Source organism: Microcebus murinus, chromosome 2 (assembly GCF_040939455.1).
Source record: "Microcebus murinus isolate Inina chromosome 2, M.murinus_Inina_mat1.0, whole genome shotgun sequence".
NCBI lineage: Eukaryota > Metazoa > Chordata > Mammalia > Primates > Cheirogaleidae > Microcebus > Microcebus murinus.
The window spans coordinates 74,665,070-74,786,965 of record NC_134105.1 but is presented as its reverse complement, the minus strand read 5'-3'; the positions used below and the strand labels follow the sequence as shown (position 1 = coordinate 74,786,965).

The 121,896-nt window shown below is 37.7% G+C and overlaps 2 protein-coding genes across 5 annotated transcripts; both read right to left on the bottom strand.

Annotated features, from left to right (window-relative positions):
* Positions 1-603: 603 nt before the first annotated feature.
* Positions 604-63,452, bottom strand: MTF2 (metal response element binding transcription factor 2). Of its 4 annotated transcripts, XM_075999860.1 has the most exons (15): positions 63,164-63,452; positions 30,588-30,786; positions 30,390-30,471; positions 26,945-27,040; positions 26,622-26,722; positions 25,940-26,088; positions 19,628-19,723; positions 18,553-18,621; positions 17,556-17,679; positions 10,280-10,347; positions 8,571-8,741; positions 4,142-4,247; positions 3,969-4,021; positions 3,752-3,856; positions 604-1,522 (listed from the first exon to the last, which is right to left on the bottom strand). In XM_075999860.1, exons 1-15 carry the CDS (start codon positions 63,166-63,168, stop codon positions 1,165-1,167), a joined length of 1,782 nt encoding a protein of 593 aa, XP_075855975.1. In that variant the 5' UTR covers positions 63,169-63,452; the 3' UTR covers positions 604-1,164. The 4 variants fall into 4 exon arrangements, with proteins under 4 accessions (XP_075855975.1, XP_075855976.1, XP_012646383.1 ...); XM_075999861.1 differs by lacking the exon at positions 8,571-8,741; XM_012790929.3 differs by lacking the exon at positions 19,628-19,723.
* A 25,349-nt stretch (positions 63,453-88,801) lies between these two features.
* LOC142876859 (large ribosomal subunit protein eL37-like) lies at positions 88,802-89,188 on the bottom strand. The gene has a single exon (XM_076010910.1). The coding sequence runs from the start codon at positions 89,159-89,161 to the stop codon at positions 88,868-88,870; it is 294 nt and encodes a 97-aa protein (XP_075867025.1). The 5' UTR covers positions 89,162-89,188; the 3' UTR covers positions 88,802-88,867.
* Between the last annotated feature and the right edge of the window lie 32,708 nt (positions 89,189-121,896).

Genomic DNA, 121,896 nt, shown 5'->3' with positions numbered 1-121,896 from the left:
TATAAAAACAAGAGGTAATGTTGTAATAAAACAGCAGTAGCCTCAGTTGGCAACATACTGTTTGTTAACCCTGTGCAATAAAATACTTTGTTCATACTACACTTGATCAAACATGACTAACAGTTACTACAGACATTTCAGGAATCTTCACGGGACTCCTATAGACTTACTGTTAAAACTGAGAGACATTTACAATCATAATGTGCCATGAAAACTTGAAAAACGTTATTTCTAGTAGGAGATAATGTTCATATTATTTGAATTTGCTTTAGGTACTGAACAGCTGAGTTACAAGGACTGACAGTGAAAAGCATTCTAAAAGCCCATGAACACTGTTGTTCACACCCTTCTTCAGAACACACTAAACTTGTCTGACACATTTCTCTTCATACATAGCAAGCAACAGCACCCAATAAAAGCCTGAGAAGAAATGCTGCTGTGTAAATACTGCAACTATTCCTGAAAAAAGAATTATGGGATATATACTCCAAAGCTGCCCATTCCCATAATTTGTATTGCATAGGTCACATAATCACACACATATATATACACGTGTGTATATATATGCACATGCAAAGAATATATTAAGACGACAATGAAGTCTAGTCACAGAGCAATTTACAGGCTCAATATATTTTTTACACTTTGTTTGAAAGAAAATTTCAATATTTTACAGTCTTTCAGTAGGCATTATATACACTGCACTTTATGAAATCTAAAAGGTATTGAAATGAATTTTTTCCAACATTTTGGTAACAAAACAGACAATGTTTCTCCAAATACTTGTGCTATCTACATGATCTGTTTGCTCTGATACCCACTAATCACAAAAACTGACTCAATGGAGTAATTAGAAAAATTATCTAACACCATGCATGGGGTTTGAATCATTTTTAATATCCTACCCTAGAAACATTCTACAAATCTTAAGATTTAAAAAATTAAGTCTCTGTTCTGGTTTTTAAAAGATATCTTTTTATGACAATATCCATAACATTGACAGGTACATGTTAAGGCTAGTATCATCCCCTTTTTTGAAATTTTTTAACTTTTTTTTTTTTTTTTTAAGAAAGATAGTAAAAGCCAGACTCCTTTATCCTTTAGGGCTTTGAACTGTACCTACAGAAAATGAGAGTGCAGTGAACATAATGTTCAGTCCTACAGTCAGGATGCAGTTGCTCCTTCCCATTCCACAAGATACTGCACCTTTCCGTCAAGTGTCACCCGACGAGCCAAAACTCGGTATTTTTCGCCACATGCTATTCTACCTGCAGCACCAAAATAACTGGTAATGGAGTTCTTTAGATGATTAAGTTGTAACTCCTGATCTGCTAAGTTATTCAGAATCTCTGTGTTGAGTTCATCAAATTGATAATCTTCTTTGCCTTCATCATCTTTTACAATTTCTGAGTTCTGGGTCTGGAGTGCTCTTCTTGGAAGACGACCTCTTCTTCTCCGCAAATGTGGTATTGCAGCAGGCCAAGATCTCCCAGTACGTGTTCTTTTTCTGGAGTCAGATAATCTATGGAACAGAAAAGGCTTAAATTGTCTACTAAGCTTTAAAGCATTCTATGCCCACACAATATGTTCTCTTGATTTTTCTGTATCCCTCCACTATACTATACATCCTTGTTGACATAAAAATATGTCAAACCAAAACAATTAATGCTAAATAAATAAACTACCACATGTCTTCATTACGTTAAATTCCATCACACCATCTTGGGGCTGAACTTTGTAGAGCTTTTCCTCCTTAACAATGTACTATTAATACGAAGCTTAAAAGAATCAGAGCAAATTTTTTACATAGGTGGCCATCAAGGTAAATTCTTCCCAAAAAGTCCTACTCATAAGTCAGGTATTGCCAACAGTTTCAGCATTAAAAAGAAGAATAGTACATTCACTGATTCAAACAAATATTTAATAAGCATCAATCACATACAAGACACAGTTTCATGTGCTTCAACAGTATAACAGAACTAGAATAAAGGTTCTTTATTACCAGTTCTAGGCCTAGTGATGAAATGAACTGGAATAAGTACAAAGTAGAAGTTAGGCTATGATGGGTCTGTATCTAACTCTATTTAGCCAAATTCAAATCTCTAATCCTCTATGTTCACTTGTTAAGTGAAGGAGTTGAACTAGATAATCTTTGAGCACAGAAATTCAATGATTTATGATCTTGTAATAAAAGAAGAAAACATGGCCGGGCGCTGTGGCTCACGCCTGTAATCCTAGCTCTTGGGAGGCCGAGGCGGGCGGATTGCTCAAGGTCAGGAGTTCAAAACCAGCCTGAGCAAGAGCGAGACCCCGTCTCTACTATAAATAGAAAGAAATTAATTGGCCAACTGATATATATATAAAAAATTAGCCGGGCATGGTGGCGCATGCCTGTAGTCCCAGCTACCCGGGAGGCTGAGGCAGAAGGATCACTCGAGCCCAGGAGTTTGAGGTTGCTGTGAGCTAGGACGCCACGGCACTCACTCTAGCCTGGGCAACAAAGCGAGACTCTGTCTCAAAAAAAAAAAAAAAAAAAAGAAGAAAACAGCATAACAGCTAAATTCAAAGACTTCAAAATCATACTGCCTGAGTTAACAACTCAACTGTGTTATACTTGCTAAACATGCAATGTTAAGCAGTTTTACTTAAAATTCTCTCTCATTTTCCTCATTTGTAAAATGGGATTACTAGGACTTACAAATCAAAAAATTGTTTTCAGAGTTAAGACAATATATGTAAAAAGTTTAGCAGAGTACCTAGAAAGAGGCCAAAAAATCTCACATTATTATTATTCAACATTCATTAATAAATGGGTTACATTTTAAGTTTTTGACTTAGAATTTTGCATTACTTATAAGAACACTTTTTGAATTGTGAACAAGAATTAAACAGGTGAAAGTATAAAACTTGAAAATAGTAGCTCTGACCTCAAGTAAACTAAACTTTTTATACCTGACATAATGTGTTTTAGGAAAAAGTCCTGAAGAGTTGAGTTGAATAAAATATTAGAAGGGAGTCTGTCTGCTAATGATGAAAAAATAAAAAAATCCTGAGTTTTGGGCCTGATTCAGATGTATTTAAAAAAAAAAATCAAATCATCCTTAAGTAAGGCACACTTGTATAGCGGATGCATTAAAAGGCCTAACAGAAAAGAATACAGCCTCAACACTGGTCTACCTCTTCTCTGTTCACACAGCAAATTTCCTAACAGATTTAAAAAATCTAACATTTTTGCTCTAAAAAGCAAATATATTCAAAGGAATATTAACAATTTATGGAATCAAAAAACTGACACATTTGTATCACTTTCAATTGCTACAAATTATTCAATCATCACCTTACAAAGAAAAAGACTAGAAGAAAATTAGTAAAGAACAAGTACATAGGCCGGGCATGGTGGCTCACACCTGTAATCCTAGCACTCTGAGAGGCCAAGGCTGGCGGATTGCTCGAGGTCAGGAGTTCAAAACCAGCCTGAGCAAGAGCAAGACCCTGTCTCTACCATAAACAGAAAAGAAATTAATTGGCCAACTAATATATATAGAAAAAATTAGCCGGGCATGGTGGCGCATGCCTGTAGTCCCAGCTACTTGGGAGGCTGAGGCAGTAGGATTGCCTGAGCCCAGGAGTTGGAGGTTGCTGTGACCTAGGCTGACACCACGGCACTCACTCTAGCCTGGGCAACAAAGCAAGACTCTGTCTCAAAACAAAACAAACAAACAAAAAAAGAATAAGAACATAAAATATCTACCCATAATGCCTGGAAATGCTAGACGAGGTAGTTTCTTTTGCACTGGAAGCACCCGTGAAATCCACATCTGAGGTATTCGATGAGTGTGCAGTTCCCTCAGTTCTCCTAAGATAAAAGAATTTAAATAGTATAACAACTATATTACATAACAAATAGAAATACTAATTTCCCCCCAAAAGAAAATACCTAGGAAAGAAGAAAATTACTCTCTATTTACCCTATAGAACAAGGTAAATCCAAGGTAGGATTCTCTGAAACTGATTCCTTATCCTGGAAAACAAAAAAATATATTTAAAGCATGGTTCTAAAGGTAGCTGAAAAAAAAATTAGCTTCTCAGTAATTTCATGCATCCTTCTTCTCTGAGGACAGATACCAACATATCCTCTTACCAAAGGTGGCTCAGCAGTTTTCTGAATCATTTTCCTTGTATATGGGCCAGGTGGGCGACCTACAGATTTTTTCTTTCCTTTTTTATCTATGCCATTGCTTACTTCCCTGAAACAGAAAAATATTATGTATTTAATCTCTGCATAGAGAAAACAAAAAGACAATGGCTCTATGTATATTATTAGGTATACACATATTATATTTTTATTATTTTATATTAATGGTAACAAAAACTATATTAACTATAAATTGAATCCACAAGTTTAGTCAACTGCATAGATAATACATTCTAATTTAAATAAATGTTTCTTGACTTAAAAGGTATTTACATTATGAAAGGTTTCAGGAAAAAAATGTTGTCTTTAATATAATTCTGAAAAATATATACCACCTAAAGATTTTAAAAAGAAACAAGAAAAAAAATCAGACAACTATATTGCATAGAAAATTTCAAAACTCCTAATAAAAGTTCAATTATTCAGTTTAGGTTGTTACTACTTGGGGGGTGTTTCAAGAATGTACTATTAAAAATGACTATGAATTTAACAGTTAACCCCATGAAGCCAGGAAGTATCTTTGTTCAAATTATAGTAGCTACCAAGAAAGGCTTCCTTTAAAGATAAATATACATGGATTCTTGAATGACACTATCAGAAAGCAAATGAAGCCCAGAGTGGCAGAATGTAAGAAGAAAAGAGTAAGGACTCCTTCACATTGGCAAGGAGTTATTCAAAGAGAAAAATTATCAAGAGCTAAAAAACTATTTTTGAAACATAAAGCCAAGTACCAAGCAATAGGAAGGAAAAAAGTACAATAATCAAAGACATCTCTAATTAATAGAAAGCAAGAAAAAAGAAAGAAAAAAGCAATATACAGAACACCTATTTCAGTTACTCAAATACAGCTACTGCAAAAAGGATCTATTAAATAACAGGGATACAAAGATGTTCCCAGTGCCAAGGGATTCACAATATAGTTAGAAGGTACCAAATGTGTACACAAGCAAGCAAATAAAATAGGGTAAGTGCTATAAGAAAGTAATCCAGGAAAATTCAATTAAGAAAAACAGAGAAAAGGGACAATACTATAAAATAGGCTAGAAAGAGATGAATGGATGAAAAAAACAGAAAAAAACTCTACCCCTGGAGATGCCAAAGTAGGATCAGGGGGAAAAGGTAGAAGTACGAGGCCGGAAAAAATAGGCGAGCTAGAAAAACAAAGCAGAACTAGACCTACAATCAAAAATCTCAAGGATAAGATGGAAGGATTTGTACATTTTTGGAAAGATGATCAACATAGCATTTATAAAGGACCGCTGGACTAAAGAAAGTACTCTAAAACTAAAGAACCAATCCATACATAGGGCCCAGAAGAACTGAGGATGCTTTTAAAGAAAGTTGAACCCTTATCTGGTGGCATCAGATGACCTGATAGCTACCATAGATAGAGCATCCTGTCAAAATCATGAAAGGAATGAAAAAGTTTGTGGAATTCTTTTTTCTGATTCCTAATATGGGCAACTGCTGGAAAAGGATTAGAGTGATAAAATTTAAAAGTGAAAGGAATAATAAGCATACTTTCCTTCAGAAAACTTATAGCATCTACTTTATTACACTCTTCAAATGACTATGACACATTAAAAACACTTTCTATAATTATTACATTTTCTTACTCCAAGATGACTATTTCATACCTTTAATTTACCTTAAATCTCCCTCTCCGTACAACCCTCTCAGCTATCTTTGCCTCGTATTTCATTGAGAAAATAGATGCTACCAGGCAAGAACTTTAATCATCTTCCAACTGTCCACTATAACAGAATCAGCATCTGTACTCATCTTCTCTTTATTCACCTCATTTCATCAGAAGGATGTTTCTCCTCCTATAAAAGGCCATTCCCACATTTAGGCTCTAGATCCCTTCTCATTTGGCTTCTCAAAGACTTTACAACATCTTCAATTAGTTCCTCTCTCTCCTACACCAATCTCTTCTTCTCCACTGGATCATTCCTACTAGCACACAAAAACAGGTTCCAATTATCTCTCATCTATTTTTTTAAAAAATCATCACTTGACTAGTCCCATCCCTCTCTTCCTTCAGCTGCCATTCTATTTGTCTGCTTCCCTGCACAGGAAAACTTCTGAGTGTTAACACAACCCTTCCCACTCTCTCCCTTTTCATTCAGAATTCTTAAAGACAGTTTCCTATTTCCCCCCTTTCCTTTACTGTTATTATTATTGTTCTGTTAAATCTCCCTATGTCCCTCATATGTAGGAGAAGCCCAGTTTTTACATATAAATTGGGCAGTGTTGGATTCAATCATTCTTGAACCCACTGCAATCTGGTTTCCATATTTACTAGTTCAAAGAAATTGCTTTCTCAAGGTCACTAAAAACATGTTGGCTTATCCAATAAACATTTTTCTCTCATCTTAATCCACTTCTCATTAGCATTCAATACAATTTCATATACTCATGTTTCTTAAAATACTCTTTCTTTTGGTTTGCATGACATCAAACTTTCCTGGTTTCCTCTATCTCACTGATCACTTATTTTTAGTCTCCTTTGTTTATTTCACCTGCTCCAAATTTATAAATGATATCAGGACATTATTCTGGGCCACATTTTCTTCTCTATTTGATTACGAGGTAATTTCACTAATTTTCATGGCTTTATAAATTAGCTTCCAAATTTCTGTCACCTGACCTAACCTCTGCTATGAGCTCCTAACTTACATATATAATTGTCTATATCTCATATTATCCCTTAGATACCCCTCATAAGAACCTCAAACTCATTGAGGATGAAACTGAAGAATGCTTTAATCATTGTGCCAAAATCTGTTCTAAGCAACAGACACCACCACCCACCAGTTGCTCAAGCCAGAAACCTGCGTATCATTTAATTGATTCTTCCCTTTTTTTATAAATTGAACTCATTAGCAAGTCCAATTAACTCTGCCTCCAATATAGATCTCAAATCTATTTCTCTCCACTAACCCCTGCACAAGCACCCATCGTCTATCTCTCACTTAGACAAATGCAAGAGTCTTAATTTTTTCATGCTTCTATACTATCCAATCTCAAAACAGCATCCATAAGTACTTTTAAAAGATAATTAAATCCCCTAAGTGGCTGATTATTCTTAGAAAATAACCCAACTTCCTTATGAAACATACAAAACTCTACAAGATGAAGCCCAACATCTCTCTAGTCCTCATTCATACCGTACTAGTCTCCTGTGAGTTCCTAGAACATGTTTCATGGCCTTTGCACTTGTTACTTCTGCTATCTAGAGTATTTTCCCTTTGTTTTTCACATTGTTAAATCATTCTCATTCTTTAAGTTGCAGTTTAATTTTTTTTTTTTTTTAGACAGAGTCTCACTCTGTCGCCCTGGCTAGAGTACAGTAGCCTCACTGTAGCTCACTACAACCTCAAACTCCTGGGCTCAAGCAATCCTCCTGCCTCAGCCTCCCAAAAAGTAGCTGGAACTACAGGCGTGCACCACCACGCCCAGCAAAGTTTTCTATTTTTTGTACAGCAGGGTCTCAATGTGGCTCGGCTGGTCTCAAACTCCCAAGCTCAAGTGATCCTCCCACCTCAGCCTCCCAGAGTGCTAAGATTATAGGCGTGAGCCACCACACGTGGCCTAAATAGTACCTTTTTTAAAAAATTTGTTTTATTTTTAAACTAATCTCATGACAGATTATTAAACATTATCTTATATAGTCCTTCCTTATATTTTCAAAGTACCATGCCCCCATCTCTATCCATCCCAGCAAAGTCTAAAATAAAATAGTATGCTATTTCCTAAATGGCACTAGCATGATCTGTAATTATTTTACTTATTTGTCACCTTTGTTTTTTGTCACATCCATACTATAATGTAAACTCCTAGAGGGCAGAAGGAAAATCTCCCTTGTCATTATATCCCCAGCAGTTAGATAATAAGGCACTTGATAAATTATTTTACTTGTTTGTCACCTTGTTTGTCACATCCACACTATAATGTAAATTCCTAGAGGGCAGAAGGAAAATCTCCCTTGTCATTATATCCCCAGCAGTTAGATAATAAGGCACTTGATAAATTTACTGAATGAACCAATGAATAAATGAAAAATAAGCGAACAAACAAATGAATAGGCCAATATTTAAGCTGTTTGCTAACAAAATCAACAGTTTCCCACACAGAATTTCAAAGTCCAAAAAAAAAAAATCAATAGGGTCTATTCCTGGAAGGCCAAAGATCTAAATAAACAAGCATCTAACATCAACTTTTTGTACCCTTGTCTAAGCAAGAAATTATTGACAAGAAAAAAAGCTGGGTAAGTGCCACTTGTACTTTCAAATATACTAATGACACTAAATAATATACACATTTAGTTACAAATAAGCTAAAGAGAAAAACTAAGCCACAGATCAACTTTTACCTTGAATCAGATATAGGTTTGGATGCCTTTCTGCCTTTAATTTTAAATTCATGGGATGTTCCTTCAGGTTCTTTCTCTGCTTTGAAAGCCACATTTGGTGGCACAGGAGGAACACGAATTCGCAACCCAAACAAATGCTTCTTCTTCTTTATTTCTTTCCCAGACATAAACCTAAATTTTTAAAGACATTAACTAAAATTTTAAAAACTGAACACATATACATGGCAGACCCTAACTCATAACTTTCAGATATAAGTCCCTTATACATGAAAGAGCACCCAATACTACCCTTTCCCCTTGCTTTCCTTATGTGGCCCAGAGCCAGTCTACAGTAGAATATGACGGGGGGAAGGGATAGGACAAGAAGGGAGAAGAGCACATGTCTACTTGTTTTTTTAAACATGGCAACTAAGTTCTTAAATGAATAAAGAGCAAAGAATCGTATCATTTAGTCCCAATATGTTTTTCCATATTTGCATGTCATCTGTTAGAAATATCTCAAAAACGTTTTAGGAAAAGAAGAATTCTATTTCAAATTGGATCTGAGTAGAGAAACCCTGGTCAAAATAAATGAAGTATTATAGGGTATCAATCCTAGAGGCCCAGGAAATAAAATGAGTGTCTGGTGTGCCAGATCTGGAATTGGAAATAACCTGGAGCAAAGAAGTATTATTTCAGTAGAGGATGGATTTGGGCCTCTGAAAAATATGCTCCTTAGCCCTTTCCTTTAGTGCTTAGGGACCTTATTCCCAAACATCTCCACCTATCTTAGCTGTAATGAAGCCTGCCTTGGCACAAGAACCTCTACCAATTATTTGGAATGTTCTTCTACTTATTGTAGGTTTAAAAAAAGGGGAGCCTCCATTTCTACAATAACAGGAACAGAAGTATTTCTAGTATCCTAAGGTGAAATTCAGAATTCATTGTCCTATAAAATATTTTTACAAGTACAATAATTGTTCAGGTACATTATGGCTTTTTGAGCTGATCTAAAGATCTAGCCACTAGTAATTATAATATTATATAAAGAGGAAATGCTGTTAAATTAAAAGCAGCAACTTTTTGCAAACAAATTTTATAATATAATTCAAAAGTTTACTGGAGTCAGCACACGCATTTATAAAATTTCTGCTGCATTTTTAAAATATTTTCAAGAAATATAGATACGCCGGTTAAAAAAAGGAGGGGAGAAGATTTATACAAGAACATATCCAAACGTCAATTATCTTAGACCACTCAAACCAGTAATATTACTTTTCCTTAACTGATGGCAATAACTAATCTTAAAACCATAGAAATCTCAATCTTTTTAAAAAAAACCATATTCTCCACAATTATTTTCCCATCTTTTGCTATTCCCACCAGCTAACAAAATTTTATTTTACTTTCAGTAGATTACATTATAGAAGTAAGTTATTGCTGAATATGCTTCTTCAATGGAACAAGCCAAATTCCCCCTGGAGATACTGATACACCTACCACCCACCATTCTCAGGAAGATTATTCTTTCCTTCTCCAACCCCTCAGAATCACTGCTTTACTCTGAATGAGAGTAGGACATCACTGAATGAGAATAGGACATTAAAAAAAAAGTTTAAGATGGTACGTACTTGTTTTATATACCAATCCCACAATTTTTAAATAATGCTATTATTCCTTATACTAACAAATGTCTCCCTCATAGGGATACATAAAATAAATCAACTTACATGGTCTTGTAATCATTTAATGCCTCCAGAACATGCTCATATCTTTCAGATTTTGGTGTGTCTGCCAGCTGTGAAGTATCAAGAAACAATTTAACGCACTATAATTTCATCAATTAGTAATACACAGGTGCTAGATAGAGGCAATGTGATGTAGAAGAAAGAAAAGTGTAATGACTGGTAGTTAGAAGACCTAAGTTCTAATGCCAAATCCTTACTGACTATGTGATCTATGGTCATTTAACCTCTCAAGACTTACTTTCTCATCTATAAAAGGGGCAGTATAAATCCTGCACTAATTGCTTTATTCATTGATTATATGAATCAAACGATATGTGAAAGAACTGTAAATTGCAGAGCACTACAAAAGTGGGACTTTATTATTAGCTATTGTTAAATTTTTTAAAATTCTAGAACCTAGGGAAATAATACATTAGAATTATTTTAGTATGTACCATAAAAGCTTCTAATAGATTTCAACAGGAAGGAGTAAGTAGGAATGAAAAAAATTACCATTTTATTTCCCAATACCTCTAAATAGTAGCATAAACTAATAATCTCTAAAATTTTTAAAAATACTGTGAACATGGACAATTTTACTTTCATAACAATTACAGACTTTAGTTAGCCCTAACCAGCTCAGTAATTTTTCATCAACAAAAATCATTTTAAAATCTAAATATTCAATTCTAGAAAATATTGTCTTGTTCCAATAGGGCTTTTCCTCAAAGATCTTTTTGCCTCTTGTTCCAAGTGTTAAAGACTAGGGCCCATTAGCAAAAAATTATAAATTATAAAAGGACCATCCTAAATTAAAGCCACAAAAACTTAAAAAAGAAAAAAACTTCCAAAATATAATATCACAGTTGACTTTTAAAATTTCAGCCAGTATGTTCTTTACCAGTTGAAACTACCAAACCTCAGAACTGCTTTAAGTGAAAAAGCATACAAATCTTCCAAATAGAATGCTGAAGCTAGAAGAGACTTATAAGTCATCTACTCCAACTCTATTTTACAGATGAATTCACAAATATGAAGGTTAAATGAACTGCTCAAATTCACCTGGTATGTTGGCGAGAGAGCTAGAATCTAAACCCTACTAAGTCCATTCATTCAACACTCACTGACAGCCTATTCTGTGCCAACATGTTCAGTGCTAAAAAATACATACATATGAAATTGCTCATTCCTTTATATTATATCTGCATATTATACAATCTCCTAATTTGTAATCTGTAATCTCCTCCGATGATAATTACCATTAAAGGAGGAATGATAGAATCAGACTTTAAAGCCCAAATAAGACCCTAGATCTAATTCAACTTTCCACCAATATTGCAATCTCTTTTGCAGTAGAGATGGTCATTCAATTATGGCTTAATTATTACCATTGATAAAAGCTGATGAGGCACTGACCAAGGAAGCCCATTCCACAGGGCAAAACCTTTCCCCCTGGAGCTCTTTTATAAGACAGCTCTTCAAATATCTGAAAGCAGCCACCATGTCTAAGTATAAGATTAGGTTAACATTTTTAACAATCACATCACATGATTATTCCATGTTAAGCTTTTGGCTAATTATATCCTCATCCTACTCCTCCCTCAACACCACAACTCTGAAATATTACCAGATCAACTGCTATCAAATCAAGTATCTCCTATCATACATAGGTACTGTTGTTTGTGTTTACCCTAAAAGCAAAACTCTATAACTGTTGTTAATTTCATTTTGTTTGCAGCTCACTATTCCAGATAATCTTTTCTCTTAATTGTGTCATTCTCCTTGTGAGGGTAGAGACAAAGAGAACCCTGTGGCCTTCCATTAGAGTCTCCCTCAAGAATATCTCCAAAGCATTGACTTTGTTACTATTTTTCATTTAATTTTTACTTTAACCAACTCACATTTTAATCTTAACTGAAATCAAGTTATGCTATGCCTACACCATGCCCAGACAGCATGTGACAAACCAGTGTTGCTAAGCATATCAAAAATAAGTATATTTAACATGACTTATTTTAATAAGAGTTTTCCCTTATTATTTTTTTAAATCTTCATGAATATATCTGAAAAATCTGCTCTACAATTTTGCCAACAATCAACAACAAAACTCAGTTTCTAATTTCTGAAACCCACTCCTTTTTACTTTTGAAAACCACAGTGGACAATGAACTCTACCTTTTTTTTTGAGACAGGCTCTCACTGTGTTGCCCAGCTAGAGTGCAGTAGTGTCATAACAGCTCGCTGTCACCTCAAACTCCTGGGCTCAAGCAACCTTCCTGCCTCAGCCACCCAAGTAGCTGGGACTACAAGGCCATCCCAGCATGCCTGGCTAATTTTTCTATTTTTTGTAAAAAAGGGGTTCTCACTATGTTAATCAGGCTGATCTTTAACTACTGGCCTCTAGCAATCCTCCAGCTACAGCCTCCCAAAGTGCTCAGATTACAGAAATCAGCCACCATACCCAGCCTTAACCCTACTTTCTTTTGATACTTATTCTGTATGGTTTCTCTGAAATTGTATCTGTAAAGTCCTTCAGCACTCCACAGACTATTTTGCACAGAACTGTACATTTTAACTACATAAAGGGGCAAAGGGCTCCTTTTCTGTGTTTTACAAACTAAAAGTACAACTATTATCGTATATATCAGATAATCTGCATTGAAGAGCATCATATCATATGCCTTCCATCTGACCGTGAAGTTTACAATATAATCTTCAACAGATTAATCTTTTTTGCTCCTCTCTCTCCAGATACTAATCTCAGATGAAGTTTACAATATAATCTTCAAGAGATTAATCCTTTCTGCTCTTCTCTCTCAAGATACTAATCTCATACTATATTTTTACTTTCATGTTTGTATATTTCTACACAGACATAAATGCTATTATTTATAGTATAACTCTTCTCTTCTATTACCAATATTGAGTTTCATACCACATAGGCTTAAGCTAACAGCTTAAGTTATTTTTTGCCAACCTACACACTCACTATATGTGCTTAGTGTATAATACTCAAGGCCCCAAGTATTACTGGTTTTGTTTTTTTTTGTTTTTTTTTTTTTTGAGACAGTCTCTCACTTTGTTGCCCAGACTAGAGTGAGAGCCATGGCGTCAGCCTAGCTCACAGCAACCTCAAACTCCTGGGCTCAAGCAATCCTTCTGCCTCAGCCTCCCGAGTAGCTGGGACTACAGGCATACGCCACCATGCCCGGCTAATTTTTTCTATATATATTAGTTGGCCAATTAATTTCTTTCTATTTATAGTAGAGACAGGGTCTCACTCTTGCTCAGGCTGGTTTCCAACTCCTGACCTTGAGCAATACGCCCCACCTTGGCCTCCCAGAGAGCTAGGATTAAAGGCGTGAGCCACCGCACCCAGCCACCCAAGTATTATTGTTAATCAGATTTCTTAAATTTTTACTTAAAAGTACTATGCTATCTCTATTATACATTTTCCTTTAATATCATTTCCACTATAATACTTCACTGAGTTTCACCTAAGCTTTTCTCCCTATCTCCCTCAAAGGTGAGGTAGTACTCAATACATTCCTCTGCTATCAACTTTAGAGTTTTTAAAATTTAAGACCACAGTTGACAGAAAAGTAGGTTGTTGTACAGAACTAGGATTTCAAATCACATCGGGAATCAAAAACAAATGACAATATATAGATTCCAAAATGTATTAATAAACTCATTTTAAACTCCTCAAAACAATCTGCTACAACGTGAGACTTCATTTTAATAAAAACTTTAGGAAAACTTTATTGTGGCTTTATATGTTATAAAGTATTTTTACTACCTCAAAGAAAACATTTCAAAATATATTATATATAGTTCCTGAAACAGCTACACTCAGTCTACACGATAATCATTAAGGCATTAAGTTGTAAAGACATACAAAAACCACATAAGGAAATAAAACTATCATCTTTTAATATGGTTCAAAAGTTTTAGCTTTTCTTTCCGACAATACTACACAAAAGTAAACTAAGAAAAAGATATATAATAAATCAATGTTAAATTTGTCTTTCAATATGAAAAGGATCTTATCTTCAAAAGAAGTTTAACATTTTTGAAACTTCTTTTTGGTACTAAAAGAAGACACAGCTTTAGATGATAATGATGTGTCAATGTAGGTTCAATAAATTGTAACTAATGTACCACTCCAGTGGGGATGGTGATAATGGAGGAGGCAACACCAACACATGTGATGGAAAGGGACAACCCCAATCTGCTCTAAAAAATAGTCTTTAAAACAAAAAGGTCATAGTATTTCCTATATGACAATCAGGAAAAAAAAAGCACAATACACTTAACAGAATACCACTGACTCAATATGTAATTACAGCCAAGTAATTACAAATGTAAGTATTTACTAGGTTTCCTAAATAACATAAAAATAACATTAAAGTTCAGCCATTATCATCATATACAAAATCAAAGTTCAGGAACAGTAAATAGGGGTAAGTGCCTCCCTGTGACTACGTGTGCAATATATATTCCTAAGCAAAATGCCATTTTAAAACACCTCAAATCAATTTCTCACATCATCACAAGATTTTTTTTTCTTTTACTTGGGTGGGGAGAGGGAGGAAACCACATTTTAAAGAAAGTAAAATCACAACTCCTATTGTGCTTTGTTTCATTTTTGAAGAGAAATTTCTAGGGAAAGTGCTTATATATTCTATATTATGTATAATAAGAATAGATGTTCAAAATGACTCAAAATACTTCAAGGTACTCGATTATGAAATATAAACAAAATAGATTTTGAACAAGAATATAAACAAAAAGAAATTTTGGTTAACTAAATTTGGATTAGTGACAAAATCCAATTTACAATTCAATTTCAGTTAACTAAAGATTCACTCTTCAATTTGGAATAATTCATTATTTGCATTACCTTTGTTTCTTATCTTTGCTGGTATATATCACCGAAAACAAAAATAAACTCAATCAGTGGCCGGGCCAGCGGCTCACACCTGTTAACCTAGCACTTTGGGAGACTGAGGCAGGAGGATCACTTAAGGCTAGCAGTTCAGAGACCAGCCTGAGCAAGAGACTACAAAAAAAAAAAAAAAAAATGAGCCAGCCCTGGTGGCACACTCCTGTGGTCCCAGCTACTTGGGAGGCTGAGGCAGGAGGATCCCTTGAGCCCAGGAGTTTCAGGTTGCTGCGAGCTATGATGACACCACTGCACTCTAGCCGGGGCAACAAAGCAAGACACTGTCTCAAAAAAGTAAAATAAAATAAAATAAAAGTAAACTAAATTAAAAACACTGAATAAACATCACTGACCCACATTAATTTTATGATCTCTTTATTATTAAGATCTCATCCTAAAATCTAATTATAATTACAGTATAAAGATGTAAAAGAGCTGCAGTGAGAGTTTGTAGCTTTGGCAAAAAAAAAAAAAAAAAAGATGTAAAAGATTAATATAGAGAATTAAAAACCCGAGCCTTAATCTGTCAATAACTAGAATCTGCAAATGAGATATTTACCTAAGAAGTCTGGATATTTTCTTTCTTTAGTTAAGAGAAAGACCAATGGGAAATGATTAGTAGTCACTTGTTCTGATAATAAATTTGATGGCTAAAAAAATGGAAGTACTCTTTTAAAAAGTAAAACTTTTTTTTATTTCTAAGATATTACCTCACAGGTGACAAACAAGAAAAACGTATCTATTGCTGAAGTAAATTTTTTCTAATATATATCAGAAGTTCGACTAGGGCCAAGATACCTGAAATTCATAAATTGAACTCTTTTCTTGAAAAATAGACTGTCATTTTTGTTTTATATTTTCAGCCTCAAAAATAAAATCCAAACATGAAAATTTAAATCTTAGCAAAACATTATAGCATTTGAAATAAATACAACTTGAGTTTTTACATATATATCTACTATCTACATCAAGTAACTACTGTAGAATTTCATTCCATGAAACATAAAATGTACTAAGAGGTATATATCTGCATATGAAGTGCTAAAAAAATCATGGCTAGAAAGGATTTTTAAATAAATACATTAGAGCATCAAATGTTAAAATGACTATAAAGATGACTAAGGGATAAGGCACTACAGTCACTACTAGTGCCTTATCTCTTACTTTTTTCTCTTACTAGTTTATTAAAATTTATGAAATTTATAGGTCACTCACTTTCTCTCAAACTTCATCTACAAAAAGAAGCATTTAACAGTGAACTTAACAAAAATTAGTATTTTAGTCTATTATCTAACACTCAAAACATCTATGTCAAATGAATTTCAATACCCTAAATTTTAAACTTAAGTATCCTGTAGGTATTTATTTTATGGAGCTGATCTACCAACTGAAAAAACATGCATTATATTTTTCCAGGTGCCCCATAAAACCCACCCAAAAACCCTTTGTCATCCTATTAGGTATGAACCTTATATATTCCTTCATGTCTAAAAGCTACAAATGCAGAAATTCTTCCTAAGTTACTCATCAGTTTGCAAAATTTTTACCTCAAAAAAGATTGCATGACTAAAATGCACACATCAAATTCCACCTATTATAAAACAAATTTGTTAGTTTTAACCTAAGCATAGTAAACATTTGTATTTCAATAATTCTAAATAAATGCTAAAAATAAGGGAACTATTAAACTTACTTCTAGTTATTTTCCTCTTTGTGCTATTCTATAATTTCAAAATCTTCAATGAACATGTATTACTTTTATATTCCTTTAAAAAACAACTCTTTGTAAACCAGCATAGGTAGTTACACTTGGCAAATAAGAAATAACACGGGATGTCAGAATGAAGGGATATAATTTTCAACTCAGATAGCTTCACTCTATAATTCATTATTCTAACACTATCAATGTATCCCATCTTTCCTGGAAATCAGAGATATATAAAGGAGTACCAAAAAGAAAGGAAGAAAGAATGTTGGTTACATCTCTAAGTTTGTAGAAAACTTGAGGAAAAGGAGGCAGAATCATGAGTAAGATACACAAAAACTAACAATTTCTCCCTCCCTTCTATCTTTAACTACAATAATTCTTACTTCAGAAAGTGGAAAAATCAAATAATTTATTTCCTCCTACAATTTTCCAGACTCTACAGGCAATAAACACAGGAGGATGAAAAGGCTGATCCTGATATCTTTACCAAAGTTATTTCTCCCCATAGCTAAAAATAAAATTCTACTTTAGTTGCTGACTTATACATGTGTCTTAGTTGTTTTTAACAAAAAACAAAACAAAAAAGACATCAAGTAGCTAATGAAGTTAGCTCTAAGACCACCTACCTCTCCAGGGTGCAATCTATCCCAGTTTTCATTAATGTATGTCATAAGCTCAAGTTCAGAATCAAAGTATTTCTTCTTGTGAATAACACTTAGGTTGTAAAGGCATAGGTGTGCTATATCTACCCTGGAATCCAAAAATAATCAAAATATGTGAAAACAATGGTTTTAGTTACTATTAAGAAAATCATACAGTTTCTTTGTAAAACAGTGATTAAAAATCAAAAGTGAAGTATTCGGGTAGATAGATAATCACAAGTATATCACAAGTCATATTCACAAAACAAAAAATCATTACATATGAAAATAACTGGAAAACACTGACTAAATATTTACTTGTCCTATTTGAATTAAACTAAAACATTTGAATTATTTCTTCAGATGCATTCAAAGATCTGACTTTAAGAAAATACAACCTATGATCAAAAGTTTGGTGTTTTCATTACCATTAATACATATAAGCTACAGAATAGATGAGACTTTACTAGATTTTATTTTACATGATTCATAAGTTAACTCTTATGTTCCTAAAATACGTAAAACACAGCAAAAATTTGTTAATGCTTATTATAAGCATTTTATTAGTAAATTTCCAAAATTCAACACTTTCCACTGTAGCACAAGTATAGCACAGTGTAGCACAAGAATTACTACAGTGAAGCTGAAATTGGCATATTTGTTATACCTATCTCTCTTCTACTATATGCTATTCTGAAGGTCCAAAGAATTAGAAACAAGAATAAGAATTTTGAAGATTTAAAAGTTGTCTGAAAGCTATATTTATGCCACTCCACAATGAATAGTCTTATTAATTTAGCAAAATGGTAGATAATCCTTGGTAAAGGTGACATCAGGCTTTAGGATAAATAAAAGAAATAAAGGCATGCATAAAGAAGATCAAATTTTTATTTAAGCCATGTAATTATATATAGAAAGTTTCATCTTGTAGGTTTAAAAATATGGCTTCTTTTTTTAAAAAAACACAGATTTCCATGCTTACCACTGTAATGGTAGACGTTTGAGGTATTCTGGTCCAGAACTGCAGACAGAGCAAATAAATGTATAAAACCTATAGAAAAGGAGGAAAGTTTTATACTGAGTAATTAAGGATAAATTATTTAACAGTAACAGCACATATTGAGCAAATGAATATCCTACAGTTGATGTAAGGACTGAAACTCAAATCAAAATATAATTTGAATTATGAAACTATAATTTAACTAATTTCTTTTCTAATAATAAATGAAACTGTTTATGCCTGAAGGGAAGGGAAAACTTTTTGAACCATTAGAGACCTTTGAAATTCACAGAAGGATTTACATGCACCCATAGTTTATTAATGGCTTGAGTGTGTTAGAACTGTGATGGCTGACTCCATATACATCATTTCATTCAATGTTCAAAATAACTGGTAAGAAGATAAGCCCAAAAAGATACAAGCAAAAGACCTTTCTAAAGTCAGAGAGAAAAGTAAGTGGCATAAGCCAAGATATAAACCCAGGTTTTTTAATGCCAAATTTAGTAATTTATCATTAATTTTTATTTCTGGAGCTCACTCTGCTATTCCACATTATCCTAATACAAAAAGAACAGTAGACTGCTTTTAGAAATTCTTTATATTTAAGGTATAACTGTGTCTATAACAAGATTCTGTGGCCTTTTCCAATTCTCTATCATAGGATCCTTGCAAAGTTCTTTAAAGGAAAGGTACCAATAAGAATAGTTTAGAGCACTGTGGGGCAATAAGAACAAATGTAATCAATGAAAGTACTCAAAAGCTTCATGAAATAATATCAAAAAGCACAAATATTATATGTATGTAAAGTATATTATTCAGGCTGGTCCGATGGCAGTGGGTTATCAGAACTTATTAACATTAGTGTCACTTAAGTTGGTATCAACCCCCCCACCACTAAATTTGACTGGCTAAATAAATAAATAGAATATTATTCAACATTTTCCCTCTGAAGTCACTCCTTTCTAAATCACTGTTCAAACTATTTTTAGAAATCTGAAACTACAATTAAAAAGCCACAAAAATTAATCAGTCAGTAAAAGTCAGATGCCCTTCTCACCTGTCTCCAAATAGCATTGGCTTTTGAAGGCATTGCACACAAGCCTCATGAAACCACTGCTTACATTTACAGCACTGTAGCATCTTTAAATACCAGCTGTAAAAAAAAGTTAAGACTAAAATTACTGTTTGATGAAGTAATTTTTTTTATTTTTTTAAAAACAACCAAGTGGCATAATACAGAATACTGTTCTGATTAAACTATGACACTTCTGCTAATTTGTGTGCTAATTGTGTGCATACTGTGCTAATTTTTTTCCCAAAAAAGTTTGTATTATCAACCATTTCAACCCTCTTCTTTTATTCATAAGAATCTACAAATTCTTGAAAGATTCATCTACTATTTCTAGTTAACGACGCCTGGCTTCTATACTAGCTTTTTTTCACATCAGTTCTCTAAACCCTAGGAAAGATCAGACTCAGAGGTACTGCTGTTTGCTCCAGATAGCAAATAGCTTTAGGCAGCTTTCAGATTATGAACATTCCATTTAAAGCTCCACTGTTATTCTATTATTCTTATCCATTAAAATAAAAAGAGTGTAGCAATTTGGGGGGAGGGGGAGTGGGGGGAGACATGCAGCAGCATCATTATAGCTCACTACAACATTGAACTCCTGGGCTCAAGCAATCCTCCTGAGACGAGTTCTCACTCTTGCTCAGGCTGTCTTGAACTCCTGAGCTAACGACATCTTCCTGCTTTAGCCTCCCAGAGTGCTAGAATTACAGGTGTGTGCCACCGTGCCTGGCCTTAATAAACTTAGTAACATAATTATAAATCTCATCTAAGACTCTACCTGCTTTGTGACAAGTTTATGTTTCAGTGTAGGAGTCTATAGAATTGTTTCAGACAGCTAAAGATGCTAAAACTGACATCTAAGAAGGACATCCTCTTGTTTCAGTTAGTTTATGGTTTTTATTTTTAAGAGACAAGGTCTTGTGTTGTCCAGACTGGACTCAAACTCCTGGGTCCAAGGGATCCTCTGGCCTCAGTCCCAAGTAGCTGGGAGTACAGGCATGTGTCATCACACCTGACTAGTACATGGTTTTAATATGATGATATCCTTATTTGAAAATAATAAAAGACATTATTTCTAAGGAAAAGCATACTTCATTTTATTACAATTCATAGATATTTTTTCTATAAAATGATGTTGGTGGCAACCTTGAGTCAAGCAAGTCTATCAGCGCCATTTTTTAAAAAGCATGTGCTCACTTTGTATCTGTGTCATATTGTGGTAATTCTTGCAATACTTTAATCTTTTCATTATTATTATATCCATTATGTAGATCTGTGATCAGTGATCTTTGATGTCACTACTATAATTGTTTTGAGGTGCCATGAACCACACCCATGTAAAATGGCTAACTTAATCAACAAATATTGTATAACTTCTGACTGTTCACTGATCAGCCATTCCCCTGTCACTATCCCTCCCCTCCAGCCTCCCTATTCTCTGAGACACAACAATATTGCAAAACAACATTACTGCTGATATTAAGAATAAAGTTTGAGTGGTCTGGATAGAAGATCAAACCAGCCACAACATTCCCTTAAGCCAAAGCCTAATCCAGAGCAAGGCCCTAACTCTCTCTAATTCTATGAAGAGTGAGAGATGAAAAAGATGCAGAAGAAAGTTGGAAACTAGCAGAAGTTGGTTCACGAGGTCTAAGGAAAGAAGCCATCTCCATAGCATAAAAGGTAAAGCCTCAAGTGCTGGTGTAGAAGCTGTAGCAAGTTATCCAAAAGATCTAGCTAAGATAATTGATGAAGGTGGCATACTAAACAACTGGTTTTCAATGTAGGCCAAGCAGCCTTCTATTAGAAGAAGATGCCCTCTATAACTTTAATGGCCAGAGAGGAAAAATCAATGCCTAGCTTCAAAAGACACCCTGACTACTTTGTTAAGGGCTAATGCAGTTGGTGACTGTAAGTTGAAGCTAATGCTTTTACCATTCCAAAAATATGAATTATGACACATGTACTCCACCTGTGCCCTATCAATGGAACCACAAGCCTGGATGATGGGTCATTTATTTACAGCATAGCTTGCTGAATATTTTAAGCCTAATGTTGAGACCTACTGCTCAGAAAAAGAAGATTCCTTTCAAAATATTACCACTGACAGACAATGCACTTGGTCACCCAAGAGTTCTAATTGAGACATACAAGGAGATTAATGCTTTCATGCCTGCTAACACAACATATATTCTGCAGCCCATGAATCAGGGAGTAATTCTGACTTTCAGGTCTTCTTATTTAAGAAATACATTTTGTAACACTACAGCTGTCATAAATAGTGATTCCTCTGAAGGATGCGGACACAGTAAGTTAACCTTGTGGAAAAGATTTACCATGCTAGATGTTATTAAGAACATTTATGGGCTGGGCTCAATGGCTCATGCTTGTAATCCTAACACTCTGGGGGGCTGAGGTGGGTGTATCACTCAAGGTCAGGAGTTCGAAACCAGCCTGATCAATAGTGAGACCCCCATCTCTACTAAAAATAGAAAGAAATTGGCCAACTAAAAATACATAAAAAAATTAGCTGGGCATGGTGGCACATGCCTGTAGTCCCAGCTACTCAGGAGGCTGAGGCAGAAGGATTGCTTAAGCCCAGGAGTTTGAGGTTGCTGTGAGCGAGGCTGACGCCACAGCACTCTAGCCAGGGCAACAGAGTGAGACTTTGCCTCAAAAAAAAAAAAAAAAGAACATTTATGATTCATGAAAAGAGGTCAAAATTTCAACATTAGCAGTAATTTAGAAGACAGTGACTGCAACACTCATGGATGACTCTGAAGGTTTCAAGACTTCAGTGGAAGAAGTCATTGCAGATGAGGAGATAATGGAAAGAAAACTAGAATTAGAAGTGGACCTTGATGATGGGACTGAATTCCTGCAATCTCATGATAAAATTTTAACAGATGATGGCTGGGCACGGTGGCTCATGTCTGTAATCCTACCACTCTCGGAGGCCCAGGCAAATCACTCAGGGCCAGGAGTTTGAAACCAGCCTGAGCAAGAGCGAGACCCTGTCTCTACTAAATATAGAAAGAAATTAATTGGCCAACTAAAAACATATATAGAAAAAATTAACCAGGCATGGTGGCACATGCTTGTAGTCCCAGCTACTCGGGAGGCTGAGGCAGAAGAATTGCTTGAGCCCAGGAGTTTGAGGTTGCTGTGAGGTAGGCTGACACCACGGCATTCTAGGCCGGGGCAACAGAGTGAGACTCTGCCTCAAAAAAAAAAAAAAAAAAAAAAAAAAAAAACTTTAACAGATGAGTTGCTTCTTACAGATGAGCAATGAAACTGGTTTCTTGAGATGTAATCTATCCTTGGTGAACATGCATTCACTCAACAGTGAACACTGTTGAAAGGATAACAAAGGATTTAAAATATTACATAAATTCAGGTGATAAATGAGCAGCAGTGGCTGAGAGATTTGACTCCAATTTTGACAGAAGTTCTACTGTGGGTAAACTGCCATCAAGCAATATCACATACTACAAAGAAATCTTTTGTGAAAGAGTCAATCAATGTGGCAAACTTCACTGTTGTTTTAAGAAATTGCCACAGCCACTTCAACACTGAGCAACCACCACCTTGATCACTCAGCAACCATCATGGAGGCAAGATTTAGAGCAAAAATTACAAGTCACTGAAGGCTCAGATGATCATTAGCATATTTTAACAATAATGTGTTTTTTAATTAAGGTATGTACTTTTTTTTAGACATATTGCTACTGTACACTTACTAGACTGTAGTATAGTGTAAACAATTTTTATATGCACTGGGAAACCAAAAAAATTTTGTGACTCACTTTATTGCAATTCACTTTATTGTGGTGGTCTGAAACTGAACTCACAATATCTTCAACGTCTGCCTATAATGTATTTTCTTCCAACAAGTAAGTCTCATACTAAATGTAAGCCATACATCATAGGCAAAGGTAAGAAGACTGTTTTTAAACCAGGTCATTCGTTCATCAAATGACTAGAGAATACTAACTAATACTCTGCTAGGTGCTGAAGCTAGAGTGGTTAGCAATATCAGGCACAGTTCTGGTCTTTTTGATACTTAAAGAACAAGAGTAATCTGTCTGATAAAGATAATGTATATGATGATTTCTATCTATTTCAAATAATGCTGTTCGGTTTTCTTTTTTTTTTTTTTAAAGAGACAGGATCTGGCTCTATTGCCTACGTTGTAGAACAGTGGCACAATCATAGCTCACTGCATCCTCAAAACCCCCAGGCTCAGGAGAAGCAATCCTCCCATCTCAGCCTCCCAAGATGCTAGGACTTCAGGTGTGTACCAGTATGCACAGCTATTATTTTTTATAGAGATGGGGTCTCACTATGTTGCCCAGACTGGTCTCAAACTCCTGGCCCAAAGCAATCCTCATGCCTTGGCCTCCCAAAATGCTGAGATTATAGCCATGAGGCACCACACCCAGCCTTGAATAGTTTTAACCTAAATGATAGACTTAAATGAGTAGAAGGGAAAGATCAATCTTTAGGGAACTATTCATTGTGCCTCTTTTATAAGTGACTTTAAAAAACTAGACAGGCCGGGCACGGTGGCTCACGCCTGTAATCCTAGCTCTCTGGGAGGCCAAGACGGGCGGATTACTCAAGGTCAGGAGTTCGAAACCAGCCTGAGCAAGAGCGAGACCTCGTCTCTACTATAAATAGAAAGAAATTAATTGGTCAACTAATATATATAGAAAAAATTAGCCGGGCATGGTGGGGCATGCCTGTAGTCCCAGCTACTTGGGAGGCTGAGGCAGGAGGATCGCTTGAGCCCAGGAGTTTGAGGTTGCTGTGAGCTAGGCTGATGCCACGGCACTCACTCTAGCCTGGGCAACAAGTGAGACTCTGTCTCAAAAAAAAAAAAAAAAAAACAAGAAAAAACTAGACAGGATGTTTCTTAAATCTATAGGTGATCAAAAACTGATGAGGGTTACAAAAATGTGGAGTCACAAGTAAAAGTCACCAGTAAAAATTCCATAAGATCAGAGATGAGACAGAATGAACCAAAACATCATTCATTTATACATTCATTTTAATCAATGAACACCTTGTATGTCCCAGCATTCTCCTATATGGCACCCCATTTTATAAGAAGCACAGAGTTTGATATGGAAGAAAGACACAAGAAACCAATAATTATAATATACATAGAATTAAGCATAAAGTTAGTCGCTAAATGTTTTAAAAAGAAACAATGTAGTACAAATACATGATGCACAACTTGGCTTAGTATCAGCTTGTATGAAAAAAAGAATTAAGTTATTAGCTGACCTTCAACCTACAAACCCAAAACGATCTAAGAAACTATGATGGGTCACCAAAAAGAGTTAATACAATCTCTTTCCAACAACAGAAGCTAATACCCAGGACTCTAGTAGCCCATTAACTCATTATATTCTGTCAGATTATTTCTGGAAACAATGCATTTCCCAATTGTGGAGTGCAGTGGTACTATCATAGCTCATCACAACCTCAAACTCCTGGGCTCAAGCAATCCTCCTGCCTCAGCCTCCCCAGTAGCTGGGACTACAGGTGGTCACCACCATGCCCAGCTAATTTTTTGTTTTATTTCTTGTAGAGACAACGTCTTGCTATGTTGCCCAGGTTAGTCTCAAACTCCTTGCCTCAAGCGCTCCCTCCTTTCTCATCCTCTCAAAGTGGTGGGAATACAGGCTTGAGCCACCATACCTGGCCTACAATTCACTTTTAATTTCCAAAATAATCAGACTTATAACAAGATTTTTAAAATACATGGACATGTTCAAAACTTAGACAAGATTTATTTTTCAGTGAAAATAATGGTAGATTTTTCCCCCCTAATTTTTTTTTTTTTTTTTTTTTTGAGACAGAGTCTCGCTTTGTTGCCCAGGCTACAGTGAGTGCCATGGCATCAGCCTAGCTCACGGCAACCTCAAACTCCTGGGCTCAAGCAATCCTGCTGCCTCAACCTCCCGAGTAGCTGGACTACAGGCATGCGTCACCATGCCCAGCTAATTTTTTCTATATATATTAGTTGGCCAATTAATTTCTTTGTATTTATAGTAGAGACAGGGTCTCGCTCTTGCTCAGGCCGGTTTCAAACTCCTGACCTCAAGCAATCCACCCGCCTCGGCCTCCCAGAGTGCTAGGATTACAGGCGTGAGCCACCTCGCCCCTAATTTTCTTTACTGAAACTTTCATGCATTTACTATCACTCCCATGCCATAATCAGTAAGAAAAACAGACAATGCAAGCAATTAAACATTACTTAAACAGCACTAAATAAGTATATTTACTTACTCTCCAGGGCCTCCACAATAGCAGTAACACTGCTGGACATTGGTTTTATGACCTGCATCCCATTCAAGATCTGCCACACTATAGGGTAATGTCTGCTTCATGACTTGCAATGCTTTGGCATTTGGTCCTTTCTTAAGCGCACCACCCCTCTATATTAGAGGGAAAAAAATTATTTAAAAGAGTGAAGGCTAAAATTTTAAACACAATTTTTTTATTGTCTTTTTTTTATTTTAGCGTATTATGGGGGTACTAGTGTTAAAGTTAAGTATATTGCCCATCCCCCTCCTTGAGTCAGAGCTTCAAGCGTGTCCATCCCCCAAACGTTGCGCATCTTACTCGTTTTTAAACACAATTTTATACTTTAAAAACATCTCTAACACTTCTGAAGGAATTTCCATTCCAAATCTCTACCATATCACCAACTGTAAAAATTAATAACAGCTATTCATTTTGTGGTCTTCCTTCAAATTATTGCCCCAATTTCCATTCACTATCATAAATTAAGTGTAAAAAGAGTTGCAATTCACTTAAGCATCATTAGTCAAACAATAAACATTACCTCTTTCTACCTAGCATTCATTGCTCATTTCATTTAAATAAACTTTCAATGTACACAATCATTACAATGATAGTGCCTTACAAATTCCAATTAGGGCTTTAGCCCAAAACACTTAAAAAATACCTTTGTTGTTGTTGCAAAAACACACTGTCGACAGAGCCATTTTTCATCTGAATCAATCACACTGGAATCAATATGAGGTGTGTGACACAACTGATGATATCCTTAATATCAAAAAAAGCATAAAGCAAATTCTATTTTATTAATTAATACCATATCACAATTTCAATAAGGCATTTTAGTATTATCATTTCCTACATTAATGTATTTATAACTGATGAATAAACTTAGGATAATAACTTCAAAATACCAATGTAAAATCTTCAACGGGGGCACTCAGTATGTAACAAAACATTTCCATAAGATTAAAAGAAATCAGTGTTTACCTTGGCCACATTTATCACATATAACCATTTCATTGGGAGCTTCTGAATACTCTTCTTGACATATTGTACAGACCATTTCCCCACTTCCAGTGGCTCCTGAAATATTTAAAATATACATTAAAAAGAATCATAAAGAATCTCATATAACAAAACTACTTTTATACTCAGTGTGTAGCACATACAGACATTTGTTAAATAGACCATAAAGCTTCACAAGACAAAGTACTGTGCACAAAATGCTATCTCTCTGCTCCCTATCTGTGTTCTTCCCACCTTTAACTTAAGAATTTAAGATGCCTGATATGTTTACATTCATAATTTAATCTACTTTTTGGCAGAGGACATAATTTAAATTGCTCAGGTAGCTTCTTTTATTACTCACTTCTAGTATTCCCACTCTCAAGGGAGGGAGCAGGAGATTGGGGGGGGGCAGGGGGAGTATTGTAAACACTAGAGCTACAATCCAGAATACACACCTACTCAAGTACATGCATTCACTCATCCTACACCACTAATAGCATGAGACTAAAGGAAAAAAGCAAGGAAGACATGGAAATTGCCCCTCTCTGTCTAGATTCGGAGCATTTCTTTTTATTTACTAATTTATGAAAGAGGCTGAACACCAATTATTTAATTTCCAGCTTCTCAAATCTAGAAATATGGTGCCTAAAAATGTACCCTCACAAAATCCTATTGCAACAAAAGTTGGGGGTTCCACAAATATTAATTATATTTTTTACCTGGACAAGTAAATCATTTCTTCCTTAAACATTTTTACTCTAAAAAAAAATCATCACACAAAATTTAGAATTTTATCACCCTAACACAAGTGTCATTTCCGAAGTTCTTGTGTAACCTATTTCAATACAATCAAAAACACAATGCACAAAGTGTATTCACACACCAACAATAACACTCCTGGCCTCAAGCAATCCTTCCACCTCAGCCTCCCAAAGTGCTAGGATTACATGCTTGAGGCACCATGCCCAGCTGGATAATCTCTACTTGTGAGATCAAAGTACATCTTTTTTACCATCAAGTTTATAAGAACCTTCCTATATAGCTCAGTGGCCTTCTATAGTCTCTCTTATTCAAAATCCAATTGACTATGAAGTTTTGGCCATTTCATCTTAGAAATACCAAATTTTTTGTTATTATTAAAATAAAGCTAAGCAAACATTTCTCATTTAGGTGTTCAATTTTAAATTATTTCTTATGAATAAACTGCTAGAAGTGAGTTTGTTGGAAGGATTAAAGAGTATGAACATTTTTATGCATTTAATGCAAGTGCTAAAGTAATAACCAAAAGAGAAATATACACTGCCGCCAGCAATGCAAAAAGTGTTTATCATTTCACAGAAACCAAAATGGCATTAGGTGTTAAAACTGAAAACCCCTTTAAACTTATGTCTTAACATGATACACTAATATATCTGCTGTAATATACATTTCTTTGACTACTAACATGATAATATACTTTTCCTTATTCATGCAAACTTTTTAAAAGAATTTTGTTAGATAAATAAAATTATTCTAATTTATTAACTTATTTTGATATGTATCTATTATTCGTAGGTTTCTTAAAGGGAAGAAAACTACTAAAGCTACTTCAATCACCAAAATTGCCATAATGCAGTTTTCAGATTGATTTGTTCATTTCTACAACAACTACAAGTTTCATGTGTGTTTCTTTCATGTGTGCTACAAAAAGTTAAATGACCAAGGAACATTCCTTTGCAATTCTAGAGACAATATAAGGAACCAGTGAAGACATAACAATCACAAGCCATTAAATTAACATACTAGGTGAGATACTTGTTGGACAAGACCCCTCACACAACAACTTTCTATCTCTATATACCATTGGTTGTCTTCTTTTCTGCCACTTTTAAAGGAAAAGGAAAGGAGAAAGAGGGGACAAAAAAATAAAAACACCTATTGTATTAAACCCACAGGAACCTCTAAGAGTTTAAAAACCCAAAGAAACACACAGCTAATGGAAGAGCAACAAAAAGCACGTTATATGTTTCCATCCTACTACAGAGAGACCCATGTCTACATAATAATAAAAAAGGAAGTATTCTGTATGCAGGGTAATAAGATCTCTTCAATATTACTATGTTATAGACCTCCTATCTCTTTGCATTTTATGAGTCACGCTTTTCTTACTGACCCCTCAATTTCAGATTCAAAACATGATTTCAGTCCTTTAAACTGATAACTCCCAAGAATTGTAAAGTTTCTCTAGAAAAACATTTTACTGGAGTTACTGAGTGCCCTACCTAAACCCTGAGTACTAACTATATAGATGGTAAGTAGAAGATTCCAATTCTTTATCAAAACTTTTCTTATTCTTTGAGAAATATAAGGAGTAAAATCAAGAAATAGAAAACAGCAGTAACCTACCATAAAGTTGTACTTGGGAATTAAATATAAAACTCAATCACTAAATACTTTAGAAATGTGTCTACCGTTAAGGAGAAAATGTGTATCACTCTTCTGTAAGAGGAGATATAAAACACAAGTCCTTAGCACAGGCCTATTAACCCAGCAAAAGGAAAACCAAAAGTGGGTCTTTAATGAACAGCTAAAATACTCAGATTTTTAATATTCATACTTTTTATAAATAATCTGCATGAAAGAAATACCTGGGAAAACACCTATATCTACTAGATTCAAAGGGCGTACAGCAATTATAGTTTGTAATAATGAAAATCATCACAAGAAACATACCTATAACCAAACCAAGGGACACATGTATTCATTTTTACTTGCACCCAAATATAGCCTCATTTTCCCATCTAAACATAAAAAAACCATAATTAAATGATATTTTTAAACCATTTTTATTAATCAATATTTCTATTACTCTAAAATAGTTTGGTACATCCTAATTTCCCAAATCATCTGGTAAATAGTATGCTTTCAATTAAGTATTTGCTTTCTATATTGCTTTGTACAAATATAAGCAATTAACAGTTAAACTGAATCCCAAAGGTCTACTTTTATTAGTGGCAAAAAATTTTTCTTCAGAGTTCATAACAATACTTTATAAGTTCGAGTCAGTGATATATCTGTCCTTTAATCTACCTCTACTCTACAAGTATTCTTGTTCTTCTTATGTCCATAATATAGATTATAGCACTTTAAAGACTGCATTGATTCTTTTTCTTTCTTTCCCAAGATGGGTTTAGGCTATGTTGCCCAAGCTGGTCTAGAACTCCTGCCTTCAAATAAATGATCCTCCCACCTCAGCCTCCAGAGTCACTAGGATTACAGGTATGAGCCACCACACCCAGTTTATGTTGATGTTTTCAACCTCTCCTCAAAAATAATAATGAATTATTTTAATACATTATATTCAGGAGACAACACCAGAATGTGACAAGTTGAAGACAATTATATTTCTGTATAAATCATGTTCAGGAGAAATAGTAGCACCTGCCTGTTTGAATGTCCTTCCAGAGAACCCAGGATTTAGAACTGTCTTCAAATATGATGAAGCAGCTCTGTTTCAATATGTTTATCTGCAATACAGAGAAATACTTAACAGTTATCTCTTAAAATCAAAAACATGAAGTTAAATTTAAGGTTATTAAAATTTTACTGAAAAAGCAGGAAAAGATACATTAAGGTAACTTGCCTTTTTGATAGTTCCAAGATAAAACAAGCCATCTGACCATCTAGCTAGGACATCCTGACCCTCTTCAAATTTACATGCTGGCTTTTTGGCTTTTTGTCCATCCTGTAAAGACAGCTTGGTCAAGGATGTTGGGGTCTTTTGGTTTCGACGTAAAGGAGACCGCTTGTGGACCAGTGAATTACCTGCCCCTGTAGAGTCTCTGTTTAGGGAATAAAAGACCATATATAAGATTTACTTGCAGAACTTACTTACCAATGAGATATTTCATGTTAGTCAAAAATTTTCATTTGTTAAAAACCTTAAATTGAAGGAAAATACAAAAAGTAGCTCAAATCACAAATACTCTCCAAGCAAATTTAAAAAGAAATTACAATAATTCTCAATATTCATTCACTGCCTACCCCAAGTGAGGCCAGGATTCAGCAAACATTCTAAGATAACATATTCAGGACAGTTATCACCAAAATAACAGCTTTAGGTTGAGGTGGACAGGCCATGGTCATAAGCAAAGAATGCCTTGAATCTCATGACTAGGTTTAGATAAGAATAAAAGTGAATTAAATTATAATCTCTTAATTATGCCACATGCAGTTAAGACTCATCAACAAGTGACTTTGGTGGGTAGTTGGGTATATTCACACTCATTGGAAGGGCAGTTATGAACCTTACCCTATGGGAATCATTACTAAATTGAGTCTTTTTATTCCTGGGAGTGTATCATACTCAATAAAATATGCAGATTGGGAGTTAAAAACAAAATTGAAAATCACCAATTTCATAAAACCACATTCAATGGAAAGTGTATTATGAGAGCATTTACTTTTTTTAAAGAAAAAATGCCAACATTATATAGTACAAAATTACATTTTAACTTACTTATTAGTCATCCCATAAATAGCACAGCATACCAGCAAATCAACTGTTTGGTTTCACTTTTCCAATCACTAACTGAACATACAATGATATGTAAAACTAGATAGATAATAATTCTAAAATAGCATAAAAGTTTAGTAAAAATAAAACAAGCAAAAAAGTTTCAATACCTAAGAATTAGGAATACTAATTTCAATGCCTAAAAATATAGAAATTCTGAGAAATTCTACGGCTACAACATGGATGAATCCTGAAGACATTCCACTAAGTGAAATAAGCCAGACAAAAAGGACGATTATTGTATAATTCCACTTAAATGTGTACGTAGAGTACTCAACTTCATAGATACAGAAAGTAGAATGGTGGTAGCCAAAGGCCAGGCAGAAAGAGTGGTGGAGAGTTAGTGATGAATGAGTACAAAGTTTCAGTTTTAAAAAAAATACATTTTAAAGATATTCAAAGAAATAACAAATGGTAACCTCCCAAATTTGCTGGAAAAACATTAATCTACACATCTAAGAAGCTTAACAAACTCCAAGTTATTATAGATTAAATGCAAAGAGATCTACACCCAGCCACATCATAGCAAAAATGCTGAAAGACAAAGAGAAAATCTTGAAAGCAACAAGAGAAATGGAACTCAAAATGTACAAGGAAACCACAATAAGATTAGCAACTAACTTCTCATCAGAAACAATGAAGGCCAGAAAGCAATGAGATGACATATTCAAAGTGCTGAAGGGAGCGGTGAGGGGGGACCTGCTCACCTGTCAAGCAAGAATCTTACATCCAGCAAAACGGTCTTTCATAAATGAAAGTGAAGGCCAGGCACAGTGGATCATGCCTATAGTCCTAACACTCTGGGAAGCCGAGGCAGGAGGATCCCTGGAGGTCAAGACCCTGTCTCTACCAAAGGTAGAAAAAATTAGCCTGGCAGGGTGGCACATGCCTGTTATCCCAGCTACTAGAGAGGCTGAGGCAGTACTGCTTGAACCCAGGAGTTTGAGGTTGCAGTGAGCTCTGATCATACCACTGCACTCTACCGGGGGTAACAGAGACTCTGTCTGGGGCAGCGGGAGGTGAAAATAGATACTCCCAGATAAACAAAAATGAATATTTTATTAGCAGGACCACCTTACAAGAAATACTAAAAGAAGTTATAGTTGGCTGGGCGCGGTGGCTCACACCTGTAATCCTAGCACTCTGGGAGGCCGAGGTGGGTGGATTGCTCGAGATCAGGAGTTCAAAACCAGCCTGAGCAAGAGCGAGACCCGTCTCTACTATAAATACAAAGAAATTAATTGGCCGACTAAAATATATATAAAAAAAATTAGCCGGGCATGGTGGTGCATGCCTGTAGTCCTGCTACTCGGGAGGCTGAGGCAGTAGGATTGCTTGAGCCCAGGAGTTTGAGGTTGCTGTGAATTAGGCTGACGCCATGGCACTTACTCTAGCCTGGGCAACAAAGCGAGACTCTGTCTCAAAAAAAAAAATTTTTTAAATTAAAAAAAAAAAAGAAGTTCTTATGGTTGAAAGCAAGTAAACCCAGAAGGAAATTCAAATCCATATGCCAAAAAAAACACCACCAATAAAGACAAGTAATTATAAAAGAGAGTATAAATTGTGTATGCCCTCTAAAGCAAGCATACAAAGCAGTGTGCATAACTGTATTGCTAAACCTATAACTTATAGAAATGTGATATATTTGACAATAACAGCACAAAGGAGATGAGTGGGAGCAAACTTGTTTTAAAGAAATGACACAAAATGTTAACTTGAACCCACAGGAACAAATGAAAATTAAAAAATGGTAGTAAATAAGGTAAATATAAATGAAGTCTGTCACTTCCAGAAAATATCTGCCATATATACAAGTCAATCACTGTTTCAAGTAAAAATGATGTTCCATGAAAAAGCTGCTAGTTCAGCTAGCACCTCAAACAATGGCACAAATGCTTTAGGTACACTTCATCACACATGACTCTAAAAACCTAAACTCAAGATCAAGATTTAATTATCAATTTTTACTGTTTCATCGAGAATGTTAAGTGAAATAAGATTTGGGGTATGTGCTTATGTGTGTATTTTATGTTTTTTGTTATGAGTATACAACAATGAAGAATACTAGTACTATATGAAGCCACTGCCTTGATTTCATGCTAAGGCACAAAGCAGTTTTACCTAACATTGTTTTTGCACCATCTGTACAGATGTCAACAGAATGGAAAGGGCAAAAAACATCTTAGTATTATTATAAAAATAGTTTCAACCTTCCAGGCCCCCTGAAAAGGTCCATGGATCACATTTTGAGAACCACCGTTCTAAAGGAATATATTATTACCATATATTACTGCCATAGTTAATTGTGAGGAAAAGGTACTTTAGTACCATAATTAGAGGGGGTAAAAAGTTTAAACATTTGACAGGATGAGTGCTAGGGAGCAGAAGTAAAACTGGAGGATGAATCATAATGAATTCTATTAGCAGGGATGCTCAAGGCCAGGCTGAGAACTTTCTTTCTCCAGACACTGAAACAATTTAACTTAAATCACAGTATGAAAATAACTATATTATAGTAACAAAGTTTTTAAAAAGTTCAGAGTTCACTTGAGAAATTTTGCATCTTTAAGTTAAAGAAACTAACCAAAGCCTGAACAATGATTATGGGTAAGAAATGACCTCAATAGAATGCAACAGAGGACTAAGACCTAGAATCTTCCAATTCTACGGCAAAATATATAAAAATCCAAATTGCAAAGATTCCCAGTTTCATATGCTCTACTATTGCTTCAATAAATTCTCTCCTTTATCATGATGGCAAAGTCTGTCTTACTCTCCCCTGTACTATTCCCATTGCACAATACATCTTAGATCATAAGATAGCAAACTTTTTTTGATTTTCCATCTCCTAGTGTTTTTGCCTTGCTTGTAATATTTCTGGTCTGCTGCGTATCAATGAGACCTAACATAATAATTACCCTTGATTCCTTATGCCCCCCTCCCAACAGCCCTCCTTAATTGTTCCTCCCATTCAGACAACCTCTGAGGAAAAGTTAATGAGATTACTGTGTGCCTGAACCTACATTAAATATTCAGTATAATCATTTACAAATCATTTTTTGAGCCCCTATTATGAGCCACTTACTATGCCAGGTGCTATATATACAGAAGTAATACCATAGAGACATTTTTGCAGATGAGGATTTTATAGATACCCTTTTACAAGCAAGAAGTATAACTGCAAGACTGATTAAATAACTTGACAAAGGTTACAGAATTACAAACCAAAACTAGCATAATCTCTCTACTGGTATCTTCCTATTACTATTCAACTATGCTTAAAAACTTATAAAAAGGATGCGAGAGTGGGAGGACCAGACTGAAAAAGAGCAAGACCTGGTCTCTACTAAAAACAGAAAAACCAGCCAGATGGGGTGGTGCACACCTGTAGTCCCAGCTACTCCAGAGGCTGAGGCAGGAGGATCACTTGAGCCCAGGAGTCTGGCATTGCAATGAGCTGTGATGATACCACTACACTCTGGGCAACAGAACAACATTCTATCTCAAAAAAAAAAAAAAGTATGGGGGGGAACAACTAAAATTCTCTTGATTCTTTGTGTTCCTACAACTTCCTCCTATTTCTTTCCTACCATTCACAGCCAAACCTCTAGGGAAAAGTTATATATACTGTCTCCACTCCTACAGTCCTTCCCATTTAGTCTTCTGCCCACTGCAATGCCTCCCCACCCCCCACCCCCCACCTCCACCAAAAACAGGGTGTATCTGTCTTACTCTTATTCACAGCTATACACACAATGCTTTGCACAGGACATGGTACACAAAAGGCAGAAACATTATGTGGAAGTTATAAAATTTAAGTCAAGAAAAATCTATGTTTAATGAGTTAAATTTTTTTCTAATAATGACTGTTACCACAACTAATCTCAGTTTTGCTCTAAGTAAATAGACACTATCATTCACATTTAAGGCAAATATATATCAACCTTTTGCCCTCATAAACATGAAGAATATAAATCACATATAAAACTGCATTAACAAACAAAATCATTTGTAAAAGCACTGTCTTCTTTCAAAATTTCTCTGCCCAAAGAAACCTTATAGAAAACATAGCAAGAGGCTGGGCATGTCTCACGCCTATAATCCTAGCACTCTGAGAGATCACTTGGGAAAACTGCTTGAGGCCAAAAGTTCAAAGCCAGCCTGAGCAAGAGCAAAATTAACAGGGCATGTTGGTGTGCACCTGTAGTCCCAGCTACTTGGGAGGCTGAGGCAGGAGGATTGCTTGAGCCTAGGAGCTTGAAGTTGCAGCAAGCTATGATAACATCACTGCACTCTAGCCCAGGCAACAAAGCAAGACCCTGTCTTTAAAAAAAGAAAGAAAGAAAGAAAAGAAAACAGCAAGAAAAGGGTAAATGATGCATAATACCACAACCCAAACATAACTAGAATACACATCTTTGTACACTTCCCCCACCATGTAGTTTTCTCCCCATTACTGTCACTGATTACTTCTCTCTTTTCTAGAATACGACCTTTATTAAAGCCAAATTAATTTTTCTAACTTTAGAATTTATTTCTTTTCTGATTTCAAAGGTAAACATGCTGATGGTAAAATAAATAATATAGAAACATATAGTTAAAAGTGAAAATTCCCCGTACCATCTCTACCAACAGAAAACTCATTTAATTTTTCTTATATATACATTAAATATATAGATATAATTTATATAAATGTTTTTAACAAAATGTAGAGTATTCTATATACTGTTCTATAACTTTTCTCTTATAAAAATACATCTTGGACAATGTAACTTCCATCCAGTAAGTATAAAACAAAAGCATATATGACAATCTTTTCATCAGCTGCTAAGCTTTCTAACCATTACCCAATTAAGGAACATGTTTTCAATGTTTTACTATCATAAGTAATAATATAAAGCTCATTCTTTTACATTCCCAACTATTGTACAGGATAAAATCATAAACATAATTACTGTATCAGACTGTGTACATTTTTCCTCTTTATAATAGAAAATTTACAAACATATACAAAAGTAGACAAAACAATCACAATGAGCCACCAAGGACTTACCACCCAGTTTTAATTATCACCTCATAGCCAATATTGTTTCATTTATACATCCATTTCCCCTCATCCCCAAATTATGTATTTTTTTAATGTCATATATATTATCAAATTATTCTCCCAAGAGGTTCCAATTAACACTCTCACTATTAGAGTAGTACTTGATGGCCCACACCTTCACCAACAGGGAGTATTATCACTCTTTTGCTATTTGATGACAACACACATTCACACACACTCCATTTCTACCCATATTTCTATTATTATTGATGAAGCGGCATATTTTTTAATAGGTTTCTTGACAGTATGTATGCCTTCTGGAAACTATAGTGGATGTTCTTTGCCCATTTTTAAAAACTGAAATGCTAATCTTTTTCATAATAAAATTTTTAAGAGCATCTTATATACATAATAACCCTTGGCCGGGCGCAGTGGCTCATGCCTGGAATCCTACCACTCTGAGAGGCCGAGGCGGGCAGGTGGTTTGAGCTCAGGAGTTCAAGACCAGCCTGAGCAAGAGTGAGACCCTGTCTCTATTGAAAAAAAGAAAAAATTAGCCGGGCATGGTGGCACATGCCTGTAGTCCCAACTACTTGGGAGGCTGAGGCAGGAGGATTGCCTGAGCCCAGGAGTTTGAGGTTGCTGTGAGCTAGGCTGATGCCACGGCACTCTTAACCTGGGCAACAACAACAAAAAAGTAATAACTCCTGTTATACATGTTGCAAACATTTTTCTCAGTTCACACACTGTAAACTGCCATGATAAACAGGCTTTTTTTATTGGGGAATCAGTATTCCTTTGGGGTGCTCAGTTGACTCTGTTCAGTAGCTACAAAGCTGTATCCTTCATCTCACCTTATCTTAGATTCAGGCCGTCTCTGTTTAAGAATCTAGGGTCTGAGGGGTGGGGGGAATAAGAAGTTATTGTTTAATGAATAAAGAGTTTCAGTTTCAGAAGATGAAAGAGTCATGGAGATGGATATTGGTAGTAATTACACAATGTTATGAATGTATTCAATACCACTAAATTGTATACTCAAAAATGGTTAAGATAGGCCAGGCTCCGTGGCTCACACCTATAATCCTAGTGCTTTGGCAGAAGAATCACTTGTGCCTGGGAGTTTGAGGTTGCAGTGAGCTATAATCACTGCACTGTAGCCCAGGCAACAGAGTGAGACCCAAAAAATAAAAAAATAAAGTTAAGATGGTAAATGTTTATATGTATTTTACCACAATAAAATAATGGAAAGAGGTGAATCACTGCCACTGCATCACCACTACACATCTTGAAAGAGATTGCCTGGGCAAAGACGTTTCCTCCCTTGAGACCAAGTGGAGATTGAGGACTCAAGCCAGTACTTCTTTCTTGGTTTACTACTCCCACAATAAATAAGACCCTGACAAAAGAACCTGAAAACTGGATGTATAATTCAAGAAAGAGTATGGCTTAGGGAAGAGAGGAATTAATTCTTCCTTACTCATTCCTCAATTTATTCCTCCAACTAACTAAAGGACTATCTGAATAATTAGTTGTAAGACCCTGGACAGTCTAATCTGTCTAAGATAACCTCTCCAGACTACTGTGAGGCTAATATTTAAAAACATAGGTTAAGGACCTGCCATAATATAATTTTTCAACAAATGGCGAAAGAAACATCAAGAAATCTAACTCATTTTCAGGTTAATTATGTTGCCTTCAATAAATATTTAATGAATGCTTGTGCTAGGCCCTAGGGATACAAAGGTAAATAAGACAGTCAAGGTCCCCTAACCTAAGGGCCCAACAATGGTAGGAAAAACTCAACTAGACCCTCCTTCTTCAAGGCTTCTTTCCCTATTCAAGCCTACCCATCGAGTTCAGGTTAGATGCTCTCTTAGTATGCTATAGTTCAGACGTCCTCAAACTGCGGCCCACCAAGGACATTTATCCAGCCCGCTGAGTGTTTTTGCCGCCGCTGCCTAGCCTGCTTAGCAGCCGACTCGTCCAGGGCCCACAGTGCACATGTGTGGAATGTGCGCCACACTCACCAACGGCCCTCTAATGGTCTGAGGGACTGTGAACTGGCTCCCTGTTTAAAAAGTTTGAGGACCCCTGCTATAGTTCCTCCATCATTACACTTGCCACACTGTGCTTAATTTGCCTACTAGTCTTTATCCACTCCCCACTCCATAAATAGTCTGTACTCTGAGATGGGAAAGAATTATTCCATCCTATTTACCATTACTTCCCCAGTACCTAGCACAGTGCCCAAAAAGTAGTAGGAGTACAATAAGTAAATCAGTAAATTACCAGCAGTAACTGGTAATTTAATTAAAGGCAATTTCTAAGAGCAAATGCCACTACTCCAACAGAGGACTCACCTCCCCAGTAGGAACTTTCATCCCACTACTGTATGTGCTGCTGAGATTTTTCCCTCCTCTTCGCTGGTAACCCCAATCAGCCTTGACAGATGCATCACAACCATGTCTCCAGTAGCCCTGCCACTACTCTTCAGCCCATGGAGTACCACTTAGCAGCTAAGGGAGAAAAGGAAGGAAAACCAAGTCCCACTTCACAGTGTACCTCCCACTGCCTCATCCCACTTCTCAGTGTACCTCCCTCCCTCCTCACACTGAGTCATCAATCCACAAAGCCACATGATTTTGCAATAACAGGGAGAAAAAATAGCACTGCTAAAAGAAAAGGGAAGAAAAAACCTATCCTGCTGTTTCCCTATCCCAAGAGTTACAGGTCTCATCTCTTAAGGAGCACAAAAAGCTGCTATCATTCCCATGCTCCTTCCCACAATTTCTTCCCTTCCCTGGGAAAAGTAGTAAATATATGTGTTAATCACATGTGAAGGATGTAATGTAACTTAACGAAGTGCCAATGTTGATGGAAACTTTCCCACAGATGAGGCCAAGCAGGGCCAAAGACCCAGGTACAAGGGAAGCAGCAGGCAATCTACTTAAACACTAAAACTACTGGGAAGGAATTCTTTATTTCTTGAGGCAGGTACAGTAAAATGAAGCCTGAGACTGGTTGCTTCCATTCTGGTTGAGGATTTCTTGAAAGGAAAACTTCAAAGAGAACCAGGTTGAACCTAGAGGACAAAAAGCATAAAGCAAGCAGATTTAAGGCTGGCTCTACTCTATGTACAGATGCAGTGGGGTTTGTTTAAATCACATAGTACAAAAAAATTTAAAATGAAAAGCAAAAGTTCCTCAATCCATCCCTTCCCATACCTCAGCTCTGCTCTCAAAGGTGGGTGCTTTTTTTTTTTTAACTCTTTCAGCTATTTCTTCTGGGAAACACCTCCATATTTCCAAATAATGTGCTTATGCTTCTCTTTGAAAACTGATCAGTTTCAGATCTGACTTCTTGCCAAACAAGTTGGTAATTCACATCTTACACCAACTTCCACTTCCTACCTCCCATCCTCTAACAAATCTTACTGGCCTGTTCTCATTAAATCAGTAAGTTTTACCTACCGTAAAAATCTTTAAATATTAGTCACTGCAAAGATAAGCAGTATATCCTTATTAAATATCCTTTCTTATTCACTTTTAATTTTTCCCAGAATTGCTTAATATATCACTTTATCGCCACCTCTTTCAAATTGTCAAAGATAATTTCAAACCTTTCTTTTTCCCACAGGTACTTCTTGCTTCTAGAGCTCTCCACATTCCTGCACCAATCTAGAATGATTACCCTCTAGGCCTTGTCCTTATCATCTTGGAAGTTCCCCTTAACACTCTGCTTTCTAGATCGTATATTTTTTTTCTGGAGCAGTGGCTTGCAATAAATGGATGTATACATTTAAACTTTCTGTATCTAAAAATATCTCAATTCTACCCCCACAACTGACTGCCAGTTTCCTGGATATAGAATTTAGTGCTGAAAATAATTTCCCCTCAGAAGTTTGATGGTATTCCTCTATTACACTTAGCACTGGTGATGAAAAATCTGAGGCCACTCTGATTTTTACTCCTTTATAGGTTGCCATTTTCCCCACCTCAGGAACTTTTTAGGATCTTCCTTTGTCCTTGATGTCTTGAAATTTCACAAGGCTATGTCTAGACATGAGGTCTTCTTTCAATCATAATGCTCAGCCTTCAAAAAAAAACCCTTCCATTATCTATTTCTTTACAGATTTTTTTTCCTGCTTATCTTAGGCTCTCCTTTCACGCAGCAGGCTTTCGTCAACTACTTAGTAATCCTTGGTTGTCCACTGACATTTAAGATTGATGCTATATAATAAAAATGTGCATGGGATCTCTTTCTATGTGATAAAGGACTTACATGTAAGCAGTGCCTTAGGGGGATCAGGTGGGGAGGCAACATTTAGGCTAAAAAAAAACCTCTGAATGCCAAAACAGAAAGTCTTTCTTCAGGAACCTATACATGTAAAAACCTCCTCCACATTCTTTACCTGACAGGCTAACCAACTGGGTATAGGTAGGTAGTGTCTGTCTAAGATATAAATAAATATCTCACTCTTACCATCTGTAGATGTTATCCTCTCATCCCTCACCTTGCTGGGACCCTTGGTGAGGGTTGCTACTAGTGGTTCAGAATCAGCAGATACCCTAGTCTCACAGCCGGGCAACACTGAGAAAAAATGCATTTATTAGAGCATAAGGTTAAATTCTGAAACCATTACAGTAGATAGTAAATATCGGAAATACTGCAAATAAACTATATTATGAATTATACATCAACTGACTTAGAATCTCAATTCCCATTTATAATGATTTATATGCAAAAATGCAGCCTTATTATAAACAACCAATGTATTTTATCTCCCTAGCTGAGGGCTTATATTTGAAAACTAGTATCTCACAATGTACTTTTTAATAAATCAGAACATTTTAACCAACCAACACAATGCATTCCCCAAGCTATTTCATAATGAGTCCAATGGAAGTTAAGAAAAATATGGTGATTTTATTTAATTGTATGGTTGTAGATTTTATTTAACTGTATGGCTGTGGTTATTCAACAAATATTTGTAGAATGCCTATGTGCCAGGTACTATGCTGGGTGTTAAGAAAAACACCTATGGAAAGATACAGTACATACCACCAAGGAATTACAGCCCAAGTAAAGAAACACATGCACACCTAAAAACTATATGTAATATAATTCCTATACTGAATAGACACAAGAATAACATCTAATCTAACCAGAAGTAAGAGGCAGGGTCAGACAAAATTTAATTAAGACAGCTTTAACTCAAGACTTAAAGGATGAGTAGTAGTTTCAGAGATGAACTTTAGAGAGGGCTTCATAAGCCTAGGGAACATATGAAAAGGCACAAAGTCAGGAGACAACACACACTTTTCTAAGAACACAATTCATTTACAGCTATAGCTCAAATTATAACAAAGAGAAAATGACAAAGATAACACTGGACAAATAAAAAAGCCCAAGCTATAAAAGCGCCATTAAAGTAGGGGCCTTGCCTCTCTGCCTTATTTACTGTTATATATGCCCTATACCTAGCACAAAAGAGGTTCTCAATACTGGCTGAATGAATAAACAAATAAATGTTATATAAAACAGAAAAGATGAGAGCCCTAATAAATCTGTAATAGTCTATGAAGAACAGACAGACCTGAATTAGGGCTATGAAGAAGCTGGAATAGAAAAAAAAAAAAAAAAAAAAAATCCCTGGGTAGCAGGGCTTTGAGTAACTTATTTTATTTACTTTACATTTTCCAGGTTTTAAAAAACAATCACGGCACTACTCTTATGACATGAAATAATTAAAAAGTAGAATGGATAGGTATTAAGAATTGACTTTGTGTGGTATTGAGAACAAAGGAGAAATTCACCATATTTCCCAGGTTTTTAACTTAGAAAATTGGGAGGATGGTTATGTGAGAAATTTAGCAAAATTAAATCATCAATACTTCATCCAAGAAAGGATATCTTCTAGACATAATATTCATAAAAACTGACCATATACCAATCCAAAAAGCAAGTCTCAACAAATTTTAAGCTATAAAATCACACAGTGTATGTTTTATGACTATAATGCTATAAGAGTCAAACTCAACAAAAAGATAACAAAAGTCTGAAAATCAAGACATATGCTTCAAAATAATCCATGGGCCAAACAAGAAGTCATGATGGAAATTAGCAAGGATTCTGAATTGAATAACAAAAACCAAACATTAAAACTTGTGGGACATAGCTAAAGCAGAACCTAGAAACAGAAGTCTCAATATATATACATTAGAAAGGGGAAAAAAACTTGAAAGTTAATGAATTAAGTATGCATCTCATGTTGAAAGGGAAAAAAAGGACAATAAGCCCAAGAAAAGAAGAAAAATAAAAATAGTAATTAACATAAGGAAAAAAAAACACAATGGAGCCAATAGCACCAAAAGCTGGTCTTCTGAAAAGACTAATAAAATTGGCAAAAATTTGGGGAAGATTATTCAGCAAGTCTGGAAAGCAGCAGAATATAAAGATCCACAGCTCAGAAAGAAAATCAGCTTTGGAAGGAAAGATTTAGAAGCCATGAAAATATTGATGATATGATGAGTTGGAGCCCTGGATAGAAGTAAGGGGAGAAATGGGATGAGGGGGACTTTACTATATTAAAGTAGCAGAGTAGAGATTTCTTTGTTTCTTCGCACCCAAAACCAAGGAGAAAAGAAAAAATTAAACATATTCTATCTTCAATCATACTACAGTACATGTGAAACCCCAAATCACAATATATGAACAGAGAAAGCAGCTGGAAGAATAACAAGCACTTATAAAATGAGGATGAAGATTGAACTTCAGTGCCCAGCAGGAGGACAATAAGCAATGAGAAGAAAACCCATTTGTCTACAGAACTCCAAAAGAATAAAGAACTGGTGGACTAGACTTCAAAGGCAGAAGTCAGGTAAGGGAACTAAGTATGGAGTGACATATAAAAGTCTGTATCAGAAGGCACTTAGAGCCGAGCACAGTGACTCACACCTGCAATCCTAGGACTTTGCCAGGCTGAGCAGGAGGATTGCTTGAGGCCAGGAGTTCGAATCCAGCCTAAACAACTTGTCTCTACCAAAAAAAAAAAAAAATGTAGCCAGGCATGGTAGTGCAAGCATGTAGTCCCAGTGACTCAGGAAGCTGGGGCAAGAGGACAGCTTAAGCCCAAGAGTTGGGTTTGCAGTGAGGTATGATGAGGCCATGGAACTCAAGCTTGGGCAACAGAGTGAGACACTGTCTCAAAAAAAAATTTAAATACATAAACAAATAAATATATTAAAGCCCATAAACGAAAAAGAAATAAATAATTTTTTTTACTTCACCATTTTGTAACATTTGATCAATAAAGAGATCTATGCATTGAACACCAGTGGCTGCTAACAGCATAGCAAGAGAAACAACCAAACATCATGTGCTTTTTTTTTTTTTTTCTGAGACAGAGTCTCACTCTGTTGCCCAAGCAAGAGTGCCCTGGCATCAGCCTAGCTCACAGCAACCTCAAACCCCAGGCTCAAGTAATCCTCTTGCCTCAGCCTCCTGAGTAGCTGGGACTACAGGCATGCAACACCATGCCCAGCTAATTTTTCTATGTATATTTTTAGTTGGCCAATTAATTTTTTTCTATTTTTAGTAGAGACAGGGTCTCACCCTTGCTCAGACTGGTTTCAAACTCACCTTGAGTGATCCTCCGGCCTCAGCCTCCAAGAGTGCTAGGATTACAGGCATGAGCCACCTCGCCTGGCCTCATCACATGCTTCTTTTTTTTTTTCGAGACAGAGTCTCACATTGTTGCCCAGGCTAGAGTGAGTGCCATGGAGTCAGCCTAGCTCACAGCAACCTCAAACTCCTGGGCTCAAGCAACCCTGCTGCCTCAGCCTCCCGAGCAGCTGGGACTACAGGCATGCACCACCATGCCTGGCTAATTTTTTCTATATATATTAGTTGGCCAATTAATTTCTTTCTATTTTATAGTAGAGACAGGGTCTCGCTCTTGCTCAGGCTGGTTTCGAACTCCTGACCTCAAGCAATCCGCCCGCCTCAGCCTCCCAGAGTGCTAGGATTACAGGTGTGAACCACCATGCCCAGCCATCACATGCTTCTTTATGGGAAAACATACCACACATGTGTAAAATACTCTTGCTCTACCCGCCCCCAAAAGAGCAAACACAAATTCTATAAGCCTCTAGATTTAAACACCAATTTATAACGCAGAGAAATATGCTGAACTACACAATGGGGATGCAATCAGCAAAAAAGAAAGTAAGTACCATAAAAGTTAGGATGGCGACTATTTTGTGGGGGAAGAACTGAAATTCAGGCTTCTGGGTTGGCTGGCAATGTTCTATTTCTTGACTCTGGGATGGTTACAAAAGTTTTTGCCTTATAATAATGCATCAACTTATAAATTTGTTTTATGCAATCTACTTGTGCTTACATTAAAAAGGGTTTTGCTGGAAAAAAAAAACTGTAATTAATATCCACAGAGAGCTGAGAAAATATAGCATCCATGAAATGAGAGAAAACAAAAAGGAGCTCTAAGATATAAAATCACAACCAAAATAAAAATTCCATTAGAACAAGAACCAAAGATAAATAATACAGAAAATAATTTTTTAAAAATCAGAGGATCAAAGAAATTCAACATGTGAAAGCAGGGAAACAAAGGAGGAGAAAATTATCAAAGAAAAAGTAGCAGAAAACATCCCAGAACTGAAAGACAGGAGTCACTAGATTAAAAAGGCCACCAAATGTCCAGTAAAATGAATTAAAAAGACCTGTGCCAAGAAAATCAAGGATAAAGATACTATGCTTAGAAACAAAGAAAAATGCAAATAACAAAAGACTAATAATAATAACACTATCATTACAGCTATGTTATAAACTAAACACAGTGGAACTATTCATTTAAAAATCTGAGTGAAAATAAATCCTGAGTAAAAATCTACTTTATAACCAGCCAATTATCCATCAAAATTTATCACTCAGGCACATTTTCTTTGAGCTTAATAGAAAATACTAAGAGAAACAGTAAACCAAATAAAAGATAGACATGAGATGCACAGGATCTAACACAGAAGAGAGGCAAAAGGAATTCCCAGAATGATGGTAAATGTAAGGCCCAGTACAACCCCTGTGCAGCAGATCTAGACAGCGACAAGTCCAAATCAGAGCAGAATTCCAGAAGAGCTTCAGGAGGTTATCTCTAAGAAAAATAAATGGAGCTGATAAATTACATACATACTGACATTGTAAAAATATACACTATGAGACACTTTATAGCAGCGATCTCCAACCTTTATGGCACCAGGAATCTGTTTCATGGAAGATAATTTTTCCACAGAAGGGGCGGGGGGAGCTCTGAGGCCCTGTCCCTAACAGGCTGTGGACCTTACTGGTCTGCAGCCTGGGGGTTGGGACTACAGCTTTATAGAACAATTGAAGATGTGTGAAGATTTTAATGTTCAAAGAAAAGTAGACAAATTTTGTTTTTATTGAGGCAATTTTTAAACCCAGTTGTGTAAGAAAGAAATGTAATTCTAGAAATAACAGCTAAAATGAGCTAACAAGTGTTTGGCACTGTTCTAAGTTCTCTACATGTATTAACTAACTTTCACCACTACTTTGAGGTATCATAGCCTATGTGGCTCATATGTAAACAATCTTTATATAATCACAAACGAAAACAGGGTTTGAAATTTTTTGTATAACCATATTGAAAGAATGGGGATAGGGGCTATAAGAGAAATTACTCATGTAACATTATATTAATAGGAAGAAAATGTCTAAAATTGAGGAATCGAAATGCAAAGCAGAAACAACTAAGGATTAAAAGTAACTGCCAAGGCCGGGCATGGTGGCTCACGCCTGTAATCCTAGCACTTTGGGAGGCCAAGGCGGGCGGATTGCTCAAGGTCAGGAGTTCGAAACCAGCCTGAGCGAGACCCCGTCTCTACCAAAAATAGAAATAAATTAATTGACCAACTAAAAATATATATACAAAAAATTAGCCGGGCATGGTGGCGCATGCCTGTAGTCCCAGCTACTCGGGAGGCTGAGGCAGTAGGATCACTGAGCCCCGGAGACTGAGGTTGCTGTGAGCCAGGCTGATGCCACGGCACTCACTCTAGCCTGGGCAACAAAGTGAGACTCTGTCTCAAAAAAAAAAAAAAAAAAAAAAAAGTAACTGCCTATAAGGAGTGGGAAGGGATGGAGAGAACAAATAAGAAACTGCATCTTTTTGGTTAAAGTCTTTTAAAGTATTTGATGTTTTAAACTCTTAGCAAGTAATACTTCAGTAAATACTAAAAGTTAACGTTTAAAAAGACAGAAAATGGGCCGGGCGCGGTGGCTCACGCCTGTAATCCTAGCACTCTGGGAGGCCCAGGCGGGCGGATTGCTCAAGGTCAGGAGTTCGAAACCAGCCTGAGCGAGACCCCGTCTCTACCATAAAAATAGAAAGAAATTAATTGGCCAACTAATGTATATAATATAAAAATCAGCCGGGCATGGTGGCGCATGCCTGTAGTCCCAGCTACTCGGGAGGCTTGAGCCCAGGAGTTTGAGGTTGCTGTGAGCTAGGCTGACACCACGGCACTCACTCTAGCCTAGGCAAGAAAGCGAGACTCTGTCTCAAAAAAAAAAAAAGATAGAAAATGATAAGTAGTGAGGACAAACCCTTGGTAACATCAACATCCATGGCAGTATTTCAAAAGGGTATTCTCTGTAATACCAGTTCTAAAGAATGTTAACAGCTGGTATGTGAATAAAGGGTTCCTATAACCAAGTAAACTATGGGTCTTTTCACAGAAGAACCTCTTTGAAGCCTTTAATATGTTAAGACATACTTTCTAATTTTCCCTAACATTAGACCACAGAGCTCCCCAATCCCTCCCCTTGAAATAGCTGTTTTAAGGCAATGATTTTCAGCTCAGGTCCATAAACCAGTACTGATCTACAGCAAAGAATAAGAGAAGCAAAAACAATGTTTTCAGTATTAAATTAAGTTAATGAACTTCAAAAGACTGTTCTGGGATGGATGAGATGGCTCACACCTATAATCCCAGCACTTTGGGGGGCTGAGGTAGGAGGATCCCTTGAGGCCAGGGGTTCAAGAGCAGCCTGAGCAACATACCCAGACCGCTTCTCTACAAAAAATAAAAATAAAAAAATTAGCCAGGCTTAGTGGTGCACACCTGCAGTCCCAGCTACTGGAGAAGTTGAGGCAGGAGGATTCCTTGAGCCCAGGAATTCCAGGCTGCAGTGAGCTATGATGATGGCACTGCACTCTAGCCGGAGCAACAGAGCAAGACTCTGTCTCCCAAAACAAAAAAAAACAGAATCAAACAATTTTTTTAGAAATTTACAACCTAGTAACTCCATGCAAACAAACAGAATTTTAAATTACAACTGAAAGTAAACATTTTGCTCATCACTAGATACCTAAAACTTTTCATAGTATCTGGCATAAAGTAGGTACTTAAAAATATCTCTCAAATAATCTAATGAAAAAGCCTGAATTTATCAATCCACATCCTGGTAAGTAAATCCTTCATTTATCAAGCAAATATCACTATCCTATGAAAACACATATTCTACTACAGATAGCTCCAAATTTATTCATGTATTAAAAAGCCAAATCTTCTAAAATTGTGCTTAATTTCACTTCACTTAAAGACTGAAACTAAAAGCATAGGTAAATTCTCCTCCTGGACCTCAGGTTCAGAATTAAAAATAGCTTAGCCATCTGACAGGTCAGGCAATGACAAGAGGAGTTTACAGTTTCAGTTGAGTGTGGCTTTCGTACTCTTCATGAAATTACAGAAAATATTCTTAAATAACTTAATATTTAGTACAAAATCAGTTTTATAGAACATTTTTGCATGTTTGGGTTTCTACAACAAGCATATATTTTTGTGACCACAAAAAGATTTTTATAGCCTATAAAAATATAAATCTAAACTTTGAAAAAAAACTATAGATGACACTTAAATATAACATCAAGTGTTTTCTGAATGGCAAAGAAATAACATACATTTAGAGACAGTATGAGATTTCGAGAATATATCAGATTAATATATATATATGATAGTAGGTTAAATCTTTTCATCACAATAGCCACAGCCATCAAAACTATTTGTGCAAATGGAAAACAGAATGTCTCCACAATGATATTTTAATACATGCTAATAACAATATTAGCTTGCAGATCATTGATGCTTATTAGTTGTGAGATGATTGGTTATCTCACATATACAACAGATAGCAGAGAAAGGTTAACTATAGACTTAGAACACCAAAACCAACAAGGCCAACAATACACATAAAAACCATAGATAACTGTGAATTAAGGACACATATATATTCACATTCAAGTCCAGAATTGGTAAATTGATTACACTACATAAATGAGCCTCTAATAACAATTCAGAATTTTCATTATAATCCTGCAGACTTTTGTCCTTAGACCAAGAAGGAAGAAATAATAAATTGAGGTGTCCTTGTTGGAAGCCACTAACTGTATCCCAGAGTTAAAAAGCTCCAATTGCTAAAAAGAAAGTATGAACTAGATCTTTGGTAGTAGGGCAGATAGATCAAAAGGTCTTGTAAACACCTTCACCTTACTACAGTTTTGAACTTACTCAAGAGCATTCACATCTCATTTTCTCCTCACAACAATGCCATAAAATAGCAAGGAGAGACTACTGTTTAACAAATAAGAAATCTGGAACTCAAAATCACTTCCTTGAAATTTTAAAGTCAGATAACAGTGCATTAAATCCCAAAGCTCTTTGTTCTAATATGGTAAACTCTAGTAAGTCACACTGTTTCTGAGACAGACTGAATTATTCATTTGTCATTTTGGATCCCAATTATGAACCAAGGTCATATACAGTGGGAAAGCCAAGAATATTTTCAGATTTAACAAGTGGTAAAATCAGGTCATTCATTGACACTAGCAAGCATCCTGTCCACAGAATATTTAAACAAAAGGTTTTTTTTACAGGTCTAACTGAAGTCACCTGCCAGTGATGAAATGATACATTTCTAGAGATGGCTCAACTTGGTTGTTAAGCTTCCTGAGATAGTAATAATAGAGGTTGAGGACCCCTAATCTGAAAATCCCAAATCTGAAATGCTCCAAAACTGAAATTTTAGAGCACTGACATGATGCCTTCCACAGCTGACCACGTGACAACAGGCTGTAGTCAAATGCAGGTGCACAACACAATTTAATCAGTGTCCCCAAGGGAAAAATAAAATTACCATCAGGCTATGTGTAAAAGACATATATGAAACATAAATTGGCCAGGTGCAGTAGCTCACTCCTCTAATCACAGCACTTTGGGAGGCCAAGGCGGGCAGAATGCTTGAGGCTAAGAGTTAGAGACCAACCTGGGCAACATAGAGTCTCTGTCTCTACAAAACATTTTAAAAAAGTAGCCAGTCGTGGCAGTGCACACCTATAGTCTCAACTACTTGGGAGGCTGAGGCAGGCATCTTGATTACGCCCAGGAGTTTGAGGTTGCAGTTAGCTGTAATCATGCCAATGCACTCCAACCTGGCCCACAAAGTGAGACCTTGTCTCTAAAAAATTAATTAATTAAATAACTAGAGGGAGGAAGGGAGGAATGGAGGAAGGGAAGAAGGAAAAGAGGAAAGAAGGAAAGAAAGAAAAATGAATTTCACATTTAAACTTTGGTCTCATCCCCAAGATCTCATATATATGCAAATATTCCAAAATCTGAAAAAATCAAAATCCAACACACTTCTGGTCCCAAGCATTTCATTTCAATAAGGGATACTCAACCTGCAGCTGGCTGCCCCTGATTTTGATGCTAAAAGACAACTGTCTTTAAGTATACTTTTTGAAAGGTCTGCATTTAAGAGAATCATATAGATAAATACAAAATGATTTTATAAATAGTTCTTCAAACACTAACAAAACTGGAACATCAAAATATTAGGTTAAATATGCTACAAATCAAATATCACACATTTCTTTCAAAGACAGAGGAATATGTCCTTGCATCTCAAGATTCAGTCACACAGGCTGCCTATCAATTCTTCAAAAACCAAGATCTTTCCCACCCAAGGCATTCGTGGTATTGTACTTACCAACAAAAACTGCCCTCCCACTTCCTCCATTTTTTACATAGCTGATCCTTCTAAGTAGTCATGAGCCATGTAATGACATTTCAGTTAATGATGGACTGCATATATGACAATGGTCCCATAAAATTATTAATGGAGCTGAAAAATTCCTATCACCTAGTGACATCATAGCCATAGTAATGTCATAGCAAAATACAATTACTCATGTTTATGGTGACGCTAATGTAAATAAATCTACTGCACTGCCAGTCATATACAAGTCTAGCATATACAATTATGGACAATACATAATACTTAATAATGATAATAAATGACTATGTTACTGGTTTGTGTATTTACTATAGTCATCCTTTGGTATCTGCAGGGGATTGGTCCCAGAACCTCCCGAGAATACCAGAATCCATAGATGCTCAAGTCCCACAGTCTGCCCTGCACAACATGCAGATACAAGAAGTTAGTCCTTCATATCCGCACATTCCCAAGGGTTCCAAATCCTGCAAATATTTTATTTTCTTTCTTTTTTAAAAAAAATTTTTAAGAGATGAGGCCTCACTCTGTGGCCCAGGCTGGAGTGCAAATGGCACAATCACAGCTCACTGCAGCCTCAAAACTCCTGGGCTCAAGCGATCATCCTCCTGCCTCAGCCTCCCGAGTAGATCAGATTACGGGTGCAAGCCACCATGCCTGGCTCAAATACTGTTATTTTTTGATCCTTGGTTGGTTGAATCCACAGACACAAAACCCACAGATACACAGGGCCAACTATACTATACTTTTTATCATTATTTTAGAATATACACTTTCTACTTATAAAAAAATTAACTGTAAGTCAGCCTCAGGCAGGTCCTTCCGGAGGTATTCCACAAGGCCTTGTTCTCATAGGAAATAACAGCTACGTTAATGTTACCGCCCCTGAGACCTTCCAGTGAGATAAGGTGTGGAGGTGGAAGACAATGACATTGATGATCCTGACCCTGTATAGGCCTAGGCTAATCTCTTTGAGTTTAACAAAAAGTTTAAAAAGCAAAAATAAAAAATTTTAAAGAGAAAAAAAGCTTACAGAATAAGAATATAAAGAAAGAAAATGTTTGTACAGCTGTACAATGTGTATTTTAAGCTAAGTGTTATTACAAAAAATCAAAAAGTTTAAAAATATTTACAAGTTTATAAAGCAAAATATTTACAATAAATTTATTACTGAAGAAAAATTTAATAAATTTTATGTAGCCTTAGTGTACAGTGTTGATAAAGTCTACAGCAGTGTACGGTAATGCAGGCCTTCACATTCACTCTCCACTCAACTCATCCAGAGCACTTCCTACAGGCTGCATTCATAATAAGTACCCTATACAGGTGTAACAATTTATATTTTTATTCCACCTTTTATATTTGAATATGTTTAGATATACAAATAACATTGTTACAACTGCCACAGGTTTGTAGCCTCAGAGCAATAACCTGTACCATACAGCTAGATGTGTAGTAAGCTATACCATCTAGATTTGTATAAATATACTCCGAAGTCTGCAAAATGACAAAATCACCTAAGGACACATATCTCAAAACATATCTCTGTCATTAGCAATGCATGACTGCAACTACTACCAAAATGTACTCTCCAATATTCTGTCAGATAATCTTGTTTTTTAAAACACTTATTACAACCTATGATAATTACATTCCATTTTCCTAGTTCTTTATTTTGAAAACTGGCAAATAAAAATATTCTAAAGAATACAGCCAGCCCTCCATGCCTATCAGTTCCACATCCATGGATTCAAGCATGAATCGAACATATACGAAAACAAATAATAAAAAATAACAATACAACAATAAAAATAATACAAATTTTAGGCTAGAAATGGTGGCTCAGGCCTATAATCCCAGCACTTTGGGAAACTGGGGTGAGAGGACTGCTTAAATCCCAGGAGTTTGAGACCAGCCTGCCCAACACAGCAAGACTCCATCTCTACAAATAATTTTTAAAAATTAGGCCAGGCACAGTGGCTCACGCCTATAATACTAGCACTCTGGGAGGCCAAGGCAGAAGGATTGTTTGAGCTCAGGAGTTCAAGGCCAGCCTGAGCAAGAGCAAGACCCTATCTCTACTGAAAATATAAAAATTAGCCGGGCATGGTGGTATGTGCCTGTAGTCCCAGCTATTCAGGAGGCTGAGGCATTGCTGAGGATTGCTTGAGGCCAGAAGTTTCAGACAGCTGTGAGCTAGGCTGACGCCACCACACTCAGGGCAATGAAGTGAGATTGTCTCAAAAAAAAAAAAAAAAAAAATCAGCTGGGCTTGTACATGTAGTCCCAGCTACTTGGGGAGCTGAGGCAGGATTGCTGGAGCCCAGGGATTCCAGGTTACAGAGAGCTATGATTGTGTCACTATACTTCAAACTGGACAACAGAGCAAGATCTTGTCTCTAAAAATAAATAAATAATAACACAAATTTTTAAAATATACCATAACAACTATTTACATTACATTTACATTCTAATAGATATTATAAATAACCTAGAGATGATTTAAGTATACAGGGAAATGTGGTTAGGTTATATGCAAATACTATACCATTTTATATAAGGGACTTGAATATCCATAGATTTCGGTATCCATGGCGGGGAGGGGGCCTAGAACCAATCCCCCATTGGATACCGAGGAATGACTACAGAATAATCACCAGCATATCCTTCATCTAGATTCATCAATTACTATTTCAACACTTGTTTTCCTTCCTTCTCTCTTTCTCTCCCCACATACAATTTTTTTGCTAATCCATTTGAAAGTTGTAGACATCATGACACTTTACCCTTAAATATCAGCATGTATCCTCTTAAAACAATGAATTTCCTCCTACATAGCCTCGAGACCATTATCACACCAAAATTTTTTTTTTAGATATGGGGTCTCAATATGTTGCCCAGGTTGGACTTGAATTCCTAAACGCCAGTGTTCCTTCTGCCTTAGTCTCCTGAGTAACTGGGATTACATTATATTATTATAACATGTTATAATAATATTACATTATTATAGGTGTGTGCCACCGTACCTGGCTTCACTGATTGATTATTGCCCAATGCAGGGGTGCCCAACCTATGGTGAGTTGCATAATTATTTCATTATATATTACAATGTAATAATAATAAAACTAAAGTGCACAATAAATGTAATGTGTTTGAATCATCCCAAAATTATCCCCCCCCTCATCTGTGGAAAAATTGTCTTCCATGAAAATAGTCCCTGGTGCCAAAAAGGTTGGGGACCACTGTCCCAATGTACACCCCACATTTAAAAACACAAAAATGTCCTTTATAGCTTTTTTCAACATCCAGGATCGAAACAATATTGGCATACTGCACTTGATTATTATATCTCTTTTTACTCTTTTAATCTCAACTGTACTTTTGTTTTTGGTTTTTGTTTTTTTCTAACATTGGACATTTTTGCAGTCAGCTCTCTGGTAGCATCCTCCATATTCTGGATGCCTTACTGTTTCCTCATGACTAAAGTCAAAGTTGAACAGCAAACATAATACAAGATGATGCTGTGTGTTTACTCATTTCATGTGTGTGTGTCTCCCTCCCTTCCTCACCATCCCCAACCATACAGCATACTCCACAAGGGCAGTGAAAATGTCCATGTTGTTCAACAATGTTATCTCTAGCACCTGTAACTATATTCTGCACAGAAGGTCCTCAATATATATGTTGAACAAGTAAGAAAAAGAATTCTCCATAACATACAATATACCAAAGTACAGTACTTTCTTCAAGATGAGCACCCAAGAGATATTTGTTGTTAACTCATGTTTAAGGTAATATCACTAGTATCCAAAACCATATTATGTGAGAATGTTTTGAAATTATAAAAGTATTTTTAGTACTAGGTAAGTGCTTTTAACCAGGGCTGCACAAACTACCTATCTATTTAATCATGGAACGGCTGTCAAAAGATCAGATCACATATAAAATGTAACCAAAATGTTTGTACTCTCATAATTTCCTGCAATTAAAAAATAAAAAAATAAAAGATCAGACTGAGAGTCAATAGAGGGGGTTCAAGTACCCAAAAGAACCTTAAACTAATGTGAGAATAGCAGGAAATAATGCTTTCTCTTCTCAATAAAAATTAGTTTATATTGTCTCTATCTCTGTATGTTTAAAGCATCTTAATATTATAAAACAGTAATTCTAAAAAAACAAAAAGCTCTCCTAGGACTAGGAAAGTGGTTCATGTGCCAGATACTCCTCAATGAGCTGAAAGTTCAAGATGAGTAAGACCTATTCTCCAGTTGTCAGGGAACTTGAGATCAGGAGAAAACTGATAAGATAGTTTTCAAAAAGTGTAAGTGCTATAACTAGACATAAATGCAAAGTATTAATGTACAAACAAATAACTTTTCTAAGATATAATCATTTCTGATGTACAAACCTTCAGAAAGAGGACAGTGGCGAAAGATCTACTGGGCAGTTAAGAAAAAAACAGAAGCCGCTGGAATGTCTTCTTTGGCCTGATAAGGAACATTTGCTGTGTCAGAAACGAATCCATGGCTAGCTGTGGTGGCTCACGCCTGTAATCCTAGCACTCCAGGAGGCTAAGGTAGGCGAATCGTTTGAGCTCAGGAGTTCAAGACCAGCCTGAGTAAGAGCGAGACCCCGTCTCTACTAAAAATAGTAAGAAATTAGCTGGACAACTAAAAATATATAGAAAAAATTAGCAGGGCAGGGTGGCACATGCCTGTAGTTCTAGCTAACTCAGGAGGCTGAGGCACGAAGATCGCCTGAGCCCAGGAGTTTGAGGTTGCTGTGAGCTAGGCTGACACCACGACACTCTAGCCCGGGCAACAGAGACTCTGTCTCAAAAAAAGGAAAAAAACAGAAGCTACAAAATATCAAATTTCTCAACTTTCTCCCCACCCCTTTTTCCCTAAACCCATCCACAAAAGCACTTACCTAACCCATTTCTCTAAGAATAAGCCTCTTCTCTCCAGTAGTATGAAGAGATCTCATATCCTCAAGAATCTCATTTCATCAATAATCTCCTTTCCTTTATTTCAAATACCCACCAACTCTCCTTGGTGCAAATCTGCCATAATCAAAATCAAATTAAAAACAAGCAAAAATAAAAATCCTTACAAATTACTTATTCTTTTTTCTCATCCTTTTCACAAACTTAGAAAAGCACTTTCACTTACTCAATCTATTGCAAGCTGACCTCTATCCTAATCATTGTTAACAATTACATCAAAGACCTCCAAATAACCAAATACCAATGTTCTAATTTCAGTTTTCATTGTATTCAACCTTTGTATAATAACTAATGATCATGGCCTATTTCTTGAAATTTTCTTCTCTTAGTTTCTGAGATGTCTGTCACCCATAGTGTGTGTATGACTACTGATTCTTCCTCTTCTACCAACCATTTAAAAGGCTGGAGTTGCCTAGGGTTCCCTTCTCTTGTCCTATATATTTTACTTATGCTGAGTAGTCATGTTCTCCTAATGCTTCACCTAATTTTTATCTGTTGACAATTTCTGAATCTTTTGTTTTCTGCCCCATTCTATCTCAAAAGCTTCAGACCCTTATTTCCAATAGTCCACTAGACATCTCTATCTGGATTCTCCCAGCACCTTTAACTTAGCAAAACTGACATCATTTTCTTCAAACTCCTTTCCTTCCTCCAGTATTCCCTATCTCAGTCAATGCCATTACTACCTGACCATCTCTCAAACTAGAAATCTGTCATCCTTGATTCCTCCCTTTTCCCTTATTCTCCAAATAAATATTCACCAAATCCTACCGATTCTTCCTTAAAGACCACTTCCCAGATATATCCTACAACCATTGCCTTATTTCAGGTCATTTTCAGCTCTCACTTACACTATTGCTATCAACTCCCAACTGATCTTCCTGCCACTAGCCTCATGGCCTATATAATGCACTTTCAGTAAGGAGAACCAGTTTTAATCACTCACTCCTGTGCCTAAAAATGTACAACAGGCTGAGTGTAGCAGCTCACGCCTGTAATCCCAGCACTCTGGGAAGCCAGGCCAGGAGGACTGCTTGAGGCTAGTTCTAGACCAGACTGGGCAACATAGCAAAACCCCTGTCATTAAAAAAAAAAAAAAAAATGTACAATGGATCCTAATGCCTAGAGAAGTAATTAATTAAAGGACACATAATTTTCACATTTTATTATGTCTACGAAATGTAGATTTGTCTTACAATTACAAATGATGACATCTTATAATCACCAATTGAGAGTAGCAAAGCATTCCTCATTGCCAAGGTATATGGGTACACCTAAGAGTATGCTAGAGAAAACACTGAGGCATCTTTTATCCCCCCCACACACACACACTAAATGGCTATGGGAGATGGTACGGTACACAGTAAATCGGACATGTTCAGTCATTTCCTAAAGTGAGAATCAAGAATAGACTTGCTGTACCTAAATATAAACCTACATTAGAGCCCAACACCAACTTTTATATAATTATTTTAATTCTTATATAGATTATCCTTTAAAATCAATAGTCATCAATAGTATTTCATCAACATATATGAAGTTACAAAAATTGATACTGTGAGCAAAAACTCTCCTATAAAATTCAAAAAGTGATTAAGAACCTCCACCACCACCCCTCAACCAAAACTATTATAATAAATGAATTAAGGTTGCAGGATACAAGATCAATATACAAAAATCAAATGCATTTCTGTATACTAGCAATGAACAATCTGAAAATGAAATTTTAAAAATTCCATTTATTATAGTGCCAAAAAGAATAAAATATTTAGGAATAAGTTTAGCAGAAGAAATACAAGACTTGTACAATGAAAACTACATACCATCAGAGAAAGATATTAAATAAGACCTACCCAGGCCAGGCACAGTGGCTCACTCCTATAATCCCAGCATTTTGGGAGGCCAAGGCAGGAGAATCACTTGAGCCCAGAATTTGAGACCAGCCTGGGCAACAAAGTGAGACCCCCATCTACCAAAAAAAAAAACACTTAGCTGGTCTTGGGGACAGACGTCTATAGTCCTACCTACTCAGGAGGCTGAGGTGGGAGGATTGCTTGAACCCAGGAGTTTGAGACTGCAGCGAGCTATGATTGCACCACTGTACTGCAGCCTGGGTGACAGTGAGACCCTGTCTCTAAAAAGTAAAAATTTAAAAAAAATAAATAAGACCTACATAAATGAAAGGTATTCCATATTCACGGATGATGACAATATTAAAATGGCAATTCTCCCCAAACTGATCTATAGATTCAATACAATACCTCCCAAAATTCCAGTTGCCCTTTTTAACAGAGACTGACAGATCCTAAAAGTCATATGGAAAAAAGCAAAGAACCCCGAATAGCTAATCTTGAAAAAGAAAGACAAAACCTGAGGACTCACTTCCCAATTTCAAAACTTACTACGAAAGAAACAGTAATTAAGATGTTATAGTACAGTCATAAGTACAGACACAGAAATCAATGGAATAAAATTGAGAATTCAGAAATAAATCCTTATATGTATGGTCAACTGAATTTCGACAAAATTGTCAAAACAACGAGGAAAAAATAGTCTTTTAACAAATGGTACTGGATTGAGTTATCCCTCTTTGAATAGAAAAAAAAAATGATACTGGAAAATAAGTACCACATGAAGAATTCACATGGAAAAGACTGAAGTTGAACCCCTACCTGACACCATATATAAAATCAACTCAAAATGGATCACAGACATAAATGTAAGATCTAAAACTAGGCTGGGCCAGTGGCTCACGCCTGTAATCCTAGCACTCTGGGAAGCCGAGGCGGGCGGATTGCTCAAGGTCAGGAGTTCGAAACCAGCCTGAGCAAGAGCGAGACCCCGTCTCTACCACAAATAGAAAGAAATTAATTGGCCAACTAATATATATAGAAAAAATTAGCCAGATATGGTGGGGCATACCTGTAGTCCCAGCTACTCGGGAGGCTGAGGCAGTAGTATCGCTTGAGCCCAGGAGTCTGAGGTTGTTGTGAGCTAGGCTGAAGCCATGGCACTCACTCTAGCCTGGGCAACAAAGTGAGACTCTGTCTCAAAGAAAAAAAAAAGAGCTAAAACTATAAAACTCTTAGAAGCAAGCAGAGGAGTAAATCTTTGTAACCTTGATAGGCAATGGTTTCTTAGATGTGACATCAAAAGCAGAAGTAAAAAAAAATCAAAAACAGTTAAATTGGACTTCATCAAAATGAAAAACTTTCATGCTTCAAAGGACACCATCAAGAAAATAAAAAGACAATCCACAGAATGGGAAAAAGTGTTTACAAGTTACATGCTACAAAATGTTACAAGTTACATGTTACATCTGATAAGGAACTTGTATCCAAAATATTTAGGGAACTCTTACAACTCACCAATAAAAAGGCAACACAATTTTTAAAATAGGCAAAAGACTAAATAGTTATCTAAAGAAAGTATACGAATGGCCAATAAGTACAAAGAAAGATGCTCAACATCATTAGCCATAAGGGAAATGCAAATCAAACCCAAAATGAAATGCCACTTCATACCCACTAAGATAGTTATTTAAAAAGACAGACAACAACAAGTATCAGTGAAGACATGAGAAATTGAAAACTTCATAATTGCCAGTGAGAATGTAGAATGGTGCAGTGTCTTTGACAGTTTGGCAGTTCCTCAAAATGTTAAACACATAGTTACCATCTGACCCAGCAATTCTACTCCTAGACATACACCCATGAGAAATAAAAACATATGTTCACACAAAACCTGTACATGAATGGTCATAATAGCATTACTTATAATAGCTAAAAAGTGGAAAACAATCCAAAAGTCCATCAACTTAAAAACAAAATATGGTATATTCATACAATGAAATATTTAGCCATGCAAAGAAATGAAGTGCCTATACATGCTACGACATGGATATTATCTTGAAGACATTACACTCAGTGAAAGAAGCCAGACACAAAAGGCCACAAATAGTGTAATTCCATGAAATGTCCAGAAGAGTAAAATCTATAGACTCTGAAAGTAAATATACTGGTTGCCAGAGGCTATGTAGAGGAGGGGGAGGGAAGTGGCTGCTAATGGATACAGATTTTCTTTTTGGGGTGATGAAAATGCTCTGAAATTAGATAGTACACAACTCTGTGAATATACTAAAATCGCTGAATTGTACACCTTAAAGGGTACATGTGAATTGTGTACATATAAATATGGTTATGTGAATTATATCTCAATAAAACTGTCATTTAAATAACTGAAGAGTTAAGATTTGTGAATTTCAATATGCAAATTTTACCTTAAAAAATGTTTAAAGACAATGGAGTGGAATGGGGAGTGAGTAGATAAATGAAACAAGAATAGATACATAAAAGTTCATTATACTGTTCTGTTCACTTTGTATATGTTTGGAATTTTCCTTAATAAAAAGTTTTTTTAACTGAAGTATAAAAACAACAAAGTAAGCTTTTAAAAATAACAAAGTAAACTAACATTCATTTTTGTTACTTTTTGACACAGGAAGCAGACTCTTATATCTTAAAAAGATCAGAGGGGTCGCTACCTTCATCATTCTTTTACAACGTTATATATTATAAAAACAAAAATATGAAGACATGGTATGTGGCAAAAATAAGGAATATTCATCTTAAAATGTACAAAGACAATTTGGACTTCCTTAGTTCTAACACAGTTCCTCACCCTTGGGTTCCTGTGGTTTCCACAGTTAATGAATGCTACCACTCCTAATACATGGATGCAATAACCCCTAATACTGTGCTGTCCAATACATTGGCCACTGCTACATATGGCCATTTAGATTTTAGTTTTAATGAATTAAATTATAAATTCAATTCTCAGTCTCACTAGTGACATATCTAGTGTTCAATAATCACATGTGGCTAGTGGCTAACATACTAGATACAGCAGATACAGAACATTACCATCACTGCATAAAGTTCTATTGGATAGCACCTCCTTAATACATAAGAAACATCCAGAAGGAAACTTCTACATTCCAATTTAGGGTTATTATACTGGATTTCACGGCAATAAACAACTTTTCCTGGAGAACAGTGGAAACAAAGCATAAAAATAAGAACCTAGGAATATCATTCACAGAAATACAGACTGAAACAGCAGTTAAGTTTTACTTTAAGACTCACCAACCTACAGATGTTGGCCATGGCAACACCTCACAGGCAAATTTACCCATCTGTTAAAATAGATTACCACTATACTGCCAGTTTCCTAAAGTCTGATGTAAAGATTATGCTGAAATATAGGATGGTGCGGTGGCTCACACCTGTAATCCTAGCACTCTGGGAGGCTGAGGAGGGTGGATGGCTCAAGGTCAGGAGTTTGAAAACAGCTTGAGCAAGAGTGAGACCCTGTCTATACTAAAAATAAAAAGAAATTAATTGGCCAACTAAAAATATATAGAAAAAATTAGCCGGGCATGGACGCACATGCCTGTAGTCCCAGCTACTTGGGAGGCTGAGGCAGAAGGATTGCTTGAGCCCAGGAGTTAGAGGTTGCTGTGAGCTAGGCTGACGCCAGGGTACTCTAGCTCAGACAACAGAGTGAGACTCTGTCTCAAAAAAAAAAAAAAAAAAAAGATTATGCTGAAATATGAATAAAGCAATTTATCCTTTCAGTCAAGAGGTAATGAAATGGTATATTTATAATCCATGACATCAAAGAGTTTACAACAGCAAAATACAGAATAAAATTTCCTTCTTAACACAGCTTTGAGGCAACAGGCATATTTTAAAGAACTATCAAATATACTTGCTTCATCTAGGAAAAAAGGTCTAACCAGATTTCTATATATCTAGTTCTAAAATTGTGTGTGCATTTAATCCGGATAGTTGTATTCCGTTAATGCCCATTAACATAAATATGCAGTATCAGGAAACAGGTGCATTCTTAATTCAAATATTTAGAACACTTTTAGCACTCAAAAAAATTGAAGGTGAACAAACTTTAAAATGTCAATTCAAATATTTTTATATTTAGAAACAAAACATCATCCCATATTCCCTCCCAAGCTACCAGTGCAAATACTTGCAGTGTAAATAACATTTCAAATAGAAAATAGAATACTTTATATTAAGAAATTTTAAATCAATTCTTCCTTGCCTCAACTACCTGGCATCTAAAGCTGTTAGTCAAAACGGCTCCATTTAAAGCATTTTCAAACCTTTGAAAAGGTCACCTAAGAATTTAAGTTTTTTCTTTTATCCACTTTTAAATACTTTTATTCAACTGCCTTTGAAATTTACTGCCAAGAAATGGAATTCCCAAGAGAGAATGAAAACTTGGGAATTGAAACCAGCCTGTAGGCAAGGTATACGGGAGGGTCACAGGGAATCGATCTGCAGGAGAAAGTTACTGCTATTACCACTGAAGCATCTAGAGTTAAATTAAATCAGGCACTATTTACATATTTCTAGCTCTGTACTGACCTCACATGGCTCTTTCCTATAAGTTATACAGACAGGCCTTACCTAGGTTTTCATATTTGAATTAGTATTAGATGGTTTCTATCTTTAACCAAAGTTAAATGTTTTAAAGAACAGACTAACATTCCATAACCCTTTTCCCATTGTTCATGAACCCTTACTGTTCGTCAAATCACTCTGATAAATCCATCTGTTCCCTCTAATTGCTTCCAAAGAAAAACTCTAGCAACCAAGGACTCCAGATTGTAAAACAGTCAGTTACAGTTCTGGCACTACCGAAATGTATTAAGAAATCTTGGCAAATTAGTTAAAATTCCTTAAACCTTAATTACTTCAGTTGTAAAAATGAATACAAGTCTACATCTGAGTAGGGATATGAGTTAGATTTAATTAAACAGAAGAAATGCCTCAGTCTTGATGTACTCCAAATATAAGGTACCTTTTCCTCATTTATCTCACTTTTCCTCCCACTTCTTCCCTTTAAGCTTAAGGATTTGCTTCCAGGCTCTTCAGTGTTCCCCTTATCCTAATACTCCATCCAACACTTACATTAGACCTCCTTACTCCAATTCCACACAATTCCACCACCCTCCGGTTCCCTTTGCGCCCCTAAGATCCTAGGTAGACCCTCCACTCTGCTCCCCACATCTCTCTCTGCCCATTTCCCAACGGCTCCTCCCCTCGGTTCCCCACCCCCTCGTCACCAGGTTCATCCTGCCCCTCCAACCGTCTCCCGCCCCCAGGTTCCTTCCTGCCCTCCAAATGCAGCTTCCCCGTCTCAATGTTTTATCTTGTTCCTCCAACGGATTCCCCCAACGCCCTGCTCGCTGCTTTAGTCCCTATTTTCTCCAGCACTCAACTGACTACTCCTTTCCATCCATTCTTTTCAACATACACACAAATGCAAAGGCACCCACATACAGGAGCCCCCACCCCCACCCCGATCCTCCATCTTTCCCTTTTATACTTGCTTCCTTTCTTCCTCCTTCCCCCCGCCCCCACCGCCTCCGGAAGAGTCGGTTCCCAGGCCAAGGTCTCTCACCTCATTCGGTCACTTCAGTGGTGCCAACCGCTTCATACAGGAAAAAACAACCAATCACGTCTCCGTGGGCGCTTCCCCTGCGAGTCCAAGCACTTACTGGGCACCCGCCCCACCGGGCAACCCGCACATACGCACGCACAAACCGAGGTCCTTGGGGACGAGGGTTGGGGGTAAAGACAGCGTTCTTACACCGGTCTCAAACACAGCCCACTTCGCTACAGCCCTTCGCCATTTTGGTTTCCCGCGGACTGCCGGTGCATTCTGGGAGCGCGGAGCAACTCCGGTGCCGAATGGCAGCTCTCCAAGGCTGCGGGGGGGGCGGGGACTGCCCGGCGAGCGCGGAAGAACACCGCTCTCTGAGTACTGGCCGGGGCTGAACAAAGAAGGACTCTTTAACGTTGTGGTAGGGAATCAGTGCTTCCGCCGCCGGTGCTAACACAATAGTGAGCGCTGGGCTTTTTGACCGTCGGCGATGTGGTGTTGTGTCTGTTATGAAGGAAAGGGCTGTGTTGGACCTTCGTTGTGCATATTCTTTTACTGAGGAATAGGGCGGTGCTCTGTACATCTTGCGGGGCTGATTTCCTTTCCGTGGAGAAAACCTTAGCTAAAGCACGTTTCTTTTACCTTCACCCTGAGGCCTGCTGTTAGATTTTCCTTCAGCCGGAAGGAGGTCCAGTATGTCAGAATTAAATTTTGTTCAGCAATTCCTATCCAGTACCAAACTCCTTATCAGGAGCTGCTTATATGAAAGATTGTCAGACTTTTTCCCTCACGATGAAAGGTTTTCTGTCTACCTGCTTTGCAGTCTTTCCTTATTGTATTGAAATCTGAGAATAATTCCGTGAAAGCGGTTTATTGGGGGAATATAGAACTTTTTCTTGCTAGGACAGATCCTTACCCTACGCAAGATTTCTGCTGCTTATGGGAGTCCCAACTGACAAACTGAGAATGTATGCTTGCCTCTTTTAACTTACACCCAGATACAACCCAGCTCTTCTTAGTAGCCACGTGTAGTACCTTTATTTATAACTTGTTCAAAATATTTTTTAAATCATTTTACATTGACTCATGTCACAGGGATAATAAATGCCATGTTTTTTCTGTCTCTAAAAAAGTACCTCTGGTCTAAACTCACTTTGCTCATACTTTAAACGGGGTTCTCTCAGCCTGTGATCTAAGAATTGGCAAAAAAAAAAAAAGCATATTCATTTTAAATAATACCATTCAATATTTTAAATATATTGGTCATACCTTCCCATTTCTCTGCTTCTCTTGAGTAGTGATCCTAATCTTTTGTCTGCCTTCTTACTACTCACTGTATCTACTATCTTTCAAGTTTTACATTATCTCAATTCTATTATAACATAGTTTATCATAAATTCATCTTAAATGCCCTTCAAGCGGTTAATCAAGCCACAACTTCAGCAATTGGATATTTCAGAGGCAGTCAGAAACTCTTATTAGAAAATTCTCCCTCATATAAGTGTACAATCTGTCCTCTTATGATTGTCACTTACTGGTCTAACTTTTTGGTCTCTTTAGCCACACAAAAGTGTTCTAATCCCATACACATTAGAGGAGTCAATGAAGTCTCTATTAAAAAAAAAAGTTTACTATTTTTCTATGCAAACATATGAATGCAAAGATGTAAGCAAATAGATTAAGGAAACCAAGTACTCAGAGATTCAAGGACACTCAGGGAATGACAGTAAAATATTAAAAATACCTGTAATTGTAGTCTTAGAAATTTGTTAGCTAAGCAAAATGTTTTAGAAAATAAATGTCAACAAGGCCCTCAGAAGTATAAACTCCATAGTAAACTGTACCCTTTATTGTTACTTATTTCTGTGATCATCACTAGAGTTCACAAATATTCTGGTTCTCCTCTTTTCTAGAATATAGTAAAATTACACTTTCATACACTATTGAAATTAGTCATGGCTATGTAACTTGCTTTGACCAATAAAATGTGAGGGGAAGTGATGTGTCTCGCTTCCTAGGAGAATTGTTAAGAATCAGAGGCACATCTCCCTCCCCTGCTGTGGTAATCATGGAAGCTTGATTGAGATAGGATGTCTGTCACTTTTGTTCCTTAAATGACTACAGTAACCTGTGACTAGAGTTGTGCAGTCATCACCACAATCCAGTTTTAAAACACTTTCATCATCCTCCAAAAATTCATAATGCCCATTTGTCAAATCATCCTTCCCACTCACAACCCTTCAAAATCTGCTCTGTATAGATTTGCCTTTTCTGACAATTTCATACAAATGAATATATACAATAAGTAGTCTTTTGCATCTGGCTTCTTTCACTCAGAATAATGTTTTTGAGCTTCATCCATGTTGTACCAGTTGGTAGTTCTTTCCTTTTTATTGCTGAATAGAACTCCATTAAGGAATGTACATTTGGTCTATCCATTCACCAGTTCATTTGGATTGTTCCAATTTTGCGCTATTATGAATAAAGCTTCTATGAAAATTTGTGTACAACTCTTTGTGTGGACATGTGTTTTTATTTTTCTTGAGTAGATTCCTAGGAGTAGAATTGCTGAGTTGTATAAGATTGTTTAACTATTTAAGACATTGCCAAACTATTTTCCAAAGTGTGAGCAATGTGAGAGTTCCAATTTTTCTGCATGCTCACCAATACTTGTTATTGTCTATCTTTCTGATTGTACTTATTACAGTGGAGGGTGAAGTAGTTTCTCACTGTGGTTTCAATTTGTATTGCCCTAATGGTTAATGATGTTGAGCATCTTTTCATGGGCTATTAGCCATTCTTATATCTTCTTTGATGAAGTGTCTAAGCAAATCTTTTACCCATGTTTTAAGTAGCAGCTGTTTGTCTTCTTAAATAAAGTTGAAAGAGTTCTTTACATATTTTAGATTCAGATCCTTTATGAGATGCACAATTTGCAAATATTTTCTCCCAGTCTATGTCTTGTCTTTTCATTTTCTTAATGAAGTATTTTGAAGTGCAATTGTTTTTTTAATTTCTATAAAGTCCAGTTTATGTCTTTTTTTGATGCCACCTGCGATTAGTTTTATCTCTAAGAACCCTTTGCCTAACCCGAAGTCCATTTTCTATTAAGTTTTCTTCTAGAAGTTTTATAGGATTAGCACTTACATTTAGGTCTATAAACCATTTTGAGTTCATTTTTGTGTACAGTGTGAGATATGGGTCTATATTAATCTTTGTGGATATGAATATTCAATGGAGAAATAAAGTTTTGTTGTGTTGGGCCACTGCAATTTGGAGTTGTTTGCCACCCAGCATATTTCAGTCTGCTCTGACTGATACAATCTTGATATGTTAATACAGGTACCCACACAGTTGGGTACCTGTATTAATTACAGGTTCTGTGCCCAATCGCTGAAATAGACAAATATCATACTAAAACAAGTCGCACAAATTTTTTGGTATCCCAATGCATATAAAAGTTATGTTTACGTTATAGTATATTAAGTGTGCAGTAGCATTAATTTTTTTAAAAGTACATACATTAATTAAAAATTACTTAATTGCTAGCTAGGCGCAGTGGCTCACAGCTATAATCCCAGCACTTAGGGAGGCTGAGGCCAGAGGATCGGAGGATCAGTTGAGACCATGAGGTTGAAACTAGCCTGAGCAACACGGTGAGACTCCATCTCTATAAGAAATAGAAAAATTAGGCAGGCATGGTGGCTCACACCTATAGTCCCACCTGCTCAGGAGGCTGAGGCAGAAGGATCACTTGAGACCAGGAGTTTGAGGTGCAGTGAACTACGATGACACCACTGCATTCTAGCCCAAGTGACAGAGGGAGACCCTGTCTCAAAAAAAAACAAACAAAAAAAAACAAAGCTTAATTGCTAAAAAATGCTAATGATCATCTGAGCCTTCATTGAGTTGTAATCTTTTTGCTGATGAGAGGTCTCGTCTCCACGTTGATGGTTGCTGACTAATCAGGGTGATGGTTACTGAAGGTTCAGGTGGCTGTGGCAATTCCTTAAATAAGACGACAATGAAGTTTGCCACATCAAGTGACTCTTCCTTTCACAAAAGATGTCTCTATAGCATGCAATAATGTTTGATATCATTTTACCCAGTGCAGAACTTCTTTCAAAATTGAAGTCAATCTTCTCAAACCCTGCTGGTGTTTATGTTTACGTAATATTCTAAATCTTTTGTCATTTCAACAGTGTTCACAGCATCTTCACCAGTAGATTCCATCTCAAGAAACCAATTTCCTTAGAACAGTGATTGCCTGGGTATGAGGGGATGGGAGGATAAGGAGTAACTGCTTCACATGTAATAATATGTCCCTTTGGGGTGATTAAAATGTTTTGGAACTAGATAGAGGTGATGGTTGCAAAATATTGTAAATGTAATTAAATACCGCTGAGCTATTCTCCTTAAAATTGTTGATTTTATGTTATGTAACTTTTATCTCAATTTTAAAAAACTGCTTTCTCTACTCATGCATAAGAAGCAACTCCTCATCTATTCAAGTTTTATCATGAGATTGAAACAATTCAGTCCCATTTTTTGGCTCCACTGCTAATTTTAGCTCTCTTCTATTTCCACCACATCTGCAATGACTTCCTGTACTAAAGTCTTGAACCCCTCAAAATTATCCATGAGAGTTGGAATCAATTTCTTCCAAACTCCTGTTAATGTTAATATTTTACCTTCTCCCATGAATCACGAATGTACTGAATGGCATCTGGAGTGGTGAATCCCGGGATCCTTTTAGACTGGGGAAACTAAAAAAATTAATTAACTTAGTAAAATTTTAAAAATGGAGTGGTGAATTCTTTCCAAAAGGTTTTCAATTTATTATGCCCACATCCACCAGAGGATTCACTATCTATGACAGCTATAGCCTTATAAAATATGTTTCTTAAGTAATATGACAATAAAGTTGAAATTACTCCCGTGAAATGGATGTTGTGTTAGAAGGCATGAAAACATTAATATCCTTGTACATCTCCATCAGAGCTATTGGGTGTCGCGCCCGCCTCGCCAGCAAGGAAGACGCGGCAACTGGAGTTCTTCTGACAGTGCTTTAATGGGGTTCCCTTTAGACTTACATGATCCAGAAGACCTAGCCCAGCAGCACGCAGGCTGCTATATACCCTAGAAGCACAACCCCTAAGCTGGGATAGGCCGCTCAGCTGTCGAGCCACCAAAGCATTGGTCCATAGTAGGATCCTTCATTTGCATGCTTGCGCCACAGGGTAACCGACAATTGCGCGTGCGCTGAACTTGTTTACTGCTCTAGGCAAAGCCGGAAACAGGCGCCATCTTGTAATGGCGTTGACACCGCGCCCCACAATTGGGTGACCAGGTGCATTGTCAGTCAGTAGTAATGTATTTTTTTCCTGAGCAGAGCAGTAGGTCTCAACAATGGGCTTAAAATATTCAGTAAACCATGCTATAAATAGATGTGCTATTATCCAAGTTTTCTTGCTCCATTTATAGAGCACAGGCAGAACAGATATAGCATAGTTCTTAAAAACTATAGGATTTTTGGAATGGTAAATGAGCATTGGCTTCAACTTAAAGTCACCAGCTGTGTTAGACTCTAACAAGGGAGTTAAGTTCTCCTTTGAAAATTTGAAGCAGGGTATTGACTTTTCTTCTCTAGCTATGAAAGTCCTATATGGCATCTTCTTCCTATAGAAAGCTGTTTTATCTACATTGAAAATTTGTTGTTTATGGTAGTCACTTTCCTCAATTATCTTAGCTAGATCTTCTGAATAATTTGCTGCAGCTTCTACACCAGCATTTGCTGCTTCACTTTGCACTTTTATGTTACGGAGACAGCTTCTTTCCTTAAACCTCATGAACCAACCTTTTCTAGCTTCAAACTTTTCTTCTGCAGCTTTCTCACCTCTCTCAGCCTTCATAGAATTATAGAGAGGTAGGGCCTTCTGCTGCCGGATTAGGCTTTGGCTTAAGGGAATGTTGTGACTTGTTCGATCTTCTATCCAGACCACTCAAACTTTCTCTATGTCAGCAATAATGCTCATTTGGTTTCTTATCATTCATGTGTTCACAGGAGTAGCACTTTTAATTTTTTTCCAGAATTTTTTCTTTGCATCCACAACTTGAATGTTTAGCACAAGAAGCCTAGCTTTTGGCTTTTCTTAGATTTTGACATTCCTTTCTCACTAAGTGTACTCATTTCTAGGATATTGTTTGTTTCTGTTGTTGTTGTTTTAAGGCAGGATCTTGCTCTGTTGCCTGGGCTAGCATTCAGTGGTGTGATCATAGCACACTGCAACCTGAGACTCCTGGATTTAAGCAATCCTCCACCTCAACCTCCTGAGATGTGAGCCACTATGCCCAGGCTCCTGCTTTGGATTTAAAGTAAGAGACCTGTAAGTCTTCCTTTTACTTGAACACTTAGAGCACATTGTAGGGTTATTAATCGGCCTAATTTCAATATTGTTGTGTCTCGGGGAATAGGGAGGCCCAAGGAGAGGGAAAGAGATTCAGAAACAATTAGTTGGTAGAACAGTCAGAATATACACAACGTTTATCAATTAAGTTTGCCATCTTACATGGGTAAGGTTCATACATAACACCTCAAAACAACTAAAATAGTAACATCAAAGATCACTGATCACAGATCACCATAACAGATATAATAATAATAATAATACAAAAGTTTGAAATATTGTGAGAATTATCAAAACGTTAACACAGCTCACGCCTGTAATCCTAGCTCTTGGGAGGCCGAGGCGGGCGGATTGCTCAAGGTCAGGAGTTCAAAACCAGCCTGAGCAAGAGCGAGACCCCGTCTCTACTATAAACAGAAAGAAATTAATTGGCCAACTGATATATATATATAAAAAAAAAAAATTAGCCGGGCATAGTGGCACATGCCTGTAGTCCCAGCTACTCTGGAGGCTGAGGCAGAAGGATCACTGGAGCCCAGGAGTTTGAGGTTGCTGTGAGCTAGGCTGACACCACGGCACTCACTCTAGCCTGGACAACAAAGTGAGACTCTGTCTCAAAAAAAAAAAACAAAAAAAAAAAACGTTAACACAGAGACACAAGCGTACACTGTTGGAAAAATAGTGCTAACAGAATTGCTTAACACAGGGTTGCCACAAACTTTCAATTTGTAAAAAATGCAATATCTCCAAAGCATAATGAAGGGAAGCATAATAAAATGAGATAGGCCTGTATATGGGTATTCTCCACTCAATCTTGCTGTGAACCTAAAATTGTTTTTAAAAATAGTGTATTTTTTTAAAAAGTCAAACAGCCTTGTAGCCTTAGCAAATATTACTCATATGTGTAAATTTCAAAATTAGCAATATATACAGCTTTTAGAGCATTTATCATAGAAAAATTTCATAACAAGATAAAGCTAAATTTTTATCAATGATATTGTGTCAGCCTATAAAAATATATTTTATTGTACTTTCAGTCATGATACATCTTTTTGCTTTGTTAAAATGGGTGAATACTGGCCTGGCAAGGTGGCTCATGCCTCTAATTCTAGCACTCTGGAAGGCCAAGGTGGGAGGATTGCTTGAGGTCAGGAGTTCAAGACCAGCCAGTTCAAGAGCAAGACCACATCTGAAAATCTGTTGGGCATGGTGGTGAGCACCTGTAGTTCCAATTACCTGGAGGCCTAAGGCAGAGGATCCCTTGGGCCCAGGAGTTTGAGGTTGCAGTAAGCTATGATGACACCACTGTACTCTACCCATAGTGACAGAGTGAGACTCTGTCTCAAAAAAAAAAAGGAAAAAATGGGAGAATACCTTCTTGCTAATTTAAATCTGGTTGCTCTTGCTGTGAGCTAGGCTGATGCCACGGCACTCTAGCCCAGGCAACAGGTTGAGACTCCATCTCAAATAAAATAAGATAAAATAAAATAAAATAAATCTGTTTGCTCTTTAAGTGTGTCATGCAATTACTATAAAAGAGATTAGAAACAATATTAAAAAGAAACACAGAAAGTTATTGTGGCAGGTTGCCAAGTGGTAATGCCAAGCATTATAAAAGTGATCATGGTTCCTATGAATTCATAAATAACTTTCCAAAGTAAGTGAATTTGTGACAGAGGGCACTTATATATCACCATTCAGTGGGGCAAAAGTCAACTTATCCGTCCCTATTTTCCTTCTAACTACTAAGATTCTAAAAATACCTATGGGCAAGTCAGTAATAGAAAGGCAAGAAATTAAGTGTTTCACTCATTCATTTAACAATAATTTGTTAAGTGCCTAATGACTTTTCTGTCACTTAACAGGTGTTTATTAGATTACTATGTACTCTGAAGAAATGTCTAATCTAATGGAGGATATAAAGTGCATGAAGCAATAAGAGACATTAAATAATTAAATGCTGGATTGTGTGATGAATATTATAATTATTATATGCATTCAAAGGAGAGAATACTGGAATAGACTTGGAATAGCCAGGAAAGCCTTTATTCTCTTGACACTAATTTTTTGAACATTTTAAAGAAGAGCCGGGCGCGGTGGCTCACACTTGTAATCCTAGCACTCTGGGAGGCTGAGGTGGGTGGATCATTTGAGCTCAGGAGTTTGAGACCAGCCTGAGCAAGAGCAAGACCCCATCTCTACTAAAAATAGAAAAGAAATTAATTGGCTAACTAAAATATATATATATATATATATATATATATATATATATTAAAAATTAGCTGGGCATGGTGGCATGCACCACCATGCCCAGATAAATTTTCTATATTTTAGTAGACACAGGGTGTCACTCTTGCTCAGGCTGGTCTCAAACTTCCAAGCTCAAGCAATCCTCCCAACTCAGGCTCCCAGAGTGCTAGGATTACAGGTGTGAGCCACCGTGCCTGGCATCAATTCTCCCTTGAATCTCTATTTCTTCATCTATAAACCAAGACAGTTTAATCTCTAAGATTTTTCTCATTGTAAGTTTTTTCTCACTCTAAATAACCACATCTCTATTCCTTGGTTAGTGACTCATCTGGAACCTAAAGCACTTTTATACGGAGTCTGCTATGTCTAAAGAAAAAACAATTATTTTATCATCTAAGCAGATTGGGGCTCCTGAGCACAGTGAGGGCTTTGAGACTGTGGTAAAAGAGAATGTGATCGCTTTCTCAGTGCCACAGCAGGGACAGGAGAAGGATGGGATGCAAGATAGTAAATAAGGAGAAGGCAGGGGCCGCAGCAGCAGGGAAAGAAGTGAAAACTGTGACTCAAGAGATGTGGGCAGAGGAGGTGTCTATGCCATCTGAAAAAGTGGTGAAGGTAGAAAATAAAGATATTGAAAGCAGAAGCAAAGGCAGTGGCATGGAGATGAAGGAAAGTTCACTGGGGGAAGTAGGAAGGCGAAAGAATTTACTCACCAGCTCCCATCTCCCATTGGTCAGTAGTTCTCTGCACAGGGTATTAGGTCCCCTGCCTTGGCACTTTTAAGTTGTCTGTACAGGTACTGTGGGTTTTTATGGTGTCCTATGCCTCAAGGTCACCATGCAATCTCTGGGTAGGAGGCAAGAGTGCACATTGTGGACAAAAGGCCAGGGGCTGTCATGTTGTAGAGGGCTGTCATGTTGTACTCTGAGAAATTAGTCAGGAAGGTATTAGTAATATTTTTATTTTATAATAAACTGTCTGAACCTCTGTCTTAATTCTTATATCTATATGGTATATGTTTTAACTATAAAATCCATTGAATGATTATAAACTATATACTATACTATACTATATAGTACTATATACTATACTATAAACTATATACTATATACTATACTATACACTATATATATTATATATACTATACCATATACTATATACTATATACTATACTATATACTATAAACTATAAACTAAACTATATGAATGAATCTAAAATTAGGTATCATATCATTGTTTCCAAGTACAGTTGCATGATGTAAACTTTTAGGAGCATAGAAAAATTATGAGTTTAATTGTTACCTAATAATTTGGGGCTTGTCAAATCATCTTCCCCCTACCCTAACCCTACAAGAATTTGCATGTGTTGCCATCATATGATATTAGCACTGTCTTGGAAGTTGAAAATTTAAGGTGAGTGATTGAAAAGTGTGTGTGTAGTCAAAACAAATCACTCAATTAAGCGTCACAGAGCTAAGTTCCAATTCCAATCTCTACACACCCTGCTCATAAAACAGGGTTTTTATATATTAAAATTTGGATGGAAGGATAAAAAAAGAGAGAAAATAAATTATCCAGTGGTAAGAGAGATAAACCTTCCTTTTTGTGCTTCACACTGCTAATTTGTCCACTGAACATTCCAAGAAGTGGGCAAGGTGAGAGAGACGATATGTGGTAATAGGCAGAGTAACAGGCAGGAACCCTGGATGAGAGAGGACCTCAGATGCTAGCTAGCCTCTGTCACTTTATTAGCTGAGTGATCTTAGACAGTTTCCTGAACTCTCAAAACCCGGGCTTCTCTGTTGGCTCAATGGGATGGGTAAGAATACCAACATTAATACTTTATTGTACAGACTAAATGATATTTTACACACACACACACAAATATGAGCTTAAATTTTTTCTCTTACAGTACTTATTACATATCTAACTTCCCTGATTCAACTGTGACCTCCTTGAGGATAAGAGGGCAGTATTCTTCTTTATATCCCTACTGTTGGAAACTCATCTGGCACAGAGCATGATCATAGAGCAGCACTCACATAAATTTTAAAATGGATATTCATTTGTTTAACAATGTTAAATATTTTCTTCTATATGTGAAGAACTGTGCTATACACTGTTAAGACAGGATACAAGCATTAAAAATACATGTCCACAAGGTGGTCTGGAGGGCTTAGAGACTGGAGACAATAACATTAATAAGTAATTAAGATGCAATACAATTGTAGAGATGAAGGACAGGATACAACCTAGGATTGAGAAAAAACTCAGTGGAACCTAGTGTGAAGGATAAAAACAAAGATAGAAAGGTGATTGGGTTTTATTTTAAGAAACTCGAGACTCTTACCACTCGTAAGAAAAGTGGTGTTGATCAAGACATTTTTTATTACAAAGGGCATAATTGCAACTTGAGCAAGTCACAGAAGTAAAGCAAAGATGTCAAGATCCCCCCGCCACCTCTCTCTCTCTCTCTCTCTCTCTCTCTCTCTCTCTCTCTCTCTCATTTCTTCTCCTCTCTGAATGGTATCTTCATTCTCTCCTGCAGATGGTTTCTCTACTTAATGGGAAACACAGCTTCTAGCAAGGTTACATTTTAGTATACAAATCAGATAAGAAAAGAAAACTTTCCCTTTCCATCTCCTTCCCCCACCTCCATCCCCTACCCTTACAGTTCTGGCCAAAAATATCCCAGGGAAGTATTCTGATAGGCTAGGCTTGGCTCACAGGCCTAACCTGGACCAGATACTATAGCCCAGAGGATATGATATTATGTTCAATGGAAGATATCAATACCCATCCATATAGCAAGAGAAGTGGAGACTTTTATTAACTGTACATAATTAGAGTTGGGGAGAAAGTATTTCTGAGTTGCTATTCTGAGCTGACAAAATACTTTGAGTCTACTAACATGCTAACTAAATTTGAACTTCTGTAATGATAATAACAATTACAGAAATAAAAATAACAACAGTAACATTTGTTGAATGTGAAAAGTCCTTCACATATGTTATTTAATTTTTCTGACAACCCCATGAAGAAAATATTATTCATTCCTATTTTATAAATAAAGCAACTGAGGTACAGAAAAGATAAGAAAAATTTCCAGGGTCACACAATAAAAGTACAGATTTGTGTGGGGCGCGGTGTCAACGCCATTACAAGTTGGCGCCTGTTTCCGGCTTTGCCTAGAGCAGCTAACAAGTTCAGCGCAGGCACAATTGTCGGTTGCCCTGTGGCGCGAGAATGCAAACAAAGGGTCCTGATATGGGCTAATGCTTTGGTGGCTCCACAGTTGAGCAGCCTATCGCAGCTTAGGGGTTGTACTTCTGGGGTATATAGCGGCCTGCGCGCTGCCGGGCTGGGTCTTCCGCATCATGTAAGTCTAAAGGGAACCCCATTAAAGCACTGTCAGAAGAACTCCTGTTGCCGCGTCTTCCTTGCTGGCGAGGCGGGCGCGACAGATTTGAACCCAATTTTATTTGACTTTGGAGTTGACTACCCCTCAACCACTATCTTATACAGAAATAGAAGAAACATCAATCAGCAGCTTTAAAATACATCCATGTTTTAAAAATATCTCTCTGGCACTGTGCAAAAATTGGATTTTTTTTTTTGAGACAAAGTCTCACTTTATTGCCCAGGCTAGAATGAGAGCCGTGGCATCAGCCTAGCTCACAGCAACCTCAATCTCTTGGGCTCAAGCAATCCTCCTACCTCAGTCTCCCAAGTAGCTGGGACTACAGGCAGGCGCCACCATGCCCGGCTAGTTTTTTCTATAGGTATATTAGTTGGCCAATTAATTTCTTTTTTATTTATAGTAGAGATGGGGTCTCACTCTTGCTCAGGCTGGTTTCAAACTCCTGACCTTGAGCAATCCACCTGCCTCGGCCTCCCAGAGTGCTAGGATTACAGGCTTGAGCCACCGCACCTGGTCCAAAAATTGGATTCAAGAAGAGAAATATACTGCAGATAAAGAGGCTGCTGTGACCACAATGTATCTGAAGCTCAAGAATGAAGAGGGCTTGTATGAGATGGAAAACTATACACCTAACCAAGCCTTGGTACCCAATCCAGTTTGATTGACTACTGGTCTCACCTGTCTCTCTCATGCTACGGACAAGGGCTTGCACAAATATTAATAGTAATTGTAACTGAAACAGAATTATTAAATTGCATAGTCTATATTAAATTGCATAGTCTTAGGTATTCAAATTTAAGTCCAATATTTACACATTAAACTGGAGCATTTGAAGGATTGACAACAAAGGAAGATAGGAATGAATAAATGGGGTTCATTTATGGATCTCATTTCACTTTTGTTATCAATCAATAATGAATGTAGGGTTTTTTTTTGTTTGTTTTTGTTGTTGTTGTTGTTTTCTGAGACAGTCTTACTCTGTTGCCCGAGCTAGAATGCCATGGCGTCAGCCTAGCTCCCAGCAACCTCAAACTCCTGGGCTCAAGCAATCCTCCTGCCTCAGCCTCCCAGGTATCTGGGACTACAGGCATGCGCCACCATGCCCGGCTAATTTTTTCTATATAGTTTTAGTTGCCCAGATAATTTCTATTTTTTGTAGAGATGGGGTCTCGCTCTTGTTCAAGCTGGTCTTGAACTCCTGACTTTGAGCGATCTTCCTGCCTCGGCCTCCCAGAGTGCTAGGATTACAGGCATGACCCACCATGCCTGGCCAATAATGATTGTAGTTGATGGTTATCTCTATGTGTTGTAGGATTTTATTTTCTTCCTTGTGTCTTATTTCCTAATTTTTATGCTATTATAATATTTAGGAAGAGTTATTTGAAACTCATGTAGTACAGCTATATAGGTTTCAGGTCTTGCAAGACTGTGAGAGAATTTAGATGCTGTCAGCTAGGGCATTTGAAAGTTCGCGTGTTGTCAAAACATGAACTCTTTGGGGAGCTCTCCAGGGTACTAAACGGGACTAGCTATCCTGAAAGTCTAACAGTGAATCCGATCTTTATGTCTCTCTTCTGACCTATTGGTCTACCCTGAATCTTGCCCTATGACCAACTACCTACCTCAATTATGTCTTAAAGCAATTTAATTCCCTGCATGAGTTTCCAACAGGTCTTAACTATCTACTTTATGCAGATGCCTTAAAAATCTGTCGAACCAGTAATTTTCTTCTCGCCCAAGCTCTTCTGTTTCATTTCTATTGCCATTAGCCTTCTTTAATTTCTTTAGCAAATACTATTGATAGTAGACAGATATGTAAAATTGAAAACTAATACAACTTACAGAAGGAGATAACAAAGGAGAAAATCTATGTGATTTTGGTTAGTAATGAGTTTTTAGATACAACATTAAAACAACATTCTATGAATTTAAAAATTGATGTTTAAATTCATGAAAATTTAAAATGTCTACTCCTTACTGGTATTATAGACATATTAAAAAAAATAAAAATAAAAAAATAAAATGTCTACTCTTCTAAAGATGCTGTTAAGAGGATGAAAAGAAAAAACATGAACTTGGAGAAAATATTTGCAACACATATGTCTAGGAAAGAACTTGTATCCATAATATACAAAGAACGCTTAAAGTGCAACAATAAGAAAACAAACAACCCATGTACAAAATGAGCAAAAGCACTGAACAGACATCCCACCAAAGAAGATATGCATATGGCAAATAAGCATATGAAAAGATGCTCAACATCAGATGTCACCAGGAAATTGAAAATTTAAAAAATGAGATACTACTACACACCTATAAGAATGGCCAAAATCCAAAAAACTGATAAGAACAAATGCTGGCAATGATGCAAAGTACTAGGAGCTCTCATCATTGCTGGAGAAAGGTACAGTCACTTTAGAAGACAGTCTGGCAGTTTCTTACAAAGCTAAACATAATCTTACCATATGATCCTGCAATCACACACCAGGGTATTTATCTAAATGAGTACATTTACACAAATATTTATAGTAGCTTTTTTATAATTGTCAAAAACTGGAAGCAACCAAGATGTCCTTTAATAGATTAAAAAACTAGTATTTTTATTATGGTGGATTATTATTCAGTGGTAAAAAGAAATGAGCTCTGAAACCACAAAAAAGAAAATTTCCATGGAGGAAATTTAAAATGCATACTGCTAGGTTAAAGGAGCCAGTCTGAAAAGGCTATATTATAACATTCAGGAAAAGAGAAAACTATAGACAGTAAAAAAAAAAACCAAACAATCAGTGGTTGCCAGGGGTTGGTGATAGGGGAGGGTAGAGGGATAGAGACATAGAACACGGGGCGGGGGGGGGGGGCATGGAGAGGGGGTTCAGGGCAGCAAAACTATTCTGTATGATACAGTAATGGTGGATACATGACATTATTTATTTGTCAAAACTCATAGAACTGTATAACACAAAGAATAAATTTTAATGTAAACTATAGACTTTAGTTAATAATGATGTGTCAGTATTTGCTCATTAATTATAACAAATGTACCACACTGATGCAACAGGTTAATAACAGAGGAAACTAGAGGGCAAGAGAAGAGAATTATATGGCAACTCTGTACTAACTGCTCAGTTTTTCTGTGAACCTAAAACTGTTCTAAAAATTAAAGGGTATGAGTTTTTAAAATATTACTGAGTGTCTATTGTATGTCATCCATTGCCTTAGGAACTGGGATTACAACATGAACTCAGTGGGCATGACCTGGCCCTCCTGGTGTTTACAGTCTAGTGTGTAGGGGTGTGGGAGGAGCCAGACATTAATCAAATGACACAAATAAGTGCATAATTATACACTGCTGTGAGTGAAAGCTTCATAGGCCTGTGAGAGTTCATACCTGGCCTGGAGGGTTGGGGAAATCTTCCCTAAGAAAGAGATATTTGAACTGTGCTCTGAAGGATGAATGGGTGTTAATAGGTATGGGGGGGATTTGGAGGGGGAGCATTACTGACAAAGGGTAAGTAAGGTCCTATGGTGAGATGCAGTGTGTACATGACAACTTAGGGAAGACCCATGTGGCTAGAGCACAAAAAGCAAGAGGGAGAGTGCACAGGCTGAGCTTAAGGAGACTGGTAGGGTCTATACAGCAGAGAACACTATGGGCCATAAAGAAGATGCATATCTCTAACCTAAAATCAGTAGGAGGAATTTGAAGAATTTTCAGCAGGGTGTTGTCATGATTGCATTTTAAAAACACTTCTCTGGCTATTTGGTGGAAAAAAGATTGCAAGCAGTCTTGACTAAAGTATTATTGACATTTTGGGATAGATAACTTTTTGTTGTAGGAACCTGTCCTGTGTTTTGTAGAATGTTTAGCGGCATCCTAGGCTTCTCTACATTAAATACTAGTAGTACCCCTCCCCCATGTAAAAACAACCAAAAATGTCTCCAGACATTGACAAATGTCCTCAAGGGGCAAAATCATATCTAATTGAGAACCACCAAATTAGAAGAAGAGCAAGAAGAGGTGAGAGGGATCATTTGGAGCTTTTTACAGCAGTCCAGGTGACAGATTATGGTAGTTTAGACTCGAGGAGGTGGAAAAGGAAGAAAGTGACCTGGTTAGGGAGATGTTTAGGAAGTAAAGTTAACAATATTGGGTGCTAGATTGAAATGGAAGAAGAGAGAGTGAGAGGAATTAAGTAGAATAAGTTTCTGGCTTAAGCATGTGGGTGGGTGATGGTACCATGCAGTAGGGATCCCAAATAGATCCTAGATTTGGAGCCAGTGCGGAAATAGAATGAGACTTTTGGAAGTATTGGAAGAATATTTTCCATGTGGAGGAACATAAATCATTAGAAGCTAAAGGAAGACTTCAGTAATCAATCACATTGGTGATACTTTCCACAGCTTTATCCTTTATTTGAAAAAAAAAAAATCACATTGGTGGCCCCCAAAGAACCATGCCTCCTGGTATTCATGCCCCTGTGTAGTTCCTCTGATTGAATTAGGCTGATTCAGTATGACTCTAAACCAACAGAATGTGGCAGAGTGACCTTATAACAATTCTGAGCCCAGGTATTAAGAAGGCCTTACCTGGATACTCTGAGGGAAGCCATCAGCCATCTAAGCAGTCTGTCTAAAGCATCCTGGGACTGCCATACCGTGAGACATCTAACCTTCCTATTTGGAGAGGACTTGAGGTAGAAAACTGAGGCTCTTTGTCAACATCTGCAGCTGAGATTTCAGCTGACAGCCAGAATCAACTTGTCAAATGTGTCAGTGAGGCCATCCTGGTTGTGGGTCCTCCAGCCCCATCAAGCAACTCTAGCTGACACCATTTGGAGCTGACAAGCTGTCAGCTCATCACCAAGTGTTTGGTCACCAAGACTAATCGAATTGCAGAATTATGAACAAATACGTGATAGTTGTTGTTTTACACCAGTAAGTTTCGAGATGTTTTGTTACATAGCAATAGATGACTAAAACAGCCTCTCTAAGGCTCAGTTTCATCTACTGTAAATTGGAAATAATAGTAATACTTACCTCAGATTTGTTGTAAGGATAAGTTAAATAATGCCTGGAACTAGAAGTACTAAAATATTGCTATTATTATTCTGATAGGTACCAAAGAAGTGCTTGATGACTGATAATCTTATTTAACAATATTGATTAATTAATTGGACCAGAGCAGTTGTCACCTTCTCTGACTGCCCTATACTTAACAGAACCTCTCACTCACTCTGCTCCCTTTTTTGCTTCATAGTACTTATCACCACTTGAAAAAGATACTTTTTTTTTTTTTTTTTTTTTGAGACAGAGTCTCGCTTTGTTGTCCAGGCTAGAGTGAGTGCCGTGGCGTCAGCCTAGCTCACAGCAACCTCAAACTCCTGGGCTTGAGTGATCCTTCTGCCTCAGCCTCCCGAGTAGCTGGGACTACAGGCATGCGCCACCATGCCCGGCTAATTTTTTTTTTTTTATATATATATATCAGTTGGCCAATTAATTTCTTTCTATTTATAGTAGAGACGGGGTCTCGCTCTTGCTCAGGCTGGTTTTGAACTCCTGACCTTGAGCAATCCGCCCGCCTCGGCCTCCCAAGAGCTAGGATTACAGGCGTGAGCCACAGCGCCCGGCCTAAAAAAGATACTTTTTATTATCTGCCTTTCTTACTAGAATATTTGTTCCATGATTGTCCAAACTTTGTTTTGTTTGCTATGATATCCCTAGTACCTAGAACATCTGTCATATACATGATCAATAAATATTTGTTGAATGAATAAATGAATGTTGTTGTACATAAATTTCCACATTTTACAAAAGAAATAATGGAAAATGTCCTGTATTTAATTAAATTAATTAATTTATTTAAGAGTCAGGGTCTTGCTAATACGTTGCCCAGGTTGGACTCGAACTCCTGGGCTCAAGGGATCTTCGCACCTCAGCCTCCTGAGTAGCTGGGACTAAAGGCGTGTGCCACTGTGCCCAGCTTGCTTTGAAAACTTTCTAATGGTTACCTCTAATAGATCTGATCTTAACCTAAAATCTGATCTAATCTTTTAAAAATGTTTCTCTGTTTCTTCTCCCCCATTTTACCTGCAGTGATTTACATATCTAGAGCCTAAGGACAGGCTTGCTAGTCACCTGCCTATGCAAATATTGGGCTGTGGGCACTGTCATCCCTTGAGACTAAAAGACCTGTCTTTGACCCAGGCTGTTGGTGTGGGTCCTCACGTACAGGAGGGCGTTACGATGCATGCAGGATCACCACACATCTCTGCAGACTGTATTCAGGGTATTGAATGGACTACGGCAACCTATCAAGAACTGCAGGGCTTGTGTGCTGGCCTTTCTTGCCAGTGTACACAACCAGCGGTTCTGATAGATAATCTCCCTCTATGCCTTCAGAGGACCTCACTGGATTGCTCTGGGATTTGGTCAAGTATTATAGTGTACAGGCTGTTGACCGTGTTGAGTTGTTACTTGCACATCATATACAAAAGAGAACTCAAAAGTAATCAAAATCTTAAATGTAAGACCTAAAACTAGAAAACCCTTAGAAGAAAATACAGCTGGGACCTTGGATTAGACAATGGTTTCCTAGATATGACACCAAAAGTATAAGCAACCAAAGAAAAAATAAATTGGACTTCATCAAAATGAAAAAATATGTACTTCAAAGTACACTATTAAGGCCGGGCGCAGTGGCTCACGCCTGTAATCCTAGCACTCTGGGAGGCTGAGGCGGGTGGATTGCTCGAGCTCAGGAGTTCGAGACCAGCCTGAGCAAGAGCGAGACCCCGTCTCTACTATAAATAGAAAGAAATTAATTGGCCAACTAATATATATAGGAAAAAAAAAAAACTAGCCGGGCATGGTGACACATGCCTGTAGTCCCAGCTACTTGGGAGGCTGAGGCAGGAGGATCCCTTGAGCCCAGGAATTTGAGGTTGCTGTGAGCGAGGCTGACCCCACGGCACTCACTCTAGACTGGGCAACAAAGCGAGACTCTGTCTCAGAAAAAAAAAAAAAAAAAAAAAAAAGTACACTATTAAGAAAGTGAAAAGACAAAGAATAGAAAGAAAATATTTGCAAATCATATTCTTATAAAGGACTTTTATCCAGAATATATAAAGAACTCTTATAACTCAACAATAAAAATACAAATAACCCAATTTTAAAATGGGCAATGGATCTCAATAGACTTTGCTCCAAAAGAAGATATACAAATGAATGTCCAATAAGCACATTAAAAGATCCTTGATCAAGCAGAACCTTGGAGGCAAAAAAAAAAAAAAAATCCTTGAAATTACCAGCCATCTGGCCCCCTTACTTCAACTAGAGACAACTCTCTAACTTCAGAGCTTCCCATGGAGTTGCTGAGGCCAGATGACTATATTGCAGCCAAATTTCTCTTAGGAGAGGGAGAATTTCAATCTCATCCCACACCCTGGTCCTATATCATCATCCTGTCCCTAAGAGGAAGGCTGGTTATGAAAGTTTTATTGTTCCTATTCCTCACCCCAGCTATCTTGTTTTCTTCCGTTCCCCTACAGGTGTTGATTCCCAATCTTGTTTTCTACCGTTCCCCTACAGGTGTTGATTCCCAATCTTGTTTTCTTCCATTCCCCTACAGGTGTTGCTTCCAAGAGACTCCATAATAAATTTCCTGCATGCTAATTTGCATCTCAGGGTCTTCTTCCCAGAGAACTCAACCTTCAGCAAAAGTACAAGCCCCTAGTAGGGGCAGTTGTACCCAGCTGCCAATATGAGAGGTACTCTGGGCCAGAAAAATAGATGATGGCAACTGTAGGGATAAAAAGATGGCCAACCAAGGACTCCAGCTCAGTGAGTTCATCTCAGCAAGAGTCAGAAAATGCATGGTGTTTGTGCTATCTGTCTTCTCCTGTGCCCAGTGCAGGGCTATCCTTGGGAAAGAAAAGTCTAGCCCTGTGGGGTTCTCCACCAATACTAGGCTAACTCTTCCACTGTAGTTACTAGATTGTTAATTCTAAAAATCCATGTATTTCTCATTAGGAACCCATTAATATTAATTGAGTTAACATTCATTAAATTGAACATATTTTATCAAATAAACATTTTAGAGATTGTACTATAGATTTCTGTCTTCATATGCTATCATCTATGCTAAGGCCTGATTAAAATATTTTACTCTACATAAAAAGCAAGGGCTAGGGACAGTGACAAGTTTTGCCACTTTCATTTCTGCAAGGTTTTGAAGCTGACATGGGGACTTTGATCTCAGAGTTCAACATAGATCAGACATTTTATATATAAAGCCCAGACTAGCTGGGGTGAGAAATACAAACAATAAAACTTTCATAACCAGCCTTCCTCTTAGGGACAGGATGATGATCTAGAACCAGGGTGTGGGATGGGATTGAAAAAAAAGCAATGCAACAATGAGGAACTGTTTCTCCAAGCCCAAGAGGACAGGTAGAGCCTGATTCAAGTTGTGTTTATATCCCAGATTAGAGTAAAATGGCATGAATGTCTAGATATGAGATGTATAAAAGTTACCTTTGTCATTTTTTTTTTTTTTTTTTGAGACAGAGTCTCGCTTTGTTGTCCAGGCTAGAGTGAGTGCCGTGGCGTCAGCCTAGCTCACAGCAACCTCAAACTCCTGGGCTTGAGTGATCCTTCTGCCTCAGCCTCCCGAGTAGCTGGGACTACAGGCATGCGCCACCATGCCCGGCTAATTTTTTATATATATATCAGTTGGCCAATTAATTTCTTTCTATTTATAGTAGAGACGGGGTCTCGCTCTTGCTCAGGCTGGTTTTGAACTCCTGACCTTGAGCAATCCGCCCGCCTCGGCCTCCCAAGAGCTAGGATTACAGGCGTGAGCCACAGCGCCCGGCCCCTTTGTCATTTTTTATTTCTAATCTCTATACAATATCCTATATTTGTAACATGAATGATTGAATTAAGTGTCTGAGTAAGCATGTTCATCCTTCTTGCCATCATACTCCAGGGTCTAGACCAGCATTTCACAAAAGGTGATCTAAGGGTGGAAGAGTATATCTTTAGCCTAAAAAACTTCAAGTGCCACTTTCCCATAAACAACTCAATCAATTTAATCTATGCCTTCCTTGGTCCCATTATTTATTTCTAGAGATAAAGCAAACAGAATAGGGCAGAATGTTTTAGATGTGGCTATACCACTAGTTTGTTCAAGGAAAGGGCAATGTTTAAAATTTAGTTTTCCATTACATTTTTGGTAATACTCAATCTTTTATTGGTGTGTTGGCTGCAACAGTGTGAGGATTACTATCTTAGATGAGTAGTTAATGATGACTTACCATTATCCTCTAAATACATTTCAAAGAAATGTCACCCTGCATTTGTTCATGCTGAAATTCATCTTACACATTTTTACTCAACCTTACTGTCTTATAACAGCTTCCTCTAATTTATCCTCATGGGTTTGGATATTCATCACAAAGAAGAGCGAGTATCATCCACATGTCACTTTCCCCCTTCAAATCTCATTTTCTTCATCTGTAAAATAGAATAATAACACATTACCCATAAGGTTAAATAAGAAATCCATGTAAAATACCTAACATGATGTCTGACACATAGTGACATTCAAGAAATGTAAATTACTTTTCCTTCCCTTATGAGGTTCCTTGACAATTGAGTACTTCCACTGTTTTCTTTTCTTTTCTTTTATTGTTTTGTTTTGCTTTTTGTTAGAACAAGTCAAAACTGCTTGATGAACTATAGACACATTCAAGGGTTATTAGAGCCAACCATATGCACATGAACATTCAGAATTAGGCCATCACAGTAAAATTGACTTAATAGTTTCAAATAATATTAGAGTCAGGCCAATGCATATTACAATTAAAGTTAGGAATTAATCAATACAGCAATTTATCAGGATCTTTTCTCTCTTCAATTTTATTGTTATTATTATCATTATTAAGAGACAGGCTCAGGCCGGGCGTGGTGGCTCACGCCTGTAATCCTAGCACTTTGGGAGGCCGAGGCGGGCGGATTGCTCAAGGTCAGGAGTTCGAAACCAGCCTGAGCGAGACCCCGTCTCTACCATAAAAATAGAAAGAAATTAATTGACCAACTAAAAATATATATACAAAAAATTAGCCGGGCATGGTGGCGCATGCCTGTAGTCCCAGATACTCGGGAGGCTGAGGCAGTAGGATCGCTGAGCCCGGGAGATTGAGGTTGCTGTGAGCCAGGCTGACGCCAGGGCACTCACTCTAGCCTGCGCAACAAAGTGAGACTCTGTCTCAAAAAAAAAAAAAAAAAAAGAGACAGGCTCTTACTCTGTCAACCACACTGGAGTACAATGATGTGATCATAGCTCACTGCAGCCTCGAACTCCCAGGCTCAAGTGATCCGCCTGCTTTAGCTTCCCAAGAAGCTGAGACTACAGGTGCACACCACTATGCCACCATGCTTGGCTAATTTTTTAATTTTTTTGGAGAGTTGTGTCTCGCTATGTTGTCCAGGCTGGTCTTGAACTCTCAGCCTCAAGCAATCCTCCTGCCTCTGCTTCCAAAAGTGCTGGGATTACATGCCTTAGCAACCAAGCTCAACCCTCTCTTCAATTTTAGACAGGTTTTGATTAAATTGCTCAACACGAAATGTCAATTATATTGAAATTTAGAAATTCATAAAAAATTATTTACTTGTAAATAAGTAATATTAATTATGTTTAAAAGTAGTCCTTTTGTATAATCCATGTGCTTTCTCCTGCTTTTTTCTTTTTAAAAACTGGTAGGAAGTGTTATGATTATGGGTAGGCAATTCAAACTTTTTAAAATGAGTTTTTTAACAGTCCTTTGTAGCTGGAATTTGCTGCGTACCTATTATGACGTGGCTACTATTAAAATTTCTAAAAGATTATAATCCATAAAGATTTCCCACATGCTATTCCTATATTTTTTAGGTTACAGCTACTCCCAGGAAGGTTATACTTTTATTTTATTTTATTTATTTATTTTTTTAGACACAGTCTCACTCTGATGCCCTGGCTAGAGTGCCATGGCGTCAGCCTAGCTCATAGCAACCTCAAACTTCTGGGCTCAAGCGATCCTACAGCCTCAGCCTCCTGAGTAGCTGGGACTACAGGCACACACCACCATGCCCAGCTAATTTTTCTATTTTTGGTAGAGATGGGGTCTTGCTCTTGCTCAGGCTGGTCTCAAATTCCTGAGCTCAAGCAATCCTCCTGTCTCAGCTTCCCAGGGTGCTAAGATTACAGGCATGAGCTACCCCACCCGGTCAGGTTTTGCTTTTAAATTGTTGAGTTTTGTTTTTGAAACTTCAGCTCTTGAAAAATTTTTAAACAAGTTATACTCTACTGTGATTGAAAAGAAATAGAATAGAAATGGAAAGGGAGGCCATAAGTATTAGTCAACAATCACAGTTGACAAATTTGAGGAACTCTAGGTCTATATAACTTTCTTGAGTTGAGCTCTGTAGTCTGAATTGACTTCATTGAAGATTTTTTTGTCAAGTAAGTGATGATAATTTTTTCATAGATCTCATTCTTACTTTTGCAAGAGCTCAGTTTTACTCTGCAGTGAACTCAGTGTGGGTGATGAGTATATTAGATTTCACAATAATGTGAAAATTATTGGTTTGAATTTTGTTTCAGAGCACCAAATGTTTCATTATTTACTTCTATTTTAATCAACTATTGCGTATAATGTCAAAACAATACATTGGAACCAATAGCTCATAGGGTAAAAATTATCCACATACAGATGGTGGAAAAAGTGATCCTTTAAACTCTACATATATAAATACCATAAGTACATATTCACAGTTGTGAATGGAATAAGGATTCCCACAGTATCAGCCTACCTTCAATAAGCTGTGCAAATAAAGAGAGTGAAACACAATCTGTTCTATACATTTCTCACAATCTCAATTGCTGTAACATGAGAAATGTTTTTTAAATATAGAAACCCTCAACTGCATTTAAAACCACAAAAGTTCATCAGTGTACAGCTGGCAGCTTCTACTCATTCAGAATATTTGGTACTCTTACAAACAATATCCCCACTGTTTAAATTAATAGATTTTGTATTCTAGGTGGCAAAGTGCTTTAAGTTATGACACGACTTTTGCTTTGGTCTTGATTTTCCCTTTTATTTCTAAAGAGCTTCTGTAAAAGTTTCCTTTGTTAACATATACCATTTTCGTTACAATGTAACATTAGTTTTTCCTCTACATTTTCACAAATCCAAAACAATACAAAAAAATAAAACAAACAAGGTTGCAGTGAGCTATGATGACACCACTACACTTTAGCCCAGGTGACAGAGTGAGAACTTATCTCCAAAAAAAGTAATAATAACAATAATTTATAAAACAGAGAATTATAAAAGCTTGTTGAACAAAGGATGGCAATATAATTTTTAAAATATCATCAAAAGGGATTGTCTCAAATAATTTTAAAAAAGTAAAGTTGGAGGCTTTTTGTGCAAGTTGTCTGTGAAATATATTTTTTCTCATTATAAAGTATTGATGTTATATCTGGAAAAATAGTAAAAAGTATAAAACAAAAAATTACTCATAATACACATAGAGATTAACATTTTGGTATCCATATTCTTTGTAAAATACAGTCATGTATTGCTTAATGACAGGAATACAGTCTGAGAAATGTATTCAGTTGGGCAATTTTGTCATTGTGTGAACATCAAAGGGTGTGCTTACACAAACCTAGATGGTGTAGCCTACTACACATCTAGCCTATATGGTATGGTCTATTGCTCCTATACTACAAACCTGTACAGCATGTTACTGTACTGAATACTGCAGGCGATTATAACACAATGGCAAGTATTTGTGTATCTAAACATAGAAAAGGTACAGTAGGCTGGGTGTGGTGGCTCATACCTGCTAGCATTCTGGGAGGCTGAGGCAGGAGTATCGCTTGAGGTCAGGAGTTTGAGACCAGACTGAGCAAGAGCCAGACCCGGTCTCTACTTAAAATAGAAAAAATTAGCCAGGCATGGTGGTTCAGGCTATTGTCCCAGCTACTTGGGAGGCTGAGGCAGTAGGATCTCTTGAGCCCAGGAATTGAAGGTTGCAGTGAGCTATGATAATGCCACTGTACTCTGGCTGGGATGATAGAGTGAGACTGTCTCAAAAAAAAAAAAAAAAAAGGAAGAAACAAACAAAAGAAAAGGTACAGTAAAAATATGGTATTACAGTGGTCTGTCATTGACCAAAAGATTATTATTTGGTGCATGATTGTACTTGAGATGGGGTCTCCCTATATTGCCTAGGCTGGTCTCCAACTCCTGGCCTCAAGTGATCCTCCTAGCTAAACCTCCTGAGTAGATGGGGTTATAGGTGTGAGTCCCTGTGCTTGACTTCTACTTTTAAAAGGAAGAAAGAAATGTGACATTCATGGTTCATTTAAGTTGGAAGTAGAAAAATACTAGGAATGGGATTAAATATATTTGTGAATATTTTATTTTCTAATACATGTTTTGGAGACTACTGTTAAATAGATCCATAAAACCAGAAGTGAAAACAAACAGGAATTCTCTAGAAAACATCTATTAATTTTTAAAAATGTTTTTTTTTTTTTTTTTAGATTTTTAAAAACCGAAACATTTATTGTATGACTAGTTGTTGAAATTCTTAAGATGAACTGGATGCTGCAACAGCTGCCCTCTTGGGTTTAGGTGTTGTTCCTTCACGGAATCCATGCCTGAATCTGCGGTATACAATTTTTAGGTGCCTCATCCGACCGGGCCCGGTGGTATTTCGTCTTTTAGCCTTCGCACTCCAATTATACTTTCTCTTGCGCTTGGCAGGGTAGCCACATTTGCCACAGGTTGACTTTTGAAGGTGGTAGGCCTTAGAGCCACAACGGCGGCACAACGTATGCGTCTTATTGCGACGCTTACCAAATGATGACGTCCCCTTCGTCATCTTGCTTCTGTGGCCGAGACCAAAGAATAAAAATGTTTTTAATATTACTAATTATAAAATATCACCACAAAGAAGAATAAGAAATGAATAAACTCTTTATCAAGATGTATCTCTAGGCCGGGCGCAGTGGCTCACGCCTGTAATCCTAGCACTCTGGGAGGCTGAGGCGGGCGGATTGCTCGAGGTCAGGAGTTGAAAACCAGCCTGAGCAACAGCGAGACCCCGTCTCTACTATAAATAGAAAGAAATTAATTGAACAATTAATATATATAGAAAAAATTAGCTGGGCATGGTGGCGCATGCCTGTAGTTCCAGCTACTCGGGAGGCTGAGGCAGTAGGATTGCTTGAGCCCAGGAGATTGAGGTTGCTGTGAGCGAGGCTGACGCCACGGCACTCACTCTAGCCTGGGCAACAAAGCGAGACTGTGTCTCAAAAAAAAAAAAAAAAAAAGATGTATCTCTAAGGCCAAGGCAGGAGAATCACTTGAGACCAGGAGTTCAAGACCAGCTTGAACAAGAGTGAAACTCTGTCTCTACAAAAACATAGAAAAATTAGCCAGGCATTGTAGCTCATGCCGATAGTCCCAGATACTTGAGAGGCTGAGGCAGGAGGATTACTTTAGCCCATTTTGATATTGCAGTGAGCTGGGCTGAGGCCACTGCACTCCAGCCTGGGCAACAGAGTGAGACCCTGTCTCAAAAACAAAATAAAACAAAACAAACAAAAGACATATCTTTAAAGTGAGGAAGAACATCAAGAAGCACAATAAAATAATATGAATCTTCAAACCTAAATACCTTTAAATTTTCTATATGTATATTTGCTGATTCCTCTTCTTCTGCTGAACCCTTAAATAATAACAATAGCCATTCCTCAGTCCTTTTCCTTCCTATTTCCTAGTCTACTCCTCCTAAACTAGTTCATCTAGTTCCATATTACTTATCACCAATCACTTATTTCCTCCTCTTCTTCCACTAAAAATACCTGCACTCCCGTCTTGTTTATGCAGCTACCATTTTCTATTCCACTTTCACTTTCCACTTCCGGCAGTCAGATGACTAGGCCATGTTTTTACTTACCACTCTGCCTTTTTTGGTGTTATTGCCTCTGACTAGAATACCCTTGCCCTCCATCTCTTCTTTTTATATCTAATTCATCCTTTAAGGCCAAGAGCAAATGTCAGTCACTAGTTTGATAAAGCCACTTTTGACTTAAGCCTAGATTAATTTAGCATTTGCTTATAATCACAATGGGGGCTTTAAAAAAGGGAGAAAAAAACCCACACAATCTGGTTTATATTGTCATTGGTCATATATTTTGCATATTTCTTTCTTTAATCTGTTAATTCCTGGGAGGTAGAAAATATGTATTACTAGGCTTTGAATTGTCCTGTTACCAAATATGATACTAGGAGCATCGAAGATAATAAATGCATCAATTCATTATAATCAGGCTTTGAGCAAAACTCAGATTTACTATACTGCTTTTTCACAAAATGCCTATTAAATTGAGATGAAACATTGATGGGATTGGTGTGTGTCTGCAAAAAACATTTTGAAAATATTAAATTTTATAATTTAATGTTAATAGGCTTTTAATGTTGAGAGTAATGTATTTCTTGCTAAGTCATCAAGAAGCATCCAATTTAAAATATAATATATGGTCACAATTGCTGTTATAGAGAAAAAGAAAGAAAAAAATAATTTAAATTTCTTTTAAAAAAAATAAATAAAATATAATACAAAAAATAGGCCAGGTGTAGTGGCTCACACCTGTAATCCTAACACTTTGGTAGGCCAAGACAGGATTGCTTGAGGCCAGGAGTTTGAGACCAGCTTGAGTAAGAGTGAGACCCTCTCACTCCCTCACCCAGTCTCTACAAAAAAAAAAAAAAAATAGAAAAATTAGCTGGGAGTGGTGGTATGTGCCTTTAGTCCCAGCTACTTGGGAGGCTGAGGCAAGAGGATCACTTGAGCCCAGGAGTACAAGGTTGCAGTGAGCTATGATGACACCACTACACTTTAGCCCAGGTGACAGAGTGAGAACTTATCTCCAAAAAAAGTAATAATAACAATAATTTATAAAACAGAGAATTATAAAAGCTTGTTGAACAAAGGATGGCAATATAATTTTTAAAATATCATCAAAAGGGATTGTCTCAAATAATTTTAAAAAAGTAAAGTTGGAGGCTACCATTTCAATAGTGTTTTCTAGAGCTTTTTAAGACAAGGGTATCTGGATAACTGGATTTGAGTATTTCACTTGGCATGAGAACCAGTTTCATGTGAAACATCCAATATTTGCAAAGACTATGAAAGAGATTTCATAACCTGGGTGGTTTTGGTTTTTGCTTTTTTTTTTTTTTTTTTTTTTTTTTTGAGACAGAGTCTCACTTTGTTGCCCAGGCTAGAGTGAGTGCCATGGCGTCAGCCTAGCTCACAGCAACCTCAAACTCCTGGGCTCAAGCAACCCTGCTGCCTCAGCCTCCCAAGTAGCTGGGACTACAGGCATGCGCCACCATGCCTGGCTAATTTTTTCTCTATATATTAGTTGACCAATTAATTTCTTTTTATTTATAGTAGAGACGGGGTCTCGCTCTTGCTCAGGCTGGTTTTGAACTCCTGAGCTCGAGCAATCCACCCGCCTTGGCCTCCCAGAGTGCTAGGATTGCAGGCATGAGCCACCGCACCCGGCCCGGTTTTTGCTTTCTATAAGAGCAGGGATTTCATCATACCCTGAGTCTCCGGTCACTAAGACACACAAATAAAACTGCATATGCTTCACTTACTATCAGCCACGTATAACTTAGACCAGAAAGAGGGTTGGGTGAGATAGCTCATGCCTGTAATCCTGTAGTCTCTACAAAAAATAGAAAAATTGGCCCAGTGTGGTGGTATGTGCCTGTAGTCCCAGCTACTCAGGAGGCTAAGGCAGGAGGATAACCTGAGTCTAGGAGTTGAGGTTGCAATAAGCTATGATGACGCCAGTGTACTCTAGCCAGGGCGACAGAGCAACACTCTGACTCAAAAAAAAAAAAAAGAAAGAAAAAAAGAAAAAATTTAGAATAGAAGAATACAAGCACTTTAATGATCAGAGTTAAATAGCATATTTGGAGGTGATGACGGAGAATGTTTCATAGAGTAAAAATTACTTTCCAGGCACAGTGGCTGACACCTGTGATCCTAACACTCTAGGAGGCCGAGGTGGAAGGATCGCTCAAGGTCAGGAGTTCGAAACCAGCCTGAGCAAGTACGAGACCCTGTCTCTACTAAAAATAGAAAAAAATTAATTGGCCAACTAAAAGTACATAGAAAAAATTAGCCGGGCATGGTGGCGCATGCCTGTAGTCCCAGCTGCTCTGGAGGCTGAGGCAGAAGGACTGCTTGAGCCCAGGAGTTTGAGGTTGCAGTGAGCTAGGCTGACACCACAGCACTCTAGCCAGGGCAACAGAGTGAGACTCTGTCTCAAAAAAAACCCGATTACTTAAAATGCAAATAGATATTAATGGAGGGATCCAGAAGCAAAACTTCAAAATCAACACCAGATACAGAGAAATGAAGACACAGAATATAACCAGGAGCAAACACAAGTATATACTCCTTCTTTCCTCTAATAAAGGTTCATTTTGTGCTAGGTACTTGGCTGGAAGCTGGAGATATGGAAATCAAAAAGCCTTTATGGATCCTACCATCATAGTTAAATGAAAGAAAAAGTAAATAAACAATTTCAATACAAGTTTGATGATATAATAGAAGAACAAAATTCTGTAAGAAGGAAGTAACCAGTTCAGCCCAGGTGTCTATCTAGCCTTCATTCTTCCTAAGCCAGCTGCTGATATGTTAGTTATCTCACACACTATTCGCTTTTGTCCCAACATATTTTTATCCCAACCTTGACTCCTCCGACAGATTCTAGACTCTTGATTTCTTACTCTTACCTTCCTCTGGACTTTTTGGACCTGGGGCTTGCCCTATCTCCCTGCCATTTGATTCTTGTCTTTCTAAGACTTTGGCTTGGTCTGGACCTTTTAAAGTTTTGGATCTTCAGATGCACAATTCTTAACTCTGCTTCGACCCTAGCTGTAGCTACTGACCTTCCTCTGAAAACTCCACCCAGTGTTCAGACAACTGTCTTATTCTCACACTAGGGCAATAGAAAATGAAATTTGAATGCCCCTTAACCATATAAAAAGATGTTATCATAAGATATCATAAGACAGCAAATTAAAACTAACTGAAATAACATCCTGCATTTCTCATATTGCAAAAATCAAAAGTGTGACAACACACTTTGTTGACAAGATTATAAAATTAAAAAACTGCTGTAGGGAGTACAAAATCCACACCCCCTTGGAAGGCATTTGGAGGGCATTTCAATTGCACTTATTGGCCGGGTACAGTGGCTCATGCCTGTAATCCTAGCACTCTGGGAGGCTGAGGTGGGCGGATTGCTTGAGGTCAGGAGTTCGAAACCAGCCTGAGCAAGAGCGAGATCCTGTCTCTACTATAAAAATAGAAAGAAATTAATTGGCCAACTAATATATAGATAGAAAAAATTAGCCGGGCATGGTGGCGCATGCCTGTAGTCCCAGCTACTCGGGAGGCTGAGGCAGGAGGATTGCTTGAGCCCAGGAGATAGAGGTTGCTGTGAGCTAGGCTGACGCCATGGCACTCACTCTAGCCTGGGCAACAAAGTGAAACTCTGTCTCAAAAAAAAAAAAAAAAATTGCACTTGCTTTTATTCTTTCACTCAGCAATGTCACTTCTGGCAATTCATCCTAAAATATATTTGCATTTGTTACAAAATGACAAATTTACAAGGTTATTTGTTGAAGCATTGCTTGTAATAGCCACTAAGATTGGAAATAGCCCCAATGTCCATCCATAGCATGGTTTGTCAATCTCAGCACTAATTGACATTTTGGGCCAGATAATTCTTTGTTGTGGGGCTGTCCTGTGCATTGTAGAATGTTTAGCAACATCCCTGGCCTCTACCCACTACATGTCAGTAGCACTCTCCCCTCAAGACCAAAATGATTGCAGACATTGCCAAATGTCCCCTGTTGGGGACAAAATCTCCCAGGTTCTCTCACTGAGAACCACTGATATATAAAGAATGGGTTAAATAAATAATGGTATATCCACAAGTGGAATACTATGAAGCTGTAAAACAATGACGAGTGTTTTGGTGTATTAATGCAGAATATTCACTGGATAACAAAAAGATAGAAACAAGAAAAGAAAGAAAGCTACTGGGGGTTTTTTGTTTGTTTGTTTGTTTTTTGAGAGAGGGTCTTGCACTGTCCCTTGAGCTAGAGTGTAATGGTGTCATCATAGCTCACAGCAACCTCAAACTCCTGGGCTCAAGTGATCCTCCTGCCTCAGCCTCTCAAGTGGCTGGGACTCAGGATTGCACTACTACAGTGGCCTAATTTTTGTATATTTTTGTAGAAATAGGGTCTCACTCTTGCTCAGGCTGCTCTTGAGCTCCTGAGCTCAAGCAATGCTCCCGCTTCAGCCTCCCAAATTGTTAGGATTACAGGCATGAGCCATGACACCCAGCCAGAATATACTGTTTTAATGATTGTAAGGATACTGAGAAGAGTAGAAAGGAGCTTATATTTCCATTATCCATAATACTTTTAATTAATTAATTTATTGATTCATTTTAGATATAAGATCTCACTCTGTCACCCAGGCTGGACTACAGGGACACCATCATAGCTCACTGTAGCCTTGAGCTTCTGGGCTCAAGCAATCCTCCCTCCTTAGCCTCCTGAACAGCTTAGAACTTTTAAAAGTATATTTTAGATAAATTTTTAGCTGTGTGAAAAGTAAGGCTACAGTTTTTATCAAGACTATTCAAGATAAACAGTGAAGCTGGCCGGGCGTGGTGGCTCACGCCTATAATCCTAGCACTCTGGGAGGCCGAGGCGGGTGGATTGCTCCAGGTCAGGAGTTAGAAACCAGCCTGAGCAAGAGCGAGACCCCGTCTCTACCATAAATAGAAAGAAATTAACTGGCCAACTAATATGTATAGAAAAAATTAGCCGGGCATGGTGGCGCATGCCTGTGGTCCCAGCTACTCGGGAGGCTGAGGCAGAAGGATCACTTGAGCCCAGGAGTGTGAGGTTGCTGTGAGCTAGGCTGACGCCATGGCACTCACTCTAGCCTGGGCAACAGAGTGAGACTCTGTCTCAAAAAATAAAAACTAAAAAAGAATAAAAACAAAACAAAACAGTGAAGCTATGAAAGACAGAGCAAAAAGTAATTTTATAACAATATTTCTCACATAAGTTAAAGTTTTCATTTCCAGAAAGTGTTGGAAAATTGATTGCACTTGTTTTTAACTTAGGTTTTTGTGCTACTGTAAAGAATTGCTCAGAGATTTGTTCTAGAATCTATTAGTAACTAGTTATAGAAGTTATAAGATATATTTTTTCAATGCATTTTAATTTCCTTTTAAAGATACTTTATTCTTTTAAGTCCTAAGCCAGAAAAAAATCAAGCTGCTGCCTTTATGCTGCCGAGGATCTAAAACCATCCTCCAGTTGTGACTCAAATAAAAATAGCTACCTCATGGACTTATAAGAATAACATTTGTCGGGTGTCAGGCAGGTGGGAGGGGGAAGGAAGGGATGTGTATATACATACATAATCAGTGTGAAGTGCACCGTCTTGGGGGATGGTCACACTTAAAGTTCTGACTCGAGGGGGGCAAGGTCAATATACGTACCCTTAACATCTGTAGCCCCATAATATGCTGAAATAAAAAAGAAAAGAAAAAAAATAGCTACCTCATAAGAGAAAAAAAGATATCCTACTGATAATGTATATCAGTGACACTGTCACATGAAATATAGCTCTGATTAATCCTGCAGTTAAGCCTGAACTCCCTGGAGATATGTTTAGTTGTCCACTCATTAAATATCATGTTTAAGTGCATACTGTGCACCAGGCATTATGTTAGGTACTGAGAATATAGCCCCAGTAGTGAATGACACATTTCTTGCTTTCAAGAAGTGAGGAAAAATCAAACAACCCCATCAAGAAATGGGCAATGGAAATGAACAAAAACTTCCCCAAAGAAGACAGAATAATGGCCTGCAAACAAATAAAAAAAATGCTCAACATTTCTAATCATTAAAGAAATGCAAATCAAAACCACAATGAGATACCACCTAACCCCAGGGAGAATGGCCTGTATCAAGAAATCCCAAAACAACAAATACTGGCAAGGATGTGGAGAGACAGGAACACTCTTACACTGCTGGTGGGACTGCAAATTAGTGCAACCTTTGTGGAAAAGAATTTGGAGATAGCTCAAACAGCTAGAGATAGAAATGACATTGGACCCAGCAATAGCATTGTTAGGTATCTACCCAAAAGAGCATAAGACATTCTATTATAAAGACATCTGCACCCGAATGTTTATGGCAGCGCAATTCACTATTGCAAGGACAGGGAAACAACCCAAGTGCCCGTCAATTCATGAGTAGATAATCAAAATTTGGTATATGTTCACAATGGAATATTACTCAATTCTAAGAAACGACAGCGAGCTAGCACCGCTTATACTATCCTGAGTTGAGCTTAAGCCCAGTATCCAAAGTGAGGTGACACAAGTTCAGGAAAATGGGCTCCACATGTACTCGCCATCAAATTGGTACTGAATGTTTAAGACTATGGTGCTCAAATGGTGACAGTGTTCACCAGGGACTGGGGAGGGCGGGTAGACCCACATCTTAGGGATATGGAGAGCATTGTGGAGGGGAGGGGCATACCTCTAACCCTTTTTAGGGAGAGGCAAAGATATAAAATGTAACCAAAATGTAAAAAAAAAAAAACAAAAATGTTTATCGGGTGTGGGGCAGGTGGGGTGGAGGAGGGGATGGTTGTATATTTACATAATGAGTGCGATGCGCACCACCTGGGGGATGGACACGCTTGAAGTTCTGACTGAGGGGGATGGCAAGGGCAATATATGTAACCTTAACTATATTTGTACCCCCATAATATAACGAAATAAAAAGAATTAAAAAAAAAAAGAAGTGAGGGAATGTGGGCGTGGTGGCTCACGCCTATAATCCTAGCACTCTAGAAGGCCAAGGCAGGTGGATCTTTTGAGCTCAGGAGTTTAAGACCAGCCTGAGCAAGAGCGAGACCCCGTCTCTACTAAAAAAAATAGAAAGAAATTAACTGGACAACTAAAAATATATAGAAAAAATTAGCCGGGCATGGTGGCACATGCCTGTAGTCCTACCTACTCGGGAGGCTGAGGCAGGAGGATTGCTTGAGCCCAGGAGATAGAGGTTGCTGTGAGCTAGGCTGACACCACAGCACTCTAGCCTGGGCAACAGACTAGAGTAAGACTCTGTCTCAAAAAAAAAAAAAAAAAAAAAAAGTGAGAGAATTAGACTCTAAAAACCCCATATATACAGAATGTCCTGGGAGTACAGAGAAGAAGCACAGGAGAATTAGTTTACAAATTTGCCTTTTTTTATTTTTAACTTTGCTTATACCATTCCTCACCACTATAGTGAATGTTTTGCACTTTCATTACCTACAAGAAAATCTATGCTTCCTGCAGAATCCTGTTTAGGTTCTGCAAGATTCTACATCCTTAGAGAAGCCCTCCTGAACCATCCCTAAGCCATCATAAATGTAATACTTATTATTTTGTGATCATATGCTATGTGCTAGACCTAATTTATGTAATGTTTTTTATATTCACATGAACACTTTGAGGGAGTGGTTATTATGCCCATTTTATAAGTGAGGAAAATGAAGCTTAGTGAGGTTAAATAACTGGCCCAAGATCTCCTTATTGCTAAGTGGTTGTGCCAAAATTTGAAAAAAGGCCTGATTCCAAAGCTTACACATAGACACTCTACCTAATGGTTTGCCATGGCATTACTCTGAGCTCTCATAGCATTTGTCAACTGTACTACTACTCATTCATTCATTCATCAAGCATTAAGTGTTTATCATGTGCCAGTCACAATACATAAATGACTTGTCATTTATTGCTAGGCTATTGTTTGTTGGACTCGAGGGGTATGTGTGTGTGTGTGTGTGTTTGTGTGTGTGTATAATTGTTTTACTTTCTCAACTTGATTGTAAACTTCTCTTACAGGTAAGAACTCTTTTAGGTAGGCCTTACCATAGAGCTTTCAGCTTGCATTTGACTTACATTCAGCTGATTCCTAAATCTTTCTTATTCTACCTTGAAGTGTCTCTCAGATCATTTTCTTTGTTTCCCTTCCCATTGTCGGTACCCTAACACAGCTCATATCATTTCTTGCCTTGTCTCCTCATTGGTCTCGGAACCTCAGTTCTCTTATTCTCCCTTCAAAGATTCTTCCTCTCTGAAGTCCAGAGTTGTATTTCTAGAATATGCATCTTATCATATCATTCCTCTTCTTAAACATCCCCAATTCCACAGGACAAAGCCTGAGGTTGGAACCCTCCTCTCCTGGGCTGCTGTCTCCTGCCCCTCCCTGTTATGCACCTCACTCTCCAACCCACTAGTCCAGCCACATTTCCCCCAAAACTTGCTCTTTCATAGCCCTGGGTCTTCTGCTATGATATTCCCTCTGCCTTAATGAACTTCCTTTCCTTGTTCACATGGTGACCCCATACTCATCCATCAAAGACCAATTCAAATGTTCTAGACTTCAGTCCCATTAGTGCCCAAATTAGAAGTTCCTTCCTCTGTGCTTTGCTTTGCTCATGTTTCCATGTTTCACTTGTTTACACTGTGGTTTATTTAGATACTGACTTATCTGTTTTTTCCTTTTAGTCTGAACTCCTTGAAAACAAAGGACTATGTCTTCTTCTTGTACGTGCTATCATAGAGCAGCTTCACAATATAAATAGGTGATGAATCAATAATTAGATGAACAACATCTCATTTTTTAACAGCATTTCTTTTTGCCTATGCTTTGCCATTAGAGTTAGTCTACATATACTCATAAAAGAGTTTTTTTTTTAAAAAAACCCAACATGCATTATTTGTTATGTGCTTCTTTCTCATAAATTTTTTTATTTCTCACTTCTGTAATGGCAGGGAACTGAGGAATTAATGGGTGTCCTGGGAGACCATCCTTCCTCAGTCCCCACTCTATCCAATTATGAAATATTAAAGGGTCATTCAGGCTTGTCCTCACTTCTAAATCATAGAGATACTTTTTTATTCAGACTGATGTCCTACTTTTCTTTTCATTTGGACCATTCACTATTAAACTGTGATTTATTTTAATGGCAAAAATTAGTCATAACAGAAAGACAAAATCAAATAAAGTCATTATAATGGATTTTACAAAAAATGAAATCCTTTCTCCCCTATCTTCAATGGGCAGAGGCATCGGGCAGGTTCAGAATCTGGTTTTCCATGATTCTTATCAGCATGTCTGCTGTTTCCTGCTTACTTCAGGGAAAAGGCATTCATTTCATCAGCCCTCAGGAGTCACTATTTTAGTGAAATTGACCAGTGCCGATCCCAGAAGTTGGAGCATATTCTTCCACGGGTCTAACTAGTCCAGGTCTAACTGTACTCCATGTATTAAAGTGCTTTAGTGCTAAGTACATTTTTTAATATTATGATTTCTTCAAATTTAACAATCCAAGTGCCAGGCATGGTGGTATACTCCTATAGTCCCAGCTACTTGGGAGACTGAGACATGAGGAACACTTGAGCCCAGGAGTTCAAGGCAAGCCTGGGCAACATAATGAGACCTTGTCTCTAAAAACAAAATTAAAAAAAAATAGCCATTCAAGTATGATACGTATTTGACATATACTTGCTTACCACATTGTAGATTATTTAAGGGCAGGGACTGTCTCCATAATCTTTGTGTATGTGTGTGTGTGTGTGTGTATGTGTGTGTGTGTGTGAGAGAGAGAGAGAGAGAGAGAGAGAGAGAGAGAGAGAGGGTCTTGCTCTGTTGACCAGGCTAGAGTGTAGTGGTGTCATCATAACTCACTACAACCTCAAACTCCTGGGCTAAAGCGATTCTTCTGCCTCAGTCGCCTGAATAGCTGGGACTACAGGTGTGTGCCACCATGTCTGGCTAATTTTTCTCTTTTTTTATAAGGATGGGATCTTGCTCTTGCTCAGCCTGGTCTTGAACTCCTTGGCCTCAAGCTGTCCTCCTGCCTCAGTGTCTGCATAATCTTTGTTTGCCATAATACCTACAATATCTTTGTTTACTATAATACCTTGGGCAGAGTAGACATGTATTAATAAGAAATAGTTCTTGAATTAAATGAATTGAAATTAGGGCTAGCTACATAATTTATGGAGCCCAATGGGAAGAAATGAAAATACAGGGCCCCAGGCCGGGCGCGGTGGCTCACGCCTGTCGTCCTAGCTTTCTGGGAGGCCGAGGCGGGCGGATAGCTGCTGCTTCAGGGGTTCGACACCAGCCTGAACACTGCCTGAGCACAGTCAGACCCCGTCTCTAAATCTAAAAAAAAAAAGAAAATACAGCGCCCCTTGTTCCAAATGCAGGGGAAAATCACTATTAAAAGGATAGTTGTAATTGGGTGCAGTGGCTGACACCTGTAGGCCCAGCTGCTGGGAGGCAGAGGGAGGAGAATTGCTTAAAGCCAGAAGTTGGAGGCTGTAATGTGCCTCGATCATGCCTGGGAATAGCCACTGCACTCCAGGCTGGGCAACATAGCAGGATCTTATCTCTAAAAATAAAAGTACTATATTAAAATATAATCTTTATAGCATTATTCATAATATCAAAAAAAATGGAAACAATCCAAATGTCTATCAATTGACAAATAGATAAATAAAATGTAGGATATCCATACAATGACATATTGTTTAGTCATAAAAAGGAATGAAGTACTGTTACATGCTATAGTAGAACAGTAGAAGCACTGCACAAAAGTAACTCAATTGTTTTTATTTCACTTCTTGCTATGCACACATTCTACCAGCACTATCTTTAGCTTACTGATGAGTAAGGAAGGACAGAAAGGGAAAGGAACTATGAGTGGTCATCTTTCCCTTTCCTTATATGACATCATTTTCAGTGTACATGGTTGGTTACTGCAGGGAAGCAACACAAGTAAGAAAGAATCATTCCTTTGGTCATTTTTTTTTAGGATATCATTGCTTTCTTTCTGTATTCAAAGCAGGTTCTGGTTTGAATGGAAAACATGGCCTCTCAGGACTGTCAGCACTCACTTGGTTGTGGACATAACATGCTAATCTTATACATACTTTGTGTCTTTTTTTTTTTTTGAGACAGGGTCTTGTTCTATCATCCTGGGTAGAGTGCAGCAGCGTCATCATAGCTCACTGCAACCTCAAATTCCTGGGCTTAAGCGATCCTCTTGCCTCAGCCTCCTGAGTAGCTGGGGCTGCAGGTGTGTGCCACCACACCCAACTAATTTTTCTATTTTTAGTAGAGACAGGGCATCTTGCTCTTGCTCAAAGGGGTCTCAAACTCCTTAGCTCAAGTAATCCTCCCCCATCAGGCTCCCAGAGTGCTAGGATTACAGGCATGAGCCACCACACCCGCCAAGCCTGTGCTTTGTGTCTTGCTAAATTCCCTGGCATTATGGGTCCACAGTGGAATTCTGTATTTATGGAGGAAATCTAGAGAGCTGTATGCAAATTTGGCAGCAAAGACTGGCGGACACTCATAGATCTCCTCTGCTCATTCCATTGTTCCATTGGACATCACAAAATACAAGTTCAAAGATAGAATTATTAAGAATTTCAGGATGAAGACAGCAGAGCGTTCAACAACATGCTCTTCTGGGCATGAACTCTGTGTAACTGCACAGGTTGCCCACCTGCCTATGAAGCCAACTCTGATTGAAATACTCAGTTTTTAAGTCATTTTAGATACGTCTTTGGATAAGCAGTGCATCTAAAGGCATAACATTTCTTGAATTCTAACTTGAGTGACTTTCAACTTGAGTGACTTTGAGCAAATGATCGGCAGGCTCTCAGAATTGAACTGGATATTTTCATCACCCTTACCCTGCCCTGATCTAAAAATAAAACTAGAAGAGTGAATTGCTGAGTCATTTTGCTCAGTTCATCTAAGTGGGGAACAGATGGCCCTGTTCAAAAGGTTTTAACCCCCAAGAGGGGCTGTGGTTGACTGAGGGAATAGTGGAGGGGCTGAGCAGTTGGATGTGGCTGGGAGCAGGGCAGTGGTTCAATGGGGCACACATCTCATCTGGATGTGCATCAGGTAAACCAGGAGAGCTCTGATACCAAACTCTTAAACCTCCCAACTCTCTTTCAGAAGTACAGCAGAGCATCAGAATGAATTAGTAGAAAGGTAGTTTGTAAATTAAAATTGCAGATGCTAAATCATGATATTTTCTTTTTATCTGCATCTAACTTAATGGCCTTAATAAAAGCCATCTATCTATACAGATCACCTAAAAGAAATATTTAAATAAGTTATTTATAATACTATTTAACCAGAAAAATACTTTAATCAGGTTCATGTAGCTAAAGCACAGAATACTTCTAAGTTATTTTATAACTATTACAAACCGTTATAAAACTATAACTATTACAGAAGCTCAAAAATATTTATTGAATGTGGAATTAGATGAAAGAATCTAATTTTGAAGAAAGGCAGTTTAAGCAGAGGTGATGAGCCACCAAACGCTATTGAATGAAGTAAATTGGACTGTCTGTTGTTCTATTAGTAAGAAATGCCTGCTAACTGAACACTTCCCTTCATAACCCAGTGCTATATCATGATTATAGGGTTTCATATATAGCCCTGGGCCTCACGTAGTAATTCAAAAATTTTAAATGTTGACATTACATTCAATTTCATTTTAATAATATTATATTTCACTGCTTTGAGGGCTTAATATACAGAATATTTTATTTATGGTATACACATGGTATTTGATTATCAATATACCATATTCTCTGACCAAATGTAAAGACTTTAATAAGGAAAGATTTTATTTACTTAGTTTACTTATTTATTTAGATTTTATTTACGTAGAAAAAGTACCCCTTAGTTTCTAAGTTAAGATTTCCAAATTCTCTATATATCAAAAAAATTTCTGCTTTTTAAAAAAACTTGTTTTCATTATTATAAAATAAATGTAATACCTTTATTTATTAATACTTTCCCACATTCCTACCCTTTTATAATTATAAAATTCACTTTTGTTGCCTTCTTGTATCATAAGCCCTGCTATCAAACAATGTACTCTTTCAAAAACTGCATGATGCAAGTGTAAATTTTATCCCTGTGCAGATGGTAGATAAATACTAGCAATTGGTAAAGAGAGGTGGAAGCATGAGAAATAAGTCCCAGACCAATTTTCACGGCATTGTTCAAGCACAAAATAGTCAGAGAGCCCACCTGGGATCTTCTTCTACATTAAGAATACTCAGTGCATGAAAAGATGCATCAACCTAATCTTTTTAAATGATGGTTCATCCAGTGTGGTTGTTTTCTTAAGAAAACTATTTAACTATTTAATGTCAGAAAGAGATATTTTTAACTTCTCTCTCTCTCTCTCTCTCTCTCTCTCTCTCTCTCTCTCTTTCTTTCTTTTTTTGAGACAGAGTCTCTCTGTCACCCTGGTTAGAGTGCAGTGGTGGCAGCATAATTCACAGCAACTTCAAATTGCTCGGCTCAAGCTATTCTCCTGCCTCAGCCTCCCAAGTACCTGGGACTACAGGCACATGCCACTACATCCAGCTAATTTTGTCAGTTTTTTTTTTTTTTTGTAGAGACAAGATCTTGCTCTTGCTCAGGCTGGTCTCTTGTTCAGGCTGGTCTCAAACTCCTGGCCTCAAGCAGTCCTCCCCGCTCAGCCCCCCAGAGTGCTAGGATTACAGACATGAGCCATTAACCTCTTTCTTGATTAAACTTCTTGGATATAAAATTGCAGAAACCAAAGTTTTTCCTACACCCATTCCTCCATTTCCTTTATTTGAATTGTATTGAATTCCCATGGTATTGGGCTTTGTATTTAGAGACCAGTTTTACCATGAATGCCATTAATCCAAGCTTTATCTAAAATATTTATCTAAAAGAAGTATATGTTAGTAATTTAAGAACCTATAAATGATCAATGATTGATCACCTGTGAACAGGAAGCTGCATTGGAAACAATGAAGCCAAAAAGAAACAATATTGCTTCTTTTTTACCAACCAAACTGATAGATGGGAAATGCTAAGGATATAATGTTTCCCAATTAGAGCCGAGTAGTGAACAAAAATTTCCATTGCCTCTTTGTGGATAGGATACTAAAGTGTAAACAGGTTGATGGTATCACAAGCGGCTTCATAGTTGATGGGACAGTGTATGTACCTGAAGGTTATCTACCAATCTGGAAGGGATTTTCTAGTAAAGAGTCCTGAACAAGTACTTGGAATTACCCAGTTCAAGATTTATATCAGTGACTTAGGTCAGGTTTTGAAGTTTTTTGTTTTTTTTTTTTTCTTTTCTGAGACTGGGTCTCACTCTGTCACACAGTCTGGAGTGCAGTGGCACAATCATATGTCACTACAGCCTTGAACACCTGGGCTCAAGTGATCTGCATGCCTCAGCCTCTCAAGTAGCTAGGACTATAGGAGTGCAGCACCACATTCGGCTAATTTATCATCATCATCATCATCATCATTATTATTTTGTAGAGACAAGGTCTTGCTATGTTGCCCAGGCTTGTAGATTTTTTTTAGGTATAACTCTCAAGCAAAATTGTCACAAAATAAAAACATATAAAGTACCCCTTTCTCAGCTACTGATCTGTGGCTTCCATTGATCTGTGGCACCCTTTGATCAAATTTGGCACCTTGTGGTTAAACACAGGTTTCACCCTGGGATGTTCCCACTGCTTCTCTGATTGGATCTGACACTTGCTTCTGCTTCTCAAAGAACTTACACATCTGTTTTCAGTATTGTGATGTCCCAGGTGTGGCCACCAAAATGCCAGATGTGGGCAACAGTTGCTACTGTGAAAATTCAGAATGAACATCAAATGCATTCTGTTTCTTTTACTTAAAACAAAAACACAAAACACTTACATTTGAGGTCAAATTAAGTGTTCTAGTTCCCACACTTATATGTGAACTGCTTTCTTCTAATAATTCATCAACTTGAGCAAAAGTGTTTCAACATTGATTTGAAAGAAAAAGTTGATTATTCTATACTGACAAGTAGTCAATATAGAAAAAAATACTTGTTAGAAATGTGAGACGCTTACCTGCTTATTTCTTTCTCTTACAGTATATATTATATGTATATATAAATGACTATATATAGTGAACACCTCAAATACAACAGGCATTTAAAATTTGTGTAGAATTAAATTTATAGAAAACATCTTTCTGTAACATTCAACAAAAATGCATATAAAAAAATTTGGTGGCTGGGCACAGTGGCTCACGCCTGTAATCCTAGCACTCTGGGAGGCCGAGGCGTGCGGATCGCTCAAGGTCAGGAGTTCAAAACCAGCCTGAGCAAGAGTGAGACCCCATCTCTACTAAAAATAGAAAGAAATTAATTGGCCAACTAAAAATATATAGAAAAAATTAGCCGGGCATGATGGTGCATGCCTGTAGTCCCAGCTACTTGGGAAGCTGAGGCAGAAAGATTGCTTAAGCCCAGAAGTTTGAGGTTGCTGTGAGCTAGGCTGATGCCACGGGACTCTATCTAGCCTGGGCAACAGAGTGAGACTCTGTCTCAAAAAAAAAAAAAAAAATTGGTCTTTCAAAGAGTATTAGAAAAATATTTTCACTCTGATCCTTCCAAAGTTCTCTCCATGATCTGGTCCAAATGAACTATGAGTTGAAAGCATCGGGGTTGCTGCAGGAGGCTGGTCTTGGCTGTCATCCCATCAGCCTCCCAGAAAAGAGCCGTGCAGCCCCCCCAGGAGATGAGGCAACCAGACTGCACTTACCTCCATGTTGTCACTCACAACTTTCTGTTAAGAGACAGTGTTTCTTCAAGCCTCTTCACGTTCCTGTGTCCACCAAGGGATCAAATACCCCTCTAATTCTCTAGGCATAGGGAAGGGCCTGCTTCTCTGAAGAAATTTTAAAGTGGGGAAGCACTACCCATTTGCTTGCCAAAACCCCAGCATTGATACTCTCTGTTGGAGTTTCAGTTAGCATAATCAATAGAGTTGGAATTATTGAGGAGGATGGAATTAATTAAGAGAAAGATGCAAGGATCTGCTAGGTTTAATGGCTCACGTCTATAATCCTAGCACTCTGGGAGGCTGAGGCAGGAGGATTGCTTGAGCTCAGGAGTTTGAGGTTGCTGTGAGCTAGGCTAATGACATGGCACTCAAGCCCAGGCAACAGAGTGAGACTCTGTCTCAAAAAATAAATATTGAAGACAAGGAGCAGGGGCCTGTGGAAGAACGTAAGAGGTAGACACCAAGTGTGAGGATTTCTGTGATGTGTTAATGCTTGCCAGAAGCATCTGCCACAGAAGAAGGGCTGAACAAAGTAGACAAAGTTCCTCAGCTAGTTGATGTGAGCCAGACTTTGCCAGTGTCAACCTTGGAACAGGCATTATGGGCGCATGAGCAGACTGGTATGGCGGAAGAAATGGAGGCTATGTATTGACCAAAAGCACAGACTCCCATGCCCCAGAGCCAGTGTAGCTACTGCTGCCTCTCAATGTTGAGATTTTCGGCTATCTAGACCAACACTGGGGGCCTTGAGGAGGCCAGCTTGAGGGTCCCTTCCATCCTAGGAGGGCCAGTGGTTCATCCTCATAGCAATAGATACTTATTCCACATATGGGTTTGCCTTTCTTGTCCACAAAGCCTCAGCGGGCACCATTTTCTGCAGGCTTTTGGAAAGGCTGATCCACAGACATGGAATTCCACCCAACAGCATCTCTGGTCAGGGATCCACTTTATAAAGAAGGAGATGTGGGAGTGGGCCTATAACTCCATTTCCTGTTTTAATGTCAGAAAATAACACAGGTTTTCCATTTTTCATTTGGCATTGCCTAAGTAGACATTGTGGAGTTATTATATTTTGTTTTACTTACGTGCTCTTATAGACTGAATTGTGTACTCCCAAAAATATAGTGTTGAAGTCCTAACCCCCAGTACCTCAGAATGTGACTATGTTTGGAGATAGGCTCTACAAAGAGGTAATTAAAAATGATGTAATTAAGGTAAAATTAGGTAACACGTGTGGGCTCTAATTCAATACAACTGATGTCTTTTTTTTTTTTTTTTTTTTGAGATGGTGTCTTGTTATGCTGCCCAGGCTAGTCTCCTGGCCTTGAACTCCTGGCCTCAAACTCCTGGCCTCAAGCGATCCTTCTGCCTCAGCCTCCCACGTGGCTTAGAGCCACTGTGCCCAGGAGGCTGGTGTCCTTATAATAAGAAGAGACTGGGACACATATACACAGGAAAGACCACAAAAAGACAAATGGGCATCTGTAAGCCAATGAGTGAGGTTGCAGAATGAAATCAACCTAGTTGTTCCCCCCACCCACCCCTTTCTATACTCTGGAGGCTGGAGTATAATAGCATGAGCATAATAATAATAGCTGGAGCCTAATATAGTTCACTGTAACCTCAAACTCCTGGGCTCAAGTGATCATCCTACCTCAGCTTCCTGAATATCTGGTACTACAGGCACATGACACCATGCTGGATTATTTAAAAAAAATTTTTTTTTGTACAGATGAGGTGTCCCTATATTGCCCAGGCTGGTCTGGAACTCCTGGCCTCAAGTGATCCTCCCAAATGGCTGAGACTACAGGCATAAGCCACCACGCCCAGCCTGCCCTCCCGGATTTTTTTCAAGAAAGGCAGACTGCCACATGCAGCACCTCATTTAGATCTGTCTGGAGTCCTGGGAGTTTGACTGCCCTATGTTTTCCTACAAATAGGCCTGAGAGCTTGTTTGGGGGTTCTAGCAGGGAAGCACAGCCACTCTTTTACCCTTGCCTGAAGAACAGTCTTCCAAGAGAGAAGACTTCTTTCAGCCGAGCATGCAGCTTCAGGAGGGACACACATGGAGATAAAGGAAGGCAACACCCACCTAGCCAGCCAGATCAGCCAAATCAACACTGACAATCACTGGGGTGACAGATGTCACAGCCAGATCACCCTCGCATCCCCTGCCCACACCTCGATCTCAGACTTCCAGCCTCCAATTAATTTTCTCCAGAATCACAAGAAAATTAATTTCTGTTGTTTAAACCATCCAGTCTGCAGTCTTTTTTATGGCAACCCTAGCAAGCTAATATAACACATATGCTAACTTAATAAGAACTAGCATTTATAGTTGGCTTTAGAGTTTACAAACCACGTTAAGTTACATATTGTATTTGAATCTTTTAACAACACTCTAAGGTGGTTGATAGGATATTGTCATTTTCATTTAGAAAATTGAGGACATAGACATCCTTAAGACCATGTAGTAAGAGACAAAATTAGGTCTTGAACCCACGTATTCGGGCCCTAGCCCCCCTCTACCAGTGGGGCCCCCTCTGTGGAAAACCATCGGTGGCTTTCCATTGCCCAAACTGTCTGCTTCAATGGCATGCAAGGTCCCTCACATTCTGGTGTGCTCTAGCTTTCTAGTTTCATCTACTATCATTCACCCCCTTTCATCCTGTGCTTTATCAATATGGACTTACCACTCTTCATGAATCAAATGCACCTTGTCTCTCATGCCATTGTACAAGCTGTTTCTGCATCTGAGATGCCTTCACTGCTTTCTCAACTGGACAAATTACTAGGCATTCTTCATGATCCAGCTCGAATATCCCCTTCCCTGGAAACTACATCGTGGCTTTCTCTCCTCTATGCTTCCATATTTTGTATACATTCCTACAATTGCACTTATCTCATGAGGTTGGAAAGCAAATTAACAGAGTGAAAAGGGCCAGGGCTTTGGAGCCAGGCACAGGTAGAGTCAAATCTGGACTCTGCTAATCAAATAGCTTTATTGAGCACAAATTACATGAAAGTCACTGAGCTATGTTCCAGGGATACAAAGATGACAAAGTTGTCCTCATCCTGAAAAATTATAATCCTAATGTAATCTAGAGGATTTGCATTTGAATCTGAGGATTCAAACAGCAAGTTAAAATTTAGAGAGACAAGTGCACTGCACAAAGGCGAACAAGAGAAAGGCAAGGTAACTCCCCACATTTTGGCTCCTCATCTGCTCATGGGAGATGTCTTGCTGCCCCCTAGGGTTGGTGGTACGATTCAATGAGACATCATATGTAAATCATCTAGTAGGGTGCCTGACATTAAGTACTCAAAATATTTGGGCTATTATTGTTATATTGTGGTTATTTCTTTGTTTCTATCTCTCCTACTTGATCATGAAAGCTCCCTGAAGGCCATGGACAGTCTTATTTATCTTTGTTTTATTAACGTCTGTTGAATGAGATCACAAATGTATGGGGGACTGAGAATGTGTTTCAGGGTCTTGTCAATTCTAAGACCAAAGTAAGAAGGGTAAGAAAGGGACCAAGGAAACTATAGCAGCCCTAAAATAAACTCTTCAGACTGAGTGCGGTGGTTCACGCCTGTAATCCTAGTGCTCTGGGAGGCCGAGGTGGGAGGATTGCTCCAGGTCAGGAGTTTGAGACCAGCCTGAGCAAGAAAGAGACCCCATCTCTACAAAAAAATAGAAAAATTAGCCAGGCATAGTGGCATGTGCCTGTATTCTCAGCTGGTTTGGAGGCTGAGACAGGAGGATCACTTGAGCCCAGGAATTTGAAGTTGCAGTGAGCTATGATGATGCCACTGTACTCTACCCAGAGCTACAGAATGAAGACTGTCTCAAACAAACATACAAAAAGCTCTTCAAACTTCTCAAATTTTCCTTTTTCTTTCTTTCTTTTTTTGCCCAGGTTTCAGTCAATAAAAACATTCCCTCTTTCAATTAGTAGAATAAGAATCCTTCCATGATTTATTTTTCCTGGTTGATCAGAAATTATCAAACCTGTTAAAAACTTAAATCCAGGATGAGTCAATTTTCATATGAAAAAGAGGAACAACGAGTGTAGGTCAGACCAACTATAAATCCAAATCCCTTGATCTGTTCCCCTTCAACAATTATCAATACTTTTTTTTTTTAAAGAAAATTTAAAACATATATTTAACTGGAAAGTTGGTCAATGATAGAAGGCTGGAACACCAATGTGTCAAAAAGCCCCTTTCTTTCCCCCTTGTGGTAACTCCTAAGGGGGATCCTGGGAACATGGTAAAATACACTTCTTTAATAATTTCTATAAATACTATGTATACAGACAGAAGCTTCTAGGTCTTCATTACAACCATTCTTTTTATCACCAAATACATATCAGTCTTCAAGGTCAGACTCTCTTGTAACAATCCCAAGCTATTGACTGTGGGAGTAATTAAATTGCAATTTAAGCACATTTTAAATAGCTTAACAAATCTTTATTCAGTGAAGCATTCCTAGAGGAAATGCTCTCTGTCCAGATTAATCTTAAAGGTTCTCAGCTGTATGTCCAATCTGAATTTATGTTCCAAATTACCAAATCCAGATTCTGCTCTATACGGGGTTCATCTATTTTCTTCAGTTTGTATGCAGATTTTGCCAAGCAGGTGGTCTGTAGCTTGCAATTGACAACACTTACCAGCTGTTAAATTTACACATCGCTCTAATTTAAATGCTTAATTGCTTTCAGTGCACTCAATTTACAGCTCATAAACCCCTCCCAGATGGCCCCTAAACCTCTTTGCCTATGATAGATTCTAAAGTTAAATGAACCTTAGTGTCCCTTGGTAGACAATGAAATATCTGAATAATCTTATATTCTTTGAATGTGTATTATTATTTGTTAGAAAAAAATTAACATCAGAGGGTTTTATTTAAGTTAGCTTTGGAGAGATAAAAGGTTCAACAACTGTCATATCTTCTAGTCCCTTAATGTATATTACCTGCTGCTTGAAATTGGGACATAAGGATGGTACCTGCCTTTATATTTATACAGTGTCCAGGATGACCAGGAAGGCTAAAGGAAATATTAAATATGTCGTGGACAATAATCATATCATTACAAACTATCCTAATGTCAATAGCATCTAACGGAGATAAAGAATACAGGTACTGCCTGGGTTCCTGAGGTCAGGAGTTTGAGGTTGCTGTGAGCTATGATGATGCCACTGCACTCCAGCTGGGACAACAGAGACTGCTCCTGCACCCCCAAAAAAGAGATTGAATACAGATACTATAATTGTCATAGTCTGGTAGGAGACTCTGTAAGAGCTCTTCTACTGCCTACCTACTCCATTATCTGGGAAATTGAATGTTAATTTTGAAAGAGCTCATCTCATTCTCCAAAAAACTCCATCTTTTTATGGATGAGGTCACTGAGCCCAGACAGTTCAAGTGGTTTGCCCAGCCAGTGAGTGACAGGCACAGGACTGGAATCTCAGGTCCTTGCCTCCTTGGGCAGCTTGGTCAAGCAGTAGTCCTGCTTGACCACTGAGCCTCTCTTGTTCCCCAGTTAGTTGCTGTCACTTCAGAAAGGAGAAGAGATTGAGTATAAGTAAGCTTTTCTTAAACCTTGCATAAAATACAGAAATGGATTTTTATTCAACCAAAGATATATACCCAGGTGCTTTCTGCTTTAAGTCAAAACACATATGAAAATAGAGATTTATACTAGGCTAAATTACACAGTGCTTTTTGACTTAATTAAAAATAATTCACTATTGGATTTCTTTAAATATCTAGCACCTCTAGTGAATTTTTAAGTTGCCTTATGCCAGCCACAAGAACACATTTATTATGTAAATTAAGATATTTATGCATTTAAACTGATTAGCAAGTGTTCATGAAGTACCTAACACTATGCCAGGTGCTATACAATTTTTTAAAATAATAAGCGCAATATAAACTGTTCCCTGCTGACAGCTTGCATCCTAGTGTGGGCACAAGACAAACAAATAAAACAACTTGAAAACAAAACACTATATAATGAAGTTTTAAATTATACCACATGAAAAATTTGTAGGCCACAAATAATAAAGAAAAAAAGTGAATAACTTTGTGAAATGTAAACATCTCTGAACTAATTTTTTTTCATTTTTAGTTATTATGGATACATAATATATATATTTATGGCATTGTATGCCTGTATCAAAATAGGCATACAATGTGAATTAATCAAATCAGGGTAATTGGGGTATTCATCACTTCAGGCATTTATCATTTTCTTTGTTAGGAATATTCCAATTCCACTCTTTTAGTTATTTTAAAGTATATCGTAACTTACCTTTGATTACCTTACACTTTGTTGTGTTTGTAACTTACCTTACATTTTGTTGTGTTTTCAAATAGTGTTCATCCTGTATAACTATCTAACTATATTTTTGCACCTGTTAACCATCCCCACTTTATCCTGTTCTCCCTACTACCCTTCCCAGCCCCTGGTAACCATCATTCTACTCTCTGTCTCCATGAGATGAATTGTTTTTAATATTTAGCGTCCATATTTGAGTGAGAACACATGAGATTTTTCTTTCTGTGCTTTGGCTTATTTCACTTAACATAATATCCTCCAGTTCCGTTCCTGTGAACTAATTTTATTTGTGTATTCTTCAGTTTCTTCATGGGGCTAGGAAATGGAAACGGATTAAAAGCAATGCAGAGGAGAAACTGTCCTTTACTCATTTTTAAAGTCAATAGGCGAGTTTGTAAGAGTTTTTACGCCTCCTAGTGGCAAATCGTAGTAATACTGTCAGTCTGCACTTTACCTGTTCTAATTTTTGATGCCAAAAACAGTGGGGAAGAGTTTAATTTAAAACTACTTATCTTCATTCTACACATAGGAAAGTGGTAAAAACAACAACAACTATTTCTGAAATTTTTTTAAATAAAAGAGGCTGCATGGTGTAGTGGTTAAGTGCTTGATATCTGGAGCTAGACTGCCTCAATCCAAACACCAGCTTTGCCACTTACTAGTGGTTTGAGCCTGTTTCCTGTCTGTAAAATGGCAATAAAGATGACATTATGATAAAGATCAGCTTAGCTAATACTTGTAAACACTTAGAATAGTGTTTATCACATAGTAAGCATAATATAAATGTTTGCTAAATAAATTAGAACAAATCACAATAAAATCATCCTTATATTTAGGCTATACTGACAATAATTTACATTTTTGTGAACTTGGGAAAATCAATGAACTTCTCCTTGCCTTACATCACTTAATAATAAATAATTATGTATCTGGAAGTTTTTAAAAATAGATTTTACTTTTCTAGAACAATTTTAGATTTACAGAAAAATTGAGATGATTGTAGAGAGTTCCCACATACTCTGAACCCAGTTTCTCCTATTGTTACCATCTTACACTAGTATGATATATTTTCTACAAACTATAAACCAGTATGGATGCATTATTAAAGTCTATAATTTATTCATATTTCCTTAATTTTTGCCTAATGTCCATTTATGGTTCTGAGAGCTCATCCAGGGTACCATATTTTATTTAGTTGTCATGTCTCCTTAGGCTCTTCCCAGTGGTGACAGATTTGTCAGATTTTCCCTGTTATTGATGACCATTACAGTTTTGAGGAGCACTGGTCAGATATTTTGTAGAATGCCTTTCAATTAGAATTTGATGTTTTTCTCACATTAGATTGGGGTTATGGTATTATGGGAGGAAGATCACTGAGGCATCAAATCATATCAAGGGTTCATACTATCATCATGACTTATCACTGCTAATGTTGACCTTGATCATCTATCTGGCTGAGGTGGTTTTTGTCATTTTTTTCCACTGTAAAGTTACTTTTTTTCCTCTCTTTCCAGAATCTTTGGAGAGAAGTCATCATGCACAGCCCACACTTAAAGGGTGGATTTATGCTCCCCCTTCATGGGGCAGAGTATCTACATAAATTACTTGGAATTCTTCTGCATGGACAATTTGCCTCTTCTTACCCACTTATTAATTTATTTAATACTGTAATAAATAAATAAATAATTTATTCAATAATTTATAACTATTAACTAATAGATATTGCTTTTATACTTTGGGTTATAATCCAATATTACTTATATATATATTTTTTTGCTCAAATTATTTCACTTTTGACCATTGGGGACTCTTTCAGTTGGCCCCTTTGCTCCTTTGATACAACTCAACAATATGAACTTTTTTTTTTTTGAGAACTTCCTTACTTTCTAGTACTACAACATGCTCCAGGTTCATCTCGTATATTTCCTGCTCCAGTCCTAAAATCAGCCATTTCTCCAAAACGTCCCTTAGTTCCTTTTATTGGAGAATGGTATTAGGAACAAATATCTGGGTGGTAGGTGTCTACATGCTAGGGAACATGTTAAATCTTCTAGGACCTCTCAGATAACAGATCAAAGAAATGTATGTAATATACTAACCAGTGTATATGGACATATCTATTAAAATAAATATTTCTATATGTAACTATTTGTATCCATATTAAGCTAAACATGAGTTCTTACTGATGGCTCCAAGTCTAATCCATCACTGCATGGATCATTCTAGCCTTCTTCCCTTGCTTGTCTGTAACTTCCCATCCTTACCATGAGAAACTTGGCCACCACCATCCACCATTCATTTACCCAACAGTTCAGTCCCAGTGTACATGCATAGCAGTATCAGAATTGATAACTCACAACTCCAAGGGAAACAACTGTATCACCTAAAGCAGAGCTCTTATGTGCAATTTCTTTTTTCTTTAGTCTTACGGACTCCACTCACTTCCAAAGTTACTTAAGATCAGTTCCTTTTCCCCCTCCCCTCATCAGTGAAGTTGTTTTATACATTTTTAATATGGTTAGATTTTACTGTCATGGTCTGCTTTCTTTTCTGGAACTTTCCTACTTCCTAAATGATTTTACTTTAATTTGTATACATTAAGGTTCACTCCTTGTGTTGTACAGTTCTTTAGGTTCTGGTGAATGCATAAGGTTATGTATCTGCCATTATAGTATCATACAGGATAGTTTCACCTCCCTAAATATCCCCTATGTTTCATCTCTCCATCCCACCCCCGTCCTGAACCTCTGGCAACTACTGGAGTTTACTGTCTGTATAATTTTGTCTTTTCCAGAATGTCATGTCATTGGAATGATACAGTGTATAGCCATTTCAGACTGGCTTCTTTCACTTAGCACTACGCATTTAAGCTTCCTCCATGTGTTTTCATGACTTCATAGCTCATTTTTTAATTCTCTGAATAATACCCCATTGGATGGATGTATAATTTATCCAGTCAGCAAATATCTCAATAATCGAAAATGCAAAGCTAAAGAAGAAATCATCCTTATCCTGGAGAAGTTCATAGTCACTGGAGTTGCATGGCAAGAGCTATAGTACATGTATAATCAAAGTGCTGTGGGCATCCATAGGAGACTACGGGCATCTACATGGGAATGTGATGTAGGTACAGAGAAAAGCTGGCTTTTGTCTTGGGCCTTGAAGAAAAAGTAGGCATTTAGGGGTGAGGTGGGAAGGGAGGAGAAAGGTGATTGGGGGAATGAATCTGTGGACAAATATTGCAAGAAGGTGAGAGAGATTGCCTTAGGTCCCAGATCACAAGTGCATTTTCCTAATCTGCATACACGACCTCAGAGTTGGACTTGCAGGCCAGGAGGAGGGGATTTGTGGCACCCCTTCACTCTGATGATAATAATAGTAGCTCTCGCTTATAGAGCATCTACTACCGTGTGTCAGATATAGTGCTGGGCACTTTACACACATTTTTTCCTCATCAAACTGGACTTGTGCATGTGTAGCACACCTACGTGCAGAAGTGCAGACGGACTCCACCGTTCTTCCCATTGGAAGCTGACAGAAGGGATGGGATTGCTATTCAAGTGTGAGGGGGTGACAGACGAGACACTGTCTCATGTGGGTAAAGGAGGGCTGCCCTTTGACTCTGGCCACAGCTGCCTCTTTCAGCCCTTTCTCACTGCAGCTCCTCCTCCCAAGGCCCCAAAGCTTTAGAAGAGCTGTAGCATTACCAGTTCTGCATTTCTGGAGTGGCCACCTCCTCTGTCTTATCCAGAGATCAGGCCTCCAGCTCACCTCATCTTCTTCCCTGCCTCAAAGACTCCACATCTACCTAAACAATTGCAGAAATGAGCAATAATAGGAACTGGCATCAGAATGTGTGGACACCATGCTTTTCTTTTATGATAATAGTAACATGAGGCCAACTTTCTCTTGACTCTGACCAAAGTAAGTTTCCTAAAGAAAGTCAAAGCAATTCTGCTCACCTGCATTTAGCCTGCCTACTTTCTTCTCAGAGAGTTTGGAACTTAGCTTTTCTCCCTCATGTTGACTCTGTGATACGTGGTGAAGCCTTGGGACCGGGCCAGCACTCCGTGGAGGCCATCAGAACAACACTGTCACGGAACAAATTCTCTAAGGGAAAGAGCTATAAGGATGTGGAAACTGGAAAAGGAAGATCTGCCTCAGTTCCAACTCTGTTCAGTCATTATGAACTTTGACACTGGAAGATGACATGTCAATTTGTATCAAAACCAAATTACCAGTTTGGTATCATGAAGACTTGGCAACCCTACCGCCTCTGCAGATCTTTGTCATATTTCAGCTCATGCTCTCCACCAGGGGATGTGTACTGAGTGACACATCACATAGCTAAAAATACAGCATCAGTTAATTTGACACCTACTACTGGATGACAAAAATAGAACCACCAAATGATTCATAATTATCATTTCCAACATTTCAAATACTGGTAATTGAGTTTCCCGTATTCATTTGCTAACATGCAAATTCTTCCAAAAATTAAACTCAAGTTTATTGTAGAATAAAGTTTTAGGATCTGATAAATTATACAAAGTCACAGTTGCACATATACAAGCATGTATCCTTATCTTCATGTGATTAGTTAATGTTGCATTTATAGTCCTTATAATTTTATTATTATTGTAATTATACTTTTTGCTTTAGAAAAAAAAGTTACTTTAGTCAAGTTAAACTAGAGATAGTTGTGTATACTGTACAACCAACCCTGAGACTAGATGGAAGCACCCTGAGGGCAGGCCTGTGTTTCAGGTGCACGGCCTCCGTGCAGCAGAGGCTTCCAATTGTCCTCTGATATTCACCGTGCTAGACCCCCAGTTTCTGATGGGTTACATGGCCACTCAGAATAGAGACCACATTTCCTCAGCCTGACATACAGATAGGTGTGGCCTGGTCACTAAGTTCAGGCAAATGAAATGTAAGCGTGTTTTATAGCAGTCTTCAGGAACCTTCCTTAATTTAGCTTTCTTCTCCATTCCTTCCTTCTTCCTGCTGGCTTGGCTGTGGATCTGAAGTCTGGGGGTAGGCAGCTGTCTTGGATCCTGAAGTGATCCTAGGAGAGACGCCAGGCCTAGCAGACCAGCTTCACAGGACAAAATCACCACACCAGGTCTGGCCTGTCTCACTCTGGGCCTTTACATAGAGAAACTTTTATCTTGTTCAAGCCACTGTCACTTGCAATGGCACATAATTCTAACCAATAAACCCCACGATCTGGAGCATATCCAAGCATATCACCAGAGCCCAATATATAGCAATAAATGTTTGTTGAATAAATGTTGCAAATTTGGGCTTGAGGGATGTACATGATTTTTATGAGTCCAGAAGTTCATGGTCTGAAACAGGATAACACTGAGGTCATCCAAGGCCAAAAAGAAATGAGATCAAGCTGCTTAAGCAGCCAGGAGACCAGCAGCTGTCAGGCGATAAGGAAGAAACAGTCAATGCTAAGGCTCAAAGAAGGAAGACACCACTCACACATCCGTCTGGACTGCAGGGTTATGAGCCAGTAGTTCAGAGTCTTGTCTTTGTCAGTCATTCTCAACTGAGGGTGATTTTGCTCCTCAGGGGACATTGGCAATATCTGGAGACATTTTTGGTTGTCACCACTGGTTGGGAGAGGGGTGCTATGGGAATCCAGTGTGTAGAGGCCAGGGATGCTGCTAAAAATCCTACCTTGCACAGGACAGCCCCCAGAACAAAGAATTATCTGCCTAAAATGTCGATAGTTCTGAGGTGAAGAAACTGCGGTCCAGCTGACTGTGGCTACACAGTTTGGACCCCAAACTCCAGCTACTCTCGAAGTTCAGGCTGGAGGCACAATAGATCATTTAGCCAGCCTGGATAACAGCTTAGAAACAGACAATCCAGACTTTTGTGTTCAGCATCATTAAGCAGACCTTGTGACTATGCTGATTACCTGCAAATTGCTCTCTGAATATTAATTAAGTAGCCTATACCACAGAGTTCCTCCAGCAACACAAAGGTAATTGTGCCCCAGCCCAGGCTAACAGATACAGAGACGTGCTCACAGCAATTAAGGAGAGTCTGGGGTATAAAACAGGTATACACTCAGGTTCTAAGTTCTTAGACAGAAGCTCCTTTCCATACTGAATGTGGGGAGGGGAGTGGAATCGACAAGCATCTTCTCTTCTGATGTGTGTTATTCCCAAGGCTTGGGATCGTGCAGGAAAAGGTCCACACCAGAGGTGGCTGAGAAGGCAGATCTGTTCTTGATTCTCTGCAGTTGACTTGCTGTTTGAACTGGAGTAACCCTCTGACTTTTCCAGGTACCAGTTTTTCCTATAGTGTGAAAGTCAAAGTTATCATTAGCTGGAGGGGAGGCCTGAGGGAACAGAGAGAGGAAAAGCAAGCTGATCCAGCTGCTCTGACTGTGAGGCCGCATATGCATAAATAAATCAGCGAGCTTAAGCCTCAGAAGAATATCCCTGTTGGTTCTAGGAGTCCTTTTTATATTCCTGCATCTGTGTTAGCATACATACATTTATTTCTCCAATTTATTAGATCATAATAAATATTTTTATTTTTCAAAAAAATTGTTTGCTCAACTGAATTAAATATTAATTGTATGCTTCTTATACACAAGGCACTATGCTTGGTGCTATGTGGTTCCTTCCCACAAAAGGCTTGCATTCCAGCGGGGAAGCAGACGCATAAATCACAGTGAAAGGTAGGAAGTCATAATGCCATAAGAGAGACATAAACAAAATGTTCTGGGTTCACAGGGAATGGAATGCTTAACATTGTTGGAAGGGGTAGATTCAGCCACTCATTATTTTGCTCAAAAAGTATTTATTGCACCTCTACTATATGCCAGGCTGTATGCTAAATGATGGAGATTCAAATATGAATGATACCAAAGAGCACTTCGCTGAGCAAAGAAGAGAAAAGTACATCGAGAAGTGGCATTTGAGCAACATAATGTTGAAAGTTGTGCAGAATCCTTTCAAATGTCAGGTTTTGGAATGGAAGCAAGTGGTGGGGGGTGGTATTCCAGGCACAGGAAAAGCATAAGCAAAAGCTCAGAGCACCAAGCCAGCTTGCATTTCATCAGCTTCCACGTGGGGTTCCCCACCAACTTCCCAAATCCCAATCCCCACCCACACCTATTAGACACCAATTTAGAAGAGGGCTTCTCCCTGAGTGCTCACTGAATGCAAATCCTCCATGGGAAAGTGCATCTGTTTTTTAAATGGTTGCACAATATTTCTCCCATTATCAATTTTTTTTTTATCTTTTTTTTTGGGGGGCCATTCTGAGCATTGTACCATTATCAATTTTTTAGGTTGTTTCTGATTAGCAAGTATTTAAATGATATAATGAATATCCTTATACATGTGTCTTTGTGTACTTACATGAATATTTACTACAGACTTAAATTTTTAAATGGCATAGTAATAAAGCAATTTCAAGGATGAGTCACCAATGGATAGGGATCTCAGATTCCTAGGGAGATGAAGGATAAAGGATGAAGATGAAGGATGAAGGATGAAAGATGAAGGATGTTTAAGAGAACATCCCCCCATGTTTAAGAGAACTGAGCCCCCAAGGGGAAAAGGCAGAAATAGAAGATGAAAGGCTCTGAAGACAAACTTCACCTGCCTCCTAATTTTATCTGATGGCAGCTTTGCCCACAACCTCAAAACTGGGGTTTACCAAATAGGTCTGTACCCCTTCTGGTGTTCTGCCTTAATGAGACTCATTTCTAGCCGAGTGTGCAAGCAATATACTAGCACTTACTAGCAGACAAGTGGAAGTGGCACTTTGTCACTTTTAAGATATATCATGGGATTAGCCAGGTGTGGTAGCTGTGCCTGTAGTCCCAGCTACTCGGGAGAAAAATTCATCCATTAACCTTTTACCTGTGATTGAAAAAAATGGGCTCTATTTAATTTCAGCTCTTTTTCTTTTTTCTCAAAAATTTTAATTATTCTCCTTTCTTTTTTTTTTTTTTCCTTATTTGCCACCCTGGTAAGTATTCATAATTTCAGCTCTTGAAGGTAAGTGCTTTGAGAACCCTGGGTTTGATGCAAGTGTCAGAACCCTTGTTCAGGTCCTGTCACTCTGGTTCTGGTTTGCGGAAGGGTGCGGTGAAGGTGCGAGCACTGAGCAGAGAAGGAGCACACGGGCTGCCCCTGCTAAAAACACCCTCCCCTTAAATCCTACCAGGACAGTCAAGAAACAGTTCAATCTTTTTTCATTTAAAAAAAATGTAGATATAGGCCAGGCACAGTGGCTCACGCCTGTAATCCTAGCATTCTGGGAGGCCCAGGTGGGAGGATCGTTTGAGTTCAGGATTTCAAGACCAGCCTGAGCAAGAGTGAGACCCCGTCTCTACAAAAAAGTAGAAAGAAATTAGCCAGGCAACTAAAAGTAGAAAAAATTATCTGGGCACGATGGAGGCTGAGGCAGAAGGATCGCTTGAGTCCAGGAGTTTGAGGTTGCTGTGAGCTAGGCTGATGCCAGGGCACTCTAGCCAGGGCAACAGAGTGAGACTCTGTCTCAAAAATAAAATAAAATAAAACAATAAAAAAATGTAGATATAATTCACATAGCATAAAATTCATCATTTAAAAATGTAACGTGCAGTGGTTTTTTAGTATATTCACAAGGCTATACAGCCATCACTACTATCTAATTCCAGAACATCATCACCACCAAAAGAAACCTGGCATCCACTGGCAGTCCCTTTCCATCTTCCCTTCTCCCACTGCCCAATCTACTTTAGGTCTCTGAATTTGCCTATTCTGAACGTTTCATAGAAATGTGACCATACAATATATGGTTTTCTGTGATTGACTTCTTTCAATTAGCATGATGTTTTTAAGGGTCATCCATGTTGTTGCATGTATCATGTTTTATTCCTTTTTATAACCAAAACATATTTTCTTGTATAGATATACTGTATTTGTAAGTGCATTCATCATTTGATGGACACTTGGATCGTTTCAACTTTTTGGCTTTTATGAATAATGCTACTATAAACATTTGTGTACATGTTTTGGTGTGGACATATTTTTTTTTTTCAATTCTCTTGGTTATATACCCAGGAGTAGAATTGCTTGGTCATAAAATGGTTCAACCTTAAGGTCAAAGCCTCAGGGATGCTTTTCTTTTCTTTTGTTTTAATATACTTTATTTTTTAGAGCAGTTTTAAGTTCACAGCAAAATTTGGAATGTACAGAGATTTCCCATATACCCATCGCCCCCATGCATGCATAGGCTCTGTCATTATCAACATAAGGAAGCTTTTGAGTTGTTTGTATCTCTGTGTGGATTGCTTCAGGTAGCTGATCAGATTGCTTTGTCCCAGCACTTTGTCGGGTTTTTTTTTGTTTGTTTTGGGTTTTTTTTTGTCCCAGCACTTTGGAGAGGAATTTTATTTAGGAAGCAGGGAAATGGTTTAGAACTTG

Excerpts from the sequence above, each read along its gene's own strand:
- MTF2 (XM_075999860.1), bottom strand. Across the intron at positions 26,723-26,944 it reads ATGTGATAAATGTGGCCAAG|GATATCATCAGTTGTGTCAC; the intron begins GTAAACACTGAT and ends TTTGATATTAAG. Across the intron at positions 26,089-26,621 it reads TTTTTGCAACAACAACAAAG|AGGGGTGGTGCGCTTAAGAA; the intron begins GTATTTTTTAAG and ends CCTCTAATATAG.
- LOC142876859 (XM_076010910.1), bottom strand. The coding sequence starts at position 89,161 with ATGACGAAGGGGACGTCATCATTTGGTAAGCGTCGCAATAAGACGCAT.